This window comes from Alligator mississippiensis, chromosome 7 (assembly GCF_030867095.1).
Source record: "Alligator mississippiensis isolate rAllMis1 chromosome 7, rAllMis1, whole genome shotgun sequence".
Lineage (NCBI taxonomy): Eukaryota > Metazoa > Chordata > Crocodylia > Alligatoridae > Alligator > Alligator mississippiensis.
This window is the reverse complement of record NC_081830.1, coordinates 7,828,328-7,960,831: the sequence shown is the minus strand read 5'-3', so window position 1 is coordinate 7,960,831 and position 132,504 is coordinate 7,828,328. Positions and strand designations below refer to the sequence as shown.

Here is a 132,504-nt window from a genome sequence, read left to right as displayed (position 1 = left end):
TGCAGTCTGTTGCATGCCTCCCGGCACCCTCACCTGAGCATTGACTGAGCGATTGTACGACTGTAGGCCTGTTTAGCTCCTGGCCCCTCGATGGACCACTATGCCTCCACTAGGCCTCCTCACTTGCCCACACTCATGGGGCCACTTTACTTGTTGCCCCTCTCATCCAGGGTCTCTTTACTCATTGCCCCTCTCACTCAGGGTCTCTCGCACCCCCAGGCTTTCCCCTGCCACCCAGGTGTGGCCCCAGGTCCCTCCTCCAGCCTGAGCTCTGCCTCAGGGCTCCTTAATGGGCCCTGGGCTCCACCTGTTCACTAGAACACCACCAAAGATGTGGGGCTGGGGTTATAAGGCACCCTGACCCACCTTTCACAAGGGAAGTAATTGGTTTGGCATTTCCTGGGGTCTCCCATGCCAGTAGGAGCCCCACCACACCACCCTTCCCCAGCAGGGTGCAGCTCTACATCTTACCCAAGACACAGAGGTCACCTCCACTCCATAGCCCCTGCCCTTACCACCTGGCTATGGCCAGAGCAGCCACTACAACATTAACTGGATCTGTCTGTCCCCTGCACAAAGGTCAGAATGGATAGGAAAGATCAGTCCACATTCTGGAGGGACTGACTGACCAGAGGGCTGGAAAGGGGCCAGTGTGGTCCTTATTTTCAAGAAGGGGAGGAAGGAGGATCTGAGTAATTATAGGCCAGTCAGTCTCACGTACATCCTTGGAAAGGTCTTTGAAAAAAATTATGAAGGATCATATTGTCCTTTATGAGCACAATAGGGCAAACCATGGTTTTATGCATATGATTTAGTAGCAACCACATGCAAATGAGACTGGGCCCCACCCAGATAAAGGAGAGCATCTGATCCTCACTGAGGTGTGAAGAGAAAAGCTCCAGTGTCCTCAGCCCACAAGGTCGCTGAGTGGAATGAAGATGACAGGTCTCAGGCTGCTTCTCTTCCTGGCTGCTTATTCAGGTAACGCTGGGGACATGGGGCAGCCTGACTGGGAAATCACAGAGTGCTGGGGTTACAGGCCAGCCCGGGGATGATGACAATGGAGTTCCAGATCTTACATCCTCTCCAGGAGGTTTGGACATCACCTACTTCACTGGGCAAGAGGCAGCCACATCCCCTCAAGATCCTGGTCTCTGTGCCTCACTTTCCCCTCAAGAAAGCAAGGATGAGACCATCTTCCTCCTTGAAATGAGTGGGGTGTCCCTGGGAGCATTAGTACCTGCAAGAAAGTGAGATGCACCCAAGAGGGAGCAGCAGAAGAATTTGACGAGGTCTGTGGAGAGAAGCAAAAGGCAGAGATGGCGTGGCTAGCAGCTACTGGTTGTTCTTCCCTGTAACAGGCATCATTTCTGAGCCGAGCCGAGCCAAGCTGCGGCCCGCTCACCTGTTCCTGCGGCAACCTCCTGCCTTCTCGCCTGCCACGTCTTGATGTTAATTAATTAATTAGCGGGAGGCTGCCATTGTACTGCCCTGATACCAGGGGGCACTATCTGCGGCTCCTTCCTCCCCAATACCGCAGCCCAAGCCTCGCAGATGTAATTGCTGTTATCTAATGTTGTCCCCCTTTCTCGGGGCTCACTGCGCCCTCGCTTGGGCTCCTCAGTGTTGCCCCCTCCTTGGGGCTCACTATGCCCACACTTGGGCTCAATCGCCCCTCTCTGGGGCTGGGGTCTACGCACCCCGTAAACTGTGCCCTCACTGGCATCTGGCTGTGCCCCACTTGGGCTTACAAAATGGCCCCCTTCCTGGGAGCTCGCCCCGCCCACGCTGGGGCTTCAGAAATGCCCTTCCCTAGGGCTGGGGTCTATACACCCTGTAGGCTGCGCCCTCCTGAGTGCCAGGGTCCCCACACACTGCTGTGGGTTACCCCTGAGGATACTGCGCCCTCACTGGCACTAGGGCCCTGTGACAGGGGGCCTCCTGGGGCCGAGGTCTGCGGCCCGCCCACCTGTCACCGTGACAGGGGGCCTACTCAGGGCCGAGCTCTTCGTGGCCCGCCCACCTGTCTCTGGGCAACCTCCCGCTTATCTCGCCTGCCACGCCTTTGATGATAATTGATTCATTAAGATGTCAATTAAGCGGGAGGCTGCCCATTGTAGTGCCCCGATGCCAGGGGGCGCTCTGCGGCTCCGACCTCCCCTAATACCGCAGCCCAAGCCTCGCAGATGGCATCTCGATGTTCTCGTAATCACCAGCCCCTCACTGGGCCCCAGAATCATCCGTACAGGACCCTACTATGATCCTCTCCTATCAGGCGGCCACTCCGCCTTCATCCGGGCTACCTCGCCCCCCCGAAGCCATGTTCCCCTCTCGGGTGTGGTTCCCCCGGGACCTTCGGCTACCTGGCCCTGGCCCACCTCCAGGCCAGTCGGGACCCCAGGCCCCTGGCTCTTGGGCATCCCTCGTGGTGGGCCCCTGGCCCTTTTGACTGCCATAGTCCTGGCCCCAGCTTGGGCCAGTCGAGGGTACTCTCCCCTTCGGGCTGGGTCTCTCTAGCCGCTCACTCTGTCTCCGGGCCTCACTGTGCCACTACTCCCTTCCTCCTAGGAGCAGCCGCAGCACCACACCCTGCACACAACCACACTCTCCAGGTCCGCCCTCTCTGTGCCCCTCACAACACTGGCCCTCTGGGCCCCCCAACAAACACAAGGGTAACCCACTCAGTGGTGGTGGGAGCTAGGGGTTAAGGCGCCCCGACCCACCTTTCACCAGGGTGATAACTGGCCTGGCATTTCCTGGGGGCTCCTGCACCACTGACAGTCCCACCAGACCACCCCCTCCTGGCAGGGTGCAGTTTCAGGTCATGCCCAGGACCAGGAGCCTCCTTACCATCCCCTTGCAGCTCCCCCTTACCTCTGGGTTGTTCGCAGCAGACCTCTGGCCAGGCAATGTTACTGCCTGGCCTCCTGCAGCCAAACTGCCTTGTTTATATAGGCAGCCTAGGCCTCAAAATGGCTGCCCTAATCAGGCACCTGGAGGCTGCCAGCTCCAGGCCCTTAAAGTGGCAGACACACCCTGTGCTCTGCCACAGGCCCCGCCCCCTGTGGGTCCCTAGCAGTTTCCATTTCCTGTCTTTATCCTACCCTGTGTCTGCCAGTGGAGACCCTGATCTGTTGCTGCTTAATGATAGGTGTGGGTTAATAAAACAACAATTACCACTACTGTTATTTGGGATGTGGCCTCTGTCTTTGCATGTATCACTGAGACCTAGCTATATGAGGCCTCTGGGCCAGTGGTTGCCCAGATGGTACCTGGCAGGTACTCTGTGTAGCATCTGCCTAAAATCAGAAGTCAGGGGGACAGAGCGGTGGTGGTCTTCAAGAAAACAGGGCCTATCAAAGGTACAAGTTGCCAAACTTGTCCAGTATGGACTGTGTCTACCTCGTGCCCAAGGCTGAGGATAAATTGGAGACTTAATGTTTTGCACCCACTTCGTTACAGGGGCTTCCATTTTTAGTGATATTTTTTAGACACCTTTGTCATGATCAGACCACTATCTTCTGTTCTTTAATACTCCGGTCAGGGTGGTAGACTGACCAGGCTGGTCCACACCCAGGGACTCATGGAGACAGCGGTATTCCAGAATTCCCTGGGACAGGTGCTCAACCCCCAGCCCATGGGCCAGATCCAGCCTATAGTATCACGTCATCCAGCTCACGGGTCTGGAAATCTGGTGGCAGGGGAACAGTGCCACCACTTCCCTGCTGCCAAATTTCCAAACCCATGAGGATCCAGCACCCAAACCCAGCATTCAGGGCTGAGCAGGGCAGTGCCAGGCCCTCAGTGCACAATTCCAGTGTAAGGGACCATGAAGGAGTGGTACCAGGCCCCCAGGACCTAATCCTGGTGCGAGGGTGTGGTTCCAGGCCTCCAGGGCCCAATCCCAGAGTGCGGGGAAGGGAGCAAGCAGGGCCCAGGGCACAATCTTGGTGCACAGGGGTAGGAGAGGGTGATGCCAGCCCCCCTGAAAACCAATCCCAGCAGAAAGGAGTGATGCCAGGCCCCCAGGACCCAATTGTGGCACATGGGGCAGGGAGTGGGTGGTGCCGGGCCCCAAGGCCCCATCCAGCCTGCAGGGTTCAATCCAGCCTGCAGACCAGCCCTGCACCACTCATCTGGCCCATGGAGCCAAAAGTTCCTCACTGTTCTGGGGAATTCCACAGACCTTCACAGCTACGTATCAGTGCTCTGGTCAATTTGTCCATTGACCTTAACCTTCACTTGACCTCGGCCATAGACACAGTGTGGTGGTAGCATAAGTTCCCCCACGACACCTTGGAACTTGATGAAAATGCACATATTCTCTATATGAACATCTAAGATTCTCTTACACCCTTGTAGGGGTTTGTTTTCCAAAATACCGAATTGCCTAGTGGGAAGCCTAATTGTTGGCCTTATGCTCTTGTTGCAAAGAACACCAACAGCATCCTGGGCTGTATTAACGGGAGTGTCACTTGCAAATCAAGGGAAGAGATTCTTCTGCTCTATTCAGCACTGGTGAAGCCTCACCTGGAGTAGTCTGTCCAGTTTTGGGAGGATGTGGACAGATTAGAAAGAGTTCAGCTCAAAGCTGCAAAAATGATGAGAGGCCTAGAGAGCATGACTTATGAGGAACGGCCAAAAGAAGTAGGATAATTTAGTCTGAAGAACTAAATTAGTCTGAAGATTGAGGAGCAGATTTGATAACAGGCTTCAAATATTAGAAGGGTGATTGTTGAGAGGATAGAGATGGGATTTTCTCAGTTGCCACAGGGGACAAGACTAGAAGGAATGGCCTCAAACTATAGCAGAGGAAATTTAGGCTGGAGAGTAGGAGGAAATTTCTGACTGAGGGTGGTCAAACATTGAAACAGTCTGCCTAGAGAAGCTGTAGAATCTCCCTCCTTGGACATTTTCAAGAGTGGGTTAGACAGACACTTGGCTGGGATGGTTTAGTCAGGGGTAATCCTGCCTTAAACTGGGGGCTGGACCAGGTGACCTTGCAAGGTCCCTCCCAGCTCTACTTTCCTATGAGTCAAAGAATGGAGTTCACCTTTTATTTCAGCATGTTTGCCATCCTCCTCCCCATGAAATGAGGCGAGTTTGATGAGGCAACAGGGTTAAATGGTAAATTTGGATGGATGGAAGTTGCCTTGTTTTGGTTTTCCACACAAATTTCTGATGAGATATAAATATTTTTCCTGCAACAGGAAAAATAGATGGAATTGGGTCTTCTAAATAAAAACTTATCAAGTGTTCTTGTCTTTTTCTAGCAAGATGAAGATGATCATTCTCTTGCCAAGTGAAAGAAGCAAGACAGATGCATTTTCTTCCTCCATTTCTAAATATGTATGTTGTTTTTGGAAGAGTCAGGACATTTCCCAAGTTTTTAACAGAGATTATCATTATTGGGTTACTTGTACAATCATAATTTAACCTACTGCCTTCTGGTATAGAGTAGGTTTCTTCTCGATAAGATAAAGTTTTTGCTGGAATATGTCCCATTAAAATGATCTTGTCAGCAAAAGACAACATAGCCAAAAAAAGCAACTACAGTAAGAAGCTGCAATTCATTTTCCAATCTTAATTTTTAAACAAATTAAATTGATTGTAACTTCATAGAAATATCCATGGAAATGTTTTGGGTATGGGCAAGAAATGCATGAACTAAATATATTTTCAATTGCCCTTTACCAAATTAAAAAAAAAAGGAAAAACTAGGATCCTGGGGAAGTAGGGCTGGAAGGGACCTCCTAAGGTCATCTAGTCCAGCCCCCTGCTCAAGGTAGGATCATCCCTAACAACTTCTCTAGGCAGCCTGTTCCAGTACTTCACCACCCTCAGAGTCAGAAATGTCCTCCTAATCTCCAACCTAAATTTCCCCTGCTGCAGTTCTTTGCTCCTAGTCCTGTCCCCTGCAGTCACAGAGAAAAGGCAGTCCCCATCCTCTCCATAATTGCCCTCCAGGTATTTGAACACTTTAAACTCTGGGTTCTTTCTCAGTTTTCAGATTGTGAGTGATATCTCAGTATGTCTATATCTCAAATAAATTATCCTATATTAGTGATCTTTATGCTAACGTTGGGAACGAGGATCATAAACATTTTTGGAGGCATAAAAAATGTTAAATGGAACATTTTCCTCCACCACCTCTAAAAACTGCAAGAAGTAAAAGTTCTCCAAACGTTTGGAAGCCAGGAGTGAGAGTGGTTTTCCTTGTGGTACTCATTAGTCAGCTGGCCTCAGGGAATGACTGTTACAATGGAAGTTTTAAAAAAGTCACAGATATTATTAATGGATAAATCAGAAGCCATTTGCCAAGGGCTGCATTCATGGCAAGCATCCCCTTGCTCTATTACAGTGGGAGGCAAAAGGAAAACACTGCAACCCTATGGCAGTACCAGTATTAATCAGTATTTCATCAGTGAAATAGCTGGAGCACTTCTAAAAGTCAGAACACTGCTAGTTTTCCTCTATGGTTACATGGAGGTCAAAAGAGCTGCTGCCATGGAGAATCAAACGAGAGTGACGGAGTTCATCCTGGTAGGCTTCACAGACAATCACTGGCTGCAGATCCTGCTCTTCTTTTCCCTCCTCTTCACCTACCTTTTGACGGTGTTGGGAAACCTTCTCATCATTGTCATCACCCTACTGGATCAGCGTCTCCAGACCCCCATGTATTTCCTCCTCAGGAACTTCTCTCTCTTGGAGATCACCTTAACCTCCATCTCTGTTCCAAAGGTCTTGTTCAGCCTGGCATCAGGCAGCAAGACCATTTCTGTGCCCGGCTGTTTTGCCCAATGCTTTCTTTACGTCATCACTGGCACTGCTGAGTTCTTCATGCTGGCAGCCATGTCCTTTGATAGGTATGTGGCCATCTGCAAGCCGCTCCACTACCCTTCCATCATGAACAATCAGCTGTGCACACAGTTAGTGCTGGGCTCCTGGGTGATCAGTGTTCTCTATGTGAGCACCCCATTTGTGATGTTTTTCCAGTTGCCCTTCTGTGGCCCAAACATCATTGACCATTTCTTCTGTGACAGTGTGCCAGTGATTAAACTGGCCTGCATAGACACCCAGTACCTTCAACTATTGTCTGTCATTTTGGCCACAGGCAGCGTGCTGGGTACTTTTATCATCACCATCATCTCTTACATCAATATCATCTCCACTGTGATGCATATCCCCTCAGTCTCTGGAAGGCAGAAAGCCTTCTCCACCTGTGTCTCCCACCTCACCGTGGTCTTCATCTTCTATGGAAGCTGCATCTTCATGTATGTGACACCATCGGGTAGCAGCAAGGGAAACTTTGGTAAGACAGTGGCACTTCTCAATAATGTGGTGTCCCCTTTGCTCAGCCCCTTCATCTACAGCCTGAGGAACAAACAGGTCAAAGATGCCTTGAGAGATGCTATCAGCCGGAATGGGATATTCTGTAAGAAACCAAAACTGTGACAGGAACACACACGAAGAAGTAAGTAATAGTCATATTTGTCATCTACTCTTCTCTCTTTAAATTGAAAGGTCACTGATTTCATGTGCTATTTGATAAAAATGTCACTCAGCAGTGACTTAAAGATGTGCTTAAAAAGTATATTTAAATTCTGATCAAATGGAGGCACATCTTAAGATTTAAAAACCCCAAAGCCAGCAATTCTCACCCATGGTGATGTGTTTCTGGGTGCCACAGGGTTGCCAGGAATAGGTTAGACAAGGCTTTGTTTGCAATGGTTTGGATAGAGATGATTCTGCCTCATGCATGGGGCTGGACTCAATGACCTCCAGAGGTCTCTTACAGCCCTATTTTTTATTATACTATAGGATTAAAATGAAAAAGAGATCTTGTTTAAATGGAGGGCAATAGGCAAGGAAATTACATTCAGCAAAGATGAATGAAAGGTGCCACAGGTGGGGAAAAATGTTGAAATGCACAAATACCGGTGGGCAGAGGGGATATCTGGCTTAGCAGTATGACTGCTGAGAAGCATCTAGGAGTTATGGTGGATCCTATGCTTCACCTAGAATCATAGAAAATTGGGGTTGGAAGGGACCTCAGGAGCTCATCTAATCCAACCCCTGCTCAAAGGACCATCCCCAAATAGATCATCCCAGCCACGGCTTTGTCTATCTGGGTCTTTAAAACCTCCAAGGATGGTGATTTCACAACCTCTCTATGTTCCAGTGCTTTACTACCCTCCTCATGAGAGGGTTTTTCCTAATATCAAACCTAAAATTCCCTTGCTACAACTTGAGACCATTGCTCCTTGTTCTGTCATCTGCCATCTGAGAACAGTCCAGCTCCATCCTCTTTGTAATCACCTTTCAGATAGTCAAAGGTTTCTATCAACCCCCCCCCATCTTCTCTTTTCCAAAATAAACCCAGTTCCCTCAGCCTCTCCTCACAAGTCTTGTGCCTTAGCCCCCTAACCACTTCCATTGCCCTCCACTGGGCTATCGCCAATTTGTCCACACCTTTCTGTAGTTTGAGGGATGGTGCAAAACTGGACGCTATTCCAGATGTGGCTTCACCAGTGCCAAATAGAGGGAAATAATCACTTTCCTTGATCTGTTGGCAACACTCCTACTAACACAGCCCAGTATGCCAGTAGCCTTCCATGCAACAAGGGCATATTGTTGACTCATATTCAGCTTACTGTGCACTGTGACCCCCAGATCCTTTTCTGCAGAGCTGCTACTTAGCCTGTCGGTCCCCAGCCTGTACCGGTGCATGGGATTGTTTCATCCTAAGTGCAGGACTTTGCACTTGTCCTTATTGAACTTTGAGACTTGTTTTGTACCAGTCCTCCAGTTTGTCTAGGTCGCTCTGAATCCTGGCTCCAGTGTATTTACTACTCCCCCCAGCATGTTGTCATCTACAAACTTGCTGACGGTGCACTCCATTTCATCTTCCAGGTCATTGATGAAGCTATTGAACAAAACCAGTCCCAGGACTGAACCCTGGGGCACTCCACTTGATACCGGCTGCCAACTAAACACCAAGCTATTGCTTTCTACCCTTTGAACCTAATGATCCAGCCAGTTTTCTATCCACCTTACAGTCCATTCATCCAACCTGTACTTCCTTAGTTTGCTTGCAAGAACATTGTGAGAGACCATATCAAAAGCCTTGCTAAATTCAAGGTATATCATGTCCGCTGCTCTTCCTGTAACCACTGGGCCAGTCATCTCATCGTAGAAGGCAGTCAAGTTGGTGAGGAATGACTTGCCCTGGTGAATCCATGCAGGCTATTCCTAATCACCTTTTTCTGCTCCAAGAGCTTAAAAATAGATTCCTTGAGGACCTGTTATATGATTTTTCCAGGGACTGAGGTGATGCTGCTGACCATCTGTAGCTCCCCAGATACTCTTTCTTCCCCTTCTTAAAGATGGGCACTATATTTACTCTTTTCCAATCATCCAGGACCTCTCCTAATTGCCATGAGTCTTCAAAGATAATGGCCAGCAGCTCTGCAATCACATCGGCCAACTCCCTCAGCACCCTCAGATGCATCACATCCAGCCCCATGGACTTGTACACATCCAGCTTTTCTAAGTAGTCCCTAACCTGTTCTTTCAGCACTGAGGGCTGTTCACCTCCTCCCCAAACTGTGCTGCCCAGTGCAGTAGTCTGGGAGCTGACTTTGCCTGTGAAGTCCAAGGGGGAAAAAGGCATTGAGCACTTCAGCCTTTTCCACATCCTCTGTCACTAGGTTGCCTCCCCCATTTAACAAGGGACTGACACTTGCCCTGACCTTTCTCTTGTTGCTGACAGACTTGTAAAAACCCTTCTTGGTGTCCTTCATGTCCCTTGCTAGCTGCAACTCCAATTGTACTTCGGCCTTCCTGATGTCATCCTTGCATGCCTGAGCAATACTCTTATACTCCTCCCTAGTCATTTGCCCAAGTTTCCACTTCTTGTAAGCTTCCTTTTTGTATTTTATCTCTCTGAAGAGTTCCCTGCAAAGCCAAGCTGGTCTCATGCCATACTTGCTAGTCTTCCTACACATCAGGAAGGTTTGTTTCTGTGCTCTCAATAAGGTTTCTTTAAATCTTACTGAGGGTGCAGGAATGAACCATTCTGATAATTTTAAGCACCCATTTAGGACACATGACTTGGTTCTGGCTAGGACTCAACTGTGTTCAGTCTTGGTCACTAAATTTTGTAGTGGAAGTCAAGGTATTGGAAATGGTACCAAGGAGAGCAGTAAAGAGCATAATATGGTTGATAATGGCCATTATCATTATATGAGCACAATATGGGAGAAAGGCAATCAAGAGGAAGGAGTACACTATCCGTTTTCTGATCACAACTTTTGGGATCAAGAAGGAACTTTTCCCACAGTCCGATTGGCATGGAGTCAGGGGATTTTAGCCTGCCTCTGAAGCAAGGGGTACAGTCATCTTCCTGACTCTCTTGAGTGTATTTTAACACACTACTCCCTGTCCTTACAGTGCCAGGACACTGGCAGTGCACTTGCCATCCCCCTACTTTACTTATAACAACTTAAAGGATGTGTTTGATATTTCAAACCTTGTGCCTGGTGGTTGTGTGTGAGGGTCATTCCCACAGTTTTTAAGAATAGGTGGGACAAAGACTCATCTTGGATGGTTTAGATAGCAATGACTGCCTTGAGCAGGGGACTGGACTAGTTATGACCTCCTGAGTGCCCTTCCAGCCCAACCTTTCTGTTTCTACAAAAGACTCTTGAGCATATATTGACAACCTTTTATAGAAGCAGGACATTAGCTGCCATGGTTCCCCTGCTTTACCTGGGGCAGTGTAAAGTGTTGTTGAGTTTGAATGGGATGGTTGGATAGGAGTGATCCTGCCTCAGGCAAGGGGATTAGACAAGATGACCTCCGGGGCCCACTCCAGCCCTACTTCTCTATGATTCTATGATTTGCTAGCCTGTTCATTTGTCCTAGCATTGTTGGGCTCTGGCTGTCCTAGACTTTCTGCTTAGGCCAGCAATGCCTGTGAATAATACCTGAGTAATATCTCTCTATTTCACAGCCCTGTAGACTGTTTTTAGCTATAGCTAAACACCTTAACTCAGGTGTGGTAGTAATAAATCAGGAGTAGAAATGACTGATAATGAAGTACTGAGGGCATTATCAAGACACTCAAGGAGGCTAGATCTTGCTTTACAAATCTGAATAAGAAATGTACATTTAACTATAATGAACACAGGACAAATTAAATACTCTTTTGACTATTTTTGCCTTATTTGTCATCATTTTTTAAACTTTATATATGATCTATCAAATTAACGCACATTCCAATACATTTATATTTGTTTTTGCTTTGAACTTGAACTGAATAATACAGCACTAGACCCCTAGCATATTAGTAAAGCTTCTAGCTTCTGTTTAACTGGAGAACAATATGTGTTGTTAATTGTTATTATATGCTACATCAACTGCCCTCCCCCTTTTTAACATCCTAGATCTGCCCATGGCTAAGACTACAGACCCCCCAACCAAGGGGAGGAGCTAGACTGGGAATTTTCAGGCCAGCTTTCAGAGGCACTTAAGGCAAGGGATGTAGTTGTCATGGGTGATCTAAATTACCCAGACATCTGTTGGGAGGAGCAGCCAGCCAGGTTGGACCGTTCCAGGAGGTTCCTGGCCGCGATACAGGACCTCCATCTAACCCAGGAGGTGCACAGTCCCACCAGAGGAAATGCCCTGTTGGACCTGGTCCTGACCACAGGTGATGATCTGGTAAGGGGGCTCCAGGTCCTGGACCACCTGGGTGATAGTGATCATCGCTTGCTGGAATTCACCATCCAGCGCAGCGTGTCAAGGGCCTGCAGCAAGGCGGTAGCCCTAGACTTCAAGAGGGCCATCTTCAATGAGTTGAGGAGATTGGTGGGAGAGGCGCTGGGGTTCTCGAGGGCAGAGGAACTCAGTGCCCAAGATGAGTGGTCGTTCCTTAAGGAGACGATACTCAGGGCCCAAGGGGTGACAATCCCAACAAGAAGCAAGGGGGGCAAGAGTGCCCAAAAGCCCCCCTGGCTCACCAAGGAAGTCCGGGAATTCCTGGTTGCCAAAAACGTGGTGTACACACTGTGGAAGGGGGGGGGCTTCTCTAAAGAGAAGTACATCTCCACTGCTGGGGCCTGTAGGGGGGCTGTTAGGAAAGCTAAGGCGGACATAGAGCTAGCACTAGTGTCCAAGATCAAAGATAATAAAAAGTCCTTTTTCAAATATATAGGGAGGATGAAGAAGGCACCGTGAAACGTGGGGCCCCTGCAAGATACGCTGGGCAATCTGGTGGTTGTGCCAGAGGAGAAGGCAGACCTCTTTAACAAATTCTTCACCTTCGTTTTCTTGTGCAGGGACCAGGACTCCCCCACCGTGATTCATGACGGACTCGAGGGGAACACCTCAAGACCCAAGGTTGAGGAGGACCGGGTTAGAGTGCTTCTGGAGGGGCTGGACATGTTCAAGTCATCAGGTCCAGATGCTCTCCACCCCAGGGTGTTGAGGGAGCTAGCAGGGTTATTGCAGGGCCCTTGGCATGGCTTTACAAGCACTCATGGTGCTCAGGCCAGGTGCCAGATGATTGGAAGATAGCCAATGTGGTCCCCATCTTTAAAAAAGGGAGGAGGGAGGACCCGGGCAACGATAGGGCCGTCAGTCTTACCTCAATCCTGGGGAAACTCTTTGAGAAGATCACAAGGAGCACATCTGTGATGGGCCGGCATCGGGGATGACGTTCAAGGGCAACCAGCACGGTTCCATTAGGGGCAGGTCATGTCAGACCAACCTGATTGCCTTTTACGATCAGGTCACAAAAGCATTGGTTGCAGGTGTCGGTGGATGTAGTCTTTCTGGACTTCAGCAAAGCCTTTGACACTGTCCACCACCCCATCCTCATTAAAAAGCTAGGTGACTGTGGCATCGATACCTACACAGTCAGATGGATTGCAAATTGGCTGAAGGGTTGTACTCAGAGGGTGGTGGTGGACGGGTCATATTTGACCTGGGGGGAAGTGGGCAGCGGAGTCCCCCAGGGCTCGGTCCTTGGGCCCGCGCTGTTCAATTTCTTTATCAGCAATTTGGACGATGGGGTGAAAAGCAACCTGTTTAAATTTGCTGATGATACCAAAATTTGGGGTGAGGTGGGCACGCTAGTAGGGAAGGAAAGACTGCAGCAAGACCTGGATAGGTTGCAGGGGTGGGCTAACAAAAACAGGATGCGTTTCAATACAGACAAGTGCAGGGTGCTGCACTTGGGCAGTAGTAACCAGCAGCACACTTATAAGATGGGAAACTCCCTTCTTGAGAGCACGGAGGCAGAAAGGGATCTTCTAGTCATCATTGACTCCAAGATGAACATGGGCCGACAGTGAGAGGTCACGGTCGGCAGGGCTAACCGGACCCTATCGTGTATCCACAGGTGCATCTCAAGTAGGGCCAAGGAGATGATCCTCCCCCTCTACATGACACTGGTCAGGCCACAGCTGGAGTACTGTGTCCAGTTCTGGGCACTCCACTTCAAGAGGGATGTGGACAACATTGAGAGGGTCCAGAGGAGGGCCACCCGCATGATCCGGGGACAGCAGGGCAGACCCTACAATGAGAGGCTACGGGACCTGAACCTGTTCAGCCTTCACAAGAGAAGGCTGAGGGGGGACCTGGTGACCATCTATAAACTCACTAGGGGGGACCAGAAGGGTTTGGGGGAGACCTTGTTTCCCCCAGCGCTCCCCGGGATAACAAGGAATAACGGCCACAAGTTGTTGGACAGTAGGTTCAGATTAGACATCTGTAGGAACTACTTCACTGTCAGGGCGGCTAGGATCTGGAACCAACTTCCAAGGGAAGGCTTGGGGGTCTTTAAGAAGCGGCTTGATGCCTACCTGGCTGGGGTCATTTGAGCCCAGTTTTCCTCCTGCCCAGGCAGGGGGTCGGACTTGAAGATCTACAAGGTCCCTTCCGACCCGACTTCTATGATTCTATGATTCTATGACTCCTGATTTTCTTTTTATCCACAAGCAGTATACTGGGGGTACTTGTGCCATCACCATTATCTCCCACATCAACTACAGTGATGGAAGTTAGAATTTAGAGATGCTCCATAACTAAGGAGACTGAGAAAGTTGGTAAATGAGGGATGGCCTCTTAGTTAGAGAGTAGCTAGTTAAATAGAGACAACATCTGCAGAGGTTGCCTACTGCTGTGCAATAAAAGTGTTTAGTTCTTCTCATACATGTCTGTCTTTATTGAATCCAGTGATCATTCCATCAACATCATTTCCACCATGCTGTTTCAGGAAGACAGAAAACCTTTTCCACTTGCATCTCCCATCTCATTGGTGTCTCCATCACTTAGAGCAGCTGCATCTTCATGTACATCAAGCTGATAAGGAGCAACAGGATGTACTTCAGCAAGATGTTAGTTCTTCTCAACTGTGTGATGTCTCTTCTACTCAGCCCTTGGATATACAGTTATCACTAGTGCCGTTGGACCTGTATGTTTCAGGGAGTAAATGGGATTGGAACCAGGATAGGGCTGCTGGTGGGGCCAGTTGTAAACTCACTAACCACCCAGTCCCAAGGACAGCAGGCAAATTAGGGCCTGGAGGAGCATCTGTTCACCAAGGCCCCCCAGGGGTGGACAAGAAATAATGGGCACAAGCTGATTGAGGATCATTTCAGGATAGACATAAGGAAAAACTTTACAAGTTGAGTGCCAAGGGTCTGGAACAGACTCCACCCAGACATGGTACAGTCACCCACCCTGGTGATCTTCAAAAAAGGTCTTGGTGTCCGTATGGCTGGGATCATCTGATCCCAGCAGTCTTTCTTGCCCAAATGTAAGGGGCTGGACCTGATGATTTGTAAGGTTGCTTCCAGCCCTTAACAACAACAACAATACATAAGAATATAAGAATTGCCATTTACTGGGTCAGACCATAGGACTGTCTTGCCCAGACTCCTGAATCACACCATGGCAGAGAGTGGGTGTGAAAGGGAAAGTGAATGAGGGATGACCAGGGTTTTTTCCCGCACTGTTCCTCTCACTTGTAGCCTGCAGCATTTCAGGCGCAGAAGTCCCAATTCAGCGGCTGTCCCCCTATCTCCCATGCTCAATAGCTAGTGATGCATCACCTTCATTCTAAGAATTTGTACTATCTCTTTTTTAATCTGGTTAAACTGTCAGCTACCACAACATCCTGTGACAATGAGTCCCACACCTTCATAATATGCTGTGTAAAAGAGAACTTTCTTTTGCTAGTTTTAAGCTTTCTACCTACTGGTTTCATTTTGTGACCCCATAGTTCTTGTCTTGTGAGAGAGTAAATAATAAATCCGTATTGACTTTCTCTTCACCATTTAGCATTTTATAAACCCCTATCATGCTCTACCTCAAGCATCTCTTTTCTAAACTGAATACACCTAACTTCTTTAGTCTGTCCTCATATAGAAGCACCTTCATACCAGTGATCATCCCTGTTGTCCTATTCTGGACCTTCTCTATTTATTCTATATCCCTCTTGAGGTATGGGGAGCAGAACTGGGCACAGTATTCAGGGTGTGGATGCACCATGGATTTGAAAATATCATGATGCCCCTTTATAGTTTTGTCCACAATCCCCTCCTTAATAATCTTGTTTGCCTTGCTGACAGCTGCTGAGTTGATGTTTTTAGTGAGCTGTCCACAATGACTCTGAGATCTTTTTCCTGGGTGGTATAACAAGGTGCTGTGGTAGCTGTGGTGCTCTTTAGTGGCCACACTACACCCATTCTCATAATCCAGTTCAAAATTTGGCCTTGCCTTCTCACCTGCCACACCCAGACATTTAACTTAATATATTATTTTAGGAGGCTACCTTCCAAGAACCAGAAACCAGCCTTTGGTGCCTGGCTCCATCCTGCTCATCATCAGGGTGACAGCCTACCTGATCTTCATCCCCTGGCCTAAGCAATGATCTGTCTCTCTTTCTTCCTTTGTCTGGTCTATCCTCCCTGGGCTTCAGCCCCTCCCAAGCTTCAAACCCTGTCCCCAGACTTCAGTCCCAGCCCACTGGGACCTCAGAGTTAACATATACTCCAAACCAAAATAAAACATGAAACTTATTTTCCTCTTTCTATACTCCCTGCAGAGCTCTTGCACTTCTGGAGCTCTGGACCAGACTACCCTTCTAGCCCAGTGCTTGGGCTTATATGGCCCTGACTCTGACCCCTCTGGGCACCTGACCTGGCTGTCTGGCACACAAGATCCTAAATCTGCCACAAGACCTCTTAATCCCCTCTTCAGCTGCTGAACCCCACAGCTCAAGTTTTTGCAGGCTATATTCCCCTAACTGTCTGCCTGCTTCACTGCTCCTGCTGCCTTTCTGTACCAGGGGTAGGGGTCCCCTGCTATGTGCAGTAATAGCTAATGCAGAGCGCATCACACAGGAAATCAGAGTGGATGACGAGTGTTTCTGATGGCCCTTCGATCTATGAATCTGTGATAAAGGGTCAGGGAGTGGGGTTAAAGACCCCTTCCTACACTCAAACTTACTGCTAGCTGTGACTGTGGACTACAAATTCCAAAGGCACCTGGAAGCAGATAGAGGAAGTGATGAGCAATCCTGCAGAGTCCTGCTGCTGTGATTCTGGACTGAAAATCCCAGAGACCTCGGGGTAGCAGGAAGAGGAAGTGAACACACAACTCATGCTAGCTATGTGCCAGAGAGCTGTGCTCTAGCACCCTGCCAGCTACTGCCCTGAGTCACTGCAGGCATGTGGCTGCATTTCCTGAATCAAAGGTAAATGTCTGTTTATTTCTGTTTCAATTTAATCTGTGTATCTTAGACTAACCTGCAAAGACTGAATCAATTCAGCCTCAGGCTTTTTGACTGTCTGTACTTAGCCTTTAAGTATATTTTAACAAGCCTTATAGTGAGGGGGACACCAACAGACCTCATTCCCTCCCTCCCTCCCTTTTACCTGTGAAAGTTAAGGGTGTCCTTGGAGTTTTTGACAGATTTTATTGTGTAGTTTTAGAGAGAGGTTACACAAGGGATGATGAGATGGTTTGGATAGGGATGATCCTACTTTGATCAGGGGGTTGGACTAGATGTGACCTCCTGAGTTCCCTTCCAGCCTGACTTCTCTATGGTTCTATAGTTCCATTGTATCAATGGCCAAATCCCAGCTGATATAAATCAGCCATAGCTTCACTCAAATGCAGTGATCAGACACTTGTTGGGTGCTGCTTTGTGTTATAATCAATGGAGAAAATTCATAGCTGGTTTAAGTCAGAGCAGCCGTTAGGCACTGGGTTGTTGGTAGTCTTGCCTAATGGTTAGGACACTGAGGAAAGGCAAGGGCCGGGTTGGAGTTTGGGACCCAAAGTACCAAGTCAGGGGGAAACCCAGGGAGTCTAAGAACAAAGTCAAACCAGGTTCAGGAACCAAGAGGCTTGCCAAAGCAGACCAGGGTCTACTGGCTGGATTGTTAATTAGCCAGAGAAGAGCTTGTCAGACAGAGACTTAATGAAGATGTGGCTTCCTAGGCAATTAATTGAGGCTGAGCAGCCCAATTATGGTCTCTGAGAACAGCTTAAGGGCAGTCAAGAGGCCTACATCAATGTGTACCAGCTACAGATCTAGCCAGTTTCGGGGCCAACCCTACTCCTACAATTCCTGCCCATCAGGACAAGGAACTGTAGGACATGGCGCCCAAACCTAGGAGACAATGTTACTGGATGGAGGTGGAAAAACTAGAGTTGGAGAGGACAAGTAAAGCCCAGTGACAATCTGAGTCAGGAAACCAGGAAATCAAGAAGCAAATTAGCAGAATGCAACCTAGAACCAGGAAAATCCCTGTTACCCCACACTCCCTGTTCCTCTCCCTGGTCTTCTATTGGGGAAACGAAGGGCCAGGTGATAGGAGCAGTCACTTGGGGATCAGGGAGTAGGTGGAGTCTTGGACAAAGCTGGAGGCTTCAGGCAGGCTCCAGGGAGCCTCTAGAAACAGACACAGAGTGATGGGTTGGGCCCAGGGGCATGGCTGTACTCCCCTTTCAGACTGAATCCAACTCAGGAGCCTCTGGTCCCCAAAGCACCTAAGAAGCTACCTCCTTCCCCTTCCTGCTCTGAGGCACATCGCTTCCCCTCTCCTGTTTGCCATTGCTGTTTTCCCCACAGTGGGGGGAAGCTTCAAAGCCATTTCTGACTGATCCAGCAAGGTGGCACAGGATTGGGTTCAGCTGGGAACAGCAACAGCAGCAGAGGCCTTGGGAGACCAGGCAGGGTGGAGAAACCCTCCCACTGCCTGTATGGGCTGGTGCCACTGGCTTTTAGACCTTCCCAACCCCCAGGGACAGCAAAGAAAGTGGTAGCAGCAGGCAAGGAAGGGCTTTAAAAAAGTCCCTAGAGGCTGCTGCTGTGAGGTGTGGCCCTACCAGTGGGAGGGAGAAGAGGAAGAGGAGCCTAGGAGCAGGGATGTAGTCATCCCTGCAGTGGGGATGGCTGCTCCTAAAATGGGACACTTACGTGCCTGTACACCAGTGACAGGAGCCTGTGGAACAAACAGGAGAAACTGGTCCTCCTGATAAACCAAAAGGATTATGCTCTCATAGGGATAACAGAGACCTGGTGGGACTCCACCTATGATTGGGCCACAGGTATAGATGGCTATACCTTGTACAGGAGAGATTGTGTGGGCAAAAGGGACGTGGGGATGCGGGGTAGCTCTCTATGTCAAGGAAAGCTACGCGCCCCTGCAAGCTGACATTGGCACCCAGGGGGTATGATTGGAGACTCTCTGGGTCAAAATCCATAGCAAACAAGGCACAGGGGACGCAATGGTGGGGGTCTACTACAGACTTCCTGGCCAGGATCAAGAGCTTGACCAGGAGTTCGCCGGGGAATTGGCTGAGTCTGCCCGCTCCCGTTGCATGGTTCTCATGGGAGATTTCAACTACCCAGACATCTCGTGGGAAGAGCACTCAGCCACATCCAAATGGTCACAAAGTTTCCTCATGTGTGGGGACAAGCTCTGTCTGACTCGAAGTCTATGGACCGATGAGAGGCAAAGCACTGCTCAACCTGGTACTGGCAACAGGGGATGACTTAATCAGCGACCTAACAATCGCAGGGAAGCTGGGAGACAGCATCCATGAGCTGATCACCTTCACCATCTGCCATAAATCAGGCAAGTCAGTCCTCGACTTCAGGAAAGCTGACTTTGACAAGCTCAGGAGGCTTGTTGGCGAGGCCCTAAAGGACCATGACCCAAAGGGGAGGGGAGTTCAGGATGAGTGGTTGCTCCTCAAGGGAGCGATCCTGAAAGCACAAGCAATGTCTATCCCGTCTCAGAGGAAAGGCAGCAAAAGGGCACAGCAGCCCCCTTGGCTCTGCAGGGAACTAGTGGACCTCCTGCGTCTAAAAAGAAAGTCCTATAATTGATGGAAGGCTGGATCCACCCCAAAGGAGGAGTACTCTGCACTGGTCCAGACCTGTAGGGAGCGAACCAGGAAAGCCAAGGCTGCGACTGAACTCCAACTGGCTACACGTATTGAGGACAATAAAAAGTCCTTTTTTAGATATGTGGGGAGCCAGAGGAAAAGCAAGGGTAATATTGGACCTCTGCTAAACCATATGGGTCAACTGACAACCGACGCTCAGGGAAAAGCCAACCTGCTCAACAGGTATTTTGCATCAGTTTTTCACCAGCCCCAAGGGACGGCCCTGCTCAGTATGGTATGGGATGACCAGGGCGAGGGAGAAATATTACCCCACATCAATGTTGACCATGTGAAGGAATGCTTTGAGAGGTTGGACACCTTCAATTCAGCTGCCCCAGACAGCTTACACCCCAGCGTACTTAAGGAGCTGACAAGCATAGTAGTTCAGGCACTGGCACAGATCTTTGAGAACTCCTGGTGCTCAGGCGAAGTGCCAGAGGATTGGAAGAAGGCCAATGTAGTGTCTATCTTCAAGAAAGGGAGAAAAGTAGATCCGGGGAACTACAAGCCCATCAGCCTGACCTCCATCCCCGGGAAGATATTAGAGAAAATCATCAAAGAAACCATTCTTGACAAACTGACTGAAGGCAGCTTCTTGAGGGACAGCCAGCACAGGTTTGTTGTGGGTAGGTCTTGCCTGACCAATCTCATCTCCTTCTACAACCAGGTGACATATCACCCGGACGAGGGAAAAGAGATTGACATCATATATCTCAACTTTAAAAAAGCTTTCGATCTGGTATCCCATGATCGTCTTATAGGAAAACTGGCCAGCTGCGGCCTTGGCTACATCACAGTGCACTGGCTGGGGAACTGGCTTCAAGGCCGGACCCAGAGAGTGGTGGTTGACGGAAGTCAATCATTGTGGTGCGTTGTGACCAGTGGGGTCCCCCAAGGCTCGGTCCTTGGGACTATCCTTTTCAACATCTTCATTAATGATGTGGACATTGGTGTCAGGAATGGACTGACTAGGTTCACTGATGACACCAAACTCTGGGGTAAAGCATCCACTCCTGAGGACAGGATGATGACCCAGGCCAACCTTGACAGGCTTGGAAAATGGGCGGATGAAAACCTGATGGCCCTCAACTCCGAAAAATGCAAGGTACTCCACCTTGGGAAGAAAAACCCACAGCATGCTTATAGGCTCAGCAGTGCTGCACTTGCTAGCACCACGGCCAAAAGGGACTTGGGGTTCATGATTGACCACAAGATGAACATGAGCCACCGATGTGATGTTGCAGCCAGCAAAGTGAGCAAAACTCTGGCTTGCATCCATAGATGCTTCTCTAGCAAATCTCAGGATGCCTTCCTCCTGCTGTACTCGGCCTCCGTGAGGCCGCAGCTGGAGAACTGCATCCAATTCTGGGCTCCACAATTTAAAAAGGACATAGAGAAACTTGGGAGAGTCCAGAGGAGAGCCATGTGCAGCTGCCAAGATAGTAGAGGCCTGTGTTAACCCTCTCCAATCTGTAGGTATTGGCTGAGTAAGGCTGTTTGTACCTCATGCAGCAACTGAGCTGCTGGTCATATCTTGATGAGGCCTGTGATGTGGAAGCAGCACTTTATTTACAGAAATTGTATCAACAACTGCTTCCATTAAAGAATATGCTACTGCCCTTACATGGGTCTGGGCCCCAGACCCAAGTATCATACAGTGAGTCCTCCTGAAAACAGAGCACCCTGGAAGCATAGAGGAGATGGTCTGGATGAGGCAGATCACAACAGGGACTTGTTGGTACCACATTTCCTGGATGCTCTATGTTCCCAGGAGGACTTATTCTATGTCATACAGTCAGCAGTCACTCTGGAAAAAATTTCCCTACATTCGAACTTCCAAAAGGATGGTTCATGTTTTATTTGAGGGTGTGCTCTTTATAAAAATATATGGTCAGGCAGGAAGGAAAAAAAATTAGAGAACGTGCTTCTACGGCTGACCTCGATGTCCAGGTGCCCCCTTCTTCCTGCTTCTCTGTTTTCCCTCCACACATACAAAAAAAAAGGTTGCACCAGAATATTTTTCCCTGAAAGCTCAGCTTGAAATGTTTTGCAAGTGGATTGATTATAAGGAGGAGGAAAAAAGTTTTGCTATTTGAAGGTCAGGACACTTTAAACCAGCACAGGTTGGTCCAACTTTATTGGTCATCATAGAAAATCCTGGTCTAAAGGTCTGCTGATCTCAACCTTGGTTTATCAGGAAAATAAGTAAATGAACTCCCAACCCTTTCTAATTATCTGGCCAGTTCCCAATGGTTAAAGCAACAAAGTGGTAAATGAAGTTTCCTTGGGTTTATTCTTTGGAGATTTAATTACCAAACTGACTTTTTTTAATGATGCCGAAATACTTCAAGTTCCTTGGAGGCCTCTAAATGCAGAAAGCATGGCTAATTGATAGAGCCTGCTCATTAAACTGTTGCTGAAAGTTTTGTGGAAGGCAACTTTTCCCATGTGTCTTAATCACTGGTTTGCAAGGAGATCTGTATGGGAGAAAAAAAAGAGTTTGCAGTTGATGTTTCTCATGATTGGGTCTTGAGTTTTGATCTTTGCCCTATAGACAATCAGTTCCAATGCCAATTTTTCCTGGCCCACATTTTAGATGATAGGTGGTCAGTAGGCCTGTGCAAATAGGTAGCTATTCGATTTGGCTTCAGATCCGGCCGCTTCAGATGCCAGGGATCCCTATTCCCATTTCGATTCACCCAAAATGTCTCCGAAGCTTTGGAGCTGCTTCAGAGATCTGGCCACAGGGTATAATGGGGAATCAATGAAATACCTATAACTTTGTTTTTTGTCTGATTCGGCTGAAACTTGCAGGGATGGTATAAGGCTAACCGCACCTTGTCATGTATCCACAGATGCATCACAAGCAGGTCCAAGGAGGTGATCCTCCCCCTCTATGAGACATTGGTCAGACTGCAGTTGGAGTACTGCATCCAGTTCTGGGCACCGCACTTCAGGAGGGATGTGGACAGCATCGAGAGGGTCCAGAGGAGGGCCACTCGCATAATCAGGGGGCAGCAAGACAGACCCTACAAGAAGAGGCTACGGGACCTAAACCTGTTCAGTCTTCACAATAGAAGGCAGAGAGGGGATCCAGTGGCCATCTATAAACTTACTGGGGTGAATGGGTGAGACCCTGTTCCCCCGAGCACCTCCCAGAGTAACAATTAATAACAGCCACAAGTCGACTGAGAGTAGGTTCAGGCTAGACATCAGGAGGTGCTACTTCAGTCAGGGCAGCCAGGATCTGGAACCAGCTTCCGAGGGAAGTGGTGCTGGCTCCTACCCTGGGGGTCTTTAAAAGGAGGCTTGATAACTACCTCACTGGGGTCATTTGAGCTTACACTTACTAGGGGTCATATGAACCCAGTATTCATTCCTGCCCAGGGCAGGGGGTCGGACTTGATGAACTGCTCAGGTCCCCTCCAACCCTACATCTATGAACCTATGAACCCCTCTGCCAGGAACCCTCACACCTTCACTTCCTCTATCCCAAGATGGAGATACTGCCCTTCTCCCACCCTACCACGTCAGAAGCCCACCCCCGCCAGGACCTCTCTGCTCCATTGCAGTGAAATTTAGGAAAGGACCAGGCTATGATGGCCACTAGGAGGAAGCAGAGCACCATTTTCTATTTCGACCTTGATCAAACCCTGGCAGCTCCCTCTGTGCCTCCAGATGCTTGGGGCTGAACCCAGGAGTCCTGACTCTCCCCTTACTGCAGAGGCGGGCAATTATTTCAGGCAGAGGTCCGCTTACTGAGTTTTGACAAGCCATCGAGGGCTGCGTGACAGACAGCAAGGGGCAGATAAATATTAATTTTATAACATTTTTAGGGGCTTCGAGGGCCAGATAGAATGGCTTGGCAGGCCACATGTGGCTCGCGGGCCACATTTTACCCACCCCTGCCCTACTGCTTCATAAACCAGCTGCTGCTACTCAGGGACTTTAAGGGGAAGGCCAGGGGGAGGTGTCTCCACTGAGACTCAGGTGGGCTGTTCTCACTGATCAAAGGGAAGATGGCTGGGTCTGGTGTGCAGATCCAGCTGGCTTTCCCCTGCTCAGGACTGTGCTGTCAGAGCTGGTTGCAGTCCTACTGGTCCTGGTCCCATATCTGCTCTGAGATCCCCACAGCTCCCAGTCTGGGTTTGAGCAGTGGAGGCCTGAGCTCCTGCAGAGGGGAAGGCCCCAGCCTGGCAGGCTTTGTGCTCATAGGAGTGGTGGGGAGGGGGTAATGTGGGGCAGAGACAGTCCAGGGGTTGCTCTAACCCAGTAAACCCCACTCTCACCACAGAGCTGGGGAAGGAAGCCAGGCTTCCTGGATCCAGCACCACTCCCTCACTTCAACCCAGTGCACTGCCCTCCAGTCCCAGAGTCAAGGTGAGAACCCAGGAGTCCTCACTCTGAGCCCCTGCCCTGGCTGGCATGGCTGGGCTCAGTACTAAAGACCACAAGCCCAACAGCCGGGGATCATAGGCTTCAGCCAGAGAGGAGACCAGTCATGCCAAGAGCCCGCAGGGCACTGCCAGGCTGCTGCTTCTATGCCACTGGGCCCAGCTGGAGGCATTCATGCAACCCCAGGTGATCAGGGTCAACTGGGGGTTTGTCCAGCTGCATGAAGCCCTGACTCCCAGCCCCTGCCCTTCCTCTGAGCCTTGTTCCTCTCAGAGCCACGCGGAGTCATGGGCAGATTCAAACCTCCCTGCTCTCAAACGCATCCCAGGGCAGAGGATGGACCCCACGCATCAGGGCTTCTGCTCTCCACAGCCTGAGCTGCTTTCCTGTGGGCCCCAGTTCTCAGCAATCCACATCTCTCTACTTCACACCTCCTCCCTTGTGGGTTTCTAATTCTGTCTAGTGCATGAGAAGCGTCTGCACTTCACATGTGTCTGTCTGGGCTAAAGGGTTTCCTCCCTGCCTCACATGCAATCCTGGTGGTACTGTCCCAGCCCATGTCCTCAGGCTCTCAGGAGAAGCTCTCTGAGCTTGCATCCTTCCTTCCTGCCCCAGGGAAGTCTCTCCCCAGGGGCTCCTCCACCACCACCCCCAGCCCAGGCCAAGTGGCCCTTATTCTTAGGTCCCCAGGTCTCCACCCCCCACATCTGGCTCTGAACCACCTCAAGCTCCAGCTCATGGCTCTGAACAGCTTTGCTTTGCATTGTCTCACCCACCACTTCCCCTACAGCTTTGTGGCTGCGCAAGCAGGATGCTTTTGGACACCGCAAGAGCCTTGTTCAGGGCAGAAATCAGCCCCCGACTGACTCGCTGCTCTGCTTGCTGGGGGATGGGGAGCCTGAACCTGTGCAAATCGAGCTCTATGTCCTAATAAATGCCTAGATCGAGCTCTTTGCTACTCCCATCCCCTGCAATTCTTCTGGCGCCCAGTGCTAGCAGGGATCATTGCAGGCCCCAACATGCTGGGTAGACCTCTGGGTGGGTGACGACTGCCTCCGACTGCCCTCTGGTTAACAGTACAAAGGGGCCCCCCTGTAGGACTGTCCTATTGGACATGCAGGCCTCTGAAAGGCACAGTTCCCTGTACCCTATATTGAATCCGGAGAGGGGAATGCACCCCTGCCCTACTCCCTGTGGCACCGTGCCCTCTAGCCCTGCCCCAGGGCACTGCATCAGTCCAGGCTACCCAGGCACAAGTCCCCCTACCTACTCCCTCCAACACAGCTGTGCCCCTGGCACCCCAGAGAGAACTGCACCCACCCCCCTGAGCCCTGCCTGGCGCGAGGTCTCCTACTCCCTGAGCCAGCCAGCTTCCCCCCTGCACTGGGGACAGATCAAGCCAAGAGAAAGGCCCCAGCCCTATTCAGTGGAGCTGAGAGAAGCAGGGGGGAGAAGCAGGTTACTTTAAAAAGGAGGGCGATCAGTGGCTCCATTTCCTGGGTCACCGGTGGCTGTCTGCACCACAGCTGTGAAGTCCCTACCCCACTGCCATGCCCCAGAGCCAGCTGCATCTCCCAGAACATACGAGGCAACAGAAGGCTCCACATCATCCCCCAAAGGTCCAACACCACAACCCCATACCCTGTGGTGCACCAAACTTGCATCCTCAGCTCAGGCCCTGCAGAGCTGCAAGGCATGCTGGGAGCCCCCAGGCCCGCCGTGGTCAGCCCCACCCAGCAGGGCAGCACTCACTCGAGGCCAGGGTGTGGAGGCGGGGGCTGAGGCAGCCGTGTCTCTCCCACAGTCCTTCTCCAACAGCGCAGAGGCAGGGAGGGCTGCACCCTCTACCCCCAGCATGGAGCTGTCAGTGCTGCTGGCTGTGCTGGGTAAGAGCCCCCCGCGCTCCTCCATCACCGCCTGCTTCACTCCCCCCTTCCCCACTGCTCCCCTACCCCGGCCCCTTCACCCTCTTCCTGCCTCAGCCTCCCACTGTCACCTTCTTCCTGTCTTGGCCCGTTGTCTGCACCCCACTCTGCCCTTAGCCCTTGTCTCCTTCTTTCTCCAGCCTTCCAGTCCCCACTTCCCTGCCCTCTCTCGCTCCACGTTTCTTGCTGTCTTTCATGTCCATCCACCCGTTTCCCCTCCAGAGCACCTGGGGTCCTCCAGGGCCCTCAAGGTTTTGACTGAGATCCAGGCCTCCACTGCACCAGGTGCTGCACAAACCCAGAGAGGCAGCCCCTGCACTGCACCGCTCCAGGGCAGGCGGGGAAACTGAGACATGCTTTCTTCAGCTCACAGCCCATCCATGGCACCTCCCATGGGGACCACAGACCAAAGCAGACAGGTGTCCCTGCTCTGCCTCAGTTACCCCCCACCCTCCTCATTCTGCAGTGCCAGCCTGGGGCTCCCTGCAGTGTGCCAGGTGCTGCACTCCCTGACAGATCCGGGCCTCCATTGCTCCAGGCTCTGCACAGATCTGGAGAGGCAGCCCCTGCACTGCACAGTCCCGGGGGTGGGGGGAAACTGAGGCAGATGGCAGGGAAAGGAGTCAGCCAAGGGCAGGGAGCAGGGCTGTGGCAGAGCCAGGCACAGCCAGGGCTCTCTCTGGGCCCCAAGCACCTCGCAGTGCTCCTTCCTCCCTGCCTGCCTTCTCAGTGTCCTGAGCCCCCGCCAGGCTCCTATCCCTCCCTCCTGCCCCACATGTCCCCACCCAGCTATCACTCCCTCTCACCTCTTCTCTCTTCCAGCCTTTCTCCAGACCCTCCCGCCTCTGGTGTCACCTGCAGGTAATGAGGGGTGTGTGGGGAGGCTGCAGGGAAGGGAGCGCTGGCTGAGACAGGGGGGGACAGAGACATTTCCCCTCTAGGAGACAGCCCCAGTCACACTGGGCTGTGGAGGAGGGTGCCCCCCTCTAGCCTCTCCCCTTGTCCCCTGCATCCCCAGAGCCACTGGTCCCACCAGGACCCCATGGCGGCTGATGCCCACAGTCCAGCTCTGGGGCATGGGACAGGGATGGGACTATGTCCCTCAGGGGTGAGCCCAGCCAGGTCTGAGGGACAGAGACAGGCCCCAGGGCACCGCATGCCACAGAGGTCTGTCCCCATCCAGCCCGGGAGAAGGTCTGGGTAGGTGTGTGGGGGGTCAGCCAGGCCTGCTGGAGATAGGGGCAGATGGAAGCTGCTTGGGGTCTGGGGAGGTTGGGGGTTCCTGGGGTGGAGAGGGAGGTGGATGGTCTATGGGGGGTCTCAGGAGGGCAGGAAAGGGGTGGAGGGAAATTGGGGGTGTCTGAGCTGCTGGAGCTCATGTGGGGCTCAGATCCAGGCCGCTCCCAAGCCCAGCAGGTCCCTGGCTTCTCTCTATTCCTTCCCTGCGATGTTCCCTTCCTCCCCAGCCCCCCAGATGCCCAGTTTGGACAGGGTCCCGCCAGCTCCGACACTGTCACTGAGCCCTCCATGCCCCGTGAGGGGGCAGCATGTCCGTCTCATCTGCTCCCCCCCGAAGGGGTCCCAGGCTCTGCAGTTCATCTTCTATGAGCTCCAGAGCAGCGGGAACTGGACAAGGATGACGACACAGAACACAAATGCCTGGAAGATCCCAAGGAAGGAACCACAACGCAGCCAGACTTTCTACTGTGCCTACTCAGTTTGGGGCAGCCCCCAGAAACAGACCCAGTCTCAGCAAAGCAACCCAGTGACACTGACCCTGCTAGGAGGTAACGGGAAGGGGAGAAACCAGAGAGCCCTGCTGTCCTCACACTGCAGCAGCACGGGGCTGGGAGCCAGGACTCCTCGGTCCTAACCCAGCTGGGGAAGCGGGTGGCGGGGTCTGGTGGGTCAGAACAGGGAGGGGCAGGGACCCGGGATTCCTGGGTTCAATCCAAAAATCTTCCCCAGAGCTGGACATCACTCCCTTTCCCTGTGTGCCTCAGTTTCCCTACTGAAAGTGCCAATGCTTCTCTTGTCCTGCCTGCCCTGGGGGTTCAGAGGTGGAATGGATCCCTGTGGTTTTGGACCTGGGCAGCTCCTGACCCTGGAGCTGTGGCAGGAGGGGGAGCTCTGAGGGGAACTGTGGGGGGATACATCCCTTGCAGCCAGGGCCCTTGCAGAGAGCCCAGCAGAGGCAAGGTGTGGGGAGGGGATACAGGGAGCTGAGCCTGGGGCAGCTTTCCCTGATTCCCTCCTTTGTGGTCCAGACCCCCTGCCAGTCCCTGGGCTCTCTCTGGATCCCTCGCACCCAGTGTATGTCCGGGGAGAGCGGATTGCCCTGCAGTGCTCAGCTCCCAAGGACCAGGAGGTGTTAGGGTACAGATTCTACAAGAGACGCCCAGACCAGATCTCCGAGGAGCTGCCTGCAATGGGCACAGGGCCCTATCACCGACTGACTGCTGGGAGCCAGAGCGCTGGCACGTACACCTGTACATACTGGACAATGCAGTCGGGGTGTGAGATCCCCTCCAGGGACAGCAACGCTGTCTCCATCACCGTAACAGGTGAGCTCCTGCCCACTTTGCGCTTACCACAGGGATCAGGATCCTGCCCCAACCCCACTGCCACCCTGGGGTGACTCCGGTTGGACCCTGGGGGCAGCTGAGACCAGAATCTGGTTTCAGGCCCATTACTTATCCCTGTCTGATCCCAGGTCTTCCCCTCGCTCATCTCTTCCAGATCGGCCTTCAACCCCACAGCTCTCCGCCTCCCCTCAGCTCCCCGTCTATTCATATGGAGGATCTGTGACCCTCAATTGCTCAGCTCCAGGGGACATTGTTGCTTCGACATATCAATTCCTCAAGGATGGGGGGGCACTGTCCTCAGGCCCCAGAAACCACCAGCACTTGCCAGCACTGCAGCCAGGGGATGGAGGGAGATACACCTGCCGGTATCGGAGACTGGAGTCTGGGCGAGAGATCTGGTCTGTGTACAGCAACGTCGTCTCCATTGTGGTGCTGGGTGAGAGCCCTTGCCCCTGAGATCTCTCTTCCCTCTTCTGGACCCTTCCTATAGATATAGATATAGATATAGATATAGATATAGATATAGATATATGGGTGCTGACTGGTGTTGGGGGGACTGAGCTTTCCCCAAACCATCCCATATGAGGCCATGTACACCCCACTCCCCTCAAACTTCTCTGTGCCTCTTGCCCCACCAGTGTCCCCCAGGCAGCCCCATTCCCTTCCCGCTCCCCTGTCTCTCTGTGTCCCTTTGTATGAAGGAGGGAGCTCCATGCCCCTGGCTTGCTATGATCCTTGCAGCCATGGGGTATTTCTAGTATCTCAAGGCTGGGTGGGATCTGGTCTCATTGGATCCCTTCTCTCTCCCCTGTCCCCAGCCCCTTCCCATGGTTGGGATTCATCTGAGGGGGCTGGTTTAGAAGTCAGGACAGAGGAACCAACCCCCATCAGAGCGACAGGTGGGGGCTCTTCCATTCCCTTCCCTCAATCCCTTTCTTCTTCTCTCCTCCTTTCTCCCCTTCCTGCTCTTCCCCTGCCCTGGCTATCTCCAACGCTTTTGCTATCTTCATGTCCATCCATCCATTTCCCCTCCAGGACATTGGGGTCCTTCAGGGCCTGCACGTTTCTCAGCCCCTCACAGGGGTGCCCAATGTTTACTTCAGCTCACAGATGAGCTGTGCCACCTCACACAGGGACCTGCAGACCAGGGCAGTCATTGTCTGCTTCTGCCTCAGTTTCCCCCCACGCTCCCTGCTCTGCAGGGCCAGGAGGGGCTCCCTGCAGCGTGCCAGGTGCTGCACTCCCTGTCTGTGATCCAGGTCTCCATTGCTCCACACTCTGCACAGACTGGGAGAGGCAGCCCCGCACTGCACAGCCCCAGGGTGGGCAGGGAAACTGAGGCAGATGGCAGGGAGCAGGGCAGTGACAGAGCCAGGCAGAGAACCCAGGTGTCCTGAGTCCTTTCCCAGATCCCCAAGCACCTCACTGTGCTCCCTCCTTCCTTCCTGCCTTCTCAGTGGCCTAGCTCAGTGCCCCTTTCCGCCCCAGCTCTCACCCCTCCCTTCTCTCTTCCAGGCTCTTTTCAGACCCTTCCAGCTCCGGTGTCACGTGCAGGTAACAAGGGCCTAAAATGTCCCTGTCCGGGGTGTGTGGAGTGGCTGCATGGAAGGGGGTGCTAGCTAGGGCAGGGGGGAAAGAGACATTTCCCCTCTAGGAGGCATCAGTCCCAGCCTGGCTGGGCTGGGGAGGTGGGTGTCCTCCTCCTGGTCCCACCACAATCCCATGGCGGCTGCTGCCCACAACCAAGCTCTGGGGTACAGGACAGGGACTCGATGAAGTCCTTCAGGGCTCAGCTGAGCCAGGGCTGAGGGACAGGGACAGACCCCAGGGCACCGCATGCCACGGATGTCTGTCCCCATCCAGCCATGGAGAAGGTGTTGGTAGGTCTATGTGGGGTCAGCCAGTCCTGCTGGAGACAGGGGGAGATGGAGGCTGCTGGGGTCTGGGGAGGTTGGGGGCTCCTAGGGTGATGGGGAGGGAGGTGGGAGGACTATGGGGGTCCAAGGAGGGCAGAGAAAGGGCAGAAGGAAATTGGGGGTGTCTGAGCTGCTGGAGTTAATCGCATGGAGTTCAGAGCCAGGCTGCCCCCAAGCCCAGCATGTGCATGGCTTCTCTCTCTTCTTTCCCTGCAATGTTTCCTTCCTCCCCAGCCCTCCAGACACCTGGCCTGGACCTGTTCCCCCAAGCCCCGCTGCTGTCACTGAGCCCTCAGCATCACACGAGGGGGCAGCGTGTCTATGGGGGGGGGGGTCCCAGGAGGGCAGGAAAGGGGTGGAGAGAAATTGAGGGTATCTGAGCTGCTGGAGCTCATCATGTGGGGCTCAGAGCCAGGCCACCCCCAAGCTCACCAGGTCCCTGGCTTCTCTCTATTCCTTCCCTGTGATGTACCCTTCCTCCCCAGCCCCCCAGATGCCCAGTTTGGACTTGCTCCCCCCAGCTCCGACACTGTCGCTGAGTCCTCCATGCCCCGTGAGGGGGCAGCATGTCCGTCTCATCTGCTCCCCCCCGAAGGGGTCCCAGGCTCTGCAGTTCCTCTTCTACGAGCTCCAGAGCAGCGGGTACTGGACAAGGATGACGACACAGGACACAAATGCCTGGAAGATCCCAAGGAAGGAACCACAACGCAGCTTGACTTTCTCTTGTGTCTACTCAGTTCAGGGCAGCCCCCAGAACCAGATCCAGTCTCACCAAAGCAACCCGGTGACACTGACCCTGACAGGTAATGGGAAAGAGAGAAACCAGAGAGCCCTGCTGTCCGCATGCTGCAGCAGCACGGGGCTGGGAGCCAGAGGGAAAGGGGCCAGGTGGGCCATGGCATGACCCAGGGTTGGGGGTGTCTGGAGCTGATCCCCTGACTCTGGCTGGAGCTATCTGGGCAGTAGTAACAAAGCGCCCTGGTATAATGGAGGATCTTCTGCCTCTGGATGTCTGGGCTGGACTGGGCCTGATTCCTCCATGGGGAAGCCCCTTTTCCTCCCTGGGAACAGCTTCTTCTGACTGCAACTTTCCTATCCCTCCCCACAGATTCACAGTCAGTAACCCCATGCAGTTATCCGGCCTCATCCCAGCCAGGTCACCACCTCGCAGCCAGCACGGATCCCCCTCGGATTCCCACCTCGCACCCTCCGGACCCTTCCCAGAATGGCCCTGGACATAACGTCACATCTCCAGACTCGCATGTGATCTCCACGCTCTCTGCCTCCAGCCCTGCCACATCCCAGCCAACCCCTGAGAAAGACACCACAGCCCTCCCATATCGAAATGGGATGTCCCCACTGCCCACCTCACAGTCCCCACTGCCATCCCAGCATACCCTTCAAGATGACATCACAGCTGCACAGAACCCGGACAGGACCCCCGCATCATCCACCCTGAACACAACCACCTCCCAGACTCTGCACTGCTGCACTGTCACAAATACGACTCAGACGTCAGAGGAAGGTAGGAGGAGCTGGTGAGATATGACAGCCAGGGCAGGGGCAGGTGTGGGCAGCAGCAGGGTCCTGGGAGCCAGGACACCTGGGTTCTGTCCCGACAAGGCAGTGGGCTCTGATGTTTGCAGAAGGGAAGAGCTGAGACCCCAGACTCCCAGGTCTAGCCCTGCCATTCCAGGGAGCTCAGTTTCCTCAGTTTCTCCACCTGTGACATGGCCACAGTGCTCTTGACCCTGACTGGGGCCACTGGATGCTGGTAGCAGAGGACCTTGGAGAAACCTGCCTCCCTCATAACACTACCTCTGGGAGCCAGGGATGGACTGGGCCTAGCGTCTCCACAGAGCACTGAGGATTATGGAAGAAGGCCCTTCATCCCCTGTGAAAGCAGCCTCCAGCCCCATCTGACTGCACCTTTCTTCCCCGTCCCCACAGGTCTGCATGCAGCACTCACCTCTGGGCATCCAAACTCATCCCAGCCAGGCCACAACCCTGCACCCTACATGGATCACTCTAGCACCCCACCTCTTCCCAGCACACCCTTGGCTGTGACATCACCACCTCCTCAGGACCACAGAGGACCTTGGCACCACTCAGGTCCAGCCACAAGCATCCACAGGACCTCCCTGTTGTCCACCCCACCCCACCCCACCCCCTTCCCAGCATGCTTCAAGCTACACATACTTCTGCAAACCCCCCGCACCCACCACCTCAGTCTTTCTACTGCAGCAGGGCCTGATGGGGGCGCAGGAGTCCCCATGGCCAAGGTTGCTGGCCCCATCCCCACTATAGGGCTCCAGTCCCCCACACATAGAGGGGAGACAGCTATGAACATCCAAAGGGGCATTTGGACCCAGCTAGGGCATAAGTCCCCAGGGAGTGGGGTTGTGGGGGCAGGCATCAGGGGTAAAAGGAGGCCAGAAGGGCATCATTAGACCCATCCCATCCATTCAACACCCAGACTGCATGAGGCAGGCAGAGTCCCACCCTCAAGGGGAAGGTCCCCAGCTGGGTTAGTAGATGCCTGGCCTCCCCCTGGTACCCCATGGCCTTCTCCCTCCTTCCCATTGGCAGACGAAGACAACTTCTTCCTGATTGTTGGCTTCTGTGTTGCGGGGGTGCTGGTTCTGCTCCTGCTGCTCATGTTTCTTCACAGGAGGTGGAGGGGTGAGTGGAGAGTAAGTGGGACCCAGGTGTCCAGGGGGGCCTGTGCTTACTCCTCAAAGGGTGCCCAGTCAGCTCAGCCCTGCAGGGATCAGTGTGGGTTAGCAAGACCCCTCCCCAAGACCTGTGGGCAGCTGGGGGATCCTGGACCCCAGAGTTTTGGTGCAAAGGATTATGGGGAACATAGGTAGTTGCCTCAAAGAATTATGTGTCATCAGCTAGAGCAGGACTAGTGCAAGGAACTATGGGTAATGCAGGGGGTCAGACTCGATGATCTATTGAGGTCCCTTCCGACCCTAACATCTATGAATCTATGGGTAACTGCATGCCACACAATTCCAATGCAAAGGTAGTGTCAGCTTTGGCTACAAAGCACTGCATGTCATTTTGGTACCGCACACGTCCAGTGCAAAGGACTGTGGGTAATGTAGGCTGCTGTTGTTGCAAGGGATTGTGGGCCATCAGCAGTGATCATGGTTTTCTCTGATAAAAAAAAACATTCCCAATTTTTGGATTTAAAAAAGGAAGCCCAAATCCACATTTTTCCATGATTAAAATGAAACTCCACTAATATAGAGAAATATATAGTGGTGTTTCATTTTAATCACAGAAAAATGTGGATTGGGGGTTACTTTTTTTAAATCTGAAAATTGGGGATTTTTTTTAATCAGAAAAAACCTGGGTCCCTGGCCATCAGCTAGATCAAGACTAAAGTGCAGGTGTCATGGCTAATTTGGGTACCAAATGATTTCAGTACAAATGGGTAACAGGGCAGCAGGAGTCAGACACAAAGGACTGAGAGAAGCTTGCAGGAAGAGAAGGCAATGAGCTGGGAAGGGGGTCAGGGACCTAGGAGTCCTGGAAGCCCTGCAACTCCCCATAGGAGAGTTGCACCTCATGGGAATGTTTTGTGAGTCTCTTTCCCTTCTCTCCACAGAAAGAAGACAGACATCCAGGTATGTCCATCCAGGACCCACCTAGGGGACATGCGTGCATCTATTGGAGTCCATATATCTCCTGGCTTACCAGTGCATCCCCCCCAACACACACACACAGACCCTGGGATGGTACCTCAAGGGGGCAGTATCTCCTGTATGTGCAATGCTCCACCCCAATGCCATCCTGGGAGCTGCCCTTCTCAGCATCACCCCATGCAGATTCCTAGTGGCACTGACCCCCTCTGTCCCCAATTCCACCCCCAGGTCCCACTGGAAAAGCAGGGAGTTGCGCCTGTCTCGGCTAAAGAGGAGGTAAGATGGGAGTGGGGGTCTGTTCTCCCTGACTCCACCCTTTCTGAAGGCTGAGATTGGCCAGGCTGCTGTTGCCCTTCCTGGCTCCACCTACCTACAAGGGATGAGATTGGCCAGGCTGGCTCCAGAGAAGGTCTCTTTTCTGGATCCACTCCCTCCAGAGGTGGGCTTGTTCTAGGGGCATTGCCCTTCCTAGCTGCATCCCTCTGAAGGTTGGGATTGGTTGGGTTTGTTCAATGGGTGGTCCTCTTGCTGGTTCTAGCCCCTATGATGGCTGGAATTGGCTGGGCTGGTTCTAGGGGTGATCCTGTCATTCTTGCAACTACAGCAATGCAACCAGCGCATTCAGGCTTCAGCCCTCATACCCCCAGGTCTCTAGTTCAAGGCCAGGTGCTGGCAGCAGTGGGGCAGAAGGCAAGAGCTTCTATAGAGCTGGGGCAGGGGTCAGTCCCAGACCACAGGGGCTCAGAGGGAAGATGGAAAGAAGGAGAGAGGGAAACATGGGGAAGAGAAAATGGATGGGAGGAGGATGGCAAAAGAGACACAGAAACAGGAAGCATGGGGGAAACCCACAATCCTTTGGCCCTGCAAGGCCATCTAGGTCTGAACTGGCCAGGCCACTCCTCTGATCATAGTGGAGCTACCCCACACCCCTGCCTTGGGAAACAACTCCACTGGCTGAGCCAGTGCAGGTTCATAGGGTTGGGGAGCCCTCAAATCTCTCCCCTTGATTGCCCATAGACCCCACCCCTCTGCCTTCTCAGGTCCCTGGACACTGTTGGAGCCTATGGGAACAATACAAGTAAGAAGCCACCACTTGTCCTGTGTCTCCACAGGGAGGGGGTGGGGGGCTGGTTCCTATCCCCTGACCCCAGTGCCCCATGGAGACCACACCCATGGCATGGGACAGCTGAGCATTACTGTACCATATGGGACCTGCCCTTTAAGGGGAGTTTTGATTGGTTCCAGTGCTGCCATCTAGTGGTCAACCATAGGAACTGAACTGTTTGGCGGAGGGGGTGCAGATTGGATGGAGGGGCTAGGGGAGGTGGAGCTCATGGCCCCTGTGCTCAGTCCCCAAGGATGAGAGTGCAAAAGGAGTGCTCCAAGCAGAACCCCAGGACTGGGGGCTGCTGCCCAAGAAGGAAATAAGCAAGAAAGTGGAGCCCAGCAAGGAGCCAATGTTGCCCAGCACCAAGTTCAAAGACCCAATGAATCCTTATGTAAGTATTTCCCCCTTTGCTGTGACTCCTCCCACTTAGCATGGCCTGGCCCCCCAGCCCTCCTGCACCCCACTGTCCTCAGCACAGCACCCCCTCAGTCAACCCTATAACTCCACCCCAATGAGACACCCCCCCCGTCCTGTTCCCCATACCACCCCAGCAGAGTTGCCAACACAAGAATTTCTTTTTTACTGACAATCTGAAAACTTCTTACTGACAGCCAAACTTTTTTACTGATACATGTTTTTTACTGAAAGGTTTTACATCTCATAAAGGTAACCCTTCTACCAGGCCCTGCCCCAGTTAGAATGGCTGGGTTCATATGTATAGGCTTAACACCAACCATAGTAAAAAAGTTTGTCAGTAAAAAGTTTGCAATAAAAAAATGTTGGGAACCCTGCTTAACTGCAGCAATGGTTTTACACCCTGCTGCACCCACCTCAGGGCTCCCCTTCTCACCCCCACACCCTGATGCCTCCAAATTGTACCCTGAACTATTTTGCTCCCACTCCCCACCTTACCTCCATGGACCATGCTCCTCCATCCCAAAACAGACTCTCCAAAAAAACCTACCTGTGACCCAGCAGTATTACAGGATGCCAATGGGGCTTGGCAGCAACACATGGTTGGAAGTACAGAATGGGTGCAGACACTGGATGGCACTCCTCTGATCCATCTGCCCCTCAGCTTGCCTCTAGCTTCTTTCCCACCAGTCCATCTTGACTACTTAGTGTTTTTACAGCTGGCTCCATTTGATTTTTTGCGGGGTTTTTTTGTTTTTTACTAACAGGCCTTTTTAGCCTAATTTTTTTTTACTGATTTTTTCATAAATTTACAGACAATTGGCAATCTGTCCCCCAGCAAGCCACCCCTCACACCCCACACCCTGTAGCCTGGTACGCCCTGCTCCCCTAATGGGCCCCTCTCTCCTCTTTTCTTCTGACTCCAGGACATTGACCCTACCTATTCCCTCCTCACCTTTCCCTACTCCACCTTCCAAACGGGGGAAGCAGAAGAGGTTTTCACCTTAATTGAACCTGTCTACACTGACCCCCTGTCCCTCCACTGCAAGCATTCCCTCAACGGAGACTTGGGTGCATCCCGAGACCTGCAGGAATGAAGTCTAGTGGGGGCTGGAATCCAGGACTCCTGGGTCGTCACCCAGCTCTGAGCAGGAAGTGGGGGCTGGTGGACAGGAGAGGCCTGGGAGACAAGATAGCTCCCAGACCTGACAGAGGACTAGAGTCTAGTGGATTGGTGTAGAGGCAGGGCTAGGAGCCTGGACTCTTGGGTTCTTTCCCCAGCTCTGCTACTTCATCTTCTTGTCTGCCCAGACACCTGGGTTCTCTCAGCTATGGAAGGGAGTGGAGTCTGGTGGGCTAGAGCAGACAGAGGCTGGGAGCCTGGATACATGGGTTCTCTCTCAACCCTGGGAGGGCAGTGAGGTCCTGTGGCTTCAAGGAGGGTGGGCTGGGAGCCCAGATTCCTGGGTTCAACAGTGTAAGTGCATGAGCATGTATTTTTCTTCCCTGTGGGGCTCTGTACAGTACAGCTTGCATGCTTTTCTAATGTGTATATGCTGACACTACTTCCTTGCCTGCCTTGTGTGCATGTCTCTCTCCATGCAACCCCTTTGAACAAATAAAAGTTTATTTCAAATTCAAGTAGTCTCCTTCCATGCATTGTTGAGGCTAGACAGAAGGACAGACAGACAGCTTGTTCCCTGCAGCACAGATGGACTTGTGTGCACTCCGGCCTGCTAAAGAAAATCATTCCCATGGAGATGCCAGGCCCTTTCTCTGATCTGTAGAGCCAGATTTGGGGGGGGGGGGGAACGACATGGAGCCAAGGACACCTGGGATCTCCCCCAGCTCTGGGAGAGTGGAGTCTGGTAGGGCAGAGGGGCCTGGAAGCCAGGATGCCTGGGTTCCCTCCCAAGCCTGGGAGAGGGGTAGAGGCTAGGAGCCAGGACTCCTGGGTCCTCTCCCACCTCTGAGAGGGAAGTGGGGTCTGATGGTGGGTCCTAGGGTGGATCAGAGCAAGAGTGTGTGCTGGGAGCCAGGACACCTGGGGGAGTAGGATGTGGTGGCTTGGAGCCCAGACTCCTAGGTTTTGCTCACTCCTGGCACACTGGCCCAGGCCCTCTCCACACCCTGTCCCAGGGGAATGTTGGAATTTGCACCCCCCACACACGCACCCTGCACCTCCCCCGGCTCTGAGCTGTCAGGTCCAGAGTCCAGCTCAACTTCCAGAGGGACAAACAGCCGCCCACAGGGGCCACCTCGCCAGCAGTACAGGACAGCCAGACACCCCCTGCTCCCCAGCACCATGGAGTACGTCAGCGCCCTGGCTCCTGCATCGCTGCTGCGGTGAGTAGGGGGCAGCCTCCTCCCCCCCAAATCTAGGGGGTTCTGGCACAGGGAGGGGTCCAATATGAACTCCACCCCTGTGGGAGGAAGTGGTATCTCCCCATTCTCCCTGCATCTGGATGGTCTCTTCTGTCCTACCCCCACAATAAGAATGGTCCCTCCCATTTCCCCATCATCAAACTAGTATCTCCCACTCTCCTCCTACCCAAGCAATAGCCCCCCTATGCACAAAGTGGTCCCTCCCAGCTGCCCCTTCTCTCCTCCCCTCTCAGGGGAAAGTGGTCCCTTCCACCTTCATATTTACCTCCTCTTCCCTAGATTCCCGACACCCCACCCCCCCATAGTGGGAACATGATCCATCCCATCCCCCCCACTGGAATGATTCCCTCCACCTTAGCCCCCCCCACCCCATGCTCTTCCCCACAAAAGAGAATGGTCTTTCCCACTGTGAGCCCCAAGGTTGTCTCCCTGAGCCTCCTTCTCTACAAGTGAATGGTCTCTCTTGCCCCACTGCACCCCATCATAGGCAACAAAGAATGGCCCCTTCCTGCTCCTCCATCAATACACTCCCCCTACACCAGAGAATGGTGTCTCCCACGACCACCTGCAAATGGTCTATCCTGCCCCACTACAGTCCTCCCCTTCCCCAGGGAATGGTCTCCTCCATATACCCTATTCCATCCCCTAGAGAATGGTCTCTCCCACACTCCGCATCCCCACTCTACCTTCCCCTCAAATGGTCTTTCCCAAGACCCCTGATTCTAATCCCTCCCTCCAAGGCCCGTGTTCCACCCCCAAGAATGGTTTCTTTCCAACATTCCCCTCATGAGACCCCACCCCCAAGAACAGTCCCTCCCATACTCCCCCCACCGTTCCACCCCTTTAAATATGGTAGCTCCCAACCCCCACCATTAGACCCGTGCTATAATGGTCTCTCTTATGCTCCCCTTTCCTACCCCCCACCAGAGAATGGTTTCTCCTGCCCCTCCACATTCTACTCCCCCACCAACACACCTTCAGTAAATGGTCTGTCCCATGCCTCCCTTCTGCACACCCCCCCCTAGGGAATAGTGTCTCCTGCCACCCACATTCCACCCCCTTGCCCCCAGAGAATGGTTTCACCCACCCCATGCCCCCTTGCCCACAGGTCGGTGTCCAGTGCAGGCACAGAGCTGTCCCGGCGGGTCCTGGCCCCCCGCGCCACCGCCCCACGCCCCTTCCGCCTCTGCGACCACCGACATGGCGCCCGCAAGGGCCTCATGGCTGCCAGCCTGCCCGAGCTGCGCTGCAAGGTGAGTGCCCCAAATCTGCACCCCAACACCCACCCTTAACTCAGCCTGTGCCCCCAAACCTGCCCCTGCAAACCCTAACACCCACCCTTAACTCCAGCACCTGCCCTAAACCCACCTTATGCCCCCAAACCTCTCCTGTACCCCAACACCCACTCCTGCACCCCAACACCTGCCCCTAACCCACCCTGTGGCCCCAGCCTGCCCTGCATCCCAACACCTGCCCCTAGCCCACCCTATCTATGCCCAAACCTGCTCTGTACCCACAAACCTGTCTGTCCCACCAAATTTACTCCTTCAAATTTCACATCTACCCCAACTACCCACCCTGAACTCCTCAAACCCACCCCCAGGGCACCCAAGCCCACCTGCACCCCCACACTGCAGCCTCTGGGGGGTGGAGGTTGGGGTGCATGGGGGTCAAACTGACCTGTGCCCCTCATGCCCACACCCTGCCCTGAGCCCCTTCCTCCCCTCCTGTCCCAGCCACCCTGTCCTGCCCCCCACTTACTCCTAGACCTGCCAAACTCCACCCTGCACCCTTCAGTAAGTTCCTGCACCCCCTTAAACCCACCCCACACCTACACCCCATCCCCCATCTTGCACCCCCAAATCCACAGCCCCACTCTGAACCCCCAAGCTAAGCCCAAACCCCCACCCTTCCCCAGGACCCCCAAAACTCTGGCCTGCTCTGTGCTCCCCCAGAGGCCACCCCTGCAACCCAAACCTCCAAGCACTGCCTCCTGTCACTTCTCCTAGCACACCAAAGCCTCACTACCCTCCAAATCTTTTCCCACCCGAGCAGGGGCTGCTGGATGGGGTGAGATACCCCATGGCATGGCCCTGCCCCCCCAAACCCAGCTGCATCCCTGGTGGAGGGGTGGGAGGGCAGCAAGATTGGTCCCCCTCACCCAGCCAGTGCTGCTGCCATGGTCCCCCCAGGCACAGGAGGCCCTGCAGGTGTCAGGCCCTGCCTCACTGGTGCTGGAGGAGGATGGCACAGCTGTGGAGAGTGAGGACTTCTTCCAGAGCCTACCCGACAACACTGGGATCATGCTGCTAGCTCACAGGCAGAGCTGGAGCCCCCCCAAGGTGAGAGGCAAGCCCCAGTCCCCACCAAGTGCCTGGGGCCCAGCTCTGGGTCCCCAATGGGGTTAGAACAGGTGGGGCTGGGAGCTTGGATGCCTGGGTTCTTCCTGGGGTCTGGGGGTGGGATGAAAGCTGGCAGAGCAGGTAAGGCAGGGACATCTCCATTTCATCCCTGGCTCCTAAGGTGGGAAGGAACTAGGAGCCTGGACCCCCTGGGTTCTCCACCTCGCTGTAGGTTTGGGGTGAAGCGGGTTAGAGCAGAGGGGGATGGGAGCCAGGACACCTGGTTCCTTCCCAGTCTTGGGACATCAGTGTGGGTTGGTGGGCTGGAGTAGGGGGGCTATGTGTACATCCCCCAAAGATCCCCCCTGAAGTCCCCAGGCACCCCCAATGCCCCTCCCAACCCACTCACCCCCACCTTCCCCCCCTCCCCAGGGGCAAGAAGGGCTGTGGTCAGGGGGACTTTGATCTCCCCACCCATGCAGGGGGGTGATGAGGCCCAGGGCCACAAGTTGCAGAGAGGTAGGGGGGAGCTCCCACCAGCCCTGACCTACTCCCCACATCCTGTTTACCTCCCAGGGTGGGAGCCGAGGCCTGAGCCGGGGCCGGGAGAAGCAGGGTGGGGACATCGCCCGCGTCACCTTTGACATGTACAAGCTGCACCCGCGGGACCTCTTTGGGAGCCTCAGCATCACGGCCACGTTCTACGGGCTGTACTCCATGAGCTGTGACTTCACCTGCCTCGGGCCCAAGAAGGTGCTACGGTGGGTGCTCTGGGATGGGTGCATCCCTGGCTGCACAGCACCCCCTGCTGGGGACAGAGCAGCCAGGACCTGCCCTGACAACCAGTGTTTCTGCACCATAGCCCCCCTCACCCCAGCTCCACAACTGGGGAGCCAGGAACTGGACCCCACAGCCAGTAGATCCTGGCCCTATGGCTCCCCACTACCGTGCTGGGCTGGGAGAAGCAGGGACTTCCACCTCCCCTCCCCACACCCCCACCCTGCAGTGGGGCTGGAGAGGCCAAGACCTCCTCCTACATCCAGTTCCCATCCCATGACCCCAAGCATCCCATGGTGGCACTGGCATGACCAGGACCCACCCCCCAGCCAGTTCCCCTCCCCCACAACCCCTGCTCACCCCCCTTCTCTCCCCACTGCTCCCCAACCCTACAGAGAAGTGCTGAAGGTGATCTCGGCTGTGATGCAGGGCATGGGGCGCCTCCTCCTGGGAGCCTCCAACTACATCCGGCGCCTCCTGGACGGATCTGAGACCTGGTACCAGCCCGCCCGGCTTCAGGCCTGCAATTGAGGGGCCCTGCCCCTCTATCCACGATCCTGTGATACTGCCCCTTCTAATGACCCCCCACCCATCCTGAACCCCAATCAACTCAATGCACAGATGAAGCTGCTGATTAAACTGGAGATAGTCCATGTCATCAGCCACCTTTTTTTTAACATGTCCATGCAGCTGGGTATTCAGGGTCCCCATCATAGTAATCCCGGTTGCTCCCAAGCACATGAAGCGCATGGAGAAATAGATGCTTTTATAGAAAGATGGGGTAGAACCCAACTCCTGCTCAGCTGGGAGCAGATTGCCCAAGAGAGGTCAGAGCAGCCCTCCTAGCAAGACGAGTCCTCCAAAAGCTCTATAGCTCAAAGAGCACTGGATACAAGAAAACAAACACTCACGCACACTTCCCAGGTGTCCCCTTGAGTCCTCTGTGATCTCTGGTTAGGAGCAGAAGAACATAACCTTTTCTTGCTTTGTTGTCTCTGTGGTTGCAAAGTCCAACAGTCTTTCTAGCATACAGTTCTCTTTGTTCCCCCAGCCACCGTGGTTAGGAAAAGAAGGGGCATGAGGAGCTTTTCTGGCTCCCCCCAGAATCTCTATCATTTCAAAGGGCATAAGGGGCCTTTTGGGGAGTCAGTCCTCCAGTGCCTTTAGGATGAATGGGGTCAAAAAGAACCCATGGCAGCCCTCTAGCACTTGGTCCTCCAGGCTCTCTGTGGCTAAACACAGAAGGCTGACAAGGAGCCCCAAGCTAGAGTCCTCCAAGCTCTCTCCAATTAGTCCAGCAGAGCTTCCTGCTGCTCAGTCTTCCAGGATCTCAGCAAACAGCTCCCGACGCCGCGTCTCAGCCTCCTGAACCTGGTCCCAGTCTTTCCGGCGCTTCCGGAAATGGGTCAGGGCGAAGTTGCGGACCGCATAGCGCCCAAAGGGGTCATGACACAGCTGCTGTTCCTGTGGGGCTGGGAGAGGAGAGAAAGCCTTGAATGCAGCCACCTCTGGGAAGGGGCTGGTTATACACATGCCCAGCCCCAAGCCCACAGTTGCTTCTGGGGAGAGGCCCAACTGCTTTGAAACACAAGGAAGAACCCCAACTTGGGACAAGAAATTGGGGAGCATCCCTAGTCAACCTCGTATTGTCTTCTAGACTCTCTATGGCAGGTAAGGAACATCACATCCCCACCCATCCCACCCCCTCCAAGCCCTGGGCCAATATAGAGTCCTCCAAAATCTGCAGTTAGCCAAGTAGAGCCTTCACAACTTCACCCCCAGGACACACGGGTTCCTCAGGCCCTTAGAGACAGATGAGAGGGAAGAGAAGTCTTTACCAAGCTCCATAGCGATCTTCTGCTTCTCCGGGAGGGTGGCCCCATTCCACACAGCATCCAGAACCCGGCTGCCATGTTTGCTGCAGGCCAGAGACCCATAGTGACCCTGGAAACATGGAGGGGGTCAGTTTGGAATGCTGCGAGCATTCCCAAAATAGTACCCCAAGCCCCCACTCATCTCCTCAGCTCACCTCCCCCTGGCCTCAGGCTTCCCCACAGCAGCATCCTCACCTTAAGCTTTCGCAGCACCTTGCGCCTCTGCTTGGGGGACACCGAAGAGCTGGCCAGGAGGGCGTTGTAAACGTGGCTGCCAGCTGAGCTGCAGGCCAGTGTCACCAGGTCTAGGGCAGGCAGCGCTGCCAGGCTGTGCAGCACAGGGCCAGGGTTGGCAAAGTGCAGCAGGTGCTGGAGCAGGAGGGAGCCGTGGAGGGAGATGGAGCCAAGGGCAGGCAGGGGCCCAGGCTGGCATAGGAGGGAGGAAGATAGAAGAGTTGGTGATGGCAGCGAGGGAAGGTGGAGGGCAAGTGGCAACCGCCCACAGGCACTGCCAGCAGCACTTCTCTCAGGGGGCGCACCACCATTCTCAGGGAGTATATGTGCATCCGTGTGCACCCCCTATGCATTGCCAATGTGCCTACAGGTTCCTGCAATAGCACCTCCTGCCAACTACCGTATTTACCAACAGCCACACACAATTCCTTCCTCACCTCAGAAAATTGGGGTGCATGTCTTAAAGTCCTGCAGGCTTTGGCCATGCAGGGGTCTTCCCCTTCCTCCCCCAAAAGCAATGGGATTAAGACAAATCAAGGCTTTTTCAGCATCCTTTTGCACCTAATTTAGTTACAACTGGGGCAGGCTTATCCCATCATGGCTGGGGAGGCAGGCTAAGGGGACGCTCTTCCCCTACAGCCAGTATCCTCGACCCAATACAAGAGGCTGAGGCCTCCAAAGCTGCCTCTGGGCAAGGCCGTGCCTGACTGTTTGAAAAGGTGCATGTGGTAGATTAGTTATGTATATTGATAAATTAAGCCAATGCTAAGGGGTTTAGCTTGTGGGATTACTTCTGTCAGAGACTATTTGACTAGACAGAGCTGGTTTAGGTCTTGAGCAGGGAGCTGGACTATCTGGGACCTCCAGAGGACCCTGCTAGCTGGGTTGTTGCATTATAACCACCCCCCACACAGTACCTAGAAAGTGACACCACCACCCCCACTCCCGTTACCTGCTGTTCTGTTGCCCCCAGCCCCTCCTCTGATGGGTAGTAGGCCTCATAGGTCTGCAGGGAAGCAAGGAGAGGAGCGCAGAAATCCTGGCGGGCAGGTGGGTCCCAGCAGTGGAAAGCCTGTGGTGGGGTGGAAAAGGGGGTAAGAGGCAGGATCCAGCTACTGGGGGGGAGGCACGCACACGAAGGACACAGGTCTAGGGACTCACCTCTAGGACCATCTGCAGCGCCTCCTGCTGGTGGGCACCATGCTGCCGGCAGGCTCTCAGCAGGGCCGTGAGCACCCCAGGGTGCCCACAGGCCAGAACCTCCTCCAAGGCTGGGCCCAGCTCTGCCAGCACCTTCCCCAGCTGGGAAAGGAGAGAGAAAAAGTAAGGTGGGGGAGAGGTAACCCACCTCCTTCCTGCCCCTCAAGCATCCCCATGCCCCTCCTACCTCCCAACCAATACTCCTGCAGCCTCTTCCCTCATAGCTCCCCACCCTCCCACTTACCCCAAGCCAGTTCCCACAATCCCACCACTCATTCACCATCTTGCAAGGGGCGGCAGCAATGAGGTGCTGGACGGTAAAGTTGGCCACACCGTGCCCCGCCAGCACCTGCAGCTGGCCCTGGAAGTGATGCCGATACAGCATCCGCAGGGCCCGGGGCTCCGACACCTCCAGCACCTTGTCCAACACCCGGCTGCACGTGGGGTCCTTCAGGAACACCAGCAAAGGGCTGTGGGGAGACAGCAACCATTGGTGAGCAGCCCCACAGCCCCCTCAGCCAATCAGGATGCATGCCTGTGCCAACTTCCCCCAGCTTCTGACCAATGAGCTAATCAAAAGCCACTTATGTGGCTAGTGGTTTGATTCCAGTCACAAGCCACCAGCCCTGCTTCAAAACCAATAGCTGGGACAGGGAAGCAATTTATGAACCACAATTAATCAAGTACCCAGAGACAAACCCACACCATTCAGCCAATCACAGTCCTGCTAAACCCATCTCTCAGATCAGCCTGCCAGACCCAACCAATCAGAAGTCTCAGCTGCATGGCCAGAATCAACCATGAACCTGGATCCCAGCCTTGTAACCAATCAGAATGGGTTCCAGTCACAGCAAATACCAAGTCCCTCCCCTTCCAGCCAACCAAACAGAAATGAACTCTACTCAGCTTCTTCACCACAGCTGCCCAAAATGCACTCATCTGACAGCCAATCAGGACACACACCCACTTGCAGCTGAGCTAGGCAATCCCACCAGCCAATTGGGCGGCTCACCTGGATGTGGAAGAGGCATTCCGGGAACTCAGGTAGCCAATCACAGCACAGCACAGCTCAGCACAGGTCTTGGGCAGCTTCTGGCTGGTGACCTCCAGGGCCACCTGCAGGCAGAGGCTGGAGACTCTGTGGGGCACCAGCTCTGGGGAGGAGAGAGGGGCAGCAGAGGTGTAAGCGAGGGCAGGTCCTGCCCCAGCCAGGGACACGGGGGCAGGGGCAGCTCCCCGCCTTGCCAGCCCCAGCACAGGGCCTGCCAGGTCTCACCAGCCAGGTGCTCCTGGAAGCTGGCGACGATCCCCTGCAGACAAGCCAGGAAGGACTCGGGCACCTCGAACTCCAGCGGGCCCTCACTCCCCGCCTCGGCCCGCTTCTTCTGCGGCACAAGGGTCCCTGAGGGCAGGAGGAGAGGGGGAAAGGAGCAAGACAAGAAGCCATCAGGGGAGGGGACAGAAATCCCCCTATGCAGGGGGAGCCTTCCCTTGTCCCACCCCAGGCCCTGCTACACCAATGCAAGGGCTAATGGGCAACGTTACCCTCTCCCAGCCCCACTGTAAGCGCCCCCTGCTAAGGCTAAGGACTCCTGCCATCCAATGCCTCTACCCCAAAGACCCTTTAAGACACAGCACCTCCCACTGGGGCAGCTAGGACTCCCCCAAAAGCCAGCCCTGCCTCCCAGACCCCCTCCCCTCACCCCCACCTGCAGGGCCTGGGGCAGTGCAACCCCCCCAACCCAGGCAGTGCCCAGGAGGGCCCCAGTCCGGCCTCACCTGCCCCAGGGATCGGGCGAGCAGCAACAGAGCCCACCAGGGCTCCCCCCAGCACCCGCAGCAGCGACCGCAGCACGAAGCTGCCGTGGAGGTCGGAGGCCAGGGCGGGCAGGTTCTCCCCCGTAAGGGCAGCCGCAGCCTCCAGCACCAGCCCCGCTACCGCCTCGCCCCCCTCGGCGCCCAGCAGGCGCACGGCACGGAGCAGGGCGGCCTCCAGCACCCGCGCGCCGTGGTGGTGGCCGGCGGCCGGGCGCAGGGCGGGCAGCAGCGGCCGCAGCAGGGCCGAGAGTTGCGGGGCCGAGGTGCGGGGCAGCAGCTGCTCCAGCAGCCGGGAGCCAGCGGGGTCCAGCGCCACGGGCAGCTCCGCGCCCGCCGCCTCCGCCAGCACGTTGGTCACGAAGAGATCTGGAAGGAGGGGAAAGGGAAGGTGAGACCCGGGCAGACCCCGGCCCCGCGCCCACACCCCTGCCCCGCAGCCCTGCCCGCACCGTGGTCCCCGTCGGGGCCCAGCCCGGCCTGCAGCGCGGCCAGCGCCTGCTGGAAGTACTCGGCGGCCGCGGGCTCCAGGCGGGGCAGCCCCGGGGCCGCCCCGCGCCGCGCTCGCCCGCGCAGCCCCATGGCCCGGCACCAACTGAGGGCGTTCCCGGCCTGCACCGCGCCAGGGGAGGGGAGGGGCGCGTGGGGCCCATCCCGGCCTGCACCGCGCTACGGGGGATATATCCCGGCATGCAACGCGCCGCCGGGCTCACTGCGGCTGTACTCCGGGGGCAAAGCATGTCATATCCCGGCATGCACCACGCAGGGGGTATCTCCAGCTTCACAGCCTCTCGAAGTAGGAAAGGCAGGGGGGTGTATCCCGGCATGCCCCGCGCCGCGATGCCTCTCTCCATCCCACAATACACCGCGCCTGCAGCCCTGCCTTCCCAGCAGGCCCTGCGCTGCCCCTCGTGGGCGGCTCCTCCCCTCCCAATGCTGTGCACAAAGCTAGTCCTCCTGTGTCCCATAGTGCCCCTCTGCCTCCCACAAGGCACCAGGGCAGTGCTTGACGTCCCCGCGTGGGGACTGCTTGGCCTGGCAGTGACCCCCTGGCCCCTCGCCTGCGACATTGCAGCCTCCAGCTCCCTCCCGCCCCGTGCAGCCTCTGCCCACCATTGCTAGTGGGGGGCAAGTTTGCTGTCACCAGGGCACACGGTGTGTTGCTTCATATGTCACCACATCCCCATTAAAGAGAAACTAGAGACTACAGAGGCCGGGTCTGTTTAGTGTAGACAGGGGACACTTGGGAGGGGACGTGAGAAGGGTTTACAAAATATTAAATAGCAAAGAGACAGTCGATGGGGATTTCTTATTTGTTGTCTTGCAACACAACGCCTAGGGGTCGCAACATGCAATAAGTCAGTCATAATTTTAAGACTTAACAAAAGGAAGTTTTTTCACACCGTCTCATTAAAGTTGGCACTCGTTGCCACAGGATGTGGTGAAAGCTGACAGTTTAGCCATATTCACAAAGAGACTGGACACGTTCCTGGAGGGGTCGGTAGCTAACGAGCGCGGGAGTGAGGGGTACGGCCTCGGGAGTAGAGCTGCCTAGGCTCGAAATGCCGGAGGCTGCAAGTCGGGGGGATCAATAGGCGGGAAAAGACCCTGGTCATCCCCAGTTCACTCTCCCTTTCAGCTCACACTCTGCCGTTGTGTGCCACAGGCGACGGGGCAGGAGGGACCTATGGTCTGACCCGTAAATGACAGTTCTTACGTTCAAGAAGATTTACTCATCTGTCAAGGGGCCTAGCACTATATCATTGCAGCTGTGATCAAAGCACGACCAAATGTAACCATTGGAGAGGGCCCTGATAAAGTTAGGCAAACAAGTCAAAAGACATTGCATCGTAACACAAATCTGGCAGTCGTTATAGTTAAGTGTATGTCACTTACTCAGGTTCGTAAAGGTAAATCTCACCTTCTTCAGTGTCCGAACAGTACCTCCAGCACTTCGCCATCAGTCATTACCTGGAAGTAAGAGAGTGCGTGCATGCGTGCGTGCGTGCAACACCTGCCTGACTGCGTAGCTTTCACCTGGAGCTACCTCCCTGCTGGGATTCAGGTGTAAGCCTTCTGATGCAAAGGGGTGCTCTGCTGTCACTGCCTCAATTCAGATTCACCAGGATCCACTTCTATTATTTTTTCTCTCCTGACAGCAAACACCCAGGGTTTGAAATTCTGGACAGCAAGGCTGGTTGGTTCCTGCCTTTACCCTGGCAGTGTTCAGAGGCTGGAGAAAGAGCAGATGCCAGTGAGGGGAGCTGTAAACTGGAAGTGAGGAAACAGTCAAAACACCTTTTTCTCTTGACTGAAGGTAAAAGGGCAATGTTAACAGGGTGCTGCAAGATCTTTTTAAGGGTGCCCCAGAGTGCTGCACAATATCAGCCGGGGGGGGGGGGGGTGTAAACACTGATGCATACTTCGAATAGGAATCCAGGGAGTCCCAAACATTATGAACCCATAGTCAGACCACAGATCCATATTGCCCGGTATCTTGTGTCCCGCAGGGACAGGGAAAGTGGATGCTGAAAGGGAGAGTGAACAGGATCTGACCAGAGTTTTTTCCACTGTTCCTCTCTCCCCTGCAGCATTTAATGTCTAGGAAGTTTTGATTCAGAGGCCATGCCCCTTATTCCCATGTTCAGTAGCTAGCAATGCACTTTTCCTCCAGAAATTTGTCCAATCCCTTTTCTTTTTTTTTAACTTGTCTAAACTGTCAGCTTCCACAACATCTCATGACAACAAGTCCCACACTTTATTGACACACAGTGTGAAAAAGAACTTATTTTGTTCGTTTTAAATTTACTACCTGCTAGATTTATTTTGTGACCTCCTAGTTCTTTTCTTGTGCAAGCTAGTAAATAATAAATCGCTACTGACTTTCTCTTCACCGTTTAGTATTTTGTAAACCCTTATTGTGTTCTCCACCGAGCATCTCTTTGCTAACCTTAGTAGGCCTAGCTTCTTTAGTATCTCCTTCCACACCACTAATCATCCTTGTTGTCCTTCTCTAAACCTTCTCTCATTCCTCTATATCTTTTTCGAGGTGCAGGGACCAAAACTGGGCACAGTATTCAAGGTGTGGATGCAGCAGGGATTTTTAAAGGGGCATAATGATACTTTCTGTTTTGTTCACAAATCCCTTCTTAATCACCTCTGCAATGCTGTTTGCCTTCTTGATAACTGCTGAACACTGAACTTAGGGTTTTTTTACATGAATTGTCCACAATGACTCCTAAGTCTTTCCTGTGTGGTAAAAGTGAATGTAGAGCCCATCCTCGTGTAGGTAGTTTGGGCTATTTTTCCTACATGCATCACTTTACACTTCTCTACATTGAATTCCATCTGCCATGTAGCTCCCCATTTGCACAATCATGCCAGCCTCCTTCTGCAATTCCTGTAGTTCCAGACCATTCATGAATATGTTCAACAGCACTGATCCCAGCACAAGTTCTACCCTGTTGTGGTTTGAGTTTTATTTACAACATTTAGTATGTTTCTGTAGTCCAAAAACAGTGTATTGTAGAGTCACAGAGAACTCTGGCTGGAAGGGGCTTTGAGAGGTCATCTAATCCAACCCCCTGCCTGAGGCAGGGTCGTCCCTATCCAAACCATCCCATACAAATCCATTGTCTAATCTCTTACCAAAGCTACAGTCAACCATGATACAATATAAGACATGACATCCAAACCTACCACAGGTAAAGTATGTCAATGTCCTGCTGCTAAGTTTGTTAATACATGCTCAAGACATCCCATGTAGAGGACCCCCCACACACACTGCTTCAGAGGAAGGCAAAAACCCCCATCGTCTATACCAATCTGACCAGGGAGTAAAATTCCTTCCTGTAAGGAGTTCTCTATACAAGAGATCCTTGGATATACAGCCATCGTCCACTCCCCACATATGACAGAGCCATCAAAGTTGATGCTAAGAAGAGAATGGACGCTTGGGATGTTGGCACATTCTAAGATGTCAGTGTAGACAACATTATCCTGCCAGGAAATTCCTAGAATGTGGCAAAGGTAATGTTAAATGGAAGCTGTTGAGGCACTTTTCTTGAGTAGAGCATGCGGTCCAGGATTCAGTGCCATGTAAATGGCCTCAAGCATGATATTCGTTGACCTTGATCTTAACAGTCCAGTTGCTGTGGTGCCATACTCGTTTCTTCAGCATACTCATGATTTCTGATGTTTTGCCAATGCAATTTAGTTCAGAGTATTCAGGTTTACTAACAATGTACTCAGCAGCACTGGGTTGTCACTTGAAGCTGAACTGAATATCCACAAATCAGCCATTAAATCTACCATTAAATGTGGGAATGGTTGGGCCAGCTGGACTTTTGGAAGGTCACCTTTGGTCTAAGTCCTGGTTCAAGGCAAGATCAGCCCTGTCTGAACCCATCCTAGACGAGAGTCTGTCTAACCTGTTCTGAAAAATTCTGGGAACACCCTTCATGCACAGCAAGGCACAATGCCAGAACAGCAAACACACCCCAACGCACCCCAGGTAAATCTGCACTGATGGAGGGGCTCAGGTCCTTCCTGACCCAAAACACAGCGATCAGGCTTACCCTGAGCAGAGGGAAAAGACTCTTTAGCCAGAACCCTTCATGCTGGAATCCCAGCAGGAGCACTGACACCCCACAGTGACCATCCCCAGCCGTGGCCGACACCCAGTGCTGCTGAGGAAAGTGAAAAAACCACAATGCTCATGGCAACAAGAGATGGAAGAACCAGTCCCTGGCCACTCTGAATGGGAGACACAGCTCCATGCATTCTCTGCACTTCCAGACCAGGGTCTGGGCCTGACCGCAATCCATCATTCACAATCTGACGCCCTTCCAGGGTGAAATCATCAACCCTGACTAAGGTTTTTGGCTTTCCACCCTTGCCTGTAAGTTGTCCTCTCCGTCATTCCAAGGAAAGCCACTTCCACACCCCTGAAACGATGTAAGAGCCAGCTTCCCTCTATACAAGCTAGCACAAGTCAGCTGCTTTTTCATGGCTTAGTCACTGACAAAAAGCTTGGTTGAGCCTAAAGCCTATCCATCATTTCTAGTAGCCTGGCATGTTGAGGTGGAATCATGCTTCACTGCCTTTCCCAGCCCAGCCCAAGGCAGGCCCTGCCTGAAGTAAATAGACTTCTATTTAGAGAACTCCCCAGCTAGAATAGTTCAGGGGTTGTGTATCATACTGCTCTTGCAACGGCATACTTGGTATCACAGCATTAGCAAAACAGCATTGCCAATAGCATCACAATATCAGTAGTATCACAGTAGAACCATTGGGTATCACAGCAGTGCCATGATAGTATCACCGACTATCACGGTAGTATGATAGTATCGTGGTTGTGTCACCACTATCACTAGTTCTTACAGCATTCTGATAGTATCACTGGGTATCATGGTAGCAGAACTGGTTAAGAGCAGTAGCTAGCTGCGTTAGTCAATCAGAGGGTATGGTTGTTGTGAAGGTTACCAGAAGACATTATTGATTATCATGATAGCATTGTGATAGTATTACAGACTATCCTGATAGCATTGTTGGCATTATGATATTGTGACTAGTTATTGTGATAATATCCAGTATCACAATAATATAACTAGTTCTCACAAGAGCATCAAGCTAGTATTGTGGTAGTATCAGTGGTATCACTGGTTACCATGCTAGCATAATGGTATCATGAAAGTATCACTGATTATCACAACATTGTTATAATTGTATTGCTGGGTGTCATGATGGTATCCCTAGTTATAACAGCATGACGATAGTATCACTGGCTATCATGATAGTATCGCAGTAGTAGCATCAGTGTATCATTATGGTTGTATTGCTGGCTACCATGATAGCATCTTTGTAGTATCACAATAGTTTCGCTGGTTATAATAGCATTACGATAGTACCACAATCACCAGTGATACTATCAGTTATGGCACCATAGCAGTATCACTAGTTACCACAATGGCATGGTGGTTATCATGACAGCATGACAACATTATCACTGGTTATCACGACAACTTACAATGATAGCTGGACATCATGACAGTAACAAGATAGTCTTGCTGCGTATCATGCAGCACTACTGATCCCCCAAGGGACCCCAGGGCATCTGAGTAACAGACATTGGTGTCAGGTGACCCCCCCCAGGGACTGCTCTTGATGGGGCTGTGGGAGCAGAGGTCTCCATAGCCAGAGCTGAAGAAGCCAGGACATCTGTGGGTCACTTGAGCCTATTGAACCAACTCCAACTCTCTGATTCCCTCCATGGGGTTCTTTTCAGAAAGGGCTTTTCATGGGTAATCAAAGAGGCAGCACAAGGCATGGGGGAGTTCTTGGAGCCATAGAGGCTCATGGGAAGCTGATGGACTGGTCTGGGTGTGTGTATTTGGGGGGGGGGGGGGCGGCGGGGGGGGAGTTTTCTCTGAGGTGAGAACTGGTGGCAGGTGTCCCCCAGTGCCCAGCTGGGAGATGTGGTGCAGAAGGTCCCAGCTGTGCCCCAATGCACACCTCCCCCCACCCCACCCCATGCCAAACCAAGTCTCTAGGCTGCACCTACCGGAAGAAAAACCCAAGTGTCTGAAGACAGCCCCCCCCCCGAACTGCACACAGCAGTAGGAACTCGAGCAAGTGGGATATGCAGAGTGAAAAATAAACAGGCTAAAGACTGAGTGGAGAAGAAGAACCCAGGTGTCTGGGGGTCATGCTGAAAATAAGGTATCTGGGATCCCAAGAGGTACAAAGGACAAGGAAGAGAACCCATATGTCCAGGGTCATTGGAAAGCAGAATCCAGACACGGGGGTGACTGGGGCTAGTTGCCAAAAGCAGGAATCCAGACATTCAGGGTTCTGGGGAAAAAGAAAGAGGAACCCAGGCATCTGGCCTCACCAGTGCTGCATGCTGAAGCAACCCAGGAGAGTCCAAGGTCCTGGGGGAAGAGAGAAAACCCAGGCATCTAGTGAATGATGTTGAACGTGGGAAGAACCCAGGCGTCCGGGCTCACTGGAAGGAAGCAGAACATTAGGAGATGACTGCAGCAGGAACCTGGGCGTCGGGGGAAGAAAAAGGGGAACCCAGGCACCCCACGTCACTAGTGTTGCATGCAGGAAGGAACCCGGGTGCCTGGGGCTGCCCAGGAAAAAGGCCCAGGCAACCGGGGTCACTGGTGCTGCGTGCCGGAAGGAGGAGCCCGGGTGTCTGGGTGGGGCGCGAGCCCTGTCAGGCTGGCCAGGCCCCAGTCATTTGCGCGGCACTCCCGGCCCATGCCCCCGGGGGCTGCCAGGAGGGGGCCGGCCCCAAACACACCCAGGCCCCGGGGCAGGGCGAGGTGAGTCGGGAACCCAGCCCCGCCCGTCTGCTCTCCAGGTTGGATCCACTCCTGTCCAGGAGCCACGAGAGATCCCAGGCGTCCGGGCTCCCGGCCCCCACCCCTCTGCTTTCGGTGCTACATCCACGCCTCTAGACACAGAAAAAAACCCAAGCATCTGCACCCCTAGCCCCCATCCTAAGTGAATCCTTTTTTGCCACCAGGCATTTATCAAAATCCTGCCCCTTTAAGGCTAGAGACGCTCTCTCTCATTTGGAGGGCTGATCTCTACGGTCCGGCGGTGGTAGAATCCATCCCCCCCCTCCTGCGTGCGCGGTGGCTGGTATCGCCCGGCGGAGCCTGCGGCGCCGCAGGGCGGCCCCCCTCCCCGTCCCGTCCGGACGGTTCCACTCGGCCCTGCCGCTCACCCCGCGGGTTGGTATCGCCCCGTGGGGGAATCTTGGGATTGTCCCGCTTGTCTGCCCCCCGCGGCCTCCGGCGGGTTGGTATCGCCCCATTAGGGCTCCTCGCGGGAGACACCATTCCGAAACCCGCGTGGGGGGGAGGGGTCTTAATACGGATTAAAGGGCCCTGCCTCCGGATTGAACCTCCTAAAGGGAGGTTGCTAAACAGTCGGGGGGGAGGGGGGTCTGCCTCCAATGTTAACTCTTGCTTAATCCCACAATGCACTGGGGTGGGGATGTAATCTGGAGGGGAGACCTGGGTTCCTTCCACCTGACTGCCCCGCATGACCCCCGTGGGCCCTGCATGCCTGGCTGCCTCCCCTGCACGTCCCCCACCAGGGGTTTTTCACCCATGACATTGCTTTCTCAGCCAGACACCTGGGTTCCCCGACCCTCACCACCACCGCCAAATCCCCGCCGACTCCCCCGCAGGGTTTCTCATGTTGCTAGTTTTGCAACATCCCTCCCTGAGTCCTGGATGCCCCCCAGCATTCAGTGCCCACCTCCCACCCGTTCCCCCCCAGGCGCCGTGTCCGGACCCCACTTCCTGCCCTTGGCGCCTCCATTGCTGAGCCATCATGGTGAGTCCGACTCCCCTGCCCCTTCATGGGGGGGTCCCAGGGGCATCCAGGGGTAGTATGAGTGGTGGGGGCAGCCCCCGGGCCCCCCAGGGTCTGTGCTGGGGACCCCCGTCCCCCAGGGCTACCCCAGCGCTGCCTGCCCCCTCCCCAGCACGGCCGCCTGAAGGTGAAGACCACGGAGGAGCAGGCAGAGGCCAAGCGCCTGGAGCGGGAGAAGAAGCTCCACCAGTACAAGGCCACCACAGAGGCCATCTTTGAGAAGGTGAGGCGGAGAGTGGGAGGTAACCCTGCTTACCCCTGTTTGACCTTTGACCTCTGGTCATCAGGGCTGACATGACATCTGACCCCTAACCTTTAGCCTGCCATGGCTTGTGTAGCTCGCTGGCCTTTGGCTCCTGGACTATGTTCTGACATTTGATCTCTGACCCCTCTTCTGACCTCTGACCTTGGTCATTGTCTGTCATGGCTGGAGGGACGTTGACCTTTGATCCTTGATCTGGGACACTCTCCTTGAGACCCGATTTCTACCCTCCCTGCTATGGCTAGTAGCCAACCTGAACTTTGACCTCTGACCTTTCCCAAGCTGAGGTTTGGAGCACACGCCCTTTGACCCCAGAGCTTTATCTCATAGGTGCATGATGACCTTTGAACCCTCAACTTCTCCCAAGTAAAGAGCATGACCTCTCCTCTGCCCTGGGAGCAACAGGATGCTTTTGTAACGCTAGCCCTTTGCCCTCTGGACTCCATTTTGAATAGTGACCTCTGATCCCTGCTGACTTCTATCAGGCCTGCGAAAACAATGTGGTGCCATGTTGATCTTGGACCCCTGGACTGTCAGGGATGGGTTCACTTGATGAACATTAACCCTTAACCAGGACATAAAGGAGCAACCTTTGACCCTCATCAGCCTGTGATCCCCCTCAACTTTCCTTGGGATTCAACCCCTGACCTCGCCCCCCCATGGGAAATACCATTGGCACGACACATAACTGGTGACTCCTGACCACCATCAGGCAGGGCACAGAATGCCTAGGAAGGATGCCCTTTGACCCCATGCCCTTTTGCCCCCCACAGAGGAGGCTGGGGCAGCTGGACAAGGAGGGGCTGGAGCTGACGAGCCAGATCTTGGGGGCCAACCCCGACTTCGCCACGCTCTGGAACTTCCGCCGAGAGATCTTCCTGCACCTGGAGGAGGAGGGGTGAGCAGGGTGGGGCCACGGGGAGAGGGCCGGGGTCACATGGGGTGGGGTTTGATGGGGCGGGGCTCTGACTGGTTCCGCCCCTGGCAGGTCCCCCGAGGAGATGCAGGCACTGTGCCAGGGGGAGCTGGGCTTCCTGGAGTCCTGCCTGCGGGTGAACCCCAAGTCCTACGGGACCTGGCACCACCGGTGCTGGGTGCTAGAGCGGGCACCCCAGCCCGACTGGGCCCGCGAGCTGGAGTTGTGCGCCCGGTTCCTGGAGAGTGATGAGCGCAACTGTGAGTCTGACCTCTGACCCCCCCAACCTCTGACCCTTGCACCAGCACCCCATTGTTTGACCACACTGGGTCACACCACCAGCCCTGACCCTGTGGGGTTACTCCTGCGTTGCTACCTTTCACCACTGTGCCACCACCTGTGAGTTGCATGGTTACTCCTACACCATGACCCCTGACCTCCATCTCCACAGCATCACCTCATGCTTCACAGGCCTGACCTCTGACCTGCACTTATTTGGCATACGGCGACCCCCTTACCTCATTGCCCACTGTGCCTTCAGACCCCACGAGGCCACTTCACATGACATGTCCCTGACCTCTGACCCTGCAGGTCACGTTGCAAACCAGGACCCCAGATCTCAGGGTCCATCGTACTGTGATCTCTGAACTTTGATCCTGCGGGGTCACTGCACAGCATGACCTTTGACCCCCACAGCCTAAGCCCACCTTGTGATCTCTATCACTCCAGTCTCACATCACATGCACCCATCTCTTTGGGCCCATGACCTCTGACCCCACTGTTCCACAGTGACCCCACAGTGCCCTGACCGTGCCTCATGACCTCTGACCCCATGCTCTCCCAAAGTCCTTGCTGCTTTAACCCCTGCTCCCCCATCCCACCACCAGCCCCGATGCCCTGATCTGCCATGTGCCAGCTCCTCCCGCTTCACAATTTCTGACCCTGATGGATGGAGAGGGGCTAACCCTGACCCTGTCTCTCTGGCACCCCTGTAGTTCACTGCTGGGATTACCGGCGCTTTGTTGCCAAGCGGGCCCAGGTGCCAGCCGAGGACGAGCTGCGCTTCACTGACAGCCTCATCACTCGCAACTTCTCCAACTACTCTTCCTGGCATTACCGCAGCTGCCTGCTGCCCCAGCTACACCCTGACCCCCAGCACCATGGGCGCCTCACCGAGGATGTCCTGCTGCGAGGTAGTCACCTCCTCTGCCGGCCTGGGAGTGGGAGTGAGGGTTGAATGGTCCAGATACCCGGGTTCTTCCTGGCAGGGGGAGAGGAGTGAGGGCTGGGGGGGCAGGAGATGGGAGCCCAGACACCTGGGTTCTCTCAGCTCTGAAAGGGGAAGGTGTTTGAGCAGCCTGGGGGGGAAGTTTGGACTCCCAGGTCCTACACACGCTTCTGGGACTGCCTGAAGAGGGGCCTGGTGGGTGGGGGCAGGGGACCTGGATGCCTGGCTTCTTTCTCAGCTCTCAGATCGCTATCTCATTGGACAGAGGAAGGGGTGGGACTAGGGCTGGCAGCCAGCGCTTGGGGCTTTGTTCTCCGCTGCTGGCCTGGTCCTGGGTGTTGTTTTTGGCAGTCACATCCCCCACAGGCTTGGGTGGGGAGGATGTTCCCTGAGGACAGTCTTGGCCGGGTGAAGCACATTCTGGTAGTTCCCAGTGCCTGGGTGTGGCCTGCTGATCTCGGGGCAGGGCCAGAACTGGTGCCCCCTGAAGACAAGCCCCCATAACGCCCCCCCGCCCCCCCTTGTCTCTTTGCTCTCCCACCCTCAGAGCTAGAGCTGGTACAGAACGCCTTCTTCACAGACCCCAATGACCAGAGCGCCTGGCTCTATCACCGCTGGCTGCTGGGTCGAGGTAGGACTTCAGGCACCAGCACTGCAGGCTGGGAGCACACTGCAGGCAGCCCAAGGTGCTATGGGGCAATCCATGAGTCCTCCCAGCATCCCCTGCTGGTACCTGGCCCAGCCCAGCCATATACAGTGTTACCCCTCAGTGGTGAGAGACACCCCATATCTGTACCCTGCCCAGGGACCACAGGAAGGCAGTGCCCTCCTCCAGAGAACTTAGCAAAGCATCTAGCACAGTCTGCTGTCCTATCAGTAACCTCCAATCCATATCTGAGACTCCTAATAGCCTCAAGGATGCTCTGGGCAGGGGACAAGGGGGTCCTGAATCTCACAAGGCTGGAGATCAGGTCAATCCTGCCTACACAGCACTCCAGTCCCCTCTGGGACCCTCCATCTCCCACCAGTGGCAGCATTGGAAGGAGGTGGGGCATGGAAATCCTTTGGTCCAAGCTGGGATGAGCAGAGAGGGGCCAGCAGGGTATGGGGGTAAATGGGGGACACCTGGGGTGGAGGCAGCAGGATGTAAAACTATTGTTATTGTTGCTATCCAGCTGTGTTGCCAACCCAGTAACATGTTCCTTACCGCAATTTTTTTACTAAACCCAAACTTTTTATAATGGTTAATGTTAACTCCCCCTACATTTCACACCAGCCTTTTTCTCTGGGTCCTGGCAGCAAGGCAGGACCTGGATGAAGGGTTACCTTTACACAATGTAAAACATCTGTCAGTAAAAAAAATACTATTGGCAGTAAAAGAAAAAAACTGCAGCTTGTTTTTTCAATCCCTAAATTTGACCCTAGCTGCTAGGGCAGGCAGCAGGGCAGGGGTTGGTATTTATAGGATGTAAAACATCTGTCAATAAAAACATGTCACTAAAAAACTTGCAGAGCATCAGTGGAAAAAAAAAAGATTATTGACAACCAAATCTTTTTTAAACCCCTAAACTTGACACTAGCTCTTCTCACTGGCAGCAAGACAGGCTCTGGCTGAAGGGTTGCCTCTACATGATGCGCATTAGTTAAAAAAAAAAAAAATCTGTCAGTAAAAATATTGAATTGTCAGTAAAAAGTTTGCAGCTCATCAGTAAGAAAAAAGTGTCTTGTGTTGGCAACTTTGCCTGGGGTGGCCCTCAATACTTGAGTACTGCTACCCCCAGTCTCTTCCTCCCCTCTCCCCACCCCACAGCCGACCTGGAGCCCACAATCCACTGCGTCTATGTGAACCGAGAGGATGCCTGCCTAGCTGTGGCCTTCTCCCAGCCTGTGAGGGTGAGTGCTGCAGTAGGGACGGGTGGGAGGGGAGGTGCCGGATCCCTGCAGCACTAACCCAGGGGTCCCATGTGTGTCCCTTCTGGCAGGTGACACCTGGATCCCATGGCCTCATTCTGCTCGCTGATGAGGCCCCCCTGACAGTGGAGTGGCACACACCTGATGGGAGGAACCGCCCTGGGGTTATATGGGTATCCACAAAACCTGGACACCTGGGTTCCCTCCCAGCTCTGGGAGGGCAGCAGGGTCTGGTGGGTTAGAACAGGGTGGGTATGGGAGCCAGGATACCTGGGATCTCTACTGGTATGGAACAGGAAGCCTGGGGCCTGGATGCCTGGGTCCTGTCCCAGCTCTGGGAGGCTAGGGGGAGTGGAGCAGGGGGTCAGGGAGCCCGGACGCCTGGGTTCCACAGGGGCAGTTGGAGTCTAGTAGTGAGTACTTCTTTCCTTGACCCCGACACCCCTAGCTCTGTGACCTCCCAGCCTTGGCTCTCAATGACCACTGGCCACAACACACCTTCCGGGTCATCTGGGCACCCGGGCAGTGCCAGAAGGAGTGCGTTCTCTTCAAAGGTAACCCCGTCCCCAAGCCCCACCCCCTGCCCTGGGCTAAGGCCCCACCCTCTCTCACTGTCCCTGTGCTCCACCCCCCAGGCCGCAAGGACTGCTGGTACCGGGACTCTGTCACTGAGGAGCAGGTGTTCAGGTAGGAGACGAGAGGAAAAGGTCCCAGCCCCCTCACAGTATGCCCGTCAGCATAGCTCCACCCATTCAAGAGAGCCCCACCTCAGTAGAGTAATTGGGTTCCACCCCCTGATATTCATAGATTCATAGATGCTCGGGTTGGAGGGGAGCTCAGGAGATCATCAAGTCCAACCCCCTGCCCAGATAGGAAAGAGTGCTGGGTCAGATGACCCCAGCCAGATGCCTATCAGCCTTCTCTTATAGACCCCCAAGGTAGGGGGGAGCACCACCTCCCTTAGAAGCCCATTCCAAATTTTGGCCACCCTTACCATGAAAAAGTCTTTCCTGATATCTAGCCTAGATCTGCTCTCTGTCAGTTTGTGACCCTTGTTCCTTGTTAGCCCAAGAGGTGCCCTGGTGAACAGAGCATCTCCGATTCCTTGCTGCACCCCCCCTAATGAATTTGTAGGCGGCCACAAGATCACCTCTCAGCCTTCTCTTGCGGAGGCTGAAGAGGTCCGCGTCCCTCAGTCTCTCCTCACAGGGCTTGTCCTGTAAGCCCCTAACCATACAAATGGCCCTCCTCTGGACCCTCTCGAGTCTATCAACATCCTTCTTGAAAACTGGATACAGTATTCCAACTGCGGTCTGACCAATGCCGTATAAAAAAGTATCATCTCCTTGGATCTGCTTGTCATGCATCTGCTGATGCCTGATAAAGTGCGGTTAGCTTTGCTGATGATTTCATCACACTAACTCGTGTTCATCTTGGAGTCCACTATGACTCTGAGATCCCTTTCCACCTCTGTGCTGCTGAGAGGGTCACTTCCCAGCCAGTAGATGTGCTGGATATTTTTGCACCCTAGGTGCAGCACTCTGCACTTGTCCTTGTGGTACTGCATCCTATTGTGTACCACCCACTTTCCTAACCTGTCCAGGTCTGCCTGCAATTGTTCCCTACCCTCAGGAGTGTGCACTTCACCCCACAATTTAGTATCATCCGCAAACTTGGACAGAGTACACTTCACACCCACATCCAAGTCACTGATGAAGATATTGAAGAGTATTGGTCCAAGGACCGAACCCTACGGGACCCCACTACCCACATCCTTCCAAGTCGATACCGATCCGTCTACTACCACTCTCTGGGTGCAACCGCTAAGCCAATTTACCACCCACCAAACCATGTAAACACCTATGTCACAGCCTCTCAATTTATTGATGAGAATAGGACGAGATACCATATCAGACCTTGCTAAAGTCCAAGAAAATGACATCCACCTCTACTCCTGCGTCTAAGCATTTTGTGACCCTGTCATAAAATGAAACCAGATTGGTCAAGCATGATCTACCTGCTACAAATCCATGCTGGTTTCCCTGCTGCATTATTTTTCCCGCTGGACTCCCACAAATATGATCCTTCATAATCTTTTCAAAGACCTTTCCAAGGATGGAGGTGAGACTGACTGGCCTGTAATTACTTGGATCCTCCTTCCTCCCCTTCTTGAAAATAGGGACCACATTGACCCTTTTCCAGTCCTCCGGGACCTGACCCGAGCGCTCAAACAGCCATGCCACTGGTTTTGGTATGACACTGGCCAATCCCTTCAGTACCCTCGGATGCAGCTCATCCGGGGCTGTTGACTTGAACACATCCAGTCCATCCAAGTGACTCTGCACCAAATCAGCGGTAACAGTTGGTAGGCTGCTGTCCCTCTGATGCCCATCTAAGAACCCATTAGGAGACATCTTGAGCCCTGTTCAGGAACACTGAGGCAAAAAACTCATTGAATAGCTCAGCCTTGTTCCCCCTTTCTGTCACTAATTGCTCCTTGTTCAGCAGGGGTCCTATGCTGCCCTGCGCCTTCTTTTTACTCCCTACATACCTAAAAAAAAGACTTTTTGTTTTCTTTAATTTGTGTTGCCAGCCGCAGCTCTGTAGTTGCTTTGGCCTTTCTAACTGCCTCCCTGCAAGTGTGGGCCAAGTAGGTATACTCCTCCTTGGTAGTTTCCCCCTACTTCCACCACCTGTATGCCTTCTTTTTGCCCTTAGGCTCCCCTGGTTTTCTCTGTTTAGCCAAGGACATTTATTGGCTCCTTTTCCGCTTTTCCCTCGTACTGGGATAGTCTCCCTTTATGCCCGAAGGATTGCTTCCTTTAGGAACGACCACCCTTCCTGGACTACCGTCTCACCAATACACTTCTCCTGCAGTACATCATTGACTAGACTCCTAAGCACACTGAAGTTAGCCTTCCTAAAGTCAAGCACTTCCACCCTACTAGTTACCTTACCCACTCTATGCCATATGGTGAATTTGATTGATTGGTGGTCACTGTCGCCAAGGTGACCACAAATCTGCAGCTCCCCTACCAGGTCTTCCCCCGTAGCCAACACCAAGTCCGGTAAGGCATTCCCCTTAGTGGGACCATATACCTCCTGCGTTAGGTGAAGGTCCCGCACGCAGGTTAAGAACCTACGTGAACGGTTGGATTTGGTTGACTGCTCCTCCCAGCAGACGTCAGGGTAGTTTAGGTCCCCCATGACAACCACATCCCTAGACTGTATGGTCTCACCCCTCAGTATTTCTCCCATATTTGAAGTATTCTCTCCCTATATTAGCCTGCCCCTCAGTATTTCTTCCCATAGCTGGTCCCCCACCTGGTTAGCGCTGCCTCCTACAGGCTCTGCCCTTTCAGCACCACCCGGCCCCCCTGGGCAGCTTTGCCCTTGGGAGCCTCTTTGGCATGCAAGCCCCGCCTCTCTACTTGGCATGGCCCCACCTGTCCATCTCACGGAGGCCCTGCCCCCAGGTGCGAGCTGTCGGTGGAGAAATCCACGGTGCTGCAGGCCGAGCTGGAGTCATGCAAGGAGCTGCAGGCATTGGAGCCTGACAACAAGTGTGGGTACCTCTCCAGATGCTTGGGTCCCCTCCCCACCCCGCCCCAGCAGCACCCAGTGGGGGGCCCAGAGACCTGGGTTCAGTTCCCTGCTCTGGGAAGTGCGTGGGGTCCGGGGTGTCGCAGCAGGGATAGCCAGGTGCCTGAACACCTGGGTTCTTTCTCCCTCTGGGAGGAATGTGGGGCCGGCCTGGCAGGCGTGCCTAGACGCCTGCGTGCTTGCTGCTCACAGGGTGCCTGCTTACCATCATCCTGCTCATGAGGGCCCTGGACCCCCTGGTGTATGAGCGCGAGACCCTCCGCTACTTCGAGGCCCTGAAGGTGAGCAGGGGGCGGGGCCTGAGCAGGGGGTGGGGCTGCAGGTGGCTCCCTGCCCCCCCCTCACTGGTGCCCCCTTCAGGCAACCGACCCCATGCGCGCTGCCTACCTGGATGACCTACGCAGCAAGTTCCTGGTGGAGAACAGCATCCTCAAGATGGAATACGCTGAGGCCCGTGTCGTTGACTTGTCCCACCGGGTAGGATGGGTCTGCAGGGCGGAGCCAGTAGGCCAAGTGGGTGGGGCCAGCAAAAAGGGGGCAGTAGAGCTAGGATGGGGTCGGGATGGGGCGGAGCCACATAGGAGGTGGGGCATGGAGGTGTGGCCAGATAGGGTGGAGCCAGTTGAGCCTGGGCAGGGCCAAGGAATGGGGTGGGACTGGGGAATGGGGGTGGGGCCAATAAAGCAAGGGGCAGGGCCGGAGTATGGGGTAAGAGCCAGGTAAAGGGTGAAGTCAGAAGTACAAGGGATGGGGGCAGGGGGTGGGGCTACATTGGCTGAGCTAGGGGCGGAGCCAGGGGCAGGGGGCAGGGCTACCCATGCAGAGGGCAGAGCCACTAGAGCACCACTTCCTAAACTCTTCCTCAGTGGGACCCCTCCCTGCGACCCCATCTGCTGATGTCCTGATCCCATGTGAGGTCGTGCCCCACAGTTTGGGAATGGCTGCCTTAGAGCAAGGGGACAGAATCGGGATAAATGGGGCAGTGGGTGAAGCCACAAAAGCGGGCAGGGTCACTGGGTGGTGCGCGAAGAAGTAGGAAGAGTTGTGAAGGAAGCAAGGGTGGGGCCAATGGGGCGGGGGTGTGGCCAGGAGGAAGCAGGCTGTGGGTAGGGGGTGGGGCTATGGTCAGGGGGACACCATTGGGGCAGGGGGAAGGGGCGTGGCCTGGGGCTGGAGGGGACTACTTCAGCGGAATGGCGCAGAGCTGGGAGAAGGTTGGGGTCGTGGGGTGGGGCTATGCAAAGCAGTCTGGGCAAGGCGCTGGGGCTGGGGTTGAGCTAGCCTGTGCCCTGTACCTGCACAGGAGCTGACAGCACTGGGCCATCTGGAGCACCTACTGCTTGTCACCCACATGAACTTGGCGGGGAACCGGCTGCAGCACCTGCCACCTGCCTTAGCAGCTCTGCGCTGCCTCGAGGTGAGCCCCAAACCCAGGCGTCTGGGACCACTGTCTTCTACGTCCCCAACAACCTGCCTGAGCCCTCAACATGGGGCAATGGGACCCAGGTGTCTGGAGCTGGGGGCGGGGCCTGACTTTTTCGCCCTCCCCCCCACCCAGGTGCTGGAGCTGGACGGGAACGAGATCGAGAGCCTGGACGGACTCCCCGGGCTGCCGCGCCTGCAGGAGCTGTCCTTGCGCCGCAACCGTATGTGCCAGGCTGGGCCAAGGCGGGGGGCAGGGCCTGTGGAGGAGGGGGCAGGGCTAGGCATGAAGGGGTGGGGCCTGTGGAGGGGGGTGGGTCTAGGGAGAAAGTTTGAAGCAGGTAGGGTGGGGCAAGGAGAAAGAAGGGGCAGGGCTAAGAGGAAGGGGTGGGGCCTGGGGTGGAGGGGTGTCAGAAGGAAAGGGCGGGGCCTGGGAGAGGTGGGGCTGCTCTAGACCTGGATCTCTCCTTGACTCCGCTGCCCCCAGGTCTGCGGCGTCCCAGCGACCTGCGACCTCTGACCTCGTGCCCCTGCCTGGCCCAGCTCGACCTGGCTGAGAACCCACTGACCAACCTCCCCGAGGCCCCAGCTGAGCTGGCCAACCTGTTGCCTGCTGTCCACATCACTCTCGTCTGATTAGCCAGGGCCAGGCTGGCCCCGCTCACCCGCCAGTATGCTAATTTATTGAAATAAATGGTTCAAGCCACCCCAGTCTGGACTGATTGGTGCTCCTCACTCCTGACCCACAGCCCCAGTCCCAGGGCTCTGTGCTAGCTGTATCATGCGCTTCCTGGGCAGGGCTCAGGCATGTGAGTCCCTGGCAGGGACCCTGCATTCCTGGCTGCGGTGCCGCATGTACGGGGCTGGGCAGGGCCTTGCTCTTGCCTCATTCTGAAAGTGGGAAGGATGCGGCCGAGTCATGGGGACAGGAACTAGCTCCGTTGCAACATAGCTGGGCTGCTGTCCTCAGCCTCCCGGTCCCCTTCCATCCTGACTTGCAGTCCCCAGCTCTGCTGGTGCTCCTCATTCCAACCCACAGGCCCCTGCACTCCCTGCCCCGCCCCCCTCACAACCCGACTGGTGCCCCTCAGTCCCGACCTACAGCCCCCTGCTGTTCCAGTTGGGGCAGGTGAGTAATTTGTTGCTCAGCGCCACCAGGGTGGGGCTCGGAGCCTCCCTGGTTCCCCAATCCCGGGACTGGAGCAGGCAGAGCCTGTGGGACCAGTTCTGCACCTGTCCTGCCCCTGGCTGCCCTGCCCTGCAGTGCCCCTCACTCCCAACCCACAGCCTCCTGCCCCCTCCAGCCCTGCAGTGCCCCTCACCCCTGACCCACAGCCTCCTGCCCTCCAGCCCCATGATGCCCCTCACTCCCCCCCCCCACCCTGCCCTGGAGCTGGCCTGTGGGACGTTGCCCAGAAATTCCTCCCTCTATCTCTGCTGGCTGCTGGCTGGGCTCTGTCTGCGCAGCTGATACTGGCTGGGATGGAGAATTCAGGGCCCCACGGTGAGGGTCCGCAGGCTGGGAGTGAGGAGCAGGGTAGGGCAGCAATTTGGTCCCATCCCAGTTCCCCTCTTACTGGCACTGGTTGTACTAGTTGGAAATGGGCCCAATCCTGAGCTCCCTAACACATCCCACTCTAAGTTAGGGGCACCCGGCCCAGATGCCTGGGGTCCCTCCCTAGCCCCTGGATGAGGATGGGGCTTGTGGGGGGAGGGAGATGCCTGGGTTCCCTCCCTTGCGGGGGATGCCTGGGTTCTCTGCCACCTGAGTGGGGTCTGTGGGATTGGAGCTGGGTGGAACTGGGAGCTGGATGCCTGGGTTTTCTCCCAGCTCTGGAAGGGCAGGGGGATCTGGTGGGACTGGAAACCCAGATACCTGGCTCCTCCCTCTGGCCCAGTGTCAGCGGTGTCCCAGCACAGGTGGCCTGTGGGGAAGCCCTGTAAGGCCGGACACACCCTGCCCTGCCCAGTCTGGCTGGGAAGAGTGTCTGAGCCCCCGAGATGCAGCTGATTCTGGGGTGGGGCTCAGCAGCTCCTAAACAGCTGCGAATACCAGGGCTTGGAAATAGCCCTGAGGCAGCCAAAGTGGGGCTGAGACTGGAGCAAAGGTGCTGCGATGGACACTTGCAATAATTCCCCCTGGGCTGGTCAGGAGACAACTGAGTCTTGGGGTGGGACACGACAGCTCTCAGGTGGCCACGAAGAACAGGCTTGGAAATGCCTCTGAGCCACCGGGATGTAGCTGAGTCTGGGGTAGAGCCTGGCTGCTCCTGAATGGCTGCAAATAACGGGTCTGGAGCCCCCTCTGAGCCAGCCGAGATGCAGCTGACTCTGGGGTGGGACACGGCAGCTCCCCAACAGCCTGGAGATGGCTCTGACCCCAGTGCCCCTCACTCCCGCCCCGAAGCCCCCTGCCCCCTCCCCGGCCCCGCAGCTGGCACGTGGGACATTGCTGGGAAATGCCTCCCTGGGTGTCTGCTGGCTCGGGCCGGGCTCGCTCTGTGCAGCTGACACGGGCTGGGGCGGAGAGCTCAGAGCCCCGGGGGAGGGGGCTGCGGGTCAGGAGTGAGGGGCACCAGTTTGGCCCCATCCCAGTTCTCCGCTGCCTGGCACTGGTTGTACTGGTTGAAAATGGGCCCGATCCCGAGAGCCCCGATGTGGGCGGAGCCCCCTCACACACCCCCCTTCCAACCAGGGGCACCCGGCCCGGACGGCGGGGTCCCCTGCAGCCCGGGACAGGGGGCGAGTGGGGTGAAGGGGGCAGTGGGGCAGGGGCGTGGCCAGGTGCCCTGCCCCCTCCACCTGGCCCCGCCCCCCCGGAGGTGTCTGAGCCGCGAGCGCTGCACCCGTCCGCAGTACAGCGCTGAGCACCGACGGTAAGTGCCCGCGCCGGCCGGCCGCCTGGCTCCCCTGCCCGGGAGGGGGGCTCGGGTCTCCCCGTGCCCGGGCTGGGGGCTGCCCGCCTGGAGTCGGACGCCTGGGTCCCATGCTTGCTCTAAGGGGGTCGGAGCGGGAGCTTCCCTCCAGCCCCGAGGTGACAGCGGGCGGCTCTGGGCTGGGGGCGGCTGTGGACCCGGATGCCTGGGTTCCTTCCCACGGGGTCGGAGCGGGGCAGGGACCCGGACACCTGGGTCCCCGGTGCCCGTCTGTCTGCCCTACCAGCCCCGGGCCACCTGTCCAGCAGTCTCAGACACCTGGGTTGCCTCCCTGGCCCCTGGCTGGGGCAGAGGGGCACCTGCGTTGCCTCCCTGGGGAGAGCAGGGGGTGTCCTGCCTGGGCTCTCTCCCACCTTGGAGTGGGGTCTGTGGGGTTGGAGCTGGGTGGGACTGGGAGCCCGGACGCCTGGGTTCTCTCCCAGCTCTGGGAGGGCAGGGGGATCTGGTGGGTCTGGGAGCCAGGCGCCTGGGTCCTTCCCTTGGCCCAGTGTCAATGGCACAGCCTGGCCCTGCTGCCTCAGGACAGGTGGCGCGTAGGGAAGCCCTGACACACTTCCATGGCCCCGCCAAGAGACTGGGCACACCCTGCCCTGCCCACACCTGGTCGGGAAGAGCGTCCGAGCCGCTGAGATGCAGCTGAGTCTGGGGTGGGGCTTGGCAGCTCTTGAACTGCCACGCATAACAGGGCTTGGATATAGCCCTAAGCCGGCCGGAGTGCAGCTGAGCCTAGGGTGAAGGTGCGGAGGCCTTGCATGGATGCTTATAACAATCCTCCCGGCTGGTCAGGATGCGGCTGAGTCTGGGGTGGGATGTGGCAGCTCTCAGGTGGCCACTTAGAATGGGCTTGGAAATACCTCTGAGCCAGCCGGGATGCAGCTGAGTCTGGGATAGAATACAGCAGCTGCTCAATGGCCACATACAACCAGCCTGGACCTGCCCCCAAACCAAGCAGGATGCAGCTGAGTCTGGGGTAGGAAACTGCGGCTCCCAAACAGCCTGGACATCACTCCAACCCCACTGGGATGCGGCTGAGTCTGGGGTGGGGTATGGCAGTTCCCGAACGACCATGTGTAACAGCCCTTTCTCTGTCCACAGGCAGGATGCCGGAGCCAGACACCCGCTACGATGTGGGGCGCTGGGCCAGCGCCAGCCTGCGCACCCCTCCCACCATGGCCACCCAGCCTCCAGCCCGGCCTGAGCGCCGGCGCCGTGGTGTCTTCAGCAAGGTGTGCGCCTGCTGCCGCTGCTGCGCTGGCCGCAATGACGACGCTGACTGGGGCCCTGCACCCGGCGAGGTCCCTGGGGAGCGCCGTGCCGAACCCGTGGTGAGAGGTGAGCACTACTGGGGGGAGCTCACAGATCCTGTTCCCCTCCACCTTGAGGGCACTGCTGGGGGAAGCTCACAGCCCCTGCCACCACCCACCCTGAGGGTACTGCTGTTGGGGGAAGCTTGTACCACCTGTCCCCCCTCCAGGGCACTGCTGAGAGAGGCTGGAAGCCCTGCACACACACCCCTCCTACCCTGAGGGCACCACTGGGGGAAGCTCGCTGCCCTTGCCCCCCTCGCTGAGGGCATTCCTGGGAGAAGTTTGCAGTCCCTGCTCCCCCACCCCCACCACCCCAAATACACTGCTGTGGGAAGCTCACAGCCCCTCCCTCCTCAGAGGGCATGCTGGTGCTGAACACGGTGGATCTGCAGAGTGCCCGCACAGGGGCCACGCGTCGCGCCCACCACACAAACGAGTACGAGTCGGATGCACTGATTGTGCGGCGGGGGCAGCCCTTCACCCTGCGCCTTGGCTTCCGCCAGCCCTACGACCCTGAGGAGCACCGTGTCTGCCTCGAGTTCCTTCTCGGTGAGTGTCCCCCGCTACCGGTACAGGGCCCAAACTCTCCCCATACAGCACTTGGTACAACCTGTTTTCCCCTCTGCACCCCATGTACAGCACCTGACACAGCCCAACCTCCCTCTGTACAGCACTTGGCACCGCCCGGCTGCCCCCTGCACCCCATGTACAGCACCTGGCACCCCCTAGTGGGGCAAAAGCAACTCCCTCCCCCCCCCCCCCCCAGCTCTGGGGTCTGTCCCCCTCCCCTCCATGTGGGGTGGAGGCAGGACAGGGGCATGGCCTATTCCCTGGCTCCAGGCCCATCCTCTAATTACAGCCCCCAAGCAGTTCCATGGCCACCCAGTCATTAGTGCCTGCATCCTGCCCCCCCCACAGCCACGTGGCACTGATCGGGAGAGCTTGCAGCCCCTGCCCCCCCCCTCCCACTGAGGGCACTGCTGGGGAAAGCTCACAGCCCCTATCCCCTCCACCCTGAAGGCACTGCTGGGGGGAATCCCTGCCCCCCACCCCACTGAGGGCACTGCTGGGGGTGTTCCCAACATGCTCTCAGGTGTGGCTGGGAACCGGGAGCCAGCAGCACCCCCCTTCCCCCTCACAACCCAACAGGTCTGGGAGGGGCTGTGCCTGCCCGGACCTGCAGTCTCCTGACATCATGGGGTGCAGGGCTGCAGCTTCCCTGGCAGTGCCATCGCCCTGCATTGTGTGTGGGGGGGGTGGGGTGGGGTAAGCTGTGAGGAAGCTTACAGCCTGGGGAGGGCACTGTTAGGGGAAGCTCACAGCTTGGGGGAGGAGGGCCATGGCACTGTTGGAGGAAGCTTGCAGCCTGGCAGGGCCCTGACTGCCATGTCTGTGCCCACAGGCCCGACGCCACAGGTGGCTAAGGGCACCCACGTGCTGGTGCCAGTGGGCGCTGCAGGGACGCAGGGCTGGCAGGCCGAGGAGGTGGACAGCACGGGCACCACTCTCACAGTGCGGATCACCTCGGCGCCCACTGCCCCCATTGGGTGCTACAGGCTGGGCGTGAAGACGCGGAGCCCCGCAGGGGAGTACGCTGCGCCCTTCGACCCCCGCCACCAGGTCTACCTGCTCTTCAACCCCTGGTGCTCCAGTGAGTATGCAGTGAGGGGGCAGAGGCACTGCTGGGGGGGAAGCTCACAGCCCTGGGCGGGGTACCGCTGGGGGATGCTCTCAGCCCTGGTAGGGGCAGTGTTAAGGAAAGCTCACAGCCCTGGAGCTGCTGGTTGTGGGGAAGGTCACAGCCTTGGAGGGGCACAGTTAGGGACACTCGCAGCCCAGGCAGGGCACTGCTAAGTGGAGAAGCTTACCACCCAGGGGGGCACTGCTTGGGGGAAGCTCACAGCTCACCCCTCCCTCCACGCCAGGGGACTCGGTGTACCTAGACAATGACAGCTTGCTGGAGGAGTACGTGCTCAACGAGAGTGGGCGCATCTTCTACGGCACTGACGCCCAGATCGGCGAGCGCACCTGGAACTATGGGCAGGTAGGCACTGGGGGGAGACACTGGGGGGCCAGGGATACTCCGGGGAGCTGCTGGGTGACTGGAGGTGGGGGGGAAGTGGCAGTCGGACACAAGGAAGCTGGGGTCATACAGGGTCCAGCCCCCCTGGGTGCCCGCCACTGGGGGGCATTGACAGCTGTGGCTCAGGGTGGGGGACCTAACCCACTGATGCCCCCCCACCTGCAGTTTGACCAGGGGGTGCTGGATGCCTGCCTGTACATGCTGGACCGGCGTGGGATGCCTCATGCAGGGCGCGGGGACCCCATCAATGTCTCCCGCGTCGTGTCCGCCATGGTGAGTCCCGGGAGACCTCCCTCCTACCATCTTGCCCCCCCCCATCCATCCCTCCCTCCTTCCATCCCTCTACTCATTTCCCCTCCCAGGTGAACTCACTGGATGACAATGGGGTGCTGATTGGCAACTGGACGGGCGACTACTCGCGTGGCACCAACCCGTCGGCCTGGGTGGGCAGTGTGGACATCCTGCGGCAGTACCACCGCTCTCAACAGCCTGTGCCCTATGGCCAGTGCTGGGTCTTCGCCGGCGTCACCACCAGTGGTACCGACACGGGGGGCACCACAAAGGGGGATGTGGGGTGCTGGGGCAGAGGGGGTGGAAGGAGGAGTATGGAGGGGTACTGGGAGTGGGGTATATAGGGGGTCAGGAGAGTGGTGTAGGGAGTGGGAGGTTATAGGAGACACCAAATGAGTAGAGAGTGGGCATGGGGAGCACCGGGGGGAGGGTACAGGGGATACCAGGGCTGGAGGGGGCAGGAGCAGATGGTTGAGCGGGTCTTAGGTTATGCTGGGGGGGTTGGAAATGGGGATGAAGGGCACTGGAGGTCATGAGGGTGGGAATGGCCATCTGGGGTACACGGGGATTGGGGCAGAGACAGTGGGGATATGGGGCATTGGGGGCATATGTAGGGGTGGTACAGGGGGCAGGAGGGTGGGGGTAGGAATATGGGGGGCATGGGTGGGGCTGAATCCAGGCAGGGTTTTTGGGGGCAGGGGTGTGTGTATAGGGGATGGGAGGGAAGGGGAGATGGGGGTACAGGGGTGGGGGCATGGGTGGGGCTGAATCCAGGTAGGGAGCTGGGGGCTGTCCTCCCCTGACACCCCTCCCCACCCCCATGCCCCCACAGTACTGCGGTGCCTGGGCATCGCCACGCGCACAGTGACCAACTACAACTCCGCACACGACACGGACGTCAGCCTCACCCTGGACATCTACTTCGACGAGAACATGAAGCCCCTTGAGAAGCTCAACGCTGATTCAGTCTGGTGAGCTAGGGGGCAGCAAGAAAGGGGGGGCAGGAGACGGCAAGGGAGGATCTGTTGGCGGGGGGGGCAGGGCTGCAGGGCAGGGGGGCTGTGAGCAGCGCATGCTGTGGGGGGTGCGGGGGGGGGGCTGCAGGGGCAGAGCTGGGGGTCCCCAGGTCTCACCGCCCACCTGTTTCTGCCCTCCCAGGAACTTCCACGTGTGGAACGACTGCTGGATGAAGCGCCCTGACCTCCCACCTGGCTTTGACGGGTGGCAGGTGGTGGATGCCACCCCCCAGGAGACCAGCAGCGGTAGGTGGGGGGCTGTGGGTCAAGAGCAGGGCAGGCATAGGGAGAGGGATCAGGGTGTCCAGGCTCCTGCAGCGCCTCAGGGTGCCACCACCAGACCCAGGAACCCCAGGGCAGGGGCTGGATATGGGAACCACTCCATTCATCCCCTTTCTCCCCGCTCTCCCAGGGATTTTCTGCTGTGGGCCCTGCCCCGTGGAAGCCATCAAGAATGGGCTGGTCTACCTGAAGTACGACGCCCCCTTCATCTTTGCCGAGGTACTGGGAGCACTGGGCAGGGGCCAAGGCAAGGGATGGGAGGTCTCATGGGGGGCAGACATGGCCTCCTGCCAGGCTGGGAGGATGGTAGGCATTGGGGCGGGTCTGCCCTGACCTCATCTCTCCGGCACCAGGTGAACAGCGACAAGGTATACTGGCAGCGCCAGGCCGATGGCAACTTCAAAATCGTGTACGTGGAGGAGAATGCCATCGGGCGCCTCATCAGCACCAAGGCCGCGGGCTCGCACCAGCGCCACGACATCACCCACCTCTACAAGCACCCTGAGGGTAGGCCCCCCCCCCCCCTCGCATGCCCCTTGTGCAAAGCTGTGGGGTCCGGCCATGCCCCCCCTGGGGCACGTGGCCACCTGCCCTCACGTGCTCATGTGCATTCACTGTTGCACGCACCCATTGGGGGTGTGCTTGCATGCCTCTTGTACGTGCGTGTGGATTTGCACCATGGGCATCTGGGCCCTTGGCACACGACCACACCTGTGCATGTGAGGGTGCATTTTTATGATTGGCTGTAGCGTGCTCAATCTCACACACTCACCCCATCAGACACTCATGTGCAGGTGTGCCATTGGGGATGCAACCCACACCTGGGCACACTCACATGTGGTGCACCCCCGTGTGTCTTCCCCCACAGGCTCAGAGGCGGAGCGCAAGGCGGTGGAAACAGCAGCCCGCTATGGCACCAAGGCACACGTGTATGCAGGGCGCAGCAGCGGCGAGGACGTGGTGGTGAGCGTGGAGGCCACCGAAGCAGTGACGGGACAGGACATGCACCTGAGTGTGGCACTGACCAACCGCAGCACTGGGCCCCGCTCCGTCAGCCTCAACCTGCACGTGGCCATCACCTACTACACTGGTGTCTCCGGGCCCGTCGTCAAACAGGAGCGCCGCCAGGTCGAGCTCCCGCCCAACGGAGGTAAGCCCTGTGCCCCAACCCCTGGGCCCTGCTGTGCTCCTGCCCCCTGCCATGGGGCTCTGCCCCAGTCCTCCATGCCAGTGAGACCCGGCCCCTGCCACTGGGGCCCCACTCTCTGTGCCCCACCCTGCACTCCTGTCCCCTGCCATGGGGCCCCAACCCCATGACTTGGGGCTCTGGCCCCACCCCTGCCCCAGTCCTCCATGCCAGTGTGACCCCACCGCCTGCCTCCAAGACCTGGGTTATGGCCCCGCCCCTCACTCATGGCCCCGCATCCTCAAGCCCTGGCTTCTGGCCCTGCCCTCCCCGACTGGGTCCAGCTCCTCCCTAGCTGGGGTGAGCTCTGCTCCACCAAGCCGTGGCCCCAGCCCCTGGTAGTGGCCTTGCCCCCTGTACCAGGATCCCTGGAGTAGTCCCACCTGCGTGCCCACCCTCTTTAGCTGTGGCCCCGCCACCTGGCTGTGGCCCTGCCCCCCTGCTAGGTCTAACCCTGCCTCCTGCCCCCCCCAGCCCAGACAGTGCCCCTGGTGGTGTCGTACGCGGAGTACCAGCCGCACCTGGTGGACCAGTGTGCCATGAAGCTGAGCGTGTCAGGCAAGGTGGCTGAGACCGGGCAGGTGCTGGCCAAGCAGCACAACTTCCGCCTGCGCACGCCTGACCTCACCCTCACGGTACGCGCCCGCCCAGATGCCGGGGTTCTCTCGCTGTGGGGGGGCCAAGTCGGGACCCCTGGGCACCTGGGCTCTCGCACGCTGGGTTTTGGGATGGGAACATGCATCAGGGTCAAGGCTGAGCCACCCAGACAGCCGGGTTCCTTTGCGTGGTGGGGTGGGAATGCAGCTCAGGCTCACAGGAAGGGTCCCTGGGACACCGGGGTTCTCTCGCCAAGGCAGGAGGAATGTGGGGAGGGGCGGCAGGGGAGTGCAGATGAGGTCACCTGGATGCCTGGGATCTCAGCATGTGAGGGGGAAGGGAGACGAGGCTTACTGTCAGACCACCCAGATGCCTGGGTTCCTTTGCAGGGCAGGGTCAGTCATAGTCTCCCAGACACCTGGGTTCTTTCATTGCCAGGGAATGCTGGGAATGCTGGGAGGGGTGAGGCGATGCCAGGCCTCAGACCCCGCTGACCTGGACCCCTGGGAGGGGAGGTCGCATTGTGGATCTCGTGCTGATATGAAGCGAGGGGCCTTGGAGAGAGAGTGGGAGGAGGGGAACCGACCCGGGTGCCTGGGTCCTCACCTTGGTGCCTTGCAGCTGGTGGGCCCAGCCATAGTGGGGCAGGAGACCCATGTCCAGATCGTCTTCAAGAACCCGCTGCCGCAGACACTGAAGGGGGCTGTCCTCCACATGGAGGGTGCCGGGCTCTGCAGTCCCAAGACCATCACCGTGGGGTGAGTGACCCTTCCCCACCTCTCCTTCCCCACCCCCCTCCAACCCACTGGATCCTGCTTCCCTCCCAATGCTGGGACAGAACCCAGGAGTCCTAAATCCCAGCCCTGGCTCCCCTCCAATGCCAGTATAGAACGCAGGTGTCCTGGCTGCCGCCCTAGAACCTGGGCAAGAACCCAGGTGCCTGCCACCCCCCGCCGCCAGAGCAGGTTGGGGACCACAGCATTCAGGCTCTGCCCCAGTCCAGCAGTGACGTAGAGCCCTGGCTGCCCTCTCCTCCCGGAGCCAAGGGAAACCCAGATGTCCTAACTCCCCCCACCACCTCTTGCTTCCCACAGGGACATCGCCGGGTACCAGACGGTGCGGCTGCGCCAAAACTTCGTGCCCCTGCGACCTGGGCGCCGCCAGCTGGCGGCCAGCCTGGACAGCCCCCAGCTCTCCCAGATCCATGGCTTCCTCACCGTGGATGTTGCTGCTGCCCCGGGGACAACCTCCGCGTCCCCTGCCCGCCACCCAGCCACCCGCGAGTCCCCGTCACGCCAGCCCACGCCTGGGGGCTCTCCCGCCCGCCAGCCGGCTGCCCGTGGGTCCCCGTCACGCCAGCCCACGCCTGGGGGCTCTCCCGCCCGTCAGCCAGCCGCCGGCGGGTCCCCGTCACGCCAGCCCACGCCTGGGGGCTCCCCTGCTCGCAGCCGCAGCTCCCCTGCCACCCGCCGGGAGCCAGGCCGGGCCGGACGTCCCGTGTGAGCACCACCCTAGGCCTCCCCAGGCTGAGGGAGGGGGCGGCAGGAAGATTGGGGTCCCTGGATTCTAGTGGCTCCTGTCTCCCTGCCCCAGGGGGCCCAGAGTTGGTTGGCCTCGTCGCCACTCTTGTCATCACTGTGGGGGTTATTTGCACGTGTCAGGCCATGTCCCGCCTCCCCTGGGACCATGTGGTGCAGCACCTGTCTGCCCTGGAGCATCCCTCCATCCATCCCTCCCATCCCTCCTTTTGTTCCTCCAGCCAGTACTTGACCATTCATCCATCTACTCCCTGTGAACCCAGGCATCCATTCCTCCATCCCCACAGCATCCATCCATCCCCTGTAGCCCCTATCCATCCATCCATCCCTCCATCCATCTTTCCATTAATCTATTCAGCACTTGACCATTCATCCATCCACCTCCCTGTGAACCCAAGCATCCATCCATCCCTGTAGTATCCATCCATTTCCCCCATCCATCCCCATCACCCCATCCATCCATCCATCCATACACCTGTTTTGTCGAGTCCCTTCCACCCACATCTTCCCTTGAGTCTCACCAATGACCCCCACATCCCTCCACGTATCCAGTATTTGCTCCAGCTGTCTATCCATCCCTCCCCTTCCCTTTGAACTGTTCCCCTCCTGTAGTTCCATCCATGTCACCCCCGCATGTTCCTTCCATCCATCCGTCTTCTGAATCCCTCCACTTTCCCATTCATCTCTTCTTGAACGAGACTTCCACTCACCCACCCACCATTGTTTGAACTCCTCTGCCGTGCCACCCATCCCTCCATCTACCCACACACCCTTGCACTCTTTCACTTTCCCACCATTCATCTCCTCTTGAACCCACCTGTGCCTGTTCATCCATCTATCCATCTCCATGGCCCCCATCCATTCCTCCATCCCTATAGCCTCCATCTATCTATGGTCCCTTCTCAACCTGTCTTCATCCACCCATCACACCCATCTTCTCTGCTTACATCCACGCCCCTCCCCCCCCTTCCTATCTCTTGTTCAACAGCCCCTGGGCATGACTTCTCAGACACTTGAATCCCCTCCCTTCGGCCAACAATTTGTCAGTATTCCCCTCCCCCCCATTGCAAATCTGCAGTGAACAGGGGAGGGGACATTCCCGCAGACCAGGGAGGATGGGGCCCAGTGTCCTGATTTTTATGCCAGGGGCCAAGTGCCATGTGGCCTAGCTTCCTCCAAGGTTGATTTTTTTGTTTATTTTTGGTCGGTGGGGGCTGTGCTGGGGCAAAAATCAGGGGATTTGGGGCTAGCTCTGGTCTCCCCCACACTGCACTCCCTGGGCTTGATGTTTTTCTGCCTTTTTCAGAAAATGTTTTTAAAGTAAAAACTCACTGAGGTAGAGCTGGATTTATCTGTATTTAAATAAAGGCACTAACTGAGCACTACAGGGACCTCGGTGTCTGAGCTGGGGGACACTGGGATCACGCGAAAGATCTGGGGATCATGCTGGACCATTCACAAAGAGCATCAGGCTCAATGCCCAGCTGCTGTCAAACAAGGGCATTATTAAGAGAGTTGACACGTCAAAAAGAACATCTCATAATTTACATTCCAAACCTTTTGATTTTTAAGTTTGTGTCCTGATTTTTGGCGATACTAAAGGGCTATAAGGATAATGAGAGGTACACGGGGGGGCCCAGGTCTGGCCCCCACACCTCTGCAAGGATGAAGAAGCTCCAGAAAGGGACTGGACACCTTGGAGGAGTGGGGCACCTGGAATGAGGGGCCTGCCCCCCGCCCCCCTCCCGTCACAGCTTCCCAGGCTGTCACTGCCAGGGCAGCAAAGGGGAGAGGAACAGGGGGAAAGCCCCGGTCAGCCCTGGATCACAGCATCCACACTCTGCACCTGTGAGGGGCACTTTGGAGGGTGTTGGGGGACACTGGGCTATCCCATCCACACGATTGTGGGGGGATCTAGGGATGGTGGGATACCCCCCTACACACACACAGTGGGGGGGCAGGTATTGGGGGACACTGGGTAATGCACAAGTGGTTGTAGGGGGGGCTGGGAATACTGGAGACCCACCCAATATACACACATGGGGGCATTGGGGGACACTGGGCTCTACACAGTTGGGGGAACACAGCGGGACCCCCCACACAGGCACTGGGGGCGGGAATACCGGGAATTGTGGCTGTGGGGAGGGAGCAGGGGCTTGGGACTGGCCCCAGAGCTGGTGGCAGGGTTCAAAGTACAAGTAGGGGGCAGAGGGGTAAGGGTCAAAGGGCACCCCTGCGTGCAGGATGAGTCCCCATCGGGGGTCAGAGAGCGCCCCCCAGCGTGGGAGAGGGGCACTGAGCGCAAAGAAGGGGGCCGTCCCCCGGAAGGGGCGGGGCTACCTACTGATTGAGGACCAATACGTGAGAAAGGGGCGTGTCTTCAAGCCTCCTGCTGTGGAGAGGGGGCGGGACCAGAGGTAGTGGGCAGGGCGAGGCGGAAGGCGGTAGTAAGTGCGGGCCAGGCGGGAGCATGCGCATGCGCATGCGCATGCGCACCGGAGCTGTTAGCGGCGCCAGCGCCGCCCCTCCCACAACCACCACCGGTCAAGTGCCCGCGTGCCCGGACGTGACGTACCCGCATGCCCGGACGTGACAGGCTAAGGGCGGGGCGCGGGGCGGCCTGAAAGGTGCCGCGGGAAACTAGGAGCTCCGGGCGGACACGCCGGTCATGGCCGGAAGTGACAAAGGGGGAGACGGGTACGGAGCGGGCGGAAGAAGCCCCGCCCACTGGGGAGGGGGAGGGGCTAACTGGGTGGGGACGCGGCTAATAGGCGCGGTCTTAAGGAGGCAGGGTGGGGGAGGGGCTTTGCCCCGGACGGCCGGCGCTTTCCCTCCTTTCCTCCCTGCAGGGCGGCGCTGGGGCTGCGGCTGGCGCTGGCGGCGGCCTGGCACGTGGTGCGGGCTCGGCAGACCCGGGACTACCCGCAGGCACTGGGGCTGCTGGACGCTGTGGGGCAGGCGGCCCCCGACGCCGTTGCCTTCCGGCACTATGCCAAGCTGTGCCTGGGCCTGCAGGCCGCGGTGAGCACCCCGCCACGGCCAAGGGTCCCATGATGCTTTGCTTGACCCCCCCCCCAGCTCCGCCCTTTGCTTTTCTCTATCCCTACCTTTCTGGTGTTGAGCCAGTGTCCCATGAGCCTCTGCTTCCCTGGCTGATCCTGCCTGCTGCTTGGTATCCAGTAGTGTTTTTCTTCCCAGCGGGCCCTGGCCAGACTGATGTCCCACAGTGCTTTGCTCCTCTGCCCCCCCCACAGTTGTATCACATTATGACTCTGTCCCATAATGCTTTGCACCACCAGCTGGGCTAGATGTAGCCTGAGATCCCATGATAAGCTGTACTTACTGTATAGCTCATCAGGCCTGTCACTCAGTATCCCATGGTCCTTTTCATGCCCCATTCCTGATCCAGCCTGTATCCCACAATGCTTTGCTTTGCTGACTGAGCCAAACCATGGTTCTCAGCCCCACGATTTTCTGCTCTTCCCCCACCCAGCTGATTGCTCCCTGCTACTCGGTATCCCATGATGCTTAGCTTCCTGGTGCTGGCTGAGTCTCCCACAATCCTTTGTTTCAAACCCCCTGCTGCCCCATGTCCTGCTGTTGGCTACAAATGTCCAACTCAGGATCCTTAAAATTCTGGTTTATTAGGCGGATTGAAACGCTGTAATGAAGTCAGATCATAAACCTTGGGGCTGGTATGTACATACACACACACACACACACACACACACACACACACACACACACACACACACACACACAGTAGCAAACTACAAGAGTCAGATATACCTATCCTGCAGGCACTGGAGTCTGCCGTCGATGGCCAGGCAAGGCTGCTTCCAGCGTGGTGTTATCCTCCGGAAGGGGGTCGCCAGCTGGTCCTTCTGGCTGGACAGGTCGGGTGCTGGTCAAGTTGGAGATCAAGAGGGCGCTCCTGAGGGTCACTTTTCACTGCTTTTTATCTGTCCTTAGCAGACTTTGGTGACTCCCCAGTTTTCAGGTTTGCCCAATCCAGGGGTCGTTGACCCTCGTGGGACTTACCCCCCCTCGGTGGCTACTGGACAGCATCTGTCAGCCCCAGGGGTCGTCCGCATGTACGTGCAGGTTTGGGAGTCCGTTAATGAATTTTGAATAGGGCTCTGTGAGCGGTGGATCTGGAGATATTCAACCCAAAAGTTGGTCCCCGGCGTTGGTTAACTCAGACCAGGGCTTCTAGCCCTTGAACAGTGAAGTTTAGAGAATTCCCGGTTGCTACATTGTCTCCTATTGATTTGGTCCCTTGGTTGATCTGTGGTTTTCCTAGGTGTTAATGGCTGCCTGCTACTGTGTTAGGCATTCAATCACTGATTCGCTCGGGTCCGCCAGTTTGATTCCTGCCCTTGTTAACATTGTTACAATGTATAACTTGCTTCTGAAACTAAACACACTTAGTTAAAAGGTGAGGAGTATAAAATATAAGCTACAAGAGTAATGCCATGGCGCACAAATAGATAAAAATACCAAAATACAAGGGGAGATACAAAATACACACATACAAACTTTAAAACGCAATTTCTTATCTTATCCTGAAAGAAAGAGGAAGGAAGAAAAGGTAGAAGAAAAGAAACGTATCCAAAGAGGGGAGAGCAAATGCAGGCAAGAGGAAAAGGGGGCTTTCTGCTACACTGCTTGTGGTTAGTAGCCCATGATGTGCTTCTCCCCAGGTGATCATGAAGATGCTGGAGGAGGAGGAGCCGGATGAGAAGATCTATGATGCTATGGACACCTACTTTCCTGAGGGCGAGCCTAAACAGCACCCCCTTGCTGTGAGTGCCTTGGGGGCACATCCCTGTACTGTTCCACTTAGCCACACTTTCCCCCCCCAAAAGCAGCTGCATTTTGCAGCAGATCATTGCATCTGGCTTTTTCCCCAGACCCCCCGGGACATTGAGATAGTGACAGAGGCCCAGGAGGCCTTCCGGGCCCAAGTGCTGGGGCTGCTGAGCAACCGACAGGCCAGGGAGAGGTACTTGGAGGTGAGTGGACAAGGGGCAGGGGGCAGGGCTGTGCCAGGGGAGGGCAGAACTCTCACTGTCCATCTGCAGGGGCAGCTGGAGGCTGAGTACGGAGAGGCTTTTCTGCGTATGCTGGAGCAGCTCTTCTATGAGTACCTGCTACGACTGGAGAGTGCCTTGCCCCTGCCCAATGTGAGCCAGGTGAGGGGGTGGGGCTAGGGGAGAGGGGGTGGAGCATGGCAGAGCCCTGCCTCTAACCCCTGCCCCCCTCCCCCTCTCTCTTCAGCTGCATGAGATGGCTTGGAGCCAGTGCCCCCTACCCCAGGGCACACAGTGCCCTAAGGAGCTGCACCTCCTGACCCGCTATCTGGTGGATGTGGGGCACCAGAGTCAGGGTAGGTGGGCGAGTATGTGTGGGAAGAGGTGGAGCCTCTGGTGGGCAAGGGTGTGTGAGGAGGGGCAGAGTCTCGGGACAGCAGTGAGCAGAAAGAAAGTGGTAGTCAGGGCCTGGGTTAAATGAGCTGCCCAGGCCCTGAGTGGCAGGGGTTTAGGAGGGGCTAATGTAAAGGGGGCAGAGCTCTCCCAAGCCATGCCCTTCTGCTCCTTCTCTTCCAGGCCCCCTCCCCCAGCCCCCTCGCACCAACACGCCCACCTCCACCCAGCAGCAGCCTGTGCAGCTGGCACCCCAGCCAGCACCTGGGTCCCTCCAGCACCCGCCCAGGCCGGCCCAGAGCAGCAAAGAGTGAGTGTCTATTGTTCCCATACCCTACCCACCACACACCCTTCGAGCCCCCACTTACGCTGTCCTCTCCCTCCAGCCCTCCCCGTAGACGCAGACTGTACAGCCAGATGCCCAGGGACCAGAAGCAGGGTGGGCACCAGATTCTCAGTGACCCCAGGCATCCAGGTGGGTTATGTTTGTTCCCCCTCAACAGGGATTGGGCCTCAGGGACTCCAGTGTCTATCACCTAAAGGCTGGGGTTGGGGTGCATCCTGTCACTGCAGAATACAGGTGAAGGGGAACCCAGGAGTCTGGGGCAATGAGGGTGTATTTGCCCAGGATAACAGGGAAGTTAAGGAGTCCAGGAGCTGGCCCATAATGCACCCCTCCCTCCCACCAGACACGGTGCAGGACGTAGTGTGGGACTCTGCTGATGAAGAGAGCAGCTTCCTCTGCTGGAAGGTTGAGGAGGGGGAGTTGCGGGGGGGGGAGGGAGGTAGAGTATTGAGCTATCTGGCTGGAATGGTGAGGTCTCAGTGGGGGTACAGAGCTGAATGGGGTGTTAGGGGCCCTGGGTGGGGTGGGGGGACTCTGGCTGAGGTACAGGAGGATCTGGGGGGGGGGCACAGTACTGGGGGAGGATCCCTGGCCAGGGTCTTGGCAAGGTTTGGGAGGCGTTGATGGCACTGGGATGAAGGGCTCTGGCTGGCGTTTTTTGGGGTGCCCAGGCAGGCCCTAGGTATGCCTGGGTTGCTTGGTGGGCCTGGGGCCTATACCCAATCCCCCATATCTCCCCTTTGTACCCCCCCAGGCCACCTACCAGCACACCCAGCACCACACCCTGATCCCCACCTTCCATGACCATGTAGGCTCTCCCAGCACTGGGTGAGTGCCCGCCCCCACCCACTCCCCATGCCCTGACCCCCCAGCTCCCCCATGCCCACCCTCACCCTCCTGTCTCTTCCTGCATAGGTGCCTGAGCTGCATGGACCCTGTCCTGCCTTCACAGGGCAGCCCCCAGCTCTGGGGCACAGACACTGGCTTCCCAGGGGCACCACGCAGTGTTTCTTGCTGACACCCAATAAACACGGGCAGTGGTTGCCACACCCCTGCTGGAGTCTTGCTTGCTTATGGAGGTGTGGGGCTGGCCCAGGAGCAGTCTCTAAAGGGTGGGACTCTTGTTATTCACTGGCGGGGCAGCTGATGAGAAGGAGGGATGGGTGGAGGAATTCTTGCTTCCCAGTGGCCAGGCACTTGCCTCTGCTGGAAGGATGGAGCTAATCCCTGCTGCTGATTGCCTGGGCTAGTTTATCATATGGCCTTCAAGGCTGCTGTTAACTGACCAATGACAAGGAGGCATCTGTGGGGGCATGCTGGATGGAGGGCCCCGGCCTGTGATACTGGGTGCCCTGGAGGGAAGGATTTTGCTGTGGATTGGCTGGGTTGACTCTTGACTCTTCTGTGAAACCCTATGAAATACGAACTTTCATTTCTACTCAGGAGAACTTTTACAGTCTTTTCTCTAATGCCTGAGGAAGGGTGTTTAAGCCTGAAAGCTTGCAATTACAGAAATATTTTGCAAAAATCTTGTTGGTCTAATAAAAGGTATTATCTCTACTACGAGTTCTGATTGCCTCTTCCTCTAGATCAATACAGCTACAACCTGGATACCTAATACAATGCGGAAGATGATGCTCTACAAGGAGAAATGCCTGCTACTGATTCCCTGGGTTAGCCCATCACCTGCCCTGGGCACTGGTGCTGCACCTGCCTTGGGTATCTCAACAATCCCAATCTGGCCTGTGCTGGGGTGGCCTTGGGGTCCACCTATGCAGAGGTCATCATGGGGGTGGAGGTGGCTAGGCACGGGACAGGCAGAGGTCAAGGGTTGCAGTGCACCATCTGTGGGGCCCTCTCCTAACATGCACCAGAGCACTTATGGCTGTGGCATGTCTGACAAGATGCTGACCCTAGTGCTCCCATCATGCTGCAGGGAAGCTTGCTGTTTCCCATGATGCATGGGGGCAGCTGCTGCTGGTGCAATGCCCACCTTTCCATCATGCCCTGGGCCCCTCTCTGTGTCCCACAATGCCCTGGGGCTGTAGGTCCATGCCACCCCACCAATGCTCCCATGAGCCCCCAAAGAGTAGGGGACATGACTAGTTTGCCTCCCACAGTACACTTGGGGGGGGGGGTCGTGTCTGCTCCTGCCGTGGAGCATACCTATCCCACAGCGCAGCGCCCCATCAGCAGTGAGCTTGGTCTTGCTCTGGCCTCTGCCCCCACAGTGACCTTTGACCCGTGCCTGTCACTTGCCAGGGCCCATCATGGCCGCTGCACTCGTGAGGGCTCAGCCGCATCTCCCTGCCACAGGGTAGTGACGTCCTGCTCCGCGCGGACTATAGCTCCCAGTAGGCCCCGCGCCGAGCAGGGGGCAGTCCCCAGTGGCGGGACGGGCGCGAGCGCTGCTGGGAAATGTAGTTCTGCGCCTCCCCAGCCGCGGGTAGGGAACTACAACCCCGTGCTGCCCCGCGAGAGGAAGTGACGTTAGTGGCTCCCGGGGCGGGAGTAGGTGTGCGGGGGCTGCTGGGTGAGGAGTCGTGCGGTGGGTTGTGCTTCCGGGTCGCGGGGAACTGGGCCACGATGCTGATCAAAGTAAAGGTGAGCGATGGGGGTCCGCCGCGGGGCAGAGTGGGCCGGGGGGGGGGCCGCCACGGCGGGGCATTGAGGGGCCAGCTGGGGTGGCGGGAGGGGTTCTCGGCTGTATGTTTTGGGAAGAGCCACCCTGCCTCAGGGTGCCTGAGCGCGGGGGTGGGGAGTGCCACTCCGCTGCATTGTGGGATATGCGCGCCCCGGGGCGGGGGACAAGGGGGCAGGCCTCCCCGCCGCGGAGCATTGTGGGAGCCGGGCCGGGCCCGCCCCTTGGGGGCTTTGGGAACGTGGGGGGGCGGCCCTGGGCCATAATGGGAAGGTAGAGGTTGCACCAGGGGCAGGTGGCTCATGGCTGCCCCAGGGCATTGTGGGAAGTGGGGGTGCCTGGGGGGTGCTTGGCTGGGTCTGATCTAGGAGCAGCTGCCTCAGGACGTTGTGGGAAATGGGGTGGGGCTTGTGGCAAGGGTGGGCTGGCCCTGAGGCATGCTGGGAAGGTACGAGGGAAACAGGGCTACCTGAGGCTTGATGGGAGAGCAGTGTGCTGGAGGACCTGCTGTGGTTGCCCTGGTGCATTGTGGGAGGGGTCCCCCGGGGTGGGGTGGGGTGGGCCCTGCCCTCCAATCATAGGGCAGGGGGTGTGAAATGGGCACGGCCCACCCCAGGGGACCAGGTGATGCCCAGGGAGGCTCCCCTGCCGCTGTGCTACAGCGCCAGGCCTCTCCTTCCCAGTGTGGCCTAGTATGACCAGTTCTGGGGGCAAGGGGAAGCTGGACTCTGCAGCCAGGACTGTGCAGCCCCTAGCAGTGGCCGAGCCCTGGGGTCCAGCTGGGAGCTCAGACCGGTGACCAGTAAAAGCCCCAAGGCCTGGCACTTTCTGGGGCCTCCTGTACCCCAGTGGGGGGTGGGGGGGAGGGTGCAGCAGGGGCTCATGATGGGTGTTGGGGGAGGGGAAGGACCCAGAGGGTGCTGCCCTGGTGTATTGTGGGAGGTGCCTGTGTCTTCCCCCCCCCCCCCCCCCCCCCCCCCCCGAGTCTGTTCCTACAATGCACTGGGGTAAGGGGAAAGGCTTTGCCCCAGTACATTGTTGGGGGGGGTTCTGCCTATTTCCTCTTGACCCCACTGTGGTGGCAGGGTTTCAAGGTGGGGATATGTAAGGGGGTAGGGGTGAGATGGAGTCTACCCTAGTGCATTCTGGGAAGCAGGAAAGATTGGGCGGGGGGTCTCTGCCCCAGTGCACTTTGGGAGTGTGGTAGTCTATGCATCGTGGGATGTGTAGTGAGCAGGATCTTGGGGGAAGGTAGATGGGGGGGGGGGGGGGTCTTCCACCCCAGTGCATCATGGGAAGGGGGGGTCACCTAACCTGGGACATCCTGGGAGGCAGTTGCTAACAAGTCCTCCCCTTTTTCTGTGGCAGACACTGACTGGGAAAGAGATTGAGATTGACATTGAGCCCACAGACAAGGTACTGGTGGCAGGGTGGGTGGCGGGGCACAGTGTTGGGGCGGAACCCCTCCCAGAAGCCCCTGGGACAGAGACCAAGGACCCCAGGCAGGGTATCTATTCTTGGCGTCTGACCCCTTTCCTCTCAGAAGCCCCTGGGGCAGAGACCTCGACCGGGAGAGCCCAGCTCAGCTTTGCCTCTTGCTCCCAGAATTCCCCAGGGCAGCATCCTCATACCAAGTGTCTCTAGGTGCAGCCCAGCCCCCTTCCTTCCCTCCCAGAATCCCCTGGGGCAGGAGGGGTGATGGCTTGGGGATGGCACCCTTCCTGCAGCCCCTGTCTGTCTGTCTGTCTGCCTGTCTCTGTCTATGCCCAGGTGGAGCGGATAAAGGAGCGGGTGGAAGAGAAGGAGGGCATCCCACCGCAGCAGCAGCGCCTCATCTACAGTGGCAAACAGATGTGAGTGGTGGGGGGTAGGCCTGGCATATTGTGGGATAGAGAGGGACTGCAGTCTGAAAGCAGGCAGCATGTGGGGCAGGAAGCCAGGAGTAGAGCTGTGGATGGGGCAGGGAGCAGAAAGCAGAGCAGTGGATGGTGCAGGGTCACGGAGCAGGTGGCAGAGAGCAGAGCAGCAGATGGGACCAGGGACATGGGGCAGGGAGCCAAAGGCAGAGCAGCGGGTGGGTCGGAGGGCACAGGGCAGCGAACAGCAGCAGGTGGCAACAGAAATGCAGGGCAGGGAGCTGAAAGCAGAGTAGCGTATGGGACCGGGGGCACAGAACAGAGAGCAGAGCAGTGGATCAGGCTGGAGAAGGGGACTGAAGTTCTCCAGGAGCTTTAATGGGTGGCCTGCTTGCCAAAAAGGTTGCCATCCCCCATGCCCCTCCATCCAGGATAAGGTGGAATAGGACCCAAGCATCCGGGCTCCCAGGCCCCACTCCGCTTGTAGAGCTGAGAGAGAACCCAGACATCCTGGCTTCCCCCCCTCCACGCTATCAGAGGGAACCCTGGGGTCTGGGCCCCTGCCTAACCCCCGTCTGTCTCTCTGGCAGGAACGACGAGAAGACGGCCGCCGACTACAAGATCCAGGGGGGATCCGTGCTGCACCTGGTGCTGGCCCTGCGTGGTGGGGGGCTGCGATGATGGGGTCCCCTCCTGTCTCCCCAAAAGCACTGACACCCCCCTCCCCCCACTCCTGCTAGACTGGCCATGCCTTGCCCCCTCCCCTACATATCCCACGGACTCTTACTGAGGACACTGGCTCCATGGTTGGGAGCCTCACTCCTGCCCTTGGTGGGTGGGGGGGTGGGCATTTGGATGTAAGCCAGGCCCTTCCCCAGCCCCCATGCTCCATCACTCAGCCCCCTCCCCCACTTCCTGTCTCCCTCAATGTGTTTGAATAAAGGTGTCTGCGTGGCTGGGATGCTGCTGATTCTGGGGTGGAACAGGCCAGCAACACCAAGCTCCCTTGTGTGCTGGGAAGGGAGGAGGAGGTGGTCACCCAGAGACCCCACAACCTGCAGTCACCTCTGGGGTGAGGCATGTTGAGGCTGAAAAGATGCAGCTGGCTCTAGGGTGCAGCATATGGTAGGGGGGATATACTGGCCCCCCAGCCTGGTTAGAGATGTGGCTGGCTCTGGGTTGGGGCATGTTGGCGGTTTATACAGGCCCTGACATCCAGCAGCCCAATGCAGCTGGCTCTGGGGTGGAGCATATTTGGGGGTGCTATTCAGCTACGCTTGCTAGCATTGCAGCTGAAAGAGACTTGGGGATCATGACTGACCACAAGATGAACATGAGCCACCAATGCAATGTCACAGCTAGTAAAGTGAACAAAACTCTGCCTTGCACCCATAAATGCTTCTCAAGTAAGTCTCAGGATGTCATCCTTCCACTGCACTTGCCTTGGTGAGGCCCCAGCTGGAGTACTGCATCCAGTTCTGGGCTCCACAATTCAAGAAGGATGTGGAGAAGCTTGAGAGTCCAGAGGAGAGCCACAGGCATGGTCAGAGGGCAGGAGAACAGGCCTTATAAAGAGAGGCTGAGAGCCATGGGACTCTTCAGCCTGGAAAAGTGCAGGCTCGGGGGTGACCTGGTGGCAGCCTATAAGTACATAAGGGGTGTGCATCAGGATCTGGGGGATTGTCCACCAGAGCACTCCAAGGGACAACAAGGACCAACAGTCACAAACGCTTCCAAGACTGTTTTAGGCTTAGGAAAAACCTTACTGTCTGAGCCCCCAAGGCCTGGAATAGACTCCCTCCAGAGGTGGTGCAGGCACCTACTGTGGACTCTCAAAAAACATTTGGTCGCTTATCTTGCTGGGGCAGGAGGCTGGACTTTGTCTTTTGAGGTCCCTTCCAGCCCTAATGTCTATGAAATCTGGCCCTGAGGTGCAGCCATCTCTGGGGTAGGGTGCAGTGGTGGTATGCAGGGCTCCCCCATTCAACACCAAGATGCAGCTGGCTCTGGGGTGGGACACTTTGGAGGAGTGGAATATGGAGGCTCCTTCCACCCAGCTGAGATGCACTTGGCACTGGGGTGGGGGGTGCTATTCACTTTCCCCCCCAGACACACACACAGCCTTGATATGTAGCTAGCTCAGGTGGAGTGGGTTACATAGCCCACCCTACCTGGCCATGAGATGCAGCCACCTCTGGGGTGGGCTCAGTGTAGGTGATGATCATATAGCTGTCCTGAGATGCACCTGGCTTTGGGGTGGGGCTTTCTGTAGTCCCCACCAAGCACTAAGTTGAAGCTGGTACTGGGGTGGGGCTCTTTATACAGGCCCCACCTCATTCCACCCCGAGATGTGGCTGGCTCTGGGGTGGGGCAAATGAGGGGGAATATACAGGCCCCCACAACCCCGTCCTAAGATGCAGTCACCACTGGGGTGGGGCTCATGGGGGTGTTTAATGCCCATGGTGTGGTGCAGCTGGCTCCAGGGCAGGGCATGTTGTGGGGGTTCATGTGGGGATCTCATTACCTGCTGCTGCAATGCAGCCACTTCTGGGGGAGGTGTTTATACAGCTTCCCCTTTACCCTGAGTTGCAGCTGGCTCTGAGGTGGGGCACATTGGGGGTTATACAGGCCCCACCCAGTGCAGGGATGTGGTTGGCTCAGGGGTGGAGCAGAGTTGGGGGATGTATGGTCCCTCCACTGGCTTCTGAGATGTGGCTGGCTCTGGGGTGTTTTACACATGCCCCAGCCCTGAGATTTCTGACTGACATGGAGAGGGTTATACAGCCCTCCGTCCCCGGGCTGGGATGCAGCTGCCTCTGGGCTGGGTCATACAGGGCCACCCACAGCCAGTGCTGCTGAGGCTGGCTCTAGGGTGGAGTAGGTTGGGGGGAGCTTATTCACACGGGGCCGCACTCCCTGCTGCTCCGATGCAGCCCCTTCGGGTGGGGGGCGTTATTCAGGACCGCGCTCTGAGATGCAGCCGGCTTTGAGGTAGGGCCGCGGGCCCTTTAAGGACAGGCAGCGCCGAGGACGCTCTAGCCCGGCGTCTCGATAGTCACGTGGGTGCCGGCGGGGACATGGGGGTGCTGCCGAGGCTGGTGGTATTTGACCTGGGTGAGGTCACGTGCCTGGGGGAGGTCTGTGCAGTGGGGGCACTGCAGGGGGCGGGGAGGGGGCAGGCCAAAAGGGGTGTGGGGGGCACTGAAGAGTGTGAGCTGGCAAGATCCTGGAGGGCAGGGACCCAGTGGGGGCACTGGATTGGGGGGGTGGGACACTGGTTGGGGGGGTTGGGCACTGAGAGGAGCCGGAGCCTGGAGGAGCACTGAAGGTGTGAGGGGGCAGGAGCTGGGGGGCTCTGGGGATGTAAATGGTCTGGGTTGGGGGTTGCTGCCATCCTGGACCCCCCTAACAGAGTCAGGGGGTGCTGCTCCTCCTTCCGTCCCGCAGACTACACCCTGTGGCCCTTCTGGGTAGACACCCACGTCACCCCCCCCTTCCGCCACGCCAGGTTAGTGAAGAACAGGGAGGGGTGGGGGGGCTGTGGCAGGTGTCTGTGGCTGGTGTGCCCAGTCTGAGGGTGCCCCTGCCCCCCCACAGCGCGGGTGTGGTGCTGGACGCAGGGGGCCGCCCCGTGCGCCTCTACCCCGAGGTGGTGGCTGTGCTGGAGCGGCTGAGCAGCCTGGGTGTGCCGGTCGCCGCTGCCTCCCGGTGAGTGCCGCCTGCCCGCTCCCCAGTCCCCCCCTCTTGCTGCCCCCCACTGACCCTTCACCCCGACCCCTAGGACGAGCGAGACACGGGGGGCAGCCCAGCTGCTGGAGCTGTTCGGGCTGCAGCGCTTCCTGCAGCAAACGGAAATCTACCCAGGGGCCAAGACCGCTCATTTCCACAGGTACCGGCCCCTCACATACCCCTCATGCCCCCATCCCAGGGATCCACCCTAGGGCCAAGATGGCCACTTGCACTAGTACCAACCCCACGGCCCCCAGAGAAATACCCCAGGGGCCAAGATGGCTTATTTCCACGGGTACTGACGCCCACAGCCCTGAGATCTACCCCTGGGATGGGCCCAGCACCCCCTGTGGCCCCCATGGGCCACCCAGAGATCTACCCCGGGGGTAAGACAGCTCCTTTTCACAGGTATAGCCCCCCTTGACGCTCCCCCATGGCCCCAAAGACATGTAAGAGCCACCCCTCATCCACCCTGCCCCCTGGGCAGAGATCCACCCACCTCCTCACCAGTGCTTCCAGATCCCACGTGGCCCCTACACCCCCCCATGTATGGGGGACAGGTACCCCACACCACATCTACCCCAAGGACAAGATGTCCGTATCCCCAAACCCCCACAAAATCTGGAAGCGGGGGGGGGGGTGCCCTCCACAGCCCCTGATCTCTGCCACCCCTCCAGGCTGCAGCAGGACACCGGGATCCCCTTCGCCCAGATGCTGTTCTTCGACGATGAGCCCCGCAACATCCAGGATGTCAGCAACTTGGGTAGGGGAGGCCGAGCCCCCAGCTGGGGGGGCACAAGGAGACCCCAGGGCTGGTGGGCAACCAGGGAGGTGGCAGGGAAGGGAGTGGGGGGAGCAATGGGGCCCCTCTCACCCTGCTTTTTCCCCTGCAGGTGTCACCTGCGTGCTGGTCCCTGCCGGGATGACCCTGGCTCTCCTCGCCCGTGGCCTGGAGGCCTTCGCCGGGTCCTGACCCCCCCACATGGAGCAGGGCCACAACCCCCACATGATAAAGTCCTGAGACCCCCATTGCCGTGTGTGCAAGATAACAGTCTACTGCTGCCGCCTGTGTGGGATAACAGCCTACTGGTGCGGGGCGGGAGGCGCCAGGTGGGGCAGATCCACGCCGTGCAGCCTCTACATGTGAGAGGGCAATGCCCCCCACCCCACATCCGCGCCTGGGGTTTGGGCAGAAATGGGGCCGCGGCCCCTTTTAAGGAAGGGGTGTTGAAGCTGGTGCGTCACGTACTTGTCATGTGTCATGTGACTTGGCCTGTCCTACGTCACGTGCCGCGGAAGGCGGAAGTGCGGCCGCAGCGATGAGCGCCCTGGGGAAGATGTTTGGGAAGGGTGAGCGCCCCTTCATTCCCCCTCCTCGGCCTAGCGGGGTGGTATCACCCGTGGGGAGCGCAGGCCGTACGGAACCAAATGCTCCGGGGGGGGGGCAGGATAAAGTCTCATGTGGATGAACTGAACGGACCGCAGCGCTTCCGGGCTGTACCATCTCATGCTTCGCTGGGCGGGACTGTACCACTTCGCGTCTGGGCATGGAGGGGCTGTAGCATTGTCTGTGGGTTGGGAGGCTCCTACTACCGCTTCCTGGTTCTGGGTGGGCCGTTCCACTTCATGTCGGGACGGGGGTGTGTGCCATGTCTCCGTGCTTGTGGGGGCGTCTGTACCACAACTCCCTGCTGGGGGGGTGGGAAGGGGGACTGTGACAATCTCTGGGTGACGGGGGAGGAGGACCCTACTAAACTGCGAGGCTGGGCTGTACCACTTTGTACGGAGTGGGGGTGTACAATCTCTTCCTGGTTAAAGGGAGAATGTACCATATGGGGGGAGGGGCGGTGTCCTGGGTGTATCATTTCCTGTTTTGGGGGATGTACCATTTCTTCCTACTTGTGGGTGACATGGACTGTACCATTCTTTGTAGGCAGGATGGGGTGCTGTACCACCCTGCTTGGTCTAGGGCAGGCCATACCATGACATATCTGCAGAGGGGAGGACTGCATCACTTCTTATCTAGTTGTGGGAGGAAGTGATATCTACCATTTGTCTCCTGGGTGGGGTGGACTGTACCATCTCCATCCAGTTTGGGGAGTGGAACACCAGGCCTGTTAGGAGTTTCCCACAATGCACTTGGGGCCCAGGAGGGGAAGGAGAAGGGGGGCAGTATGGGGTGACCCTGGCCCCTCCCACCCCCCAGGGAAGAAGGGGAAGGTGCCAACCCCGCAGGAGGCCATCCAGCGGCTGCGGGAGACGGAGGAGCTGCTGCTCAAGAAGCAGGAGTTCCTGGAGACCAAGATCCAGCAAGAGCTGGTGACCGCTCGCAAGCATGGCACCAAGAACAAGAGGGGTGAGCTGGTGGGGGCGGGGCCCCAGTTTGGGGTGGAACAGAGCCATGGGCAGGGCTGGCCAGCTGGAGAGAAGAGGTGGAGCTTCCCAGGTGGGGGTGGAGCTTATGGACAAGGCATCTCAGCTGGGGGGAGGGGGTGAAGCAGGGGAGGGCGGAGCCATGAGCAGTGGAAGGCGGAGTTGCATGTGGGCAGGGGCAGACCCATGGGGCAGGTCTCACCAGTGCGGGGGTGGGGGAGAGGCTCTGGGGCTGGGTGATGGGGTATCTGGGTATGGGGACAAGCCCAGAGGACATCCCTGCCCTCCCACCGCTCCTGCTCAGCGGCGCTGCAGGCGCTGAAGCGCAAGAAGCGGTACGAGGGGAAGTTGGCGCAGCTGGATGGGACCCTGTCAACCATTGAGTTCCAGCGGGAGGCGCTGGAGAACGCCACTACCAACACTGAGGTGCTCAAGACTATGTCGGACGCTGCCCGCGCCATGAAGCAGGCCCACCAGAACATGTGGGTGCCAGCAGGGGCGGGGCTAGGGCAGGGGGCGGGGTTGAAGGGGGTCATTGCTCCACCTTCTGTGGTACTTATGGGCTCCAGGCTTCACCCATCCAAAGGGAGAGGCCCCACCCCTCGGAAGGATCCTTCTGCCTCGCCGGTGGGGCAGAGGTGGTGGCTCTGCTCCCTCTTGGCAGGGTGCAGTGGGGCTTTCCGAGGCCCCAATTCCCCTGCGGAGCTCACAGTCTCCCCACCTCTCCTAGGGACATTGACAAGGTGGACGACCTGATGTCCGATATCACGGAGCAGCAGGACATTGCCCAGCAGATCTCAGATGCCATCTCCAAGCCTGTGGGCTTTGGTGACGACGTGGATGAGGTGAGGAGGGGCAGGGCCCCGTCCTTCAGAGAGGGATGGATTCTCAGGGGCCTGGGAGGGTGAGATCTTGGCTGCGAGGGGTCCATCGCCCTTTTTCTGCCTTCACTGCATCTCTCTTCCCCCCCCATCCCAGGATGAACTACTGGCTGAGCTGGAGGAACTGGAGCAGGAAGACCTGGACAAGGAGCTGCTGAACGTGGGGGAGCCGGAGCTACCGGCTGTCCCAAGCGCCCACCTACCGGCTGTACCAGGTACAGGCAGTACAATATTCCACTTCTCCCCACCGCCATCCGTGCACCACGGCTTGATCGCTCTCCTTTCAGAACTCTGCCAGTCTCAGCTGCCTGCCTTCCCTTGTTTGGACCCTACAGGGACCCATGGAAGGGCAGGAAGAGGTCACGGCTTCTCAGGGAAGCCCCTGGCCCCTCTATCCTGACTCCCTAGGGCACCATCATCCTGATCTTCCCCATCACCCTCAGTGACACATGTCATGTGTGCCCCCTCCCTGCCCCCCACAATCAGCACTTCTTAACTGTTCCCAAAGGGCTCCCCTGGGCCCAGCCTCCCATGGCTGGAAATCTGTCGCAAAAGCCACGGGCAACCTCCAGTACACCAGCCATTCAGGATTTGGCTGTTCTCCTAGGCCTGACCTGGTTTTTGCCCCCATTGCCCTTCACCAACCCTGCAGTGGAAATGCAGTGTGGGAGGATACTCCACAGATTTGGTGGGCTTAAGGTGGGGAGGTTGCACTGCACCCACCAGTCCTATATGGGGTAGAGGGAACTAAGGAGGGAGGGACTAGTAAGTCAATGAGATCTGGGGCTGAAGGCATGTGGCAGGGGAGGTGGGTGATTGGTGGATGCTGTGGCATCTGGGACTAACATGGGAGGAATGCAATGGGTGACATGCTATGGAGGAAGGAGGATTGGTGGATGTGGTGAGGATCTGGGGCTGTGGGGATGCATTGAAGCTAGAAGGGATGGGTGGGCACAGTGGGATGCAGGGCTGAGGGGAGCTGCTGAGAAGGGTGGGAGGGATTGGTGGATGCTTAGGTGATGCACTGTGGGGGAAGAAAGGATTGGTGGGTGTCATGGGATCTAGGGATAAGGTGATGTTCCCTGGGGCAGAAATGAGTTGGGGAAGTGGGATCAGAGTCGGAGGGGACGCACGGGGGAAGGGATTGGCAGGTCCATGGGAACTGGGGCTGAAGGGCCTTGCCAAGGGTGGTGGGTGATCGGGTGCAGTAGGATGGGATCACCACCCTACTCCCAGAGGGGATGCACCAGAAGGGGCAGGGGCCATTGATGGGTGTAGTGGGATCCTGGGGTAACATGCTGGAAAGGGAGGGGGTTTGGGGCATCCCATTCACTTCCAGTGTCTGTTCTTCTGTCCCCTTCCCCACCAGCCACCAAGGCCACAGCCACAGACGAAGAGAAGGAACTAGAGCAACTGGCTGCCTCGCTTTCCTGATGCATGCTGGGAAACCACCCCCTCCTGGGCTATTCCCAGCACCCCCGCCCTCCCCAGAAGTGGACACAGCCCTGTGCACCTACACAGAGCTTTACAGATTTCTGTGGGCCAGAGACTAACTCTAAGTGGGGCCAGGGTTCCCCCCTCCCCCAGATCCCTGGGTTCCCCCCACACAAATCCCCCTAGCTGTGGGGCTGGACTGGGCTGCAAGGGCTGGGGTCCCCTGTTGCCCATACTTGTGGAGGGGGGTAGGGGTCTGGACCTCAGGCCTATGATTCCCTAGGACTGATTCCTTGGGGGGTGAGGGGCCCCCCTACACCCACTCCTGGGAAACGCCGGCAGGACGCAGGCTGGAGGGCTGCGTCCCCAGAACACTACAGGTGCCTTTGTGGGGGGGGCACGATGAGGGGCCATACTGCTTGTTGGGGGCTGCTCTTAGCCCCCTCATCTACTCAGGGGCCTTGTATTGCAGGTTAACCCTTTCCTTGCTGCCTTTAAATAGGGGCTTCCTCTGCACCCCTCTCGGTGCTGATTGTGGGGGGGAGGCAGGGCGGAGGCGTTGTTGGGGGAGCTTTGTTTCCTGGGTGGGTTTATTGGGGTTCAGGCTGGGGGAGATTCCAAAGCTCCCCCCCCGCCGGCTGAATAAACTCGGTGAGGATCTCTGTGGCTCTGTGGTGGCTCCCAGTGCCGTGACACAGTGGGGGGCTCCCCTCAGCAATGGGGCCCCCAGTGAGGGCAGAGCTAGTTTTGGGGTGTCTTCCCCCCCAGCTGGCTTTCTCAAAAGCATTGGTGGCCTTGAGGGGCCCGACTAGCCCACCTTCTTCTTGTCGGACGGCCCAGCAGCTGAGGGGGCTTTTGTTGGGGGTCCGCTGGCCCCTGTCCCTGTCCGGCCTCCCCAGGCAGTCTCAAGGGCATGCAGCTCTGCTGGGGGGCGCTCAACCTGGAAGCGCAGCACCCAGGGGCTCTGCAGCAGCTCTAAGGTGCTGAAGCGCCGGGCTGCTTCCCGCAGTAGGTGCTGGATCAGGTCCTATGGGGGATGGGGGGCAGTAAGAGGGCACCCCTGGTGTGGGGGGTACCCCCTGCCTCACCCCCTTAAGGACCTGGATCTGTTCTACTCTCCCATACACCCTGCTGGCCCCCCAGAGCCCTTTGCCCGATTTCGTGCCCTGAGCACTCCCTTACTGCCCCCCAACACACACACTCTCCCAGTTCCCCATGCAGGATTTCCTGCCCCCTGACTGTGGTGGGTACCTTGCAGTCCTCGGGCACTGAGGGCTGGGCGGGGAAGACGACATCACGCTGGGTGTCACGCAGTAGGCGCTTGAGGTTGGTGTCATCAAAGGGCAGGTGGGCGACCAGCAGTGTGTAAAGGATGACTCCCAGGCTCCAGACATCAGCCAGGAAGGGGTCGTAGGGCATCCCCAGCAGGATTTCAGGGCAGGCGTAGGCAAAGCTACCGCAGTAGGTCTGGCTCAGGAGCGCTGGCACAGCTGCAGCCCCGTCCCCAGCCAGGACCAGCCCAGAGCCCCCGCTCATGGCCCGTGCGAACCCGAAGTCTGACACCTTGATGTTCTCCTGCTTGTCCAGAAGCAGGTTCTCCAGCTTCAGGTCCCTGCAGGGTAATGGGCAGGGGGTGATGGGTACTTGGGCCATGGGCCTCACTGGAAGGAATGGATGGCGCACGAGATAGTGATGGGCACAGGGGCAGAGGGCAGGCCAGTAAGGGGTGCAGGGACCAGGGGGTGATGGGCATTGCAGGAATGGGCAGGGGGTATAGGCACGGGCCATGAGCATCACGGGGGTAATGGGGAACAGGGCAGTGATGGGCACTAGGGGTAGGGGGTGATGTGAGGCACCTGAGAGGGATGGGAACAAGGAGATGTGAGTTGGAAAGGGGTGATGGGGTACTGAAGCAGGGTGGGGGAGTGCACCTGGGGAGCAGAAGGTGGGTGGTGACGGGGGACCTGGGTGCTGGTGGCATGGAAATGCCGTGGGGCTGGGGGCTGCCAGGGACAGGTGGGCGCACCGGTGCACGATGCTTTTGCTGTGCAGGTAGGCCACAGCCAGCACGAGCTGGGCAAACCAGCGGCCGGCAAGGCCCTCAGCGCAGGGCCCCGCACGCTGCACCCGCTCCAGCACATCGCCACCTGGTGCCAGCTCCATGGCGATGTAGTGGCGCGACGTTGTCTCGATGGCCTGGTAGAAGATCACCAGGTGCTTGTGGCGCAGCCCCTTCATCACCTGTGGGTGATGCCCATGCACTGGGTTAGTGGGGCAGGGTCTAGCTCTGCCCTGCCTCCTGGTGGGCCTTGCCCCCTGGCTGGGCCCAATCCCTGCCCCTGGTGCAGGAACGGGTGGACCTGGATTTCGCGGGGTAGAAACTTGTTGAGGTAGTCCTCTGAGGCCTTCTTTTTGGAAATGATCTTGACGGCCACCTTGGTCTTCTGCTTGACGAAGTAGGCCTCATACACAACGCCGTAGGAGCCGTGGCCAATGACGCGGCCCAGCTGGTAGCCGTACTGGTCCATCACTGACAGGTAGGGGGTTGAGCCCCCTGCCGCCTCCGCCCCCTTGGCCCCCCGCATGGCACCAGCCCCCCGCCGCGGCTCCAGGGGCTGCGGGCCAGCGCGACTGCAGGCGGGTGCGCTGCGGGAAGCCAGTGCCCTGAGAAAGCGGATGGGCAAGGGGGGAGGTCAGCGTGCCCAGGACCCCACATAGGGGACCCCCATCAGCCCCCCGCCCAGTAGGCCATGATCCCCTCTCTCCTGCCGCCTTCCACCAATCAGCAAGGAGCCCACCTGGGCCCTGCCGCTGCCCCTGACTTGCTGACCTGGAATCACACCCCTAAGCTGGTGACATCACAGTGCTCCCCAACAATCCAGGCACCCCCATTGGCTGGAGCCAGTCACCAGGGTGATGGGGAAGGGGGGGGTCTCTTCCCCTTCTTCCTCTGGAGCATTCCCTTTGTGGGGGAGCATCATCTCAGTGGGGGGAACTGGGGGGCATTGGGGAGCTGCCCATGCCCCACATGGGGGGGTGATTTGTGGGTGTTCATATATTGGGGCCACTAGGGAATGGGGGTTCAGCTTGGGTCACCCAGAACCCCCCATTTTGGAGAGCTGCTAGAGGCCCCCCTTCCTCCTCTCAGAAATAGGGACCTGGCCCTTTAAGGCCTCCCACCGCCTTCTGTGCACAGTGCCCTTTAAGGCGGCCCCAAAGGCGGGAGAGAGGGACGGCCGCAGCGGAACTACGTCAGGGGTGGACATGAAGGCCAGGCCGGGCACTAAGGGCGGAAGTAGCGGGTGGACGTGGCTAGGGCTGACCTGGCCGTCGCCTGAAGGTCCCCACAACTTGTCGCTCTTGGTTCCGGCCGGGGGGGCAGTTCTCCGGGGAAGGGCCGACGTCCGCTTGTCGGGGGACCCTCCGGGAAGCCGAGCAGGGGGTTTGGAAGCGTCTGAGCCGGAGCAGGGGGGCGCCGGAGGTCAGGCGTTGTGACAGGCAGCCGCGAGCCAGCGAGGCCCCCAGGCTGGTCGGTGCTGCCTGGCTGGTCGGCTGCTTCTGGGGACTCCCGTCGGCTGGGCGCGGGGCCCGGGCCTCCAGGCAGCAGGCACCGCCGGGGCAGCCGGTGAGCGAGGACCCCTGGGCGGCGGGGGGCCGGGGGGCGAGACCCCAGGATGCCCCAGGCGTGGGGGGCACCTCGGGCAGGAGTGCGAGGACCCTGGTTGGCATGACCCTGGTCAATGGCACTAGCACAGACGCCTAGGCTGGGGGTGCAGGGACCCCAATTTGGCATGACCCTCCTCCAGGCACTGGGGTGGACACCTTGGGCAGGCCAGCATGGCCCCACCCCTGGGACGGGTGCTCTGGGCAGGGGTGCAAGGACCCCAGGTTGACATGACCCAGCGGTGGTCCAGGCACTGGGGGGCGGGGGCACCTTGGGCAAAGACATGAAGTCCCCGGTGGTCGCTGAGCACCTGGGATGGGGTCCTGGGGCTGCCACCGCTTTGACCCGTCTCTGCGGGCACCTGTGTTGGCGGGGCGGGGGCGGGTCGCAGGAGTCCAGGCTCTCACTCCCTCCCACTTCTCTCCAGTTTCCCAACTTCCTCAGTGCAGGCCCCATGGCATCCCACCACCCCTGCGTGCCCCTGCTGCTCCTCCTGCTGGGGACCTGCCCACTGCCGGGGTCCTCGGAGGCCCAGTACAAGCCGGGGGACCCAGTCATGCTATACGTCAACAAGGTGGGGCCCTACCACAACCCTCAGGAGACCTACCACTACTACCAGCTGCCTGTGTGCTCCCCCGAGAAGATCCGGCACAAGAGCCTGACTCTGGGGGAGGTGCTGGATGGCGACCGCATGGCCGAGTCCCTCTATCAGATCCGCTTCCGGGAGAACGTGGAGAAGAGGACCCTGTGCGAGATGAAGCTCAGCCCTGACCAGGTAGCCCCGTATGGATGCCTGGCTTCCAGCTTAGTATTGGCTGAGGCGCGGGGTGCACGCTTTGGCTAGGGGCGTGAAGACGCCAGCTTGGTGTGATCTCTGCCACCACCAAGGCACTGGGGTGGGCACCTCAGTTAGGTGTGCAAGGACCCCAGGTTGATGTGACCCTGTCCCAGCCAAGGCACTGAGGTTGACACCTTGAGTAGGGATGTGAAGGCCCAAGCTTGGTGTGACCCCTGTCATAGCCAAGGGCCTAGGGTGCATGCCTCGGATTGGGGTTCAGGGACCCCAGGATGGCTGAGATGCTGGGGTAGACTCTCAGCTAGAGGTGTAAGGACGCCAGGTGGGTGTGACCCGAACCCAGCCAAGGCACTGGTGTAGACATCTTGGGTATGGGCATGAAAACCCAAGCTCAGCGTGACCCCTGCCATGGCCAAGGCACTGGAGTGAGCTCCTCAGTTAGGGGTTCAAGGACCCTAAATTAGCATGACCCCACCATAGTTCAGGCACTGGGGTGGGCACCCCAGGCAGGGATGTGAAGACCCAAGCTCAGCGTGACCCCTGCCATGGCCAAGGCACAAATGGATGCCTTGGATAGGGGTTCAAGGACCCCAGGATGACCAAGGTGCTGGGATAGACTCTAAGATAGGGGTGCAAGGACCCCAGATTAGCATGACCCCACCATAGTTCAGGCACTGGAATGGACATCTCAGGGGTGTGAGGACCCCAGGTTGGCATGACCCCACAAGTCTTGTTCTGGGGAGCCCAGCCCAGATGCCCGGGTTCTGGGGCCACCGGGGTGGGGGGTGAGATGGGACATCTGGGCCCTAGCCAGGGGTCTGGGAGGAGAGGGAACCTGGGGCATTAGAGTGGGGGATGCTGGGAGCCCAGATGCCTGGGTCCTCACCCTGCCCCCGACAGGTGGCGCAGCTCCGCCGGGCCATCGAGGAGCTCTACTACTTCGAGTTCGTAGTGGATGACCTGCCTCTAAGGGGCTTCGTGGGCTACATGGAGGAGAGCGGGTTCCTGCCCCACAGCCACAAGGTGGGGCTCTGGACGCACCTGGACTTTCACCTGGAGTGGAACGGCAACCACATCGTCTACGCCAACGTCAGCGTGAGGGACGTCAAGCCCCGCAGCCTGGATGACCTGGCCGGGCCAGGTCCCTTCCCCATGGCCCACACCTACAGCATCCGCTGGTCAGAGACGGCCACTGAGCGCCGGGGCGAGCGGCATGGCCGGGGTGGCGACGACGCCTTCTTCCCCCGCACTTTGGAGATCCACTGGTTGTCCATCATCAACTCCATGGTTCTGGTCTTTCTCCTGGTGGGCTTCGTGGTGGTCATCCTCATGAGGGTCCTCAAGAATGACCTGGCCCGCTACAACCTAGACGAGGAGGCTTCGACCTCGGCTGCAGCCGACGACTACGACCAGGGGGACAACGGCTGGAAGATCATCCACACCGACGTCTTCCGCTTCCCGCCTTGCCGCGGCCTGCTGTGCGCTGTGTTGGGCGTGGGCAGTCAGTTCCTGGCCCTGGGCACCGGCATCATCGTCATGGCGTTGCTGGGAGTCTTCAATGTTCACCGCCACGGTGCCATCAACTCAGCCGCTATCTTGCTCTATGCCCTCACCTGCTGCGTGGCTGGCTACGTCTCCAGCCACTTCTACCGGCAGCTGGGGGGTGAGAGCTGGGTGTGGAACATCGTGCTCACCACCAGCCTTTTCTCTGGTGAGGAGAAGGCCCTCTGCCCCCTCATAGTTTTTACAGTCTTGGGGTGGGGAGGTCTGTGTGTGGGGGGCACCTCTATGACTCTGGAGGATGGTGGAGTGGACCATCTGGACCCACTTTGGGAGTCTCAATGATACCCGGGGTGGGGGTTGCAGTGCTTCACTCAGGAGTGTCCGTGATCTTTTGGTGGAGGTGGAATGGATCCATCTGGCCTCCCTTGGGGCATCTCTCTGGTTCCCAGAGGATGTGACGTGGGTCTGTCTGGCCTCCCTTGCAGGGTCTCTTTGGTCCCCATAGGATGTGCGGTTGGTCTGTGTGGTCTCTGTAGGGGTTGGTGTGTATGGTTCCTGGAGGATCTGGGATGGGTCTGTGGCCTGTCTTATGATGGCTTTCTGTGGGTCCCAAAAGATGAGGGATGGGTCTGCCTGGCCATCCTTGAGGCAACTCTGTGGTCCCTGGAGGATGTGATATGGGTTTGCCTGGCCTCCCTTGAAGGGTCTCTGTGGTCCCCAGAGGATGTGGGGTGGTGGTATCTGGTCCTCCCCTTAGCAGGGTTCCTCCATGGCCAGGGTGGGACTCTTCAGTCACTTTTGGGGCATCTCGGTGGTCTCGTCCTTGCCCTGACCCCGTCTCTCCTCACTCCCAGCCCCCTTCTTTTTGACGTGGAGCGTGGTCAACTCGGTGCACTGGGCCAATGGCTCCACACAGGCCCTGCCAGCCACCACCATCTTGTTGCTGCTGAGTGTGTGGCTGTTGGTTGGCTTCCCCCTCACCGTCATCGGGGGCATCTTCGGCAAGAACCGCGCCGGCCACTTCGACGCACCCTGTCGTACCAAGAACATCGCCCGGGAGATCCCGCCCCAGCCCTGGTACAAGTCCACCCTGGTGCACATGACCATTGGTGGCTTCCTGCCCTTCAGGTGAGCCCTCCCTTCCTGTCTGCTACCCTGCTGAGGAGAGGGAGGGGTGGGGGGGACTGCCCAGGCAGCGCCCCCCCTTCCATGATGGCCTTAGGCAGAGGCGGCCCAGGGCTCTCTGTGGTCCTCTGACCTGGGCTGGATCCTTGGAGGGTCTCCATGGTGCCCGGCTCCTCCATGTCCTGTCCCCTACACCAGTGGGCCAACTCTTGGCTTTCCTGAATGAGGATGCTTGTTGCCAGTCCCCTAGACAGGAAATAGGGATGCTATGTCATCATTTATCCCAAGGGTTTTCAGCCTTTTTTAGTCAAAGTATCTTGGTGGCCAGATGCTGACTGGCAGGGGGGTTGTGGGGGGCGGGTAGCTTGCAGCTGGATGCTGAGGGGGAAAGCGGGGGGCAGGGTGCACGGCTGGACATGGAGCAGGGAGGCAGAGATGGCACATGGGCAGGTGGGGACAGAGTGCCACCACCTCCCAGGAGTCAGGGCAGGGCGGGGAAGCTCATCGGGCTGGTATGCAGCAGCGGCCACCACATGTGAGGTTCCCCTCCCCACAGAGGGATGCCCCTGCCCTCGTTCTGCCCCGGCCCTGCTCCTGGGACGCGGCAGCACTCCGTCCTCTCCTGCCCACGCATACCCCCTAGGACCAGTCCAAGTACCCCTAGGGGTATGCATGGCCCTGGCTGACAACCCCTGATCCATCCAAGTAGGTAGGAGGGAAACAAGAAGTAGATTGTGCTGAGTAAGTGACCTCATTGTCCCTCCACACAGGAAGGAGGAAGAGGGGAAGTGGATGGTGCCAAGGAAATAGGAAGTAGACAAACAGGATGCTATCTGAAAGAATGATGATGTAACTTTCTTGGCACAATCACTTCCTGTTTCTCCCCTCCATGTTTGCTGTCACTTCCATGGCACAAACCACTTCCTGTTTGCCTTTTTCTTTCCCACACGGATGATGTCACTTCCTTGGTAGGATCACTTCTTGTTTCTCTTCTGCTTCTCCAAAGGGACAATGAAGTCTCTCTGGTGGTGGGATGATGTCACTTGCTTGGCACATTCCACTTCCTGTTTCCCCCTTGCTGCATGACAGTGTTGCTTCCTTCACACAGGAGGGGCGGGGGGGCTCCCTACCCCATCTCCCTGCCCTCCCTCTCACCCTCTTCCCCTCCTGTCCCCTCCAGTGCCATCTCCGTGGAGCTCTACTACATCTTTGCCACAGTGTGGGGCCGGGAGCAGTACACACTCTACGGCATCCTCTTCTTTGTCTTCGCCATCTTGCTGAGTGTGGGTGCCTGCATCTCTATTGCCCTCACCTACTTCCAGTTGTCGGGCGAGGACTACCGGTGGTGGTGGCGTTCAGTCCTCAGCGCCGGCTCCACCGGCCTTTTTATCTTCCTCTACTCGGTCTTCTACTACTCACGGCGCTCCAACATGTCGGGCACAGTGCAGACAGTGGAGTTTTTTGGCTACTCCCTGCTCACGGCCTACGTTTTCTTTCTCATGCTGGGCACCATCTCCTTCTTTGCATCTCTCAAGTTCATCCGCTACATCTATGTCAACCTCAAGATGGACTGAGGAGCCTGGGCCTTGACATGACTTCAAAGATGGCTCCCCTTCTATCTCCCCTCCCATTGGCTGGGACTCTCAGAGACGATGTGTCATTTGCCAGTGTGGCTAAAGATGGGTTCTCTTTAAAAAATCTCCCCTCCCATTGACTGGAGACGCCGTGTTGTTGGCCATTGTGGCTAAAGATGGCTTCCCTTTAAAGATCTTCTCTCCCATTGGCTGCCAATGGCTGGTGGCCAGGGTTGGCTTGGCTTAAGAAGGCTTCCCTCTAAAGATTTCCCATCCTATTGGCCGGGACCATATGGAGACCCTTCCCCAATGGCCACAGTGTTGGGCTGGGATGACTAAAAGTGGCTCTTCATCAAGATGTCTTCCCCCGGTGACCTTGAGGGCTGGCCGTTGGGTTGGCATCATTTTAAGATGGCTTCCCCTAACAAATCTTTCCTCACATTGGCTGGGACCAGTGTGGAGGCTCTTACCTGTTATTCATGGGCATGGTTAAAGATGGTTTCCCTTAAAGGTCTCCTCTTCCATTGGCTATTCCTGCGTTGACCTGACTTAAGAGGGTGTCTCCTAAAGACCTGCCCTCCCACTGGCTGGGATGTCTGGGATCCCTGTAAAGAGCTCCTGGCCTATTGGCTGCATGTTGGGCTAATCAGCAAATGTAGCAAGGTCGGCAGCTTTGATGAAGTCTCCTACTGGCCGGCGCTGGGAGAAGTCACGTTGGATTGGTGGAAACCTCAGCACTACGTAGAGCTCACCTCCCCTCCTATTGGCCAGGGTGACTGACCAATGGCTATCTTCTGCTGCAGCTCTTGCCCCCCCTTGGGAACTCTCTGCCGCCATTGGCTCTCAGTGCCAGCCGCCCGGTCTCTGCTCCTACTGGACTGGGAGCCCAACTGGATGCTGGGGAGGCACTGCCCAGCCAATGGCAGGACTCCGTCTCTGATCCAAGCTCTGCTGCCTCACCTGATCCCCGAGGGAGGAGTGGCGGGGAGTGGGATCTGCGGGCGGGGGCTGGGGTGGATCCCTGCCTGGATGGAGGGTGTCATTAGGATCCCTCTGTGCATCTAGGTGGGCTGGGGAGATAACCCAGAAAGATCCTCGTGTGAGCGGATCCCGGGGAGGAGGGTGGATCTCGGCGCCACCTACAGATCTCTGTCCTGCCGCAGGGGCGGGTGCGAGCGGCCGGGGAAGGGGCGGGGCGGGGAGCTGGCTTCTTTTTACAAGCTCAGAATAAAGTTTATTAAGAAAAAAAGCGTGTCTCTCTTCCGCGCCGCGCCCGGCCCGGCCCGGCCCGCCCCGCACCCCTGGGCGCAGGGGGAGACCCCGGCTGTCTGCCCCCCCCTCCCCCATCTGGTAGAGCCAGGGAGAGAACCGCGGCGTCCGTGCTGCCGGGGGCGGCGCCGAAGGGGTTAACCTGGGAATCCTCCCGCCGCGGCCGCTCTGGCCCCCGGAAACGGCGTCTCGCCTGCTCCGCACGTGTGTGTCGGGGGCCGCCGCCGCTGCCCGCCCATGGAGCCCGCGGGGCTGGAGCGGGTCCTGGGAGACCTCCTGCAGCCCGACACCGGCCTCATCCAGCGGGTGCGCGGGGCGGGGGCTAAGGGGCGCCTGCTCCAGACCCCCAGGCATGGCGGGGTGGGAGGGCAGCGGAGCTGGGCCTCTGCTGGGACCAGTCTGGAAACTCAGGTGTGGGGCGGGGCGGGGGGCAGGCTGGGTCTTTGCTGAGGTGAGCAGGGGGCTGGTGCTGTCCGGGGCAGCAGTGGAGGGCGGTGCTGGGCTGGGGTCCGGGCTAGGAACCCAGGTGTGCGAGCAGGGGGAGCAGAGCTGGCTCCCTGGCCGGGTGAAGGGGGAGTGGGCTGGCCCAGATCCAGGAACCCAGGCATCTGGGAGTTGAGGCAGGGGCTGGTGTCCCTGCTGGGGGGGTTGATCCAGGCATGCGGGTCTTGGACCTGGGTCCTTGCTGGAGCACAGGAGGGGCTGGAGCCTGACGTTGGGAACCCAGGCATGAGGGGGGGCTCAGGGGTATGGATCCTTCCTGTGGGAGGGGGTCTGCTCCAGGAACAGTGGGACAGTGACCGCCCCGCTCCCCCAGGCCACAGTCCAGCTGCGTGAGGCCTTCCGGCACCCGGGTGCCTTGGCCCTGCTCTGCCACGTGCTGCGCAACTCCCCCAGCCCCCAGGTGAGACCCCCTTCCCCACCCCCACCACTCTGGGGAGGTGTCCTGACCCCCTTGGGCCCCCTCATTGGCTGAACCCCTGTGCTTCTCCCCAGATCCGGCAGTTCGCAGCCGTCCTAGCGCGCCGGCGTCTCACCCGGGTCTGGAAGAAGCTGCCACCCCCCGAGCAGGAGAGGTGGGTGCCCAGGAGTTGTGGGGGTAGGGTTTGGGAGCTGGGGCATGAAGGGTTAAACTCAACCCCCCCCCCTTTCCAGGCTGAAGACGCTGGTGCTGGAAGCCCTGGAGCAGGAGACTGAGTGAGTGGGGGTGGAGCTACCCCTGGCCCCACCCCAAACCCTCTGGCCCCACCTGTTATGGGGTGGGGTCTGCCCCCTGGTTCTGGGCAAAGACCCCATGTGCCCAGGTGATCCTGTTTTGGAGGAGGGGGGTGAGAAGGAGTCCCCGTTCCCCCCCAGTCCTTCTGGGCCCCAGGCATGGGGGAGAGGCTTGGGGGGACAACTGAGGCTGCATCCTGCCTCCCCACAGGCATGCGGTGCTGGTGGCGCTGGCGCAGCTGGCTGCCCTGCTGTTGCACCGGGGAGGTGTGGCTGGCTGGCCCCAGGCGCTGAGCTTTATCCAGCAGGGGGCGCTAGGCCCCGAGCCCCAGCGCGCAGAGGTAGGATGGTGGGGTGCTGGACTGTGGGCGGGGCTGAGATGGGTGGGGCTTGGGCTGTTGTGGGGGTCAAGGTTTGGAGTGGGCTGGGATGTCAGGGTGTGTACCGGTGGTGGAGGACAGAGCCACTTGTGAGGGGCAGGGCATGCAGAGCTCCAGCCCCCTGGCCTCACCCCCCCATCCCGGGGCAGGTGTCGCTGCTGGTGCTGAGCTCAGCGCTGGAGGCAGCGCCCGAGGCCCTGGCCCCACACTGCCTGGCACTGCTGCGCCTCTGCCACCGTGTGCTGGCACAGCCCAGCTCTCCTGGCGCCCTGCACTACTGCCTGCGTGCGCTGGCTGCCATGGCGCCCAGCCTTGGCTCTGACCATCTGGTGAGTGCCCCCCCACATCTCCGAGGTGCTGGGCACCCCCCACACTCCCACCCCCCGGGGCCGGGAGGTCCTGCAGTGCCCTCCCCAGGGAAGCTGCCCCCATTACCCCTCCCCCCCCCCCTGGAATGGTATCCTTGGAAGTGCCCTGTCCTTCAGCAGGAGGCAGCACCTCCCAGCTCTGCACCTGTGCACCCCCATTGCCCCACTAGGAGCCATGATCCCCTGGTGATGCCCCCCTCCCACCCCTGGGGAACACTCGTCTCTGCTCTCTGTGCCCCCAGTTCCCTTCCCCTGGGATCCATGGTCCCCTGTGTGTGCCCTGACCTGCAAGTAGTGGGCACTGCCCCCCCCCCTTATCTGCCCTAACCACCCCCGTGCCCTCTTTTGGGCCCTGGGGTGCCCCCCTGCTGCTTCCACCCCTCCTCACCCCCCCACCCGTTTCTCATCTCCCAGAACCTCACCCGATCCCTAATCCCCAAGATCATCTCAGCCGTCAAGCAGCTCATCCCCGTTAATGAGGTGGGTGAGGGGCATCGGGGTGGGGGGGGTGGCATTTCCTGTCTCACATAGCTAGTGGGATGTGCCAGTGATTCTGGCATGTGGGCATGGTCATGGAAGAGGCATGTTCCATGCTGGAATAGGTGGGGTTTGGCATGACCTCAGGGTCATTACTGGGTGATCATGGACCCCGGGGGGGGAGGCCAAGCATGTTGGTGGGGTCATGTGTAGAGATGCTGCCCCTTTCCCCTGCATGGTGTGGGTGGGGCTTGCCATGATCTTGGCATGTTGATTGGCATATGCACCTTATAACATTACTCAGCACAAGCTCATTGGGGGTCGGTGCGGCTCTGGCATGTCCTTGACATGTTGACAGGTCACATGTGGAGGCGCGTAGCACCCCCTGCAACCTGGGGCGGGTGGGGTTTGGCGTGACCTGGCGTGTGCTTGGCGTGCCAGGCCCAGGCCAGTGAGGCGATGGAGGTCTTCGACGAGCTGATGGAGACTGAGGTTGCGATCATCGTTCCGCACCTCTCGGAGGTTGTTGGCTTCTGCCTGGAGGTAAGTGGGGGGGCAGCCACTTTGCAGCAAAACCAGGCGTCCGGATGGGGCCAGAATGCAGTGCTCTTTGCCTGGGCACCCAGGTCTCCAAGTTAGCCCAGACCCCATTCTTGCTGTGCCGCTCCGCATGCACAGTCTCCTCCCACTCGGGTGAGGGAACTCGGGGATCCCAGGCAGCTCCCCCTCTGCCCACCCCCTGTGAAAGAACCCAGGCATCCAGGGCAGCTGCCCCCCCCAAGGAACCCAGGAGTCTGGGCTCAAGCTGGCCCTTCTCCACAGGTGGCATCAGATCAAGCGCTGGGGGATGCTGTGCGGGTCAAGGCCCTGGGCACTATCAGCTTTCTCATTAAGCTGAAGGGCAAGGTAACAGGCAGGGGCAGGGGGTGGCCGTGGGGGCTGGGCTGGTTGTGGGGCAGGTTTGTCTTTGGCAAAGCAGCAGGGCCTGGGGGGAGGGGGGGGGTTGCTACTTGGCATGGGGGCAGGGCTGTCCCTGGCAAGGGGGGCATGGCCTGGCCAGGGGGCGGGGCTTTCCCTGTTAATGGAAGGGGTGGGGTCTCACCCCCCCCTCCCCCCCCAGGCGCTGGTGCGACAGCGACTGGTGCCGGTGGTGCTGGGGGCACTGTTCCCAGTGCTGAGCGCAGCACCGCCTCCTGGGCGCGTGGACCCTGAGGATGAGGACGAGGATGCTGAGGACCCTGATGGGGGGCTGGGCCTGCAGACGCCCAAGCATGCTGCGGCTCAGGTCAGTCCCACTGCCAGGCTTCCTCTTTCCCAGCGTACTGCAGGGGTGCGAGATGGGCGGAGCTCCAGGGATTGGGGGTGGGGCTGGGTTTGGGGAGCTCTGGAGATGGGGCCCAGCTTGGGGGCAGGGCTTGGTGAGGCTGGGGGTATCGGGTTTTTGGGGGCAGTGCCAGGATGGATTGGGCAGAGCCTGTACTCCCCCTGACCCCAATCCCTGCTTGCCCCCCAGGTGATTGACATGCTGGCCTTGCACCTGCCCCCCGAGAAGCTCTTCACGCACCTGGTGAGCGGGGACATCTGTCTGTCCGCGGAGGGCGGGGGCCCTCTGGGCTGGGGGCCAGCGGGTAACAGTGCACCCATCCCCAGGGGTGGGGAGCGGTGTGAGGCTGCCTAGGTTTTAGGGGGGTGGTTTTGGGGGTTGCGTCTGCCTGCCTGCCCCCACAATGCCCGTATGTCCATGCCCCCCAGATGCCACTAGTGCAGGGGGCGCTGGGCAGCGCGGACCCGTACCAGCGCAAGGCCGCACTCATGTGCCTCGCCGTGCTGGCTGAGGGCTGTGGTGACCACATCCGCTCCCGGTATGTGCTCCTAGGAGGAGGGGTTTGGGGGCGGGGTGCTGGGACACCCTGGGCGTGGGGCTTCTAGTGGGGCCTGGTGTCAGGGCTTGGAGAGGTGGTGGGGCTTGGGGTAGGAAGGCAGGGCTCCCTGGGGGCAGGGCTTGGAGAAGCTGGGGCATGAGATGGGTAGGTGGGGCACCCTGGGGGCAGGGCTAGAAGGGGTGGGGCTTGGATAGGTAGGTGGGATACTCTGGGGCGGACACATGGTTCTTGCTTGCTGGGGTGGGAAGTCGGGGGTGGGGCCAGGTCGGGGAGTCCCTGGTGCCCCACCCCTGCAATGCTAGGATGTGGGGGCTGGGGGTGCCCTTTACCCTGTCCTGTTCCTGCCCACAGGCACCTTCAGGAGCTGTTGGGTGTGCTGTGCCGGGCACTGGGTGACGCCAGCCCCGCAGTGCGGGGGGCCGCGCTCTTCGCTCTGGGCCAGTTCTCTGAGAACCTCCAGGTGGGTGTGGCCTGAGGAAGGAGGCAGGGCTTAATGGAGCAGAGTGGTGGTGTGGGGGTGGAGCCTGTGAGGTAGGGCTTGGGCAATAGGGGTGGAGCTGAGATGGGGTCAGAGTGGGGTGCGGCTGGGGAGATGGGGCACAGTTTATGGGGTCAGTGAGGGGGCGGGGCCGAAGGGCAATAGAGGTGAGGCCTGTGGGGCAGATGGGCAGGGTTTAGCGTGATAAGGACAAGGGCTGTGGTCAGAGGCAGGGCCTGGGGGGGCCGTGCCCTCCTCTGATGCACCCCCTGGGCTCCCCAGCCGGACATCGCAGCCTTTGCGGGCGACGTGCTGCCACTGCTGCAGACCCACCTGGGTACGGTGGAGCCAGGGCGCGGCCCCCACCTGGCCAAAGCCTACTACGCCCTGGAAAACTTCCTCGAGAGCCTCGGTCAGTTCCCGTTTCCATCAGTGCTTGCATGGGGGACCCAGGTGTCTGGGACCCTCTTCCCCCCAATTTCCCCCCATGACTGCCCAGAGAAACCCAGGAGTCCAGGGCTGATGTGATGCCACCTTGCCCCCCCCCCCCCCCCCCCACCAGGTACTGGCATCGAGCCATTCCTGCCAGGCCTGATGGAGCACGTGCTGGGCACCCTGCGTGGCAACGCCCCCCCCCGCACCAAGGAGCTTGTCATCAGCACCCTGGGGGCCATCGGTGAGTGTCACAGACCCCGGTATCTGGGCTCCTTCTCAACCCCAAGGAACCCTGGTGTCCGGGACACCCCTTCCCTACCTGGCATCTGGGACATTTCCTGTCCCTGCTGAGCCTAATCCATGGATGCTGGCATCCAGGCCCTACCCCCTCTTTCCCTCACCCCCCATTTCCTTAGGGAACCCAGGAGTCCCGGCTGCTTCCTCCCACTATTGATCAAGGACCGCAGGTTGTTGTGGGGGGACAGGGCTGGAAGCTGGAACCTGCCCCTCTTTGAGGATGGGGGCGCTGGGCGGGCGGGTTGGAATTAACTACTTCATTCCTGGGATGGAGAAACTGAGTTGCGGGCCCCCCGCCCCACCCTGTGTCCGCAGCCTCAGCCGCGCAGGGTGCCCTCCTGCCCTACTTCCCTGCCCTGCTGGACCAGCTGCGCCCCCTGCTGCTGCCTGCCCGCCCCGACCTGCGCCCCATCCAGGTTCAGGCTGTTGGTGAGTGACCTCTGACCCCCTGCACTCCCGCCCCTCCCAGCACCCCTGCAGGAAGTCTCCTGTGCCCCATCCCAGTGCAGGCTGGCAATGAGTGACTCTCAGCCTCTGCCTGTCCCTGTCCATCCAGGTTTTAGGCTGTTGGGGGTCACCCCTGACCTCCATTGACATCACACCCCCCACCCTAGAAGTGCCCAAACATACACAACCCCCATCTCATCCAGGTGCAGGCTGTCTGTGAGTGATCCCTCACCTCTGACCCTGCATGACCTCCTTCTAGCTCCACAGAGCTTTTCTGCTGCAATTAGGGGCAGGTCATCAGTGAGTGAACCCTGACCCCTCTTCCATGACCCCCAACCCCATAGATCCTCTGCCCCATGCAGGTCCAAATCATTGGTGAGCAATTCCTGACCTTTGCCCCCCCATGCCCTGTCTGCATGTGATGCCTGACCCCCATGACCCCTGCCATCCCACAGAGACCCCCCCCCCAAGCCCCCCTGTCCCCCTGTAATGGCGAGCCCGTATGGGCTCTCCCCGTGCCCCCGCCTGGCTGTTGCCCCCAGCAGCCCCTGAGTTAGCCAGGCAGGGGATGCCACCTGTCCTTCCCCCTATCTCCACTGACTCTGCCACCCCCCTTCCCCACGGTAGAGACACTGGGGGCGCTGGTGCGGGCGCTGGGCCCGGCCGCCTTCGGGCCCCTGGCTGAGGAGACCTGCCAGCTGGCGCTGGGGCTGGCCCAGGCCCCCGATGACCCCGACTTGCGGCGCTGCGCGTGAGTGTCCCCTGCACCCCTGTGACCTCCCCCTTGCTCCCTCCGCCCTGCCCCACTTCCGAAAAAACCCAGGAGCCCTCCTATCCAGCCTCCTCCATCTCCAGGACTCCCCCCTCTCTGCCCTAGTCCCTGGGGGCCCCCATAAACCCCTGATCCTTTCTCACCTCCTGGGAACCCTGTGGATCCTTCTGCCTGCCCCCCTCCCCTCCAGAGACTCCTTGACCTGCCAGCCCCTAAGGACCATCTGGGACACACCCTGCCCTCTCCTCCCCCCCTCCCACCCCCCGAGGAACCCAATAAGGGGTCCTGTTCCTACCCCATCCCCCCAGGACCTCTTTGTCCCTTCCCTAGGGACCCCCAGGGAAGTCGCCTGCTCCCTCCAGGATCCCTGTGCTGGCTCCTGATCTCCAGCCTGCGCAGATTGTCCCTCCTCTCTGACAGCTTTTGTCCTCCCCTCAGGTACAGCCTGCTGGGGGCACTGTCAGCTACACTGGGCGAGGGCTTGGCCCCCCACCTGCCCCAGGTTACCGCCCTGCTGCTGCGTGCCCTGCGCTCCACTGAGGGCCTTGTGGTGAGTGCAGTGCTGTGAGCTTCCCCCAGCAGTGCCCTCGGGGTGAAGGGTCAGGGACTGTAAGCTCCCACCAGTGCCCTTAGTGAGTTGGAAGGGTGGGGAGGGGGGGGGGGTCATGGGTTGTGAGCTTCCCCCAGTGGTGGCCTGGCCTGAGGCGGGCAGGGCCTGAGGTTGGAGGTGGAGTATGTCATCTCTGCCCTGTCCTCCAGGTGCCAGCCGGGGACCAGGGCTCCTTCCTGCTTTTCGAGGAGGAGGAGGAAGAGGAGGAGGAGGCTGAGGTGGAGGGTGATGAAGGCCCCGAAGATGAGGACGAGGAGGAGGACGAGGAGCTTGTGGGGTCTGAAGGGCAGGGTGGGAGGTGGGGCTTGGGTCTTGCAGGGCAGAGCTGACAGGACAGGGATAATGGGAGCAGGGCCGGGGTTTCAGGGGTGCAGCCAAAGCTCCCCTGACCCTGCCCCGCCCCCAGGCTGAACGTGAGCAGCGCCTATGTGGACGAGAAGGAGGATGCCTGCGCTGCCCTGGGCGACATCGCAGCCAATGCCAGGTGAGGGCGGGGCTGGGGCCTGAGGGGTGGGGCTTGGGTGGGTGCGTCTGGGGAGTGTGGCCTGGAGACTGGTGCTGGGCCTGGGGATGGAGGCAGGACTTGGGGGTGGGAGTTTTGGGGGGGAGTATGGGGGGCTTGAGAGGGCAGGGCTTGTGGCTGGGGGGCGGGGCCACAAGCTGCCCCGTGTTAACGCATCTATGTGTCTATCCCAGTGCCTCCTTCCTGCCCTACCTGGATGCCTGCTTCCCTGAGGTCCTCGGGCTTCTGGAGGTACAAGGGAGCAGGATGGGGGGCAGTAGGGGGTGGGGCTTGACCTGGCCACACCCTCTGACCTCATGTGTTGTTACCCTTGCCCCCCAGTTCCCGCACGTGAACGTGCGCAAGGCGGCCTGTGAGACCTTGGCCCAGGTGTGTGTCGCTCTGCATCAGCTCTGCAAGGGACAGGCCCCCACCCCGCCCCGCACTGGTGAGACAGGGCACTTCTGGGGGAAGCTTGCAGCCCTCCCCCCCGACCCCCTATACTGAGGGCACTGCTGAAGGAAGCTCACAGCTTGATGCCCCTCCCTCAGCGCGAGACCAGGTGCTGGCTGAGGCAGTGCCGGCGCTGGCCCGTGCCGCCCGGCAAGAGCGGGAGCGCAGCGGGGCCATGGCAGCACTGGAGGCGCTGGGTACGGTGCTGCGCAGCTGCCAGCAGGAGGCGCTGCAGGACCCTGGGCGTCTGGCCGACATCTGCCTGCTCATCCGTCATGTCCTCGAACGCAAGGTACCCTGGGTATGGGGGGGGGTCCATCTGGGGGCATTGCTAGGAGGAAGTTCGCAGTCTCAAGGTGGTGGGGGTACTGTTAGAGGAAGCTCACAGCCTGGGGGGAACAATGGGAACAGTTAGAGGAAGCTCACAGCCTAGGTTGGGGCGGAAGCATGCAGCTTGGGGGTAGGGGCACCCTGCAGCCTTTGTGGGGAGGTGTTAAGGCACTGTTAAAGGAAGCTCTCAGCCTGGGGGTGGGGGGTAGAAGCACTGTTAGGGGAAGCTTGCAGCCTGGAGGGTGGGGGACCTGTCAGGGGTGGGGGCACTGCTGGACAGGGATGGGGGCACTGCTGTATGGAAGCTCACAGCCTGGCAGGGCAGTGCAGGCACTGTTAAAGGAAGCTCACCCTGGGGCAGGGGATGTGGGGGCACTTAGAAAAAGCTCACAGTTTGGGGGGGTAGGGGCACTGCCAAGGGAAGCTCACAGCCTGGAGGGCAATGGAAGCACTGTTAGAGGAAGCTCAGGGCCTAGGAATTAGGGTGATGGGGGCACTGCCAGTGGGGGAAGCTCACAGTCCTCTCCGCTCCCCCACACAGACAGCCTGCCAGGAGGCAGATGAAGATGATGATGACGACGAGGAGCAGGTGAGTGTTGCGCATCAGCGCTGGGGCTTCTTCCCATGTCTGCAACACTACCACAGAGCCTTCTTACTGATCTTGTTGACCCGTGTTGTATGTGATGCAAGCCAGTCCCTTGTGCCAGGTGCTTGGCAGCCATGACAAGGCTTCGGGGTCACGTTTAGGGGGGTTGCTAACAGTCATCTGTGTCTGCGACATGTCTATGGCACCCGCACAGGGTTCTCCTACCCTCGCACCCCCTGATACCTCCATTTGTTGCCCCATTGCCTTGTCCTACCAGGCTTACGCCACTCCAGCCATAATCCGCTTCCTGCTTTAGTCCCTCTCGCCAGCCTTACCGCCCACTTTTTACGGATCAGTTTATTTGGCCTTTTTTTTACTGACAGACCTTTTCAGTTATTTTGTTGTTGTTTTTTACTGACTATATGCAAATGTATTTGGGCTTGCGCAGAGGCGGGTAGGGGGCTGGCTGCCTGGGTTCTCTCCCAGCTCTGGGAAGGAGGGCACGTCCTAAGGGCTGCTGGGGCTGGGTTGGGGGCTGCAATCTTCCCGCAGCGGTGCTCTTGGGACTGACAACCCCATCCCCACTCACTCCAGGCCGAGTACGATGCAATGCTGGAGGAGTACGCGGGTGAGGTGATCCCAGCCCTTGCCGTAGCTGCCGGGGGTGATGCCTTTGCCCCCTACTTCGCTGGCTTCCTGCCCCTGCTGCTCAGCAAGCTGGTTAGTGTGCCCCTCTCCATCCCCCCCCTCCATGGAACCCAGGTGCCTGGGTCACCTCACCCACCTGCTCTACACTGAGAAACCCAAATGTCCGGGCAAGGCCTTGCACCCAAGTGCTCCGCTGTGGGATCTAGGTGCCTGGGTAGTTCGCCCTGCCCTGCCCTGTAGGACCCCAGGGTTCGAACACTGGGCTTCCAGAAGCCTGAGACCTCAGTGTCGACCCCTGACCACTGTAGGACCCCGTGTCCTAGCACTGAATGCCTCCCTTCTCCCTTCCCCCAGAAGCCGAGCAGTGGGGTGGCAGAGCGGTCACTAGGCACAGGGGTGCTGGCAGAGGCATTAGGGGGCTTGGGGGGAGCAGCAGCACCCTTCCTGCCCCGCCTGGTGCCTGCCCTGCTGGCTGCTGCCCACGACGCCCACCCCGAGGTGCGCAGCAACGCTGCTTTCGCCCTGGGCAAGATGGCCGAGGCCGCACCCAGCGCTGCCCTCCCGTATCCTCACCCACCTGTGGGGCTGGAGGCAGGGGTGGGGCTAGGGGCCAAAAGGGCAAGGCTAGGAGGCAGGGCAAGGGGTGGGACTACCTTTGGGGGGGGTTGAGGGGCCTGGGAGCGGAGGTAGGGTCTGGGACCATGGCCAGAGGGCCTTGGGGTGTGGGGGAGGGGCAGGGTACTTGTGGCAGGTCTGGAGGACTTAGGGGTAGGGCCTGGTGCTGGAGGGAGGTTCTGCTTGGCGGTCCCTTCCTTGACAGCAGGCAGACTCTACGGGGCAGTGCTAGCAGCATTGGGTGCGCTGTGGGTGCGTGAATCAGGCGGCCGTGTACGTGACAACGTCTGCGGGGCCCTGGCACGCCTGGTGCTTGCCCAGCCCCAGGCTGTGCCCCTGGCCCAGGTGAGCCCGCGGGCAGCGGAGGGACCTGGGGCAGTGGGAGGTGCGGGGGTGGGGATTGAGGGGGCACTGGGGGGTGCGGTTGTAGCGGGGCATTGATGTGATGAGTGCCTGGGCAGGTGGTGCCAGTGCTGCTGGGGGGCCTGCCACTGTCCGAGGACCTAGAGGAGACGCCAACTGTGGTGCGCTGCCTCTGCGCCCTGCACCAGCATCAGCCGCACCAGGTGATGACACCCACTGCCCCCCCTCCCCGTGGGCCAGTGGGGGCATCAGGCTGCCGGGGCTCCAGCTAGCCTGGAGGTGCAGGGCCATGGGGAGGTTTTGGGGGCAGGGGGGGCTCCCTGGGGTTGTCTGTGGGCTGTGGGAGGTTCTTGGGAGCAGCGCTTGCTGGCCTGCGGAGAGAGGGTCTTGGGGTATGTATAAGGGTCCAGGGGTGCATTGGTGTTTGTGGGGGGGGCATCTGTGGAGATCTAGGAGGGGGCATTGGGGTGTCTGTAGCTGGTTGGGGGGTTGGAGGGGGATTTGGGAGTCTCTATTGGGGCTTTAGAGGGTGCCTGGGGGGGGCAGTCTCTGGGGCTGGCTGCCTGGGGCCTCCGACTCAGGCCTCCCCCCCACACTCCTCCTAGCTGGAGCCACACGTGGCTGAGGTGGTGCGGGCAAGTGGTGCTGTCCTGGGCTCCCAGCACCTACCACCAGGTAAGAATGAACCCCCCCTCCTGGGGGTGCATCCCCCCGACTCCCTGGGCACTGCTCTACACTGACTCCCATGTTCCCCTGGCAGAGGAGGGGCAGGGCCTGTGTGCGCTGCTGCAGGACTTGGCCACCCGTCATCGCCCCGAGCTAGAGGCCGCGCTGCAGGCCCAGCCCCCTGAGGCCATCGCCCGCCTGCGCCAGGCCCTCGCACCTGCCTGAGCTGCTGCCACTGCCCCACAGGTGAGTAATGCCTCTTCCCCCCCACCCATGTCCTGGTGTCCTCCGTCCTCCCCGATGCTCTCCCATAGCGTGTTCATGTCCCCCCTGACCCTGGGTGTCCTTCAAGACCGCCTGTAGCATGTCTCTCCATGTCCTTCCCCTGTAGCATATCTATGTACCTCCCATGGCTGCCTGTGGCACATCCCTCATGTTCTCACCTGTGGTGCATTCTGTTCCTGTGTCTGCCTGCATCACGTCCACGCCCCCTCTTCCCTCCCCATTCCGTGTTTTCCTATGTCTGCATATCCCTCCCCCCACTCTGTCCTTCCATTGCATGTCCACATGCCTCCCATGTCCACTTGTAGCACATCTTCCCTGTGTTCTCCTTTGTGGCAGTCTGTAGTGTGCATCTCCCCCATTTTCCCCTTGTCTGCCTGTAACATGCCCGTGCCCTTGTGTGTGTGTGTGTCTGTATTGTGTCATCTCATGTACTCCCGTCTCCTCCCCCGTCCCTGCATGTCTGCCTGTATCATGTCCTCCCTATGTCTACCTGTAGTCTGTCCCCCCACGTTCTCCATGTCAGCCTGTCGCATGTCCCCCCTTCCTTGGCCACTTCTGTGGCACTGCCTGTACCTCCTGCCCATCTCCACAGGTCGCAGGACCAGTGTGGCTGCAACAGCCTCCTCCGCCTGTTGTCATTGCTGCAGGCCCAAGGAGCCAGGGCATGGGGCTCTGATCTGCCTGTAACACCTGGTTTACTTGTTCCTCTTCCCCCTCCCCCTGCCCTTGGCATTGGTCATGGAGGACTTTGCTTACAGTCAGCACAGTCTGTCTATGCCAAGGGGAGCCTGGTCCTGGGGTCCCAGACATTGGGTGGGAGGGCGGGGGGCAGGGCTCGTTGCCTGTAGCTCCCTCCTTCCCTTTAGACGGTTGCTACCCCACTAATCAACTGTAAAAAGGGGGCCTGCCTGTCTTGCCAAAGCCCTCCCCCTGGGGTAGTTCCCCACCAAGCAATACCCCCCCTTCCCCAGTTGATTGTTGGTTTGGATGTTGCACTTGGCAATAAATTTGTTTGGCTGAGCCATCTCTGATTGTCTCTGGGGGCCTAGGACACCTGGATTCCCTCCTCGGGCTGGGAGGGGAGTGGGGGACGATGGGTTAGGACATCAGGGCTCCTGGGTTGGTTGGTTTTGGGGGGGGAGGGAGGGGTGGATGGAGGAGGTGGAGATGGGAGCCCGGACCCTTTGGTTCCTTTCTGGCCGTGGGGAGTGGAACCCGAACACCTGGGTTCTCTTGTGAACCAGCAACAGTTAGCTAACACTTTAATGGGAGTGGGGTGTCACCTGGGACAGCAGCAAGCCCCTGGAGACAAGTTTGCCCAGTGCTCCCAGTCACCTGGGCTGGAAGCGGGCACCAGGATACAGCATGATGGGGCCATAGGGTTGGGCCTGCTCCAGGTGCACCAGCTGCAGCCTGCAGAGATCTGGGAGGGGGGGGGAACAGGGGTGAGTGACAGGGCTCCCTCAAACCTAGGGGTCCCCCCAGCCCTTCCTGTCCCTGCTCTCACCCCTGGGTCCCACTCACCCAGGCACAAGGAAAAGACACGGCTGGCGATGGCCCGTGAGGCCCCAGCAGGCACCAGGGCAGCAAAGTCCACGTACGTCATGCGCTCCAGCTCTGCCCCAACCCACCTTGGGGGGGAGAGGCAGACAGAATGGGATGGGACCCCCAGGCCACCAACAAATCCCTTGCCCTCCAAGAGAACCCAGGTATCCAGGCTGCAGCCCCCAGTCCTGTGTGGGGTGATGGAAACCTGGAGTCTGGACTCCCAAGCTCAGTGACACCCCCCACCTTTTGAGTTGGGAGAGAACTCAGGCATCTGGTCCCAGCCTGTCTACATGACCCTTGTGTGCTCACTCCCTAAGCAGGGGGAGAATCCTCCAGCTCTAGGCTTCCCCTATCCCCAAACCCTCCTTGCCAGAAGGGGCAGAACCCAGGCATCCAGCCCCCCACACAACCCTGTCCTAGACCTGGGAGGGAACCCTAGGGTTCTGCTGACCTGTGTAGGGTGGCAAGGGTGAGGGCCTCCTTGTCAGGGGGCAACTCCAGGGTCAGCTCGGACACTTCGGGCACCACTGGCAGCACCGCCTCGGCCTCTGTGGGGAGCCTGGGGGGGCAAGTGATAGGTGAGTAGGGATGGGCAGGGATGGGGGAGTTAGGTGTGGGGCATTAGGGTATGTGGGGGGGTGAGAAAGTGAATGGGGTGGGGTGGGGGGAGCATGGGGCACTGGGGTGAATAGGGAGCACTAGAGTGTGCCAGGGGTGGGGTTCACCTCCGCTCTTCAGGGGGCAGTAGGCTGGGCCGTGCCGGCTCCTCCTCAGTGGTCTCCAGCGAGATCTCTGCAGGGGGGAGGACGGGGGTCAGATGAGCTGGGATCTGCCCCCAGCTCCCATGGGTGCCCCCCACGGCCCCCACACTCACCTGAGGACACGGCTGGTGGCAGGCTGGGCTCCAGCACCTCCCGCAGCACCTGCAGACACATGGATGAACAATGCTTGGGGGGGAGGTGGCCCAAACATCAGGGGTCTTGGCCCCCCGCAGGAGAAGGAAATTTGGAAGGCAGGGGTTGGTGGGGTGGAAACCGTGCCTGGGTTACGCAGCTGTGGAAAGGCATTGTGGGGAGTGGAGGGACACAGGTTATCTGAATGCCTGGGTCCCCAACCTCAGGAGGTGGGCGGTTTGCAGGGAGGGGACTTCCTGGATACTAGAGTCCCCCCGCTCTAGGGCTGTGGGTAAGGGGGAATGGGTGGGAGTTGTTGGTACCTCAAGCTCACTGGGGGGCTCGGCCCGAGGCTCCTCGGCCTCCCGCAGCCCTGCATAGTCAACCTGCTGCAAGTGGGCGCAGCGCTGCCACAACTCCTGCAGCTCAGGGGGCATCCAGCCTGGAGGGGCATGAATTGGTGTGGCATAAGTAGGTGTATCCATGAGAGGGCATGAACTGGGACATGAATGGAAACGCATGAGTGGGGAGGCACGAATGGAGGGTATGACTAGGGGGGCATGTGTTGGAAGCACTAATTGGAGGGTGAATTTGGGGGGTCATAAATGGGGGACATGAATGGGAGTGTGAGAGTGGCAGGCATTAGTGGAGATAAATGGTGGGGGATGAGTATGGGGCATGAACGGGGGCATGTATAGGGGGGTGAGTGAGGAGGTGTTAGTGGAAGAGGATGAATGGGGGTCATGAATGAGTTGCACAAATAGGAGAGCATGAGTAGAGGAGCATGAACGGGTGGGGCATAAGTAGGGGGTATGATGAGTGTATGAGTGAAGGGGCATGCATTAGAGGGATTAATGGGGGACATAATGGGAGGGTCATAAATGAGGCATGGGGGGTGTGAGTGGGGGCATGAATGGAGAGGCAGGGCATAAATGAGGAGGCATGAATGAGTGGAGCATAGATGCTAACAAAACAGATGCTATCATAGGGCTAACAAAAACAGGATGCGTTTCAATACGGACAAGTGCAGGGTGCTGCACTTGGGCAGTAGTAACCAGCAGCACGTTTATAAGATGGGAAACTCCCTTCTTGAGAGCATGGAGGCAGAAAGGGATCTTGGAGTCATCACTGACTCCAAGATGAACATGGGCCGACAATGCGAGGTCACAGTTGGCAGGGCTAACCGGACCCTATCGTGTATCCACAGGTGCATCTCAAGTAGGGCCAAGGAGGTGATCCTCCCCCTCTACGTGACACTGGTCAGGCCGCAGCTGGAGTACTGTATCCAGTTCTGGGCACCCCACTTCAAGAGGGATGTGGACATCAATGAGAGGGTCTAGAGAAGGGCCACGCACATGATCTGGGGACAGCAGGGCAGACCCTACAATGAGAGGCTACAGGACCTGAACCTGTTCAGCCTTCACAAGAGAAGGCTGAGGGGGGACCTTGTGACTGTCTATAAACTCACTAGGGGGGACCAGAAGGGTTTGAGGGAGACCTTGTTTCCCCTAGCTCCCCGCGGGATAACAAGGAATAACGGCCACAAGTTGTTGGAGAGTAGGTTTAGATTAGACATCCGTAGGAACTACTTCACAGTTAGGGCAGCTAGGATCTGGAACCAACTTCCAAGGGAAGTGGTGCTGGCTCCCACCCTGGGGGTCTTCAAGAAGCAGCTCGATGCCTACCTGGCTAGGGTCACTTGAGCCCAGTTTCCCTCCTGCCCAGGCAGGGGGTTGAACTTGAAGATCTACAAGGTCCCTTCCGACCCTACTTCTATGATGATTCTATGCTAGGGTCAGAAGGGACCTCAATGGATCATCGAGTCCGACCCCCTGCCAGTGGAGCATGAGTGGGGGCATGAGCTGAAGCAAGAGTGGGGCATGGGGGTGGATATGAGTAGGAGCATGAATTGGGGTCAAAACTTGGGATGCATGAGTAGGAGGAGCATAAGTGGGGGGGCACGAGTGGCAGGGGATGAGTGGGATGCATGAATGGGGAGGCATGAGGGGTCATATGAGGCGGGCATGGGTGGGATGTCATTGAATGCAGGAGCACAAATAGGTATGAAAGGGGGTATTAATTGTCAGGGCACAAACTGAAGTGCATGGGGGGGAAGCTTTGGGGGGTACCATGAGCAGAGGAAGGGGTTATGAGCTGGGGGGCATGAATGTGGGGGTGACAGGAGTTGAGGGTGCATGACTGAGATGGAATGAATGAGAGAGCACGAGCAGGGAGAGCATGAACGACACGAGACATGATTCCAGAGCTGAACAGTGGGGTATGAATGGTAGGGGTATGGGCTGGGGGACAAGAATAGTGAGGCATGAATTATTGGGGGGTGAATGGAAGGCTGTGGATGGGGGTATGCACTGGAGGGCAGGGCTGTGGGGAGTCAACAGAGGGTATCAGCTGGCGGTATGAACCAGGGCTATAAGCTGGGGGGCCTGAAGTGAGGAGCCAAGTACATGAATTTGTGGGGGGGCAGGAGTGGCCAGGCAAGAACAGCAGGGGCATGAACAGTGGGGTGTGGATGGGGTCATGAGCAGGGGGCATAAGCAGGGGTTGTCAGCCCCTCAGAGGCAGCCTGGGAGGCTCTGCCTACTTTCTCCCACTCCCAGCACAAGGGCAGGGAGGAAGGGGCTGGACTCTGCCCACCCAGATGCCTGGATTCCTGGAGTGCGGCAGCTGTCACAGCAGGTCAGAGGGGAGGAGGTGCAGGTGGCAGGGGGCAGGTCTCACCATAGGTGGGGGCATTGAGCAGCTCAGCGGGGCTCTGCCTCCTCAGGCCCGGGGCTTTCAGCAGCACCTAGGGGAACAGCACTGGCATAAGCCACCCAGATGCCTGGGTCCTCTGCCTACTCAAGAAGGTGGAGGTAGAATGGGGAGGATGCCTGGGTACTACGCAGTGCTCACCAGAGGCTGGCAGTGGACCTGGGGATCCAGTAGCTGGCGCTGCAGCTCATGACGGGGGATCTGGGTCTCTGTGTCAAACAGCAGCTGACGCCGGGCACGCCGGGGCAGCTCGTAGGCCTCCAGCTCCAGCTGCAGGGGCAGGGGGCACCATCAGCCGGGCACCAGCAGAGGGCACCCTGCCCTGCCTCTTCCTGCCTCCCCAAACTTACCTCAGGGCTGGGCGGGGGCCGGGGCCGGGGGGCTGGGGGGCTGGCAGGGGGTAGCAAGTGGGGCTCCAGTTTGGGGCTCATCTCCAGGGGAACTGGAGCTGGGAGCTCTGGGCTCAGCCTGTGGGGGAAGAGGGAAGGTCAGGTCCCCCGGCCTGCCCACAGTAATCCTGTATGCCCCCCATACCCTCCCGCCTGCCCCCCTTATCTCCCCCATAAAGCCCCGTAAGTTCTTCTCATTCTTCCTGAGAGAGGGGCAATCAGCCAGTGCCTGCACATGACTGCTAAGAGCCTCGGATGCAAGCGGGAGAAACTGGGAAGTCGTCATGCAGTCCCGGAGCTACAGTGTTACCAGAATAACAGACTTGGTGGGAGCTGGCATGACTGAAGCACAGTCACGGGTGGATATCAACTGCTGTGGAAGCAGAGACAGGAGAAGAGGAGGAGGAGTTGTGCTTGATGTAAAAGCTATGATTACTTAGAGCTCAAGTATGGAACTGGACACAGGTCTGTTAGGAGTCTTTGGAGACAGCAACAAGGGGGATGTGGTGGCGGGGGTCTGCTATAGACCACCAGACCAGGAGGAAGCGGTGGATGAGGCTTTCTTCAAACAGCTAGAGGAAGTTTCCCTGATCACAGACCCTGGTTCTTATGGAAGACTTCAAATCTCCCAGACATCTGCTGGAAGGGCAATACAGCAGTGCACAGGAAACCCAGGAAGGTTTTGGAGAGTATTGAAGACAACTTCCTGGTGCAAGTGTTGGAGCAGCCAACTAGGGGCCATGCTCTTCTTGACCTGCTGCTCACAAGCAGGGATGAATTGGTGGGGGATATAATAGTGAATGGCAACATGGGCAGCAATGACCATGAGATGATTGAGTTGAGGATCCTGAGGAAAGAAAGGATGGAGAACAGTAGAGTAAGGACCCTGGACTTCAGAAAAACAGACTTTTGACTCCCTCAGGGAACTGATGGGCAGGATCCCCTGGAAAGCCAGTCTGAGGGGGAGAGAGGACTCCAGGAGAGCTGGCTGTACTTGAAAGAAGCCTTTTTGAGAGTGTAGGAACAAGCCATCCCAATGCACAGGAAGACTAACAAGTATGTCAGAAGACCAGCTTGGCTTAGCAGGGACCTCTTCAGTAAACTAAATCACAAAAAGGAAGCTTATAAGAAGTGGCAACTTAGACAAACAACTAGGGAAAAATATAAGAGCATTGTTTGGGCATGCAGGGATAAAGTCAGGAATGCCAAAGCGCAATTGGAGTTTCAGCTAGCAAGGGGCAAGAAGGTAACAAGAAAGGTTTCCACAAGGATGTCGGTAGCAAGAGGAGGATCAGGGAAAGTGTGGATCCCTTACTGAATGGGGGAGGCAACCCAGTGACAGAGGATGCAGAAAAGGCTGAAGTGCTCAATTGCCTTTTTCACCTCAGCTTCACAGGCAGCTCCCAGACTACTGTACCAGGCAGCACAGTTTGGGGAGAAGGTGAGTAGCCAACAGTGGTGAAAAAACAGGTTAGGGACTACTTAGAAAAGCTGGATGTATGCAAGTCCATGGGGCTGAACACAATGCACCCAGGGGTGCTGAGGGAAGTGGCTGATGAGATTGCAGAGCCACGGCCATCAACTTTGAAAATTTGTAGCAATCAGGAAAGGGCCCAGACAATTGGAAAAGGGAAAATATAGTGCCTATCTTTAAGAAAGGGAAGGAGGAGGATCCAGGGAACTACAGATCAGTCAGCCTTACCTCAGTCCCTGGAAAAATTATGGAGCAGATCCTCAAGGAATCTATTTCTAAGCACTTAAAGGTGATAAGGAACAGTCAGCATGGATCCACCAGGGATAAGTCATGCCTGACCAACCCAATTGCCTTCTAATATGAGAGGACTGGTTCTGTGGATGTGGGGAGGGCAATGGACATAACATACCTTGACTTAAACAAAGATTCTGATATGTGGGATTCTCCCACAGCATTCTTGCAAACAAGCTAAGGAAGTGCAGACTGGATGAACGGACTGTAAGGTGGATAGAAAACTGGGTAAAGCACTGGGCTCTGAGAATAGTAATCAATGGCTCAATGTCTAGTTGGCAGCCAGTATCGAGGGGTTGGTCCTGGGGCCGATTTTGTTCAATATCTTCATCAACGACCTGGAAGATGGCAGGTTTGCAGCAAGTTTGCAGATGACAGCAAGCTGGGGAGAGTAGTAGATATGCTGGAGGGTAGGGCTAGAGTTCAGTGACCTAGACAAATTGGAGGGTTGAACCAAAAGGAATCTCATGAGATTCAGTAAGGAGAAGTGCAAAGTCCTGCACTTAGGATGGAACAATCCCATGCACCCCAGTACAGGCTGGGGGCTGACTGGCTGTGTAGCAGCTCTGCAGAAAAGGACTTGGAGGTTACAGCGGACAATAGGCTGAATATGAGCCAGCAGTGTGCCCTTGAACAGCATCCTGGGCTGTGTTAGCAGAAGTGTTGCCAACAGATGGAGGGAAGTGATTCTCCCCCTCTATTTAGCACTGCTGAGGCCACATAGATTCATAGATGCTAGGGTCAGAAGGGACCTCAATAGATCGAGTCCGACCCCCTGCATAGGCAGGAAAGAGTGCTGGGTTCAGATGACCCCAGCTAGATGCCTATCTAACCTCCTCTTGAAGACCCCCAGGGTAGGGGAGAGCACCACCTCCCTTGGGAGCCCGTTCCAGACCTTGGCCACTCGAACTGTGAAGAAGTTCTTCCTAATGTCCAGTCTAAATCTGCTCTCTGCTAGCTTGTGGCCATTATTTCTTGTAACCCCCGGGGGCGCCTTGGTGAATAAAACCTCACCAATTCCCTTCTGTGCTCCCGTGATGAACTTATAGGCAGCCACAAGGTCGCGCCTCAACTTTCTCTTGCAGAGGCTGAAGAGGTCCAGGTGCCCCAGTCTCTCCTCATAGGGAGTCCTGTGTCCAGTTTTGGGCCCCCCACTATAGAAAGCATGTGGACACATTGGAGAGAGTCCAGCTGAGGGCAACAAGCATGGTTAGAGGGCTGGGAAACAGGATTTATGAGCTGAGGCTGAGGGAACTGGGCTTCTTTAGTCTGGAGAACAGAAGACTGAGGGGGGATTTAATAGCATCCTTCAACTATCTGCAGGGTGGGTCCAAAGAGTGGTGGTAGATGGAAAAACAAGGAGCAATGGGGTAAAGTTGCAGCAAGAGAAGTTGAGGTTCGATATTAGGAAAAATCTCTCTCCTGAGAAGGGCAGTAAAGCGCTGGAACAAGCTAACCAGAGAACCTCAGACCTTGGAGGTTTCTAAGACTTGGGTAGACAAAGCCTTGGCTGGGATGATCCAGTTGGGAATCGTCCTTTAAGCAGGGGTTGGACTAGATGTGACCTGAGGTCCCTTCCAAACCAAACCAGCCACATGCCTCCTGTGACACCCCCAACATATCCTACAACATGCCCTCCATAGGCCCCTAACTCCCCTATAACCCTCATAACCCCCAGCATAGCCCCCTAATTGCTCCATGCCCCCATAACTACTTTTCTGCTCCCTGTAACAACCCCTATGCCCTCCTAACTCCCCACATACTCCCCATAGCCACTCATATACCCCCTAACCCCTTCTCACCCTCCTACCTAACCCCTGGTAACCTCCCTGCCCCTATTACCACCCTGAAGCCCCCTATAATCTCCCCAAAGCTTCCTGTAACCCCCATAACCTCCCACATCCCCTGTAAGCACCCCCATGACCCCACACCTTCTAGCCCCTGCTTACCGGGTGGGGGAGGAAGGCTGGGGAAGTCCCTCGGGCTCCTTGGGGGGCTCTGTGGGGAGAGGGGGTGAGATCAGGCCAGGTAAAAGGGGAAGCCCTGATCCCTGCTCCCCCCCACTCCAAACCTGCACTCACCAGGGGGGAGCGGGGGAGGCAGCAGGGCCTCATCTTCCAGCTGTGCCAGTAAGGCCAGTTCCCGTGCTGTCACCTCGGGCAGATCTTGCTCACCCTGTGGTGGTGGGGGAGGGGGGGGGGACATCAGGCCAAGCCCTTGCAACCCCCCAATTCCCCCCACCCAAATGTCTGGGACCCCCTCAAACACCCCCCAGGCACCTGGGACCCCCCCAACCTGCCTGGATGACAGGGAGACCTCCATCCTCCCTGCCCAGATGCCTGGAAACCCCCCAGACACCTGTGTCCCTGCTCCCCCCACCCCCAGCCACACCTCAATCTCCAGCAGGGTGATGGGCTCGGGCTCCCTCAGGGTGATGGCTTCAGGTGACACTGTGAGTGGGGAGGCTGCAAGAAGAATGGGAAGTCAGGACAGCACCAGGAAACTGGGACCTGTGGGCACCTCTGCATGGACACCCAAACCGGGTTGAGCAGAACTGGTGGTACTAGGCAGACTAGGATTACACTGCAGAGTGGGGGGGCTACTGGTCTGACTCTTTAAGATGCTCCAGGATATACCGGGACACCACCGATACCCAGCCACACCAGACTTAGCAGTAGAAGTGGTAGTACAGGCAGACTGGGATTATGTTGTGGGTGGATGGTGGTCTGACTGGGAAAGGAGTTACTGGTTATACTAGGACACCAGTGATGGCAAAGTGGTGGTTGAATGGTGGCACTGAGAAGCTGTGGCATACCATGTCTGGGGGGGCCTGGCAACTGAGACCCACTCTGTGGCTGGGCTCATGGCTGGGGGAACTGGAGACACTGGTTAGACTGGGCCACACTTACAGGGCGGCTGTGGGAGAGGCCGCTCGGGCGTTGGGGCCTCCAGGAGATGGCGGATCTGGGGGGAACAGAGGAGGAAAGGTGTCACTGCCAGCCCCAGTCATTCCACCCCCTCCATAGCTATGGATCTGCCCCCCTCCACACCAAGCTTGCAAAGTAATGAGAGCATTTCTAGGTATGGGGTGTGTCCTGTCTGCTGAATAAATTTACATTAATAAAATGACATCTCCCGTCTCTCCAGCGTTGTCTCTCTCAACGACCCACTGGTTCCCTGATCTAAGACAATGGGAAGCCGTACCTGGGGGATGCAGCGGGGGCTGGGCAAGGGCGGCTCCATCACTCCAAAGAAGGGCTCAGGTGCGTCTTCCAGGGCTTCCATCGCTGCCAGGTTGTCAGGGAGCAGCAGCCCTGGCCTGGTGTGGGGGGCAAAGCAGGTAGGTGGGGGGTCCATCCACCTTCCCCCACCCTACCCATCCCCATCCTCTGGCCCCCTAACCCCACCCCTCCCATTTCTGCCCACCCTCCAGGGTCTGGTTGAGTTGGGGGGGACGACACTGGGTGATGTCCCACAGGCCTGGCCAGTGTCTGGAGTTGTGGGGTGAGGGTGGGGGGGTCCCCACTCACTGCTCCAGGTCGACCATGTCGATGCGGATCTGCTGCTGGGAGCGATGCAGGCGCTCCAGGGTCTGCTGGATCTCTTCTGGGGGGAGCATGGGGTCAGGGGTCACTGTGGGGTCAGGTATTGAGCCAGGAAGGCATGGTGGGATCAGGGGGCACAAGTTCAGAGGAGGTGGAGGCAGAAAAATGGGGTCACATGGGAGGGGAGGTGGATCTACTATGGGGGCACTGGGGAGCCAAGGCAGAGTCAGAGGGCACAGGGCCAGGGGTCTTGGTGGGGCGAGGGGAGGGATGTGGGGCCAGATTTTGGAGAGCGGAATTTGCTCTGAGGCATCAGGAGGTCAAGGGCAGGGTCAGAGGCACAGGATCACATGTCAGTGTGGAATCAGAGGGCATATGGCACTCATCAGGACAAGGCCAGAGGGCACAAATCTGGATGCAGTCCAGGGGACAGGGTTGGGGCAGTGGGGTAAAGGCCAAGGATCAGGGAGCAGCATTTGCCTAGCTGGGGGCCAGAGAGCGGGGGGTCTGTCTCCACTCTAGAATTATTTGGGGTCACAGGGGGCTGACCTTTGCCCCATAGGGTGCCCCCCTTCTCCCCCCCCACCTCAGTGCTACCAGCCCTGTAATGGGCTGTAAAGGTGCTGAGGGGGTTATCCCCACTGTTCCCCCGCAGCCCAGCTGAGCTAATCTGTAGTAGGCACACATGCATGGGTGCAGGAGGGGCACTGAAGCAACGAGGGGTCCCCCAAGAGAGGTTGGAGGGCACCAGAGATAACAGGGGTCTCCAAGGAGGCTGGGGGGGTACTGAGAGTAACGAGGGGTCCCAAGGAGAGTAGGGGGCACTGACCAATCAGGTAGTGGCACTGGCGGCTGTAGACGCACACCACGCCATACTGTAGCTGGGCTGACAGGTAGAGCGAGAAGCGGGGCCGGGGCGCTCCAGGCACTGGGGGCGGCACCTGCACCAGCACAAACGCCAGGATCTCCTGGCTGCCATGGACAGAGGGAGCGGGGTCAACACCGGTGTCAGCCCAGACCCATCACCCTATGCAGCCCTCCCAGGCAGAAGCCCCACACCCCCCACCAGCATCCTCACAGCCCCTCGCCATCCCTCCCTCCCCACCGCTTCCATCTAACATCCATCCATTCAGCCATCCCCAGAGTCCCATCCATCCATCCCCACCACTCACCATGTCTGGGCCACGTTCACCTTCAGGTACTCCCTCTTCACCAGCTTTGTGCCACCTGTCGCCGCCAGCCTTGGGGAGATGGGTCATTAATATGGAGTGGCACCAGAGACCCCCTCCCCCCATCCTTCCCTCCCCCATGCCCCCCCAGCTGGGTAATTACCAGATGGTGGCGAAGCGGCCTCTATGGCGCTGCAGCACATTGGGGTAGTAGAACATGGCAGTCGATGAGGTTGACCAGTGAGCCCACACCCAGACTAAACACTTAGCAAAGCGGGTCGGGGGATGATGAGGACAGGAAAGACCCCCAAAAAGGGGTGAAAAGTGACTGGTGGGGGTTTTAATTAGTAATGGAGACAGTTAAAACCTCCCTCCCCTAATGAGGTGGAGGGGAGATGAATGAACTAGAATATTAAATATTAAGCTGTTGGCCTTATTGAGGCTAATTAAAAGGAGGCAAGAGAGGACTTTGGAACTTAAAAGGGCTAAACTGACAAGATGTGCTCCTTCAAGATGCAGACTAGGAACAAGCAGGGCTATAAATGAACATTAAATAACCTTGTATAATAATATTAGGAATATTAATATTAATACAAACACATCAATAACTAATTAATGAATGTGATGGAATGAAGAATTAACCACAATACTAAATGAGAGATAACAAACTTTTAAGAGTGACAATAGTTACCCAGCACCCCAAGAATTAACAGGGGTTCATAACTGGGATAATCAACAGGGGTTAACAAACAATTAATATTCGTTAAGACAGAAGGCAATTAATAGCAAGTGCTGAAAGGTTAATAGGACGATTAGCAATAAACAAGGAGAGGATTAGTGACAATTACTTAAGCAAATTAATTAACTGGAACTAATAAACAGCTAACTAATTAAAAGCCAAGACAGAGCGGCTGTATAAGGGCTACCAGGGACCCCAGTCAAATACAGCAGCTAATGGGAAAACAAGTAGGGGAATTGTTGATTAACTAATCAGCAATACTAATTAACAAATTAAGTAATTAACAAAACTAGTGTTGCTGTAGGTGTCAATAGACAATGAATTATGCTAATGTTAAGCTAATTAGAAGCTAACATAGATAATGGCGGTGGGAATTAATTATTCGCAGCCGAATCATTAAAGACGTTGCTGATTAATTATTTAAATTAATCAATGAAGCCGGTGGATGACGAGATCCAGCGCCCAGCCCCACAGCGCACAAGGTACAGCTCTGTCGCCTGCCTCTCCGCTATATAGCGCGGTCCCAGCCAATCGCCGCGCTCTCCTGCCGGCGGCTCTGTCGCGTCACAGCCAATCGGCGTTCTACCTGGAGACCTTGGCCGTTTGCACAGAGCTGCCGGACTTCAGCCAATCAGCTTGGCGCGCCCACGTGGGGTTTTTTCTGCCTGCCCCGGAGACCGCACGGGGTCCTGGCAGCTCCCAGCCAATAAGTGACTAGAGAGCAGAAACACGTGGTACTCCGCCTGCTCGGCCTTAGAAATCTTCCAGGGATACTCGTGACCTCACCGAACCCAGCCAATGGGAAGAGTCCGGTCTCCCCGGTCTTGTCCAATCACGGGGAAGGGCTGCTTCCCGCCAATTTCTGAGGGGCGAGACATGTTGGTGCGCTCTCTCTTCAGAAGCAAACCCTATCTACACGCTAATATATGCGGGGGCTCATGAATATTTACAAACCTGTAAGAAATCAGCGCGATTAGCTAAAGAAGGCTGTAAGGAATCTTAATTAGAACAATTAACCAACCCAATTAACAAAGCAACAGACCAGCAGAAGCTCAGCTCTTTAATCAACGATGAAAAAGAATAAATAAATCACCTAAAATATTCTAAATTAAAGTAAAATTATATGCACTTACTAAATATAATGAAAAAAAACCCTATATAACTACTTTAAATGAAGAGTACGACTAGGTTATAGTTATATCTTAACACTAATTATTGCTAACATAATTAACTGTCACAAAAGTCATATTAATGTGTTCCATCATTGCTAATTACTTTCTGAGGGGTTAAATTCTGCCATTGTTAACAATGAATTCTAGCCATGAGGACAGAGCCAGCCACACATGTCACTGTTAACAGAAGAAATGTCCCCTCCTTCACTAATGATGATTTTTCATCAATTGACTTAAAATGATAATCCCAAAAAAGTTCATTAAGAAATGACTACTGTTGAATAGGGAATACTGATTTAGTAATAAATTGCTTAAAATGCCTAATAAATAAATAAATGACCTTATATTTAACAAATGACTAATAATAAAGAAAAACACCCTGAGATGGTCACCAAATTATAAAGAAGTGTACTCCAACTAATGAGGACGTCATTGCAGAGCCACTGGCGGGAATATTTGAACGCTCGTGGCGCACGGGCCAGGTCCCAGAGGACTGGAAAAGGGCCAATGTGGTCCCCATTTTCAAGAAGGGGAGGAAGGAGGACCCGGGCAACTATAGGCCAGTCAGTCTCACCTCCATCCTTGGCAAAGTCTTTGAAAAAATTATCAAGGCTCACATTTGCAAGAGCCCGGCAGGAAAAATTATGCTGAGGGGAAACCAGCACGGGTTCATAGCAGGCAGATCGTGCCTAACCAACCTAGTCTCTTTTTATGACCAGGTTACAAAACGCCTGGACACAGGGGTAGGGGTAGACGTCGTATACTTAGACTTCAGGAAGGCCTTCGATACGGTATCCCACCCCATACTGGTGAACAAGTTAAGAGGCTGTGATGTGGATGACTACACAGTCTGGTGGGTGGCGAATTGGCTAGAGGGTCGCACCCAGAGAGTCGTGGTGGATGGGTCGGTATTGACCTGGAAGGGTGTGGGCAGTGGGGTCCCGCAGGGCTCGGTCCTTGGACCGATACTCTTCAATGTCTTCATCAGCGACTTGGACGAGGGAGTGAAGTGTACTCTGTCAAAGTTTGCAGATGACACAAAGCTATGGGGAGAAGTGGACACGCCGGAGGGCAGGGAACAGCTGCAGGCAGACCTGGACAGGTTGGACAAGTGGGCAGAAAACAACAGAATGCAGTTCAACAAGGAGAAATGCAAAGTGCTGCACCTAGGGAGGAAAAATGTCCAGCACACCTACTGCCTAGGGAATGACCTGCTTGGTGGCACGGAAGCGGAAAGAGATCTTGGGAGTCCTAGTAGACTCCAAGATGAACGTGAGTCGTCAGTGTGACGAAGTCATCAGGAAAGCTAATGGCACTTTATTGTGCATCAGCAGATGCATGACGAACAGGTCCAAGGAGGTGATACTTCCCCTCTATCAGGCGCTGGTCAGACCGCAGTTGGAGTACTGCGTGCAATTCTGGGCGCCGCACTTCAAGAGATGTGGATAACCTGGAGAGGGTTCAAAGAACGGCCACTCGTATGGTTAAGGGCCTGCAGGCCAAGCCCTATGAGGAGAGACTAGGGCACCTGGACCTCTTCAGCCTCCGCAAGAGAAGGTTGAGAGGCAACCTTGTGGCTGCCTATAAGTTCATCACGGGGGCACAGAAGGGAATCGGTGAGGCTTTACTCACCAAGGCGCCCCCGGGGGTTACAAGAAACAATGGCCACAAGCTAGCAGACAGCAGATTTAGATTGGACATTAGGAAGAACTTCTTCACAGTTTGAGTGGCCAAGGTCTGGAACGGGCTCCCAAGGGAGGTGGTGCTCTCCCAGCACTCTTTCCTGCCTATGAAGGGGGTCAGACTCAATGATCTATTGAGGTCCCTTCCAGCCCTAACATCTATGAATCTATGAATCTATGAGGAATAATACTGAGTTACAATAACTACAAAATTCAAAAATCAAACAAATGCTCAAATACTAAATAGTCAGCCACGAACCATGAATGTCAATAGCCAATTGGCCACCAAATGGCCAAACAGTAATATTATTAAATATTCATAATAATAGATCATTAAGAATGCTATAAACTATAATAATATTATAGGTAAAAAAGAGACTCATAAAAAATACATAAAATGAAGATGTAAATCCACTCCTATTGATTGTAATAATATGGGCTAATAAATAATTAGCACCCCAATATCTATGGAAATTAATTGCCATAGATTAATAAATGTAATGTATATAGAGTCATAGAGAAGTCAGGCTGGAAGGGACCTCCAGAGATCCTCTACTCCAGAGGATCTCAGACTATTTGCCACAGTGGGCCACCCATGCAGCTCTCAACCTGTATTTTCACACACAACTAACCTAGCAAAAGTGATTTTTGGCACCATTTCGCAACGTGCATCTAAACAGCACACGTTATGTACAAGCACCCAATGTGTTATGTGGGCTGCACCCAGAACTTACTTCCTGTGTATCCACTGAAAAAACCCGATTAACAGGATGTCATATGGGCTGCAGCAGTGTGCTGATTGGGCCGCATGCAGCCTGCAGGCTGAGAACCACTGCTCTAGTCCAACCCCCTGCCTGATGCAGGGTCATCCCTATCCAAACCATCCCATACAACCATAGTCTAAACTCTGTTTAAGACTTACCCTCAACCCTGAAACAACATAGACCTAACACCCCAACCTGTAAAATTATGGCTAATTACAATGGTAACAAATCCTCAATGATTATTTTTACAAGAATGACTAACTGTATATTGGTGTGATTACGCTAAATGAATGAGTAATAATGGTTACCACGGTGGCTAAATATGCATGAATATACATTAAAAATATTGATTTTCTAAAAGTTAATGTAGTTAATATAATCAATAGAGTTAATACACTAATTTTTCAACAGTGCCAATCATTAATACTTACAATGATGACTAGTTGTTATATAATGGTGAGATTACAGTACATGTATGGGTAATAATGGTCATCCATGTGGCTAAATATGCAAGTCTATTAAATATGCATTATTATATAAAATATATAAAGTGTTGATTTTCTAATACTTAATA

At 57.3% G+C, this 132,504-nt stretch overlaps 14 protein-coding genes and 1 long non-coding RNA gene across 23 annotated transcripts in view; 11 read left to right on the top strand and 4 right to left on the bottom strand.

Moving 5' to 3' along the window:
* The window catches only part of LOC109282779 (uncharacterized), an 11,304-nt gene extending 8,259 nt beyond the window's left edge, over positions 1-3,045 (bottom strand). Inside the window, exons 1-2 of the long non-coding RNA XR_002089800.2 lie at positions 2,875-3,045; positions 1-1,294 (exon numbers count right to left, since the gene is read on the bottom strand). The exon at positions 1-1,294 is cut by the window's left edge and continues 1,550 nt beyond it. This is a non-coding gene — a long non-coding RNA (uncharacterized LOC109282779). The remainder of the gene's footprint in view (positions 1,295-2,874) is intronic.
* Positions 3,046-6,507: 3,462 nt separating this feature from the next.
* On the top strand, positions 6,508-7,455 carry LOC102559765 (olfactory receptor 6C74). The gene has a single exon (XM_006259730.3). It carries the CDS (start codon positions 6,508-6,510, stop codon positions 7,453-7,455), a length of 948 nt encoding a protein of 315 aa, XP_006259792.3.
* A 23,312-nt stretch (positions 7,456-30,767) lies between these two features.
* Positions 30,768-37,101, top strand: LOC106737713 (mucin-2). Its single transcript, XM_014602998.3, has 8 exons — positions 30,768-31,094; positions 31,400-31,816; positions 32,881-32,973; positions 33,908-33,926; positions 34,173-34,220; positions 34,985-35,022; positions 35,295-35,443; positions 36,393-37,101. Exons 1-8 carry the CDS (start codon positions 30,785-30,787, stop codon positions 36,561-36,563), a joined length of 1,245 nt encoding a protein of 414 aa, XP_014458484.3. The 5' UTR covers positions 30,768-30,784; the 3' UTR covers positions 36,564-37,101.
* A 569-nt stretch (positions 37,102-37,670) lies between these two features.
* Positions 37,671-41,628, top strand: CIDEB (cell death inducing DFFA like effector b). The gene is made up of 5 exons (XM_006259731.4): positions 37,671-37,812; positions 38,960-39,104; positions 40,044-40,193; positions 40,770-40,954; positions 41,366-41,628. The coding sequence occupies exons 1-5, from the start codon at positions 37,772-37,774 to the stop codon at positions 41,499-41,501; spliced, it is 657 nt and encodes a 218-aa protein (XP_006259793.3). The 5' UTR covers positions 37,671-37,771; the 3' UTR covers positions 41,502-41,628.
* Positions 41,629-41,721: 93 nt separating this feature from the next.
* Positions 41,722-46,712, bottom strand: NOP9 (NOP9 nucleolar protein). Of its 2 annotated transcripts, none has more exons than XM_019485831.2 (10): positions 46,546-46,712; positions 46,058-46,462; positions 45,555-45,680; positions 45,291-45,432; positions 44,523-44,748; positions 44,240-44,380; positions 44,031-44,150; positions 43,040-43,270; positions 42,809-42,914; positions 41,722-42,442 (listed from the first exon to the last, which is right to left on the bottom strand). In XM_019485831.2, exons 1-10 carry the CDS (start codon positions 46,673-46,675, stop codon positions 42,285-42,287), a joined length of 1,785 nt encoding a protein of 594 aa, XP_019341376.1. In that variant the 5' UTR covers positions 46,676-46,712; the 3' UTR covers positions 41,722-42,284. The 2 variants fall into 2 exon arrangements, with proteins under 2 accessions (XP_019341376.1, XP_006259794.1); XM_006259732.4 differs by having other exon boundaries at positions 44,559-44,748; positions 46,546-46,710.
* A 6,693-nt stretch (positions 46,713-53,405) lies between these two features.
* Positions 53,406-64,535, top strand: RABGGTA (Rab geranylgeranyltransferase subunit alpha). Of its 3 annotated transcripts, none has more exons than XM_059730472.1 (17): positions 53,406-53,424; positions 54,392-54,448; positions 54,600-54,710; positions 55,523-55,647; positions 55,738-55,925; positions 56,661-56,858; positions 57,441-57,524; positions 58,704-58,786; positions 58,876-58,977; positions 59,253-59,358; positions 59,440-59,491; positions 62,281-62,369; positions 62,600-62,688; positions 62,768-62,884; positions 63,711-63,824; positions 63,966-64,053; positions 64,317-64,535. In XM_059730472.1, the coding sequence occupies exons 2-17, from the start codon at positions 54,446-54,448 to the stop codon at positions 64,463-64,465; spliced, it is 1,698 nt and encodes a 565-aa protein (XP_059586455.1). In that variant the 5' UTR covers positions 53,406-53,424; positions 54,392-54,445; the 3' UTR covers positions 64,466-64,535. The 3 variants fall into 3 exon arrangements, with proteins under 3 accessions (XP_059586455.1, XP_019341380.1, XP_019341379.1); XM_019485835.2 differs by lacking the exon at positions 53,406-53,424 and adding an exon at positions 53,728-53,838; XM_019485834.2 differs by lacking the exon at positions 53,406-53,424 and adding an exon at positions 53,728-53,905.
* A 2,121-nt stretch (positions 64,536-66,656) lies between these two features.
* Positions 66,657-76,450, top strand: TGM1 (transglutaminase 1). Its single transcript, XM_059730464.1, has 15 exons — positions 66,657-66,705; positions 67,861-68,097; positions 68,430-68,621; positions 69,475-69,723; positions 69,998-70,116; positions 70,321-70,428; positions 70,518-70,692; positions 71,279-71,417; positions 71,605-71,708; positions 71,875-71,963; positions 72,098-72,251; positions 72,613-72,894; positions 73,405-73,565; positions 74,149-74,285; positions 74,622-76,450. Exons 2-15 carry the CDS (start codon positions 67,866-67,868, stop codon positions 75,028-75,030), a joined length of 2,550 nt encoding a protein of 849 aa, XP_059586447.1. The 5' UTR covers positions 66,657-66,705; positions 67,861-67,865; the 3' UTR covers positions 75,031-76,450.
* A 1,164-nt stretch (positions 76,451-77,614) lies between these two features.
* TINF2 (TERF1 interacting nuclear factor 2) lies at positions 77,615-82,397 on the top strand. 4 transcript variants are annotated; one of them, XM_059730467.1, is made up of 11 exons: positions 77,615-77,762; positions 77,915-78,086; positions 79,769-79,870; positions 79,979-80,080; positions 80,150-80,251; positions 80,346-80,454; positions 80,675-80,801; positions 80,878-80,966; positions 81,181-81,242; positions 81,592-81,665; positions 81,753-82,397. In XM_059730467.1, the coding sequence occupies exons 1-11, from the start codon at positions 77,734-77,736 to the stop codon at positions 81,853-81,855; spliced, it is 1,071 nt and encodes a 356-aa protein (XP_059586450.1). In that variant the 5' UTR covers positions 77,615-77,733; the 3' UTR covers positions 81,856-82,397. The 4 variants fall into 4 exon arrangements, with proteins under 4 accessions (XP_059586450.1, XP_059586449.1, XP_059586452.1 ...); XM_059730466.1 differs by having other exon boundaries at positions 80,150-80,260; XM_059730469.1 differs by lacking the exon at positions 77,915-78,086 and having other exon boundaries at positions 77,622-77,762; positions 80,150-80,260.
* A 937-nt stretch (positions 82,398-83,334) lies between these two features.
* NEDD8 (NEDD8 ubiquitin like modifier) lies at positions 83,335-86,290 on the top strand. The gene is made up of 4 exons (XM_006259722.4): positions 83,335-83,441; positions 84,847-84,894; positions 85,249-85,331; positions 85,925-86,290. Exons 1-4 carry the CDS (start codon positions 83,424-83,426, stop codon positions 86,013-86,015), a joined length of 240 nt encoding a protein of 79 aa, XP_006259784.1. The 5' UTR covers positions 83,335-83,423; the 3' UTR covers positions 86,016-86,290.
* Positions 86,291-88,343: 2,053 nt separating this feature from the next.
* On the top strand, positions 88,344-90,092 carry MDP1 (magnesium dependent phosphatase 1). Its single transcript, XM_006259721.4, has 6 exons — positions 88,344-88,448; positions 88,782-88,842; positions 88,932-89,042; positions 89,116-89,223; positions 89,741-89,826; positions 89,957-90,092. The coding sequence occupies exons 1-6, from the start codon at positions 88,412-88,414 to the stop codon at positions 90,034-90,036; spliced, it is 483 nt and encodes a 160-aa protein (XP_006259783.1). The 5' UTR covers positions 88,344-88,411; the 3' UTR covers positions 90,037-90,092.
* Positions 90,093-90,304: 212 nt separating this feature from the next.
* CHMP4A (charged multivesicular body protein 4A) lies at positions 90,305-94,417 on the top strand. Of its 3 annotated transcripts, none has more exons than XM_006259723.4 (6): positions 90,305-90,413; positions 91,270-91,419; positions 91,741-91,918; positions 92,167-92,281; positions 92,415-92,532; positions 93,687-94,417. In XM_006259723.4, the coding sequence occupies exons 1-6, from the start codon at positions 90,383-90,385 to the stop codon at positions 93,749-93,751; spliced, it is 657 nt and encodes a 218-aa protein (XP_006259785.1). In that variant the 5' UTR covers positions 90,305-90,382; the 3' UTR covers positions 93,752-94,417. The 3 variants fall into 3 exon arrangements, with proteins under 3 accessions (XP_006259785.1, XP_059586453.1, XP_059586454.1); XM_059730470.1 differs by lacking the exon at positions 90,305-90,413 and adding an exon at positions 90,477-90,633; XM_059730471.1 differs by lacking the exon at positions 90,305-90,413 and adding an exon at positions 90,520-90,703.
* Positions 94,418-94,505: 88 nt separating this feature from the next.
* Positions 94,506-97,126, bottom strand: TSSK4 (testis specific serine kinase 4). Its single transcript, XM_059730465.1, has 3 exons — positions 96,112-97,126; positions 95,003-95,992; positions 94,506-94,778 (listed from the first exon to the last, which is right to left on the bottom strand). Exons 1-3 carry the CDS (start codon positions 96,334-96,336, stop codon positions 94,560-94,562), a joined length of 1,434 nt encoding a protein of 477 aa, XP_059586448.1. The 5' UTR covers positions 96,337-97,126; the 3' UTR covers positions 94,506-94,559.
* Positions 97,127-97,273: 147 nt separating this feature from the next.
* Positions 97,274-102,923, top strand: TM9SF1 (transmembrane 9 superfamily member 1). Its single transcript, XM_006259724.4, has 5 exons — positions 97,274-97,376; positions 97,843-98,190; positions 99,112-99,922; positions 100,569-100,842; positions 102,020-102,923. The coding sequence occupies exons 2-5, from the start codon at positions 97,870-97,872 to the stop codon at positions 102,411-102,413; spliced, it is 1,800 nt and encodes a 599-aa protein (XP_006259786.1). The 5' UTR covers positions 97,274-97,376; positions 97,843-97,869; the 3' UTR covers positions 102,414-102,923.
* Positions 102,924-103,846: 923 nt separating this feature from the next.
* IPO4 (importin 4) lies at positions 103,847-116,512 on the top strand. Its single transcript, XM_059730463.1, has 31 exons — positions 103,847-103,988; positions 104,500-104,586; positions 104,679-104,758; positions 104,838-104,879; positions 105,109-105,238; positions 105,427-105,606; positions 106,060-106,125; positions 106,564-106,665; positions 106,945-107,028; positions 107,243-107,407; positions 107,636-107,689; positions 107,875-107,984; positions 108,357-108,465; positions 108,766-108,895; positions 109,046-109,159; positions 109,531-109,644; positions 110,290-110,413; positions 110,873-110,984; positions 111,194-111,321; positions 111,451-111,528; positions 111,741-111,798; positions 111,889-111,994; positions 112,098-112,291; positions 112,871-112,918; positions 113,510-113,635; positions 113,918-114,126; positions 114,391-114,523; positions 114,640-114,744; positions 115,147-115,216; positions 115,302-115,453; positions 116,085-116,512. Exons 1-30 carry the CDS (start codon positions 103,920-103,922, stop codon positions 115,430-115,432), a joined length of 3,258 nt encoding a protein of 1,085 aa, XP_059586446.1. The 5' UTR covers positions 103,847-103,919; the 3' UTR covers positions 115,433-115,453; positions 116,085-116,512.
* A 202-nt stretch (positions 116,513-116,714) lies between these two features.
* REC8 (REC8 meiotic recombination protein) lies at positions 116,715-128,954 on the bottom strand. Its single transcript, XM_014598867.3, has 18 exons — positions 127,737-128,954; positions 127,577-127,645; positions 127,234-127,376; positions 126,390-126,465; positions 126,064-126,178; positions 125,769-125,823; positions 125,251-125,324; positions 124,941-125,034; positions 124,809-124,857; positions 121,056-121,173; positions 120,847-120,975; positions 120,673-120,739; positions 118,257-118,375; positions 117,915-117,963; positions 117,766-117,832; positions 117,492-117,599; positions 117,017-117,123; positions 116,715-116,915 (listed from the first exon to the last, which is right to left on the bottom strand). Exons 1-18 carry the CDS (start codon positions 127,790-127,792, stop codon positions 116,824-116,826), a joined length of 1,587 nt encoding a protein of 528 aa, XP_014454353.1. The 5' UTR covers positions 127,793-128,954; the 3' UTR covers positions 116,715-116,823.
* Between the last annotated feature and the right edge of the window lie 3,550 nt (positions 128,955-132,504).

Excerpts from the sequence above, each read along its gene's own strand:
- LOC102559765 (XM_006259730.3), top strand. The coding sequence starts at position 6,508 with ATGGAGAATCAAACGAGAGTGACGGAGTTCATCCTGGTAGGCTTCACA.
- LOC106737713 (XM_014602998.3), top strand. The coding sequence starts at position 30,785 with ATGCCCAGTTTGGACTTGCTCCCCCCAGCTCCGACACTGTCGCTGAGT. Across the intron at positions 31,095-31,399 it reads GGTGACACTGACCCTGACAG|ATTCACAGTCAGTAACCCCA; the intron begins GTAATGGGAAAG and ends CCCTCCCCACAG. Across the intron at positions 35,023-35,294 it reads AGCCTATGGGAACAATACAA|TCCCCAAGGATGAGAGTGCA; the intron begins GTAAGAAGCCAC and ends CCCTGTGCTCAG.
- CIDEB (XM_006259731.4), top strand. The coding sequence starts at position 37,772 with ATGGAGTACGTCAGCGCCCTGGCTCCTGCATCGCTGCTGCG. Across the intron at positions 37,813-38,959 it reads GCTCCTGCATCGCTGCTGCG|GTCGGTGTCCAGTGCAGGCA; the intron begins GTGAGTAGGGGG and ends CCTTGCCCACAG. Across the intron at positions 39,105-40,043 it reads TGCCCGAGCTGCGCTGCAAG|GCACAGGAGGCCCTGCAGGT; the intron begins GTGAGTGCCCCA and ends TGGTCCCCCCAG.
- NOP9 (XM_019485831.2), bottom strand. The coding sequence starts at position 46,675 with ATGGGGCTGCGCGGGCGAGCGCGGCGCGGGGCGGCCCCGGGGCTGCCC. Across the intron at positions 45,681-46,057 it reads TCGCCCGATCCCTGGGGCAG|GGACCCTTGTGCCGCAGAAG; the intron begins GTGAGGCCGGAC and ends TCCTGCCCTCAG. Across the intron at positions 43,271-44,030 it reads TGGGGGCAACAGAACAGCAG|CCTGGGCCCCTGCCTGCCCT; the intron begins GTAACGGGAGTG and ends CTCCTATGCCAG.
- RABGGTA (XM_059730472.1), top strand. Across the intron at positions 62,370-62,599 it reads ATTGGAGCCTGACAACAAGT|GGTGCCTGCTTACCATCATC; the intron begins GTGGGTACCTCT and ends TGCTGCTCACAG. Across the intron at positions 62,885-63,710 it reads TCGTTGACTTGTCCCACCGG|GAGCTGACAGCACTGGGCCA; the intron begins GTAGGATGGGTC and ends GTACCTGCACAG.
- TGM1 (XM_059730464.1), top strand. The coding sequence starts at position 67,866 with ATGCCGGAGCCAGACACCCGCTACGATGTGGGGCGCTGGGCCAGCGCC. Across the intron at positions 71,418-71,604 it reads CTCAACGCTGATTCAGTCTG|GAACTTCCACGTGTGGAACG; the intron begins GTGAGCTAGGGG and ends CTGCCCTCCCAG. Across the intron at positions 71,964-72,097 it reads CCCCCTTCATCTTTGCCGAG|GTGAACAGCGACAAGGTATA; the intron begins GTACTGGGAGCA and ends CTCCGGCACCAG.
- TINF2 (XM_059730466.1), top strand. The coding sequence starts at position 77,734 with ATGGCCGGAAGTGACAAAGGGGGAGACGG. Across the intron at positions 80,261-80,345 it reads CCCTGCCCAATGTGAGCCAG|CTGCATGAGATGGCTTGGAG; the intron begins GTGAGGGGGTGG and ends CTCTCTCTTCAG. Across the intron at positions 80,967-81,180 it reads CAGTGACCCCAGGCATCCAG|ACACGGTGCAGGACGTAGTG; the intron begins GTGGGTTATGTT and ends CCCTCCCACCAG.
- NEDD8 (XM_006259722.4), top strand. Across the intron at positions 84,895-85,248 it reads ACATTGAGCCCACAGACAAG|GTGGAGCGGATAAAGGAGCG; the intron begins GTACTGGTGGCA and ends GTCTATGCCCAG. Across the intron at positions 85,332-85,924 it reads ATCTACAGTGGCAAACAGAT|GAACGACGAGAAGACGGCCG; the intron begins GTGAGTGGTGGG and ends TCTCTCTGGCAG.
- MDP1 (XM_006259721.4), top strand. The coding sequence starts at position 88,412 with ATGGGGGTGCTGCCGAGGCTGGTGGTATTTGACCTGG. Across the intron at positions 89,043-89,115 it reads CCGGTCGCCGCTGCCTCCCG|GACGAGCGAGACACGGGGGG; the intron begins GTGAGTGCCGCC and ends CCCGACCCCTAG. Across the intron at positions 89,224-89,740 it reads AAGACCGCTCATTTCCACAG|GCTGCAGCAGGACACCGGGA; the intron begins GTACCGGCCCCT and ends CCACCCCTCCAG.
- CHMP4A (XM_059730470.1), top strand. The coding sequence starts at position 90,492 with ATGCTCCGGGGGGGGGGCAGGATAAAGTCTCATGTGGATGAACTGAAC. Across the intron at positions 90,634-91,269 it reads GAGGGGCTGTAGCATTGTCT|GGAAGAAGGGGAAGGTGCCA; the intron begins GTGGGTTGGGAG and ends CCCACCCCCCAG. Across the intron at positions 92,533-93,686 it reads CCACCTACCGGCTGTACCAG|CCACCAAGGCCACAGCCACA; the intron begins GTACAGGCAGTA and ends CTTCCCCACCAG.
- TSSK4 (XM_059730465.1), bottom strand. The coding sequence starts at position 96,336 with ATGCGGGGGGCCAAGGGGGCGGAGGCGGCAGGGGGCTCAACCCCCTAC. Across the intron at positions 95,993-96,111 it reads TTCTACCCCGCGAAATCCAG|GTGATGAAGGGGCTGCGCCA; the intron begins GTCCACCCGTTC and ends CATCACCCACAG. Across the intron at positions 94,779-95,002 it reads CAGTGCCCGAGGACTGCAAG|GACCTGATCCAGCACCTACT; the intron begins GTACCCACCACA and ends CATCCCCCATAG.
- TM9SF1 (XM_006259724.4), top strand. The coding sequence starts at position 97,870 with ATGGCATCCCACCACCCCTGCGTGCCCCTGCTGCTCCTCCTGCTGGGG. Across the intron at positions 98,191-99,111 it reads TGAAGCTCAGCCCTGACCAG|GTGGCGCAGCTCCGCCGGGC; the intron begins GTAGCCCCGTAT and ends TGCCCCCGACAG. Across the intron at positions 99,923-100,568 it reads CACCACCAGCCTTTTCTCTG|CCCCCTTCTTTTTGACGTGG; the intron begins GTGAGGAGAAGG and ends CCTCACTCCCAG.
- IPO4 (XM_059730463.1), top strand. The coding sequence starts at position 103,920 with ATGGAGCCCGCGGGGCTGGAGCGGGTCCTGGGAGACCTCCTGCAGCCC. Across the intron at positions 106,126-106,563 it reads AGCTCATCCCCGTTAATGAG|GCCCAGGCCAGTGAGGCGAT; the intron begins GTGGGTGAGGGG and ends TTGGCGTGCCAG. Across the intron at positions 112,292-112,870 it reads GTCATGTCCTCGAACGCAAG|ACAGCCTGCCAGGAGGCAGA; the intron begins GTACCCTGGGTA and ends TCCCCCACACAG.
- REC8 (XM_014598867.3), bottom strand. The coding sequence starts at position 127,792 with ATGTTCTACTACCCCAATGTGCTGCAGCGCCATAGAGGCCGCTTCGCC. Across the intron at positions 127,646-127,736 it reads GGCCGCTTCGCCACCATCTG|GCTGGCGGCGACAGGTGGCA; the intron begins GTAATTACCCAG and ends CATCTCCCCAAG. Across the intron at positions 125,325-125,768 it reads GCCTCTCCCACAGCCGCCCT|CCTCCCCACTCACAGTGTCA; the intron begins GTAAGTGTGGCC and ends TTCTTCTTGCAG.